Here is a 144,179-nt window from a genome sequence, read left to right as displayed (position 1 = left end):
AAGCATCTACCTATCACATGCAAGACCACTGCAGTGAACACTATCATTTCTGTAAAGCACTCCGGACGTCCCGTTACACACTCACAGTACATGTGCACTTAGTGATGCTGATGAGTTCTTCTCATGGCGTAATGTGTTAAGACACTTCTTCAAGTAAGTGTCCTGTACAGGGCAACCCATAGCAACGTCAAATATTAAGAAATTTGTCCCTAATGTACAACGTGTTCACTGACGTACACCATGTTCTAGTGAATTCATATTATCTCCCTTTTCTTTCTCCATCAAGTGTAAAATGTTCTCGACAACCACTCTTCAAAGGTCACCACCCTCGTAGAGATGCAGAGTTAACCCTGTATGGCGGCTTTATGTGGTGCTGGGTGTGCCCACGGCCTACTCCCTTGGGTGCATGGCCAACGGCCTGCAACCTTTGGCCATGTACCCAAAAGTGTACGCCTTTCCCCAACCCCGCAACACATATTGGCCTCAGGAATGGGAACATCTGCTGCGTGTCGCAATCCACAAATGTACAATACAATGGGTGGTATAAAGGGCAACCCATACCAAAGGCAAATGGCGACATGCGGCTCCCTACCGTGCAATACATTAAATAATGTACACCATATGGTACTGTATGCATATCAGTTTACTTGTGCTCTTCTACCATGTCATTCTTTAAATGTCACCTCCCTTATAGACATGCATACTTTAAACTGCATGCCTGCATTATGGTGCCGTGGCTACGGTGCAGGCCTAGGCTCTTTGGGGCCTGGCCTACGGCCTTTCGCCATGCACCCTCCAGTGTAGGTTTGCCCACACCCAGCAGAACATAATAGAGTCATGCAGGTGAACAAGTGGCCAGGTAGGTACATACCATGTACTTCACCACTGCACCCAGTGGATACACTGCATGATAGGTCACTCAATGTGGTCCAGGCATGCAGTAAACACTGTACGATGTGCTACCTATCCCCACACCCATGGAACCAACATTGTATACATTGCTGTGCCATCAGTGACCATGGAAACAGGTCGCCTCACCAGCTACAGTGCTGTAACCCAGACTGCCAGCAGTCCCCACATAAGGTAGTCAGTCACCTGTGGGGGCAGCCACAAATTGACGCAATATGCACGATACTGCAGACACATGACCATCTACTTCCACCTACTGACATATATCACATGAACCACTTCTCATTCCCCCGCCCTCTCCTTCCTTTCTTCCCACCACCACATGGCATATCATTTGTTTGTCAATCCCTTTCGGTGCCACACTGTCATCCAATACACCATGGCAGAGTTTCCCAAAATCTTTGATGCACAGCACACTTCCCTCCAGTCCAATGTTCGCCAACATCACAGCGAGCCAATGAGACTTCGGTCCGCGGAACGAACAGGGAAATGGGTCAGCGGATTGGACCCAGATATCACACATTTTTTGGGACATACATTTCAGTTCTTTGCAACAAAAGTACTGGTCTGATTTCCACCAAACACACAAATGCACGCTTTCAGACCCAAGCCCCCGCTCTTGCCACAAATTTGGTGACAATTCAGCTAGTCGCCTGATACACCATGGCAGCATTTCCCAAAATCTTTGACGCACAGCACGCTCCCCTCCAGTCCAATGTTCACCAATATCACAGCGTACTGCAAGCCAATGAGACTTCGGTCCGCTGAACAAACAGGGAAATGGGTCAGCGGATTGGACCCAGATATCACACATTTTTTGGGACATAAATTTCAGTTCTTTGCAACAAAAGTACTAGTCTGATTTCCACCAAACACACAAAAACACGCTTTCTGACCCAAGCCCCCGCTCTTGCCACAAATTTGGTGACAATCCAGCTAGCCGTTTGGCCAGTAGCCATGCGCAAAGTTTTTCAAACATTTTGGGACCCCCCTATATCTTTGTCCCCCTGCACGACACCTCACCCAACTTGGCAAAAAAAAAGTTCTGAGCCGGCCATATACTTTTTTTGCAAGGTTTGGTGATGATTCGTCCAGTGGGAGCGAAGTTAGAAGCTGCTGAAAAAGTGCTCTTCCTATGGGTTTAGCAACTTACCCATATCTACACGGCCGCTGCTGCGGGCCGTGTAATTTCTATCTGATTTTTCATCCTTCCTTTTTATTCTTCAGATGGTTTCTATACTCGACTTTCATTTGGCTCATCAGTCGCACGTGTGTCTGGGATGACAGCTTTTCAACTGATTGATGTGGACCCATTTTTCTTCTGTCATTTCTCTTTTTGGAATGGGTTCTTGAAAGCAACAGGTGATATTTTATCTAAAATTTCAAAGGTACCACGCCAAGATAGGAGGAATTTCCACTCCTTGGCCGTGTTCCTTTGAAAATTGAACACGTAAACCTTGTCACCTATTACATACTCGTTCTTGATGGTCTTTAAATCATAGTAGGTCTTCATTCCTTCAGCTGACTTTTCTAAATTGTGCTGAGCATAAGCAAAAGCATGCTGTATGTGGTTCCTTACATTTTGAATGTACTCATGAGTAGTAGACACATTTATCAGGGTCTGCTCCTGAGTCTTATAGAGCAGGTACTGTGGTAACACTGTTTTCCATCTGGCCATGAGCTCAACTGGAGCCATCTATGTTACAGAAGATGGCATAGACCTAATAGCCATCAGGACAAGCAGTAATCAGATGTCCCAACTGGGTCCAGAGTCTGCCACAAACTTCTTTAAGATACTCACAATTGTTTTGTTGTATCTCTCCACCCCCTGCTTGAGGCCTGGCTGTAGGAAATGTGGAGTTTTCTTTTTACCCCTAGAATCTCCCACATCTTTGCCATCACCTCACTGGTAAAATGGCTTCCTCGGTCCGACTCAATCATTTGCGGGAGGTGGAAACGAGAGAAGATGTGGTTGATCATTAGGGCAGCAACCGTCTCTGCCTTACAATTCAGGGCTGGTAGATATTCTACCCACTTTGTGAACAAGCATGTCACAGTCAACATGTACTTGTTTCCTCTAGAGGAGCGAATAACTGATGAAATCGACTTACAAATCTGACCAAGGCAGTTTCATTCCCCTTTTTTGTCGGGGAGCTCTGTGTGTGAGTGAAATGGGTTGGAATTGAGCCCACACAAGACACCAATTTAGGTTCTGGCCCATGTGTGACGAGTGGGCAACCTTGTGCAAGCTTTCCAATGTTGTATGAAATACCCTATGACTGGGAGTGACGGTGTCATGGGCATGCTTCAACATCATGCTTCGCAATGAGGTAGGTACCACCTACTGGTCACAACAAACCACCTTGGATCTGGAACATCTTGGAAAACTTCATCAACATCCGGAGATCCTCTTTACCGCCATAATCCGACTCTGTTAGAGGAAAGCTTATGGGGTCTTCAATGTGTCAATAACATTTCGCAATGATCAGATCCTCTTTCTGTGCAGTGATCAAATGCGAATCTGGGGTGTCTTTACTCCACTGGTCTGCTGAGAATTCACACAGTTTGTGACCTGGTGACAGCTGCCACTTGGATTTCACCCAGCAGCGATTCCATTTCTATGAAATCCCCCTGCAGAGCTCCAGCTTTAGCCAGCTGGTTCACCAGGTCATTCCCAGTGTTATCTGCCCCCTCTCTCTTGGAATGACCTCTTATCTTCTCTCAATAGATGGTCATCTCATTGGAGGTCACCAGATCGTCAATTGACTGGATCAGTTTGGCATGCTTTAGGGGTTTGTTGTTGGCACAAAGCATGCCTCGATTCTTCCAGGTAATCAGGTGCTCCACAAACCCATTCTTGACACATTTAGAGTCAGTGATTATGACCAGTTCATTGAGTTGGTGGTGCACTGCAGTGAGGATAGCTTGATAAACAGCCATCAACTCTGCAACCTTACTACTTCAGGGTCCTATTTTATAACCAGCAGAGGGTTCCGGTTTATCATTCACCCAGGCATTCCCAATGCCAGGCACCAGTTCTTTTTCCCTGTTACTGTCAACATGGTAGGAGCACCCATTCACATAAACTGTGGGTATCCCCTGACATGTGTCGTCTTCATAGACCTTGTGTGGGGAAGTTAAGTATTCCTTCATGTTGTTGGTCATTAGACTTTCGTCCTCGAGACAGTTTTCTTGAGCACAATCATGCAGGTCCGCAAAGCCTTGCACTAGAGCACTCTTCTTGTTTTGGCCATATCTGACCTCCACAGGAAAGCCTTGCATGGACAGGATCCAGCAAGTAATTATGGAATTACCAAAGTTCCCTGCCCGGATTCTGTCACTTTGTAGATACTGCAAGGGTTGGTGGGGAGTCTCAACAATGATGTGCTCCCCCTGTATGAATGGGTGGTAATTTTTCAGTACCCACACCTTTGCCCGGAGTGGCTACTCACAGTCATTGAATTTTTCCTCCATAGAGGACAAAGTCTTGCTCACGCATGAGATGACTTTGTTGACCTTGTCATGATTTTGATACAATACCTCTGATTGTTCTGGACCCCATTCCCACTTGACTCCGGCCTTTAATAAATGTACCAAGCGTCGAGTGACCTCTTCGCAGTCGTCAATGAATTTTGACGATAATTAGTAACTCCAAGAAGGCTTCTTAATTCTCTCAGAGTGATAGGGTCTTTTAATTTTATTAAGGCTTCAACCTTCTTCACCAGGGGATTAAGACCCTCAGGTGGGAGCTCATGCCTAAGAAGTTCCCTCGGGCCTTGCACCACTGTGCCTTCTGAAAGCACAGTTTTGCTCTGTACTTCTGCAACTGGGTAAGAACATAGGGGATTTTTGCTATATATTCCTCCACAGTTGAGCTCTTGATCAAAACATCATCCACATAGACCAGGTTTCCCCTTTCACCCAAATCGGGCATGGCCCTATGCAGGAATATGTTGAACTCATTGCCTGATTTTATGTATCCAAAGGGGGTCCGGGTCCACATGTACTGCTGCCCCTGAAGGTAAAGGCAAGCGTGTGCTGGTCTTCCCTACTCAGGGGTACTGTCCAGTAACTGTTGGTCAGGTCAATGGCGGTATATACCTTTGACCCTTGGATCTGGGCCAGTCCCTCATCGATGTAGGGAAGGGGCCATCTTGAGATGTGTACCCGTTTGTTCAACTCCCTCAGGTATGCACATAGTCTCCATTGGCTGTTTGGTTTGAGGAAACCCAGTACCGGGTTGTTTAAGGTACTGTGGATCGGACGCATTATCCCACGGGATTCCAAATTCCAAATAATCTCTGTGAGTGACTCCATGGATGCCAAGGGTGACCAGTATTGTTTCACAAGTACTGGAGTCATCTCAGGGTCAGTGAGAATGGTGGTTGAATGAGTGGATGTGCGTCCACAGTAATATGAGTCCACTGAAAAGAGTTTTTCAGAATCCACACACAGGGTTTTTATTGTGATAACAGTTCAGAAACCACACACACTGGAAGGGAGTATTTGTAAAGTGAGGTGCACGTATGGATACTTGAGTTTATCTTTTCAGTCAGGATCAAATCGTCATTTTATGAACATTGAGCCTCATTATAAGTATGCCGGTCTGGGAACTACGGTACCAGTAAGCATGCCGGTACCATAGTTCCTGGACTGGCAAATTAAGAGTTGTGCTTGCGGGTGCCTTTCTGCCCGCCAGGTCGGGACCTGGCAGGCAGAAAGGCACCCACGAGCACCGCATGTTGGATGCACCGGCAGCGTTATAAATGGTGCCGGTGCATCCAACCTCCCCATTCCCATTCAGCCCTATGGGGTCGAATGGGAATGGAGAGCATTTTTTTTCCGGCTCCCGCAAACGGGCAATTACCGGGTCCGGCAGGGCCGTAATGACCCGATAATTGCCCATTTGTGGGCGCCGGAAAAAAAATGACACGAACCGCAGCCGTGCCTGTATTACATGCACGGCTACCGCCAATGTCATAATGAGGCCCTAGCATTTGAAAGGGATAAATGCAGAAGTGTAAAGGGAGAAAAGAAAGTTGGCCTGCTGTCGAGTTACTCGTTTTTTGTTTTTTTCTCTTAGGCTGTGTCTTCTGCCAATTGTGTCGGGACCCAAGGTCTGTGGTAAGATAAGAAATGTGGATGTTTAGTCATGAATACAGACAAAGAGGGTTTGAAATTACAGGGAAGAGCTCCAGTGTGTCAAAAGAGGTATCACATTTTACCACGGGTGGTAAAACAGGAGGTAAAGATTGGCACTCTTAGCAAGCAAGTTTAAAAGCATATGTTGCATGGGTGATTGGTGAATCATCACAATGTGAGTTGCCCTGTGGGAAGGAATTTTAAAGCAGTTACTGGGTGTGGCAAGTGTGTTCAGCACAGCCATTTGGTCCACTTAAAAGTGAATTAATTCTGTGAGGTGATAGTGTGGCACTGCGCGCAGTGTCATTATGTCCCAAATTGAAGCAAATTGTTCTGAGCTGGTGAATTTCCTGGAGGCAAAGCTGTTTTCCCATGGGGTGTGGTCATCAGAAAATGCTGTTTTATGGCGAGATCGCATATTCGGGGAGGTGCAAAAAGAGTCATTGCATGACATTTCTTAAGAGGGCAGCATCCTACAGGTCTGCCTATTAAGACTTCGCTGGGCTTCAGACAAAAATGCAGAGAAAGATTGCACAATAAGGTTATCTGCAAAGCTTTGGTTTATCTTAAATCGGTCTTTAAGACTGCAGGAGAATGATTCTGAAGTGATTGGTAAATTACAGATCAGTTTGGAGGAGACAAGTGAGCGAGTGAAGTATTTAAAATTGGAGTTAGAGTCATTTAAAACAGGGATGCAGTCCAAATGCAGTGAGTTGGACAAACAGCTGTCTCAGAAAAAAGGCAATTTGAAGAGGGTGAACGGGAACTGAAGCAATTAAAAGGGGTCATAGGCGCAATAAGGCAGGACAAGGATGAAACCATTTTAGAAATGCAGACGCTGCAAAAGAATAACATGGAGAGAGAAAACAAATTTTATGTTATTGAGCAAGATATGGTCAAAATGATAGAGGAGAATTACAAGAAAGACAGAGTTTAATCAGTGCCAAATGCAAATAAATGACATGCAAACCATGATTAATAAGATTAGTGATGAGAACTCTAACCTTTGTCCGGAGGCAGACCGACTTCATAAAAGGAGCAAAGATCTGGAACAGCAAAAATGTAGTCTTAAATCTCAGGACAAATAACAAGACACCATATTTAATGGAATTGAGATTAGCCCCAGCTCTGCCCGAGGGAATATTGTACCAATAGCCATACCTGTGGCCATGCCTGATTTAGGAAAACATTTGGGACAGAGACATCCCTCCTTGAGCTTTAGTCAAGATTACTTCATCAGGTGGACAAGGATGGCCTCTCTCTGTCTTAATATCGTTGGACCAATATGGTGCGTTGAACCTGATCGAACGACATTCTATCCTGACTTCTAGATTGGAGGAGGCTGCTGTCTTTTCCCCCAGGGCTGTCTCCTGGATCACTTCATTTTTGGAGCACAGATGTAGTAGAGTCTGCCCAGATGTTGCTGAGGCCTCTCCCATTCCAGTGCATTTTGGGAATCCAAAGGGGGGCAGTACATCTCATTGTTTTTACAATCTATTCATGGCTCCTTTCTTCTCTATGTTAGATGCTGAGGGAGTGATGTTTTCAAACTACGCAGACAACGCGCAATGTCTCGTTCCCCTCTCTGGTTGTCATGTGCAGGATGAACTAGAAATCAATAGAGTATTCAACCTCATAGAGAAGTGGATGCTTGAAAACCACCTCGCTCTAAACTGGGGGAAGACAGAACGTATGATAGTAGGTAGCCCAGCCTCCTTGAGAAAGCTGGACCAGACTTACAGCTCATTCAAGCTGGGTGATGACATTATTACTCCTCTACCTAAAAAAAAAATCTTGCGAGTGATTCTCGATCAGACTCTTTCTAAGAGACCCCATGTAACGGGTGTAGTCTGTGCATCAGTCTATTCTGTCAAGCTGCTTTAGCATCTAACGCCCCTTATTACTCAGTGCTGAAACAATTGCCAGAGCTATATTAGGGGCTAAGATCGATTACTGCTGCACCCTCTTGTCGGGTCTAAGTAAGCGGGACGTTTACAAACTCCAAACAGTGCAGAACTGGGCAGTCAGACTCGTGTTAGGCCTGTCCCACTGAGATCATGTTTCGGAGGCTAGGCGCTCCCTCCACTGGCTGCCAATAGAGGCTCGGGTCAAATTCAGGGTACTGGTCATCGCTTTTAAATGCAGATTAGGACAGATGCCACCCTACCTACAAAGGTACATCACCCAGAGGTCCTGCACCCAGAACTACCTGATCCTACCCCACTGCAGAACTTCGAAAGCAGAGAAAGATGCATTCTTTTTGGTAGCTCCTAAACTTTGGAATCAGCTACCGGAAACAATGAGGAGACAAAGTTCTCTACAAGTCTTTAAAAGAGACCTGAAAATCGTGATGTTCTCTTGATCTTGCTGAGGGCCATTACCCTTGGCATCAGTCTTTTGTTTTAGATTTCAGGCTTCTCTTTCAATCATTTTTGTGTCTCATCTGTGTCATTTGTTTAAATTACCTGCATCGTCATGCCTCATGGTCCACAGTGTGCACTACAAATGCTGTAATGTAATGTAATAATGTAATGATTGTAGCCCATTTGGGGGGTTTCACTCAACCACCGTTGGTTACCTTCAAACCTGAGAAAAGGAATGAGCGACAGAATAAGGTACTCCTGAACATTTCGGTAAGTAGCCCCATCAAAATAATAAAATCCATCAAAACTTTGATTAAACCATTCAAAAAAAGGAGGGGCTTGTTGCATAGAAGACTGCTTAGAAACAGTGCATGATATATTTAAAGCTCTTCATATACCTAGGGAATAGTATAGACAGTACTTTCATCTAACTCTTGATGCTGCAACTGCTAGTGTCCTTAGAGGCCATAATGAACAAGAAAACCCGTTGTGGGCAGACTTTGAAAACGCGGTTAGACATCATTTCTCACCTTCTAGTCAATGCAAGACGCCAAGAAAGCGGCGTATACAATGACAGCACGGCCAGATGTGTCACATCACCGGTTTCTCCAAGATTTAAAAAGTGAATTTTCACGTTTTGATGTGTCTTTTAATCCTAATTCTGCAGAATTTAAGGCTGCATACTTTTATGGTCTTCAAAAAGACATTATATCACAGTTAATTCGCAAATTTGACAGAGAAAATCTCCAGAGTGGATTGTTGAACAGGGGACTAAATTATATGAGGTAATCTATGGTAATAGAGAGAATCGAAATTTAAAGATTCCACACCAACGGTAATGGAGCTAAAACCTGCAAAAATGCCACTTGAATCAGCCCAAACACAGGCCAGGAACAATATGACACGTAACCAGAAGGGCGCGCAACCACAGAGGACGCCACCTAAAACACCTATGTTCCAAACACCTGACCCGAACAATAGAGAAAATTACATTAGTCCTAGATATTTGGGTGACAGACCTAGAGTAGGATACCGGCCCGATATGTCTGGCATGAATAACAATCAAAACCAAAACCAAAAAAAAGGGCCCATGCCAGCACTGGGGACGCAGAGCAGGTTTGACCCTAATTCTATGGTATATCGCCATCAAGAAAGACAGCGGCATGTGGATAAATTCATTGAAAATGGAAATCAGCATGGGGACAGTTCCCACCAAATGAAAGGCAAAACATGAATTATGTCCTACGTCATTATAATCAGTCACCACCATCAGCCGACCACAGCCAAAGAATGGTCACACCGTGTTCTCCACCGCCTATGGCCCATGATTTCAGAAACAACGCAAATAGAAATCAATCTCCTGAGAGATACCAAAATAGGCCAAATCACAATGAATTTAATCAATATCGGCCTAGGCCGCAAATAGAGGAATCCAGGGAAAGGGACAGATTTCAATGCCTTGAGACCCAAGATAAAATGTGGTCTGAGAAAATAGGAAAACCCTGTGCAGTCCAAAAACAGCAGCCAATTGAAGGTACAGAAGGTCATAGGAGTGATCTTATGCGTTCTGACAAGTGACTATTTGACCCTGCAATGAAAAACATACTGAAGCCCATGAACCAGTGTTGTGTAACAGTCCGGAATTGCTTGCTGATTCAAAAAGGAAAATACCCACAAATGAATGTGAGACAAGGGATACACACACACACACACACAAAAAAGGAGTGTGGTTCAATTTAGAGTTGAACCAGACTATCAAAGTGTGTGCAGATGAAAAACAAAAAGGAGAAAATGAACGAGTACATTCTAAAGAACAGAGAGACAAATTTAAAAAGGACATCTTATGTAAAGATAAAACATCTGCTAAAGAGGTAGGATTATTTGTTAAAATATCCTCCCTTGATAGTCAGAATACTGATGAAGTCCAGACAGGGAAATGGGGTGCTCAAAAGGAGGGTGCAGGCCAGTCACCTGAGGAATATTTTGAGCCACACATATTTCAGGTGACCGAGAAAACAGGTACCATGAAAAATGCGAATACGTGTTATGAGCTAGAAAATGACAAGCTACCATGTGATTTTTGTGAGAATGTTCAGTCAAAAAACGGCAGTGTAAACAATGATAGTCCCAGGTTAGAGGGGTGCACAGTGGCTACACTCCAAATGGGTGCTGAAAATGGAAAAATAGACAAAGTTTCCTAAAAGAAAATGGGCAAGAATGAGGGAAAAATATAATTTCACATGCCCGTGTGTTTGGCAAAAAGTGCAAAGGGACTGAGAAAGGTGAGTCCTGAAATCAGCAGCAATTCATACTTTTTGTGTGTGCTGGAAGAAGTTGAGGACAGGTATTATGCTCTTATCACAGTGGAAGAGAAATGCAATGCATTTGCAATGATTGACACAGGTGCACAGGCCATGATCATGTCCAAAGAGTGGGTGAAAAGTATCAATGAAGGGAGATCCCCACAAAATCCTATCAAAGTGGGATAAAATGAAGGCCCGGTGCACAATTTTAATGGTGAGGAGATGCCTATCAAAGGTGTCACTGAGGTTGACATAAAGATAGGGACATGCAGGATGAGACACAAAGTACTGATCACATCTCTCAGTGAAATACCTTTCCTCATGGGAACAGATTGCCTGAAAAGGCTGTCGCCCCTCAAAGATGGGGTAAATGGGGTCTTATGGTCCCTAGCCAAAAATCCATTGAGGCATAAGTGGGTAAGGTCACAAAACAACAGTATAAATGTGTCAACTCTCCAAAGAGATACAGCCACATGGTTAGAGGAAAGTACAGAGGTTCCTCTATTAGGATTTCCCAGAATTTTCGAAAATGGTAGAAGAGAAGATTCAGGCTGCAGATGTATGCACGAATGAAGAAGAGAAGGATCAGTTGAGAAAAATATTTATAGAGTCAAAAGAACGAGCCTCCAGGCATGTGTAGGTAAAACAGAGATTTTATTACCAAGTTGCAAACAAATAAAGAGACCCCCAACCTTCCTCTGGCAGCACCTTCCTCCAACTGCCCTTCTTCAGCTACTATACATTCCCTTATAGAACCAGTGAACCTTGTCACATCATGGCAGCCCACTGGCAAGCTTCCACACTGCTGAAGCACATTACACAACACACCTCCCCCTTATTAATAAACATTTACACTTAATGAACAGCTACTCTTCACTTTAACTTTATAGAAAAGACTCTATAACGTTATCTTTTCATGGAATTAAGATGGAAAACACACAGAATTCTGACCTTTGAAAATACCATTTCATTCTACTACATTTCTCCCATGAGTCCGCAAACTCACTTTAACAACTCTGGACATGTTCCAAACCTGACCACCTCGTACTCTTACTGCACCTCTCGACACCTGCAATAACTGAACCGGTTCTGAATACACCATATCCCCTTTTTTTTTTACAAACCTCTATTTCACTCGTACCCAATTTCCAACTTCTACCACACTCACCTGTCCCATTCCATCATTCGCTTTCTTTATCCACCCATCCTTCCTTTCTTCCATTCTCTTTTTCACGTCTTAGGCAACACAGGAGGCAGTTTTCTTTCCTTCTCGGGAGCTATATTATTAAGATGCCTGTATTCTCTTTTTCCTCAATTGGAAGCGCAATTTTAGTTGCACCTCTGTGTTGGTTATGCTACGCATATGTTGATTGGTAGCTTGGTATTGAGAAAGTGCAGGGTACGTTCAGCGTTAGTACAGAGCACTTTGCTGCCTTCGTGAGTTCTTCTCTAGACAGGCTGTTTTATCACGCTCATCTATGTTGATTTTTATGTCGATTCGCTGCTTTCTATTGGGACAGCGTCTCGTCCCGTGCATTGAAGGTAGTGACAAGGCTTGCAGCCGTTGTTAAGATAGTTCGAAAGTGCGCTTCCAATTGAGGAAAAAGAGAATACAGGCAGCTTAATAATATAGCTCCTGAGAAGGAAAGAAAACTGCCTTTGCAGATAAATCACAAAGTTCAGGTCCGACCGAGATAATTGCCCAGTAAAAACAAGACAAGAAATGTTGGGGAAGATATGAGGTTTCCATGTTAACAGAAGAAATATTCTGTCCTGAGGACGGCTTTAACTCAAGAGTTAGTCACCAGGGATGGTGCCTTAAACCTCCATACAGACGAAACATATGTAGACATATCCACTGGACATTGAAAGGAATTTGTCCTACTATTTCAGAGACTAACAACTCCCCCTCTTTGTGAAATTATCAGATGGAAATCACTGTCTAAACTACAACGCAGTTGATGTGTTCAAAGGTCAAAGTCATGTTCATAAGTAGAACTGTCAGGTACTAACCCCACCACTCAGCCCTACTTTGGGCTCTCAGATTTATAGATAGATGGTTGTTGTTTCTTATGTGTGCCTTGCGGAAAGTGCACATGAATAAGATGTACTGATTTAATTAATGTGATGATTTTTTTGATGTAAGAATACATTTTGTTTTAAATTGTTTAATCGACCAGTCTGTTCTGATATATGTGTTTAATTTGATTGTGGACATGACACAATTGTAGAATACTGTTGGCCTATATGGTGGACCTAGAAAGAGGTAATTAGGCTGACTGTAATTTTGCCCTGACTGTATCCCTCCCACACAAAGCCTAATCCCCCTTTACCAAAAAATTGTGGGAATTACCTATTATTATTACCCCTCAACTGAGATAATGCATCTCCTTTCAGTATCAAACATAGCTAACGCATTGGCCATATCAATTTCCTTCTTTATCTCAGAAAACTCAACTTCACACTCATTGTCCCATTTGAACTCAACATCCTTCTTCAACAAACCACTCATTCTGTTCACCCTATCTGCAAAGTTATCCACAAATTTATGTTAACATTCTATCATCCCCAGAAATGATCGCAACTCTGCCTTATCCCTAAGAGAACCTATTTTCTTAATTCCTTCTACCAATTCCTTCTTTGGTCTAAGCCTTCCTCAAAACTCTTGTGTCCAAGATATTCTATAACTCTACTTCCAAAAACACATTTCTCCACCCCCAGCGTTATCCCCTTCCTACTTAAGACATTCACTTCCTTGCTTGCATTCTTTTTAAGTATGTCTTCATTTCCCCCACACACCAAAACGTCATCCTGGAAACACCATACATCATTCATCCCTCCCAACAAATTCTCCATCACCTTCTAGAATTATGGATGACGCCGATATCAACCCAAACGGCATCCTGCAAAATTGATACACGCTGTCATGTACTATAAATGCAGTGAGCTTCTTAGATTCCTGATCAAGTTGAATTTGGTGGTACGCACTGGCCATATCAAGTTTAGTAAAGTATTTAGCCCTCCCTATCCTGCTCAGCATCTTTGACATATTAGGAAGTGGATGCCTCTCTGCAATCACACATTTGTTTACCTCTCTGTAATCTATGCACACCCTTAACTCGCCACTAGCCTTTTTAACAACAACCAATGGAGAAATCCACTCTACTGCCTGTGCCGGCTCCCTGCACTCTTCAATTTCTCAAGCTCTTCATGCACACCCTTACAAAGTGCAAGAGGAACAGGGCGCATTTTAGCCCTTACAGGCTTGCTTCATTTTCTCATCACAATTTTATGCACCATCCCCTTCACACACCCTACCATCTTGGAAAACACCTCAGGGTATTTTCCGATTATGTCACATTTCTCTCCTACATTGAGAAAATGTTCCTCTGTGTTGGGGTCTAACCTTATCCGCAACCCTTTCTGCTCCCTCCAACCTAAGAGAGTCTCCCCACTTTTGGTCACGTATCTTTCCTTGCGTTTCTCTTCCTTTGAATTCGATATGTGGCAAAGCAAAACCCAATTATGTCAATCCTCCCACAATTGTACCCTCTTGGCTTCTTATCAGATGACATCAGCTCATCAACCTTCACACCCACTTTATTTTCAAATACCTCTCGCGACGTGAGAGTTATTTTGGTGCCTGAATTTGACATCATACTGACATTCCTCCCATTCACTATGATGTCAGTGAAAGGATGTTCACACTCATCCTCATCATTACACTTCACCATATTGACAGTCACTACTTCCACTCTTTCATCCTCATCTTCACCTGATGATTGTTGCATTTCTTCCCCTATATACAACACCTTCTTGCCATCCCCAATGGAGTAATTTTTGCAGCACTTATCAAAGTGTCCCCACCTTTTACACCTGCTACACTAAGCATTTCTCCCTGTGCATATCGGTGAATTAGCAAAATGTCTAGCACTTGCGCAGCGAAAGCACAATCTATCCTCTTTCCTACTTCCCTTCATACCCATACCTTTATCATTCTCTAAATCAGGACCCTTAGATCCTTTATCTCGAGTTTTCTTCCTAACATTTTTGTGGTAATCCTTCCCCTGTTCACCCACCCTTAACACTTCATTGGTTGGGGTTCTCACGTCATTATAAGGCAGCTTTGCCACACACTGTAAAGTATGCTCAACCCTCTTAGCCATCAGAACCACCTCCTCAAGCCCTGGCTCATCCTTTAACCAAATTTCCTCACAAATGTTATTGTTGGAACAATGCAGCATTAATTGGTCCCGGATGTGCTCATCCAACTTGTCCCCAAATTTGCAATTCAAAGACAAATGGCGTAATGCTGTGACTTATTCCTCAACGTTTTCGCCTTCATGTTGCTCTCTCATACCAAAGTGATACCTTTCCAATACCGTACTCACACGTGTCTCAAAGTGTCGATCTAACTTTAATAAGGCAACGTTAAATTATTTCATGCTACCTTCTAAATCCAACTCTCCAATGTCAGGTAAGGTGTCAAAAATCATATGACCCTTATACCCAATGAAGTGCATTAGCATGGAAACTTTGCTTTCAGATGATATGCTGCTCCCACAAGCAGCCTTGACGTATGTTAGGGATAATTCTCTGTTTAGGCTGAATTTCCTAACCTAGTTAGTCCCCCAGCAGCTTTGCTGGATTTCTGGAGTTTGTTTTTTTCATCCTGCCAAGAGTGAGACTCTTTTTCTCCCACTCTTGGACATGAATGTGGTTGATTTCTTTGAATGTCAATGTGTTCTATGGGCTATGGGGTCTTTTACTCCATAGGGCCTCATTTGTTTTGCTATGTGTGTTACACCGCACCCTCCGTGCCGTAACACTGGGGTGTCCTAGAGGATCCCTACCATAGACTCCATACCCTGGGACTGACTACTATCTCCCAGGGCATGTAAAGTCACCATTGGCTTTACTAGACCTAAATTTACTAACAGAACTAGTACAAACCATCCTATTGTGGACGTACTGGTAGGGGTAATTCGATTACCCCTGGGTCTGTTGTTTGAGGGGGCACTGTCCCGTCCCCCTCGTCGAGTTTTGGCTGGTGGCAGTGGATACTACTTTTTATATTCGACCGCGAATATATTCCTATGGGATTCTTCCCATTGTTGGAGGCTAATACTTTTTCACATTAGTCTCTAACATACCGCTGGTTTATTTGTCTTAAATAAATCCACCGGTTGGTATTTTCTGCCAGAACTCGGTTTTTAAAATGGCGTATGTGTTTGCCTCTGTGACTCCGAAACCAAAGGTTGAGCCCTTTGTTCCACTTTTGGCGGGCTTCTGCACAGAAGCCCTCCAGAGTGGTGCCATTCTGTCTGGGTACCACAGGGGGTGTGGGAGCGGGTTTAGGCACCCTGGACTGAGTTGCCTTGCCAACTCAAGTCGCACTCTTGTGTGATTGGCCCGAGTGGTGAGCCACCCCGCTCACCACTTAGCATGTTTGATTGACAGCTAGGCTGAATGAATGGGGGTTTTCTGCATAAAAGCAGGGCTTTTGGGACTGGAACTTCAGAAGTCGCCACAGGACCTAAGAATCCGACGAGGGTAAAGCTGAGCCGACCTGCAACGACGACACCTCCGGTGGAGCCCTGCTGAACTGACTCACCACTTCCCAACGACAGAGGAGATCTCCCTGCTGGAGAGTCTTCTTCCCCTGACTGGTGTGAACAACCAGTCCCTTGTTTTTTCTTCGCTTCCAGGACGTCTAGTGGTCGAATTGCCCGTGCTGAGCACCCCGGCAACCGGATAGCCACTAACCACTGTACCGCGACCAAAAGGTGGTGCCTTGTGACGGAGCACTCCGCGGCTGGTCTCTTCCCTGGTGGTGCAACGATCTTCAACTTTCCTCGACGAGATCCTCTCATCTTCTGGCAAAGCCCCGACTTGCATCCACCACCAGGAACAACTGCCCCCGCCGGAGCTGTCTCTTCACCCTCAAGGTACTGTGTCCGCCTGGCTTCCCTTGAAACGGTTAGTGTGAGGTGTCTTAAATCCTTACCTTCCCATTGGGTCGCCTCCAGACCTTCTTAAACGTTTGTTCTAAACTGGTCCAACTTTTCTGTGACATTTTGCTACAAAGACTTGAAGTGCATTTCCACTGTGATACTTTTGGGACATACAGCCTTGCCTCTCTCCGAGTGGGCCTGGCCTCTGAACTTTGTGATTTACAATAGACCCTGCCTTGCTCGCCTTGCATTTGTTTCGTAAAAGTGTTGGTACTGAGTTGGTTTCATACCCTGCCTTTTTCTCTCCCTTTCTAACGAATACTTGAGTGCCATCTAGGTTAAAGCATTCACCTCTGTCCGCAAACAAGTGGTGCCGTTGAACCTAGACTTGTCGAAGTATATTGTTATGGGATTGATATATACTTATAGTAACTGTGATTGAAGTTGTTTGCCATTTTAGTGCCAGTGTGTTTTCCATAGATGTGTTTTTAAATAAATAATTATATATCTTTACACCCAAGCTCTGTTCAGTGTCTGCTTGTTCTACTGTGTAAATTGCCCTATCCTGTATTCTCCAAATACGGCCTAACTCTTCTTGAGGGAAGTCTGACTGCTCAGCCACAGCTACCAAGTGAATCTGTGTGGTACAGACTGCTACCAAGTGGGTTTACTGCCAAACACCTGTAGTCTTAAATCTTTTGCAGTGGTCCCAGAGGGAACTGCACAGGTTTCTGCCTAAAAACGTAATGAAGAAAGCCCTTTTTCAAGCCGCCCTCTTAATTTTAGGGGGACCTGGACTGGGCATGAACATGAGTGGGTCAGGCACTCCAGCCATTGCCATACTTGCGCCGCCCCTTCTTTTCCCTTTTCGTTTTGTTATTAGCAGGACAGTTGCCTTGAAATTCCAGCGCTTACCACAGTATTTAGATTAGCCAGCTGTAATGATATGTCAATACAATACCTAAGAGACACAATCTTTCAAGTCCCTTCATGAACAAGCAGTTGTCCAGTTCTCTAGCAGACTAAGCTCAAGAAGGTTAGAAGAAAAACAAAAGAAATAACAAACACAATACCATCCGGGATGTGTATCCCGCAAAGGATGAATCCAAATGCCAAATACGAAGCGCATCCTCGGCGAGCAGCACTCTTGTCTTCACTTCCTGACTTGGCGTAGGTGCCGCGTCATAGCACGAAAGGAAAGCAACGTATACGCATGGTGTGTCATTGCTAAGATACAGTTAACAATGCTCTCCTGGCGTCGCCTCACAGCACGGGAGGGGAGCAACGCACATGCGTCATGGAGAGACGTTGCCAGGACACCATAAATAATCCTCTCCTCACTGAACCTCCTGGCTCTGCGTTCACAGGCAGGAGAGGGAGAGCATGCAGTCTCGCAGTTGCAGAAATTCAAAAGATGCGTATTCAAAACACGCTGTTGAAGCCTCCCCAATGTCCTCACTGGGAATGCCAATTGTGCCAACAGCCTTTTGCACGTCTCCCAATTCCGAACAAAGCTTTACCTGCAAGTAATCCCCAGAAAGCCTTCTGTGGAACGCCTCCTAAATGTCACAACACTCCCTGCAGGTTTCCGCGCAATGGTAGCAAGGTTAATCCTCAGCAACGAAGCGTACAGCCTTTTTGCACCTTGCCTCCCTGATTTCCATACGGCATCTACTGAACTCAGGCGTACGTCCTGATGCATGCGCTTTCTTGCTTTCCTCACAACTTGGAAAGTCTGCCCCAGAGGTTTACTCGTGGTTGGGGGTCTCGAAGAATTCTCCACCATATCCCATCCTCGTCGCCATTGAAAAGAATGAGCCTCCAGGCATGAGTAGGTAAAACAGAGGTTTTATTACCAAGTTACATACAAATAAAGAGACCCCCAACCTTCCTCTGGCAGCACCTTCCTCCAACTGCCCTTCTTCAGCCACTACACATTCCCTAATAGAACCAGTGAACATTGTTACATCATGGCAGTCCACTGGCAAGCTTCCACACTGCTGAAGTACATTACACAACACACCTCCATTTCGGTGCTGGACTGCCCCAGGGCAGGACAAAGACTGATATGTTTGGGATATTTCTTCTCTGTGAAAGATAGTGAGCTAAAGACTCTGGGTAAGTCTCTCGTAACCAGGACTAATGTCTGGCAGAGGGACTCCCAGGACACCCCTTGTTATTTAGCATATTCAAGTAACTTTGGGTCTCACCCTAAGTTACTAGGGGAATCCAGACGTGGACCCCTTGCTCACTATTCTTAGAGAGACACAGATCCACCCTACTGATGAGGTCCAACCAGACCGAAACACGTGTCTGGGGTTTCTGTTGGTACTCTTGTTCAGAGGAGAATTGCCTAGCATTTCGGTGCTGGACTGCCCCAGGGCAGGACAAAGACTGATATGTTTGGGATATTTCTTCTCTGTGAAAGATAGTGAGCTAAAGACTCTGGGTAAGTCTCTCGTAACCAGGACTAATGTCTGGCAGAGGGACTCCCAGGACACCCCTTGTTATGAAGTACATTACACAACTTAGTTTTTAATGAGGTTTTTGCCAAAGATGCATATAATTGTGGCCTAACCAATCTGCATGTTACCACATTGCCAGAGGGACATGTTAGGGAACCAGTATATATGTACCAATATCGGTTGCCCCTGGCATGTTTGAAATCATTAGCTGAGATAATTAAGAATTTAGAATCCAGAGGGATCATTAGGCCCATTCATAGCACATCAAATACTCCCATGTTGGGTGTGTTAAAACCTAATGGCCAATGGTGTTTGTGTGCGGACCTACGAGAGCTAAACAAGAGAGTACCTGTTTCAGGTGGCCTCTCCCGTTTATTGATCAGGGTCTCGCACAGGTCCACGGGTCAAAGGTGTTTACCACATTAGATCTCAAAGCTGGCTACTGGTGTGTGCCACTTGCTGAAGATATTCAAAACGTATTTGCATTTTCGTTTGACAAATCTCAATATGCATGGTCCCGAACACCTTTCGGGTATGTCAATAGTGGGAGTGAATTTGGAATATTTTTGAGGAAGGTGCTCCCAGATGCAGCAGAAAGGGAAACAATAGTTTATGTAGGTGATGTGCTAATTAAAAATGATTATTTTAATGAGAGTAGACATGTACATGGTCAGTTAGAGAAGGCGGGAGCCAAAGTATGTTTGCAGAAAGCACAATGGTGAAAAAAGAAAGTGAACTTCTTAGGTCACAAGGTGACTGAGAATCATTTGAATCCACAAAAGAAAAAGATGGAGGCGATACAGAAATTGAAAGATTCTACTAATTTGAAAGGATTAAAAAGCTTAGGAATAACAGGATATAACAGGAAATGTATTGAAAAGTATGCAGAGATTACACAACCTTTAACCAAATTATTGAAGCAGGGTGTACCCTAGAAGTGGGAAAAGGAGCAATGTGAAGCGGTGGCCGGGCTAAAAGAATGTCTCATGAAGGCGCCATGTTTAGTATATCCCATAAAGAACCAGGACTTCTTTGTAGAAATAGGGTTCACCGATCAGTGTATGTCAGCTGTATTATCTCAGTCACATGACTTAAATAACTAAACTATTGCGTATGCGAGCAAGGCGTTATCTCAGGTTGTGAAAAAGCACTCCTAACCACTGTCTGGGCATTACAGCATTTCCATCCCATCATTCAAGGGGAAAGGGTAATTATTGACACAAATAACCAACCCCTACATTTTCTATAAAGTATAAGAATTAGGTCAGGTAATTTGGCACAGTCCAGAATTACTTCTCGGACATTGGCATTGCAGTGGTTCCCCTTTGAGGTAAAATATGGACAAAATAAGAAGAGCCCAATCTCTCAAGGGCTAGAGGATCTGCATGATTGTGCAGCTGAATGTACACCCAATGAAGCAGAAATAGAATCCTATTTGAATGAATTTGAACAATCTCCCCAAAAAGCTTTTAATTTTTATTCTGAGAAGATGGTTTTAGTTTCTCCTGCAGTGATATCTCAGGTGATCCCAGCAGTAGAAAAAGGAGGAAGGTGTAGGAGAGGAGATATACTTGAGATGTAGGGATACTGTATATGAGGGGCAGTAAGTGGCCCATGACATTATATTCTGAGGAGGCAGTAAATAGAGTACAGACATCAAATAGCTAGAATACAAACATCAAATGGAAGTGCACATTTTTTTAGCAAGCACGTTTTAAAATGATCCACTTCAGGGTGAATAGGTCATCTGTCCAGTTTGCACTGTGTATATATATATTAACCCAAACTAACCAATTAACACCTTTCCTATTAATTGATAATTTACCCTTAATGAAGCAGTGCAAACCAGGTTCAGATGAAATGTCAGAAGTAATGTGCTGTTTTTACAATAGAAGTAAAACATGCATGCATAGTGCATTAGCTGTGATTTTATTACACAAGATGCAAAGGCAATTTGTAGAAGGCACTATTGTGTGCTGCAGGAAGCAATTGATAAAAACATCCTTGGGAGGTTGTTCTCTGAGGAAAGAAATGCCAAACAGCTGGGGTGATGTGTATATCTCAGGAAAAAGGCAGGTTTTAGTGAGATTGACAGGGTTAACATATAAATTCAGGAGACAGAAGAGGTGTGGGGTTGAGCTGACAGAATAACATAGAAGCAGGGAGCCGGCAGACAAGCAAGCAGAGAGCAGAATCGTGCAGTGCAAGATTTTCCAGGAAGCTGAGGCCATGAACTGTGTCCTTCATGGGTGGCCGAGTTTTACAGGATCCACGATACTCCTGCATGCTGATAATCCAGTTCAGAGGGTTTTCCCGTGATAAGAGCGCAGAAACCACACACACTGGAAGTGAGTATTTGTAAAGTGAGGTCACGTATTGATAATTGAGTTTATCTTTACAGTCAGTCAGTATCAAGTGGTCATTTTATGAACAAATGTATGTCTTTTTAGCATTTGAAAGAGATAAATGCAGAACTTTAAAGGGAGAAAAAGAAAGTTGGCCTGCTGTCATGTTTTTGGTTTTGTTTTTTTCTCTTAGGTTGTGTCTTCTGCCAATTGTGTCGGGACCCAAGGTCTGTGGTAAGATAAGAAATGTGGATGTTTAGTCATGAATATCGACTGATCATGTGATCTAATGTAGAGGTGCTATTTTATATTAATGTTCATACTGCATAACCTGTTTCAAATAATAGTGCATATAAAAGAAAAGCATTTTAAAACTGCATCAGTAGGGTTGTGCTTTCTGTGTCAAAGTGTATTCAATGACAAAGAGGGTGTGAAATTACAGGAAAGAGCTCCAGTTTGTCAAAAGAGGTAACACATTTTACCACGGGTGGTAAAACAGGAGGTAAAGTTTGGCAAGTGTAAAAGCGTATGTTGCATGGGTGATTGGTGAATCATTCACAATGGAAAATGTTCATGAAAATATCTGTCACAGACAATAGTCCTGCCTCGTAGATAAGTGGCTGTGGTGACAGGTAGCACTGTCAAAAATAATGTCAAGTGTGTTAGGCCCAGTGATCTTTGTTTAGAATTGACCCTAAATAGAATACAGGTAATGGAGGAGAATCTTGTAAAACATAAAGGGCATTACCATAACCACGCTATGCTACAATTTTACCACGATAGTAAAATACCATCATACTAGGTACAGCCCTCTGACAAAATCCCTGACACTGCTTACAGAAATCAAATGGTAAGTTTCAGCAGCCTTCCTGTCTTTCTCCTTCTTCTGTCACTCGATTTTTGTCTTTCTGTCCCCTGTCCCAGTGCAGTCCCCCTTATAACAAAAGACCTGTTGGAAGATCCCATACAGTCCAGTTGTAAAGCAAAAAGAGTGAGCATAAGTTCCAAAATCTTCATTATACTCTCCCAGAGATCAAAGCCCTCTGTCAAATTCTTCCATACCCAACATGGCCTGCTGGAGAATGCCATTCTCAAGCTTCTGTTTTGGGCTTTGCTGATGAGAGGTATCGGTCAAGGTGATCTAGCGTCCAGAAGTGGCCTTGAAATCCTTGACTTGATGACTGGTTCACATTCCTTTTGTGAAGTGGACTTTTGTACCCACAACGTGGTGCAACGTCATACTTCCATGCATTCAAAACACAGTTTCAGGTGTGTGGTAATAAAGTTTGTGTGAAGTAGCATGATTTGGTATTGCCCAAAGCAAATCATTGATTCTCTGAAGCTACATTTCTCAATAATGGAGTACGGCAATAACACTACTGCCTATATTATCCCAAGGAAATAATTGTAGAGACAAAGGATTGTGTGTATTTTTCAGTATTTTGTAACACAATCCAAAAGCTAAGAATAGGTGCACTGGTGGGGGAAATAAAACATCTGCATGCAAAGAGCATGCTCTGACAAGGGCATGCATTAGTATTTGTTTTTAGTTGATGAACAGGGTTGTCAATTTCAATCAAATATTACTTACAAGAACACAATTACTGATGGAGGAGTCATTCTACAGAAGGGTGTTTGTATAACAGCACAAAGATGAGAACAAGTGGTGAGCCAGTTTAGGAGGTTGTGAAGAAACGAGGCATAGACCACCAACAAAACCACAAAAAAAATAGAATAAACTATATATAAGAAAACAGGTGATTTACACAGGTGATATAGCCTGGTGTTGCAAGTGCTTCAAACTGAAAAGAAGTACTGTATACATGTACAACATTACAATATTATGCCGCGCTGTAGGGAGTGGTGTAGTCAGGTAGGAAGGAAAGGGGAGAAGGTGGGGCAAGCTCACTCTTTTTAGCAAGTAAGTAAAGTTTAAGCCGAACTTAGGAGAGATCCAGAGTGTGGCTGGCGTTGATTGTGGTGAGCACTGAGCTCCAATGGAGCCGGGTGAGTAGGTAGAAAGAGAGGAGGCCCAGGAAGCCTGGGACAGAGAGGTTGAGTGCAGAGGAGGAGTGGAGGGAATGAGATGGCGAGTAGACAGAGCCACAGTCAGCCAGCTACTAAGGAGAAAGGCCATTGTAAGCTGTTTACACTCATAGAAACAACTAACCTGAAAAGACAGCTGTTGTGCACGGAGAGGCAACCAGTATGCTGTTGGTAGGTGGGCAGTGTTTGTTTGTTTGTTTGTTTGTTTATTCATTTGTATGGCGCACCGAACCCAAAGGTAAATGGGTGCAAGCAGTACCAGTAGGCTTTAGGCTTAGGTTACAGCAGGTTACAGTGCAATATTGCAGGTACAATGTTTAAAATATAGTGAATGTGAAGACTTTAGAGGGATGGTAGGAGCAGAGAGACGAAAAGCCAAGGAGACGGAACCTGCTGTCCGCCAGTTTACTGATCAAGAAGGTGGAGATTAGGGTTTTCTAGAGTGTTAAGTAGTGGACAGAATATTTTTCAAAAAATCAGATAAGAAGGTGGAAAATCAAATCGTAAATGCAGTGAGCGAAGCGCGTGGGTTACATTTTTTAAAAATCTGTTTAGGGCACCATCGCATCAAACATTGATGGCCGAAAGACCAGCTGCCACAACATGGATCGATATATCGTCAATAGATGATATAAAGAGCGCCATTTTCAAACAAAAGAAATCAAGAGCTCCTGGCCCAGATGGCCTTAGCAATATTGACCTAAAACAGAAACCTGAGCAATGGGCCGCCTTCATCAGTATCATCTTTGACCAGTGCAGACAGACAAGAGCCCTTCCTACGTCGTGGGCAAAAGTAGTGGTGGTCCCGATCTTTAAGCGAAGGAACAGAGAAGATCTGAGTAACTACAGACCCATCGCCTTGCTTGATATAATAGGCAAATTATTTGCGACCCTCCGTTTGACACACTTTTGAAATTGGGCCAGATCCTCCCCGGCCAACGACCCTTTTCAAATGGGATTTCTAAAGAAAGGGAGCACATCAGTTACCATCTTAATTCTCAATCTGATAAAAGCTAAGGTCAAGCAAGTGGCACCCACTGTGTTCTTGGCATTCATAGATCTGTCACAGGCCTTTGACAGAGTGGACAGGCGGATGCTGTGGAACAAATTGAAAAACTGGAATTGCCCAAGAGAACTACTGGACCCGGTGATGGCCTTACATACTAACACCAAACTAAGAGTTTGTCTAAACAACCAAGGCCTTCTTTCGAAAGAGATACCGGCAGAGCGAAAAGTGAAGTAGGGCTGCCCACTGGCCCCGGCACTGTTTATTGCTTTTTTGGGGGATCTGAAAGAGTCGGAAGAGTCAGCCAGAGCTTTCCCACCCAAGCTGGGAAAGGTAAATATACCGCGCCTACTGTACGCAGACGACTTGATATTATTAGACCAAACCAAATCGGTCTGCAACGCCAATTTACCAACCTGGCGCAATACATGGACTTGAATAACCTAAAAATAAATAATTTAAAAACGAAAATAGTGATCATTGGAAAAAGCACCAAGAAGACCCAGGCTGGATACCATTGAGCTTTGGATAAAGTCGAAATCGAAGTGGTCCGTAGCATTAAATATCTAGGAGTCCATATCGATCATTCAGCGAAGGAAGCAACAATGCAAAGTGCTTTATGGGAAAAAACGAAAAATCTTGCTGTCCAAATGAAAATCATTGATAGAAAATATGTAAAATTCTCACTAGTTCCAGCGATAGAATTCTACAAAGGGAAAGTTGTACCAACCCTAACTTATGGTATGGGAGCAACCCTGAGCATGCCAAGTGACATCTGGCGGAAACTAGAGAGCCACATTTGGAAGACGGTCCTAGGACTGCCTAACGCAATCTCAATAGAACTCATCAGAAGAAAGCTCGGTCTATTATCTCTGGAAGCGACGGTGGCTCAAAGTGCAATGCAACTGTTCAGAAATACCCTCATCCCTGACAGCCCGCCTATATATAAGATCATAGCCGCTGAAATAACAAACCGCCACTTAGCCATCTTAAACAAATGGACGGTCAAGCTTAAAGAAAAGCTCATTGAGATCGCATGTACAGAAGAGGATCTAAAAATCAATCCAGTAAGAGTAAAATCTAAACTTGAGGCCCAAGATTGGATCGAGACTCTGGAAAAAGCCCAAGCTAACAAACTGACTAAAGATCTTCCACCAAAGTTCAACAGATTGAAGGAACCAAATTCCCAAATAAACACCTAAGGAAACTGTTTATGAGAGCGCGTTTTAACCTCCTTCCGACACGTGACATCCAGGCTATTAGGATGCAAACAAATGATAAAGCCTGTCGACTTTGTACCCAACCAACCATACCAGAAACAATAAAACATCTTCTGCTACAATACCCTGAGTTAAGAAACGTAAGAGCCACATACCTGACCATCTTACGCACAGACCACTCGGGATTGTTAGAAGAAGTAGACAAATATGGTGGAATAGGTTGATGTCAAAGGAGAAAACGAAATGGACTATAGTGACTGTAAAAATTCTGGAAAGCGCTTTTGAATTGATCACCTTACGAACATCCACGGCGAGAAATTGTCAGGACCCTTGCATGGCCTGCTCACCTTAACGGGGACCAGCAGGGACACGCATTTCCGTACTCCATTCTACGTCCATGCCTTCTCCTCTCTGTTTGACCGCTTTGTTTGTTTTCTTGTTTTCTTCCATTATGTGGCTCTTTTTAGATGAGCAGCAACAGTTTTGTAAAAATTGCAAAAGCAATTATATACAAAGTAAATAAATTTTAAAAAAATAAAAAAATAAAAATCTATGCAGGAATGGTTAATTTGAGCAGAGGCATTGGTGAGACTTTAAGATAGAAGAGACACTCTGGGACTGACAAAAGGCAATAGTCTCTCCAGCAATGTTCCAGTTCCAAAGGATATACATTAAAGAGTAAGGAGCTGGATCTTAAATTGTCACTAGGGAACTTAGAATCAGGCCCGGTGACACAACCACTATCAATACCTTGCTCTTCTTGGTACTTTCAGATGGTTCGAATAATCGTTTTGAGATGTACGAGTCAGGCTGTCCCAAAGGATCAAGTTGATGGTGTGATGGCTGAGTAAGTGTGGCACGGTCTGCACATGCAACACAGCCCTGCAGCTGTGATTTGCTGGAAGAGGCTGAAGAACAGGCAGTCGATGGTCAAATTGGGCTCTTGAAGCAGTCGAGTTGCTATAGGAGATCCAGCAGTGTTATCTGGCTCTGCAGAAGAAGCTCAAAGACACTGCTGGAGCACACTCGCTGATGGTTGAGCCTGCGTCTCGACAGGTACCAAAAGATGATTCAAGAAGGTTCAACTTAATGTCTGGTCTCACCCCTTTATAGAGTCCATAGTCCACTTCCCCAGGCACATAATTGACATGCCCACCATTTTCTATGCAAAACCATTGCTCTTGCAGAGTTTGGGCCAGTGGCAGTTCTTGGATTTTTTCTAAGCCTCGGAGACTGGTGTCCTGGGTTCATGTGCTACCAGCATTAGGAGTGTTTCTAGAATCCACAGGAACACTGGTATTCCTACATGTGGACTCTAACTTCATATTCACAGGACTGCATGGTTCAAGTCGAATTTAAACACATGCTGAACTCAGCATGGTTCCAATTGTCTCTGAGGTCTCCCATAAGAGGCTGGCAAGTACAGGGTGCATCAGGAGGTGCTGCCCCTTCCCCCCAGGAACCCACTGTGGCCAGCTACAGGGTGGCATCAATGAACGATGCCCTTGACTGGCTCTGTCCTTGGCCCTTGGCAGCCTTTTTGATAATCCTGCTGCACTCAGAACTTGAGCCTCTGTGTATGTTTCCCCTTCACTTTTAATGACCATGCGGTGCTTCCAACATGGGCGCCCTGCTCCAATGTTTGCCTGAGGCATTGTGTCTGGTGTGCCTTCTTCTTTCTTGCGCTGGCATTGGCTGCTAAGTTTCTTTTCTGGCCAATCAGAGACCTGCAGGCTTTAGCCGACCCCCTCACCAAAGGCCCAGTCCTAAGGCCCCTGTCTGCTGCCTGTCTGCTTCCAGGAGGGGATTTGGGGTCTTTGGGTTCCTCCTTGTATCCTAGAACCTTAATTACAATGATGCTGCCACCTCACGCCGCTAAGAAACCCGGACTGCCTTGACATTGTAACCTCCTGAACTATGGGTTAATTCCCCCCTTCTGGACTCACTCCTACCACCTTTGAATATCACTGCTCTTTCTGCTTGTTTCTCTCATGTAGTCCTTCTGATTAGCAGTGCTTCTTATAATCCTGTGCTAACATCTGGATCCTTAATTGGAAAGTCACATTTTGCTGTTTTTGCTTTTTGCTTGAAAGTCAAATTTTGCATTTTTTGCTTTTTGCTTGAAAGACAAATTTTGCAGTTTTTGTTTTTTGGTTGGAAGTCAAATTTTGCTGCCCATTGCTATCTTCTCTTTCCTTATAAATTGTTGTGTCTCTGTAACTTGCCAGCCCAGTGACCTCACCAATCTTTGTGGTTCCACACCTACCTGCCTTATCCCCCCCTGCTTCTCCTTCCTTTCCTTTCTTCCACTCCCATGGCACTTTCTGTTTCTCCTATCTTTTCTAACTGCCTCTCCATTGACTATCCTTCCCTTCTCACTAAGTCTGATAGGAAGAAGTTCAAAATGGATATCTTGGCCTCCAACCCTGGTCTTCCTATCGCTGACAACTACTCCAGCGCTTCCTCCAGATAGACCCTCACTGACATCCTCCTTGTCGTTCCTTTGCCAGATCTCTGGACTCTTAATATGATCTCTGTGCTCTGTGCTATCTCCTCCTTTCCCATTAATGGTGGCACTCGCTGGGAAGTTCTCATGGATTCCTTCGACTCCTCTAAAGTCATCATTAATTTCTTCCTTAGTGGCACTGTCATGGTCCAAAGCCCTCAGGCCAATCTCCTCCTCTTTTGATATATGTTTCCTTCACCTCATCAATTTCCTCTCATCTCCTGCTGTCCCCTCCTCTCCCCCCTTGGCTTGCCTTGCTCTCTCTCCTCTTCCTCCTCCTCTGCCCCTCCTAGGGCTCCTTACCCTCCACAGGGCGTACCTCTGAGAAGGTCTTTAAGTCTGGCAACCTTCTTCATCCTGCCACTCTCAGCTCTCACTCTGCTGTCAAACACTCTTCTGACATCTTCCACCTCCTTGAAGAACTAGATCTTGGTGTCCTTAGTCTTACTGAGACATGGTTCATGGCCAGCTCTGTCAGGAGCTTTGACACTCTCCTCCCCGATGGCTACAAGTTCCTTTCCGCACCAAGATCCTCCCGGTCCAGTGGGGGGTAGCCCTGATCTTTCCTGAGTGGATTCCTGCCTCTATCATTCCTACTCACACCTGCTCCTCTTTTGAATGCCTTGTCTGTAGTCTCTCTCTCTCTCTCCTAGCCACTCTCTTAATGTGGCTACTTTCTACCGGCCTCCTGGCCAAATCACCTCATTTCTCTGGGGGGACCTCTCCTCCTCCCTCCTGGCCTTTACTGCTCAACCTCTCCTCCTCTGTGACCTCAATATCCATCTAGACTCTCCTTGTTCCTCCTATTTAATCTTCTGTGACCTCTGTGACTCCCTCTCCCTGTCCATCTTCCCCTCTGGCCAGACTCACTCTGCAGGGCACACACTAGATGTCTTGATCTCCTCTGACCTCCCCTCTCCATCCATCTGACCACTGCTCTCTCCTGGAGTGATCATTCCCTCCTCTCCTCTCATCTCTCCTTCGCTTCCCCCTGGCCAAGCCTACCCAAACATTGCCACCTACCTTCTAGGACATTCGGCCCATGAAACCTGTGTCAGTTGAAGCTGAGAGGAAATGGAGAGCTTCTTGTTCGTCCTCTGACAAACTGGCATGTCGCCTGCTCCAAAGGCAATACCGACCCTCTGTCCTCACCAGGAAGAGAGTCCGCATTCAAACTCGTGTCTCTGCGGCATCTAACAACTCGGCCAAACTCTTTAAAATCTGCAAGAAGCTGGCCAACCCTGCTGCAATCTCTAGCCCTCCTGTCGCCTCCCAGGCTCTTTGCAATGCCCTTGCCTCTCACTTTATCTCAAAAACCCAGGACATCCTGTCCACCCTCCCCTCCCCCCCTCCTCTCTGTCTGTGCTTGCTGACCCTACTTCAGCCACTGCCCCACTCTCTTTCTCATTCTTTCCTCTTTTCTCCCCTGATGAGATCGCTAGACAGGTCCGATCTATGAAAACCTCATCAAAACAGGTTCATCCCTGTTCCTCTAAAACCAGGAAGGACCACGTTGATACCCTCCTTTGCCTCTGGATCCTTCTCAACCCCTCTGAGGCACTCACTTGAACATCGTCTTCTCAAGAAACCCACAGCTGATCCTTCTTGTCCAGCTAACTATCACCCAATTTCCATTACTCCCTTTCAGCTTAACCATCATTCTAATTCTGTTGGCTGTCTCCACGACCACCAGTCTGGCTTCAGAGATGCCAGAAACACGGCAACTGCTCTTCTGAACATCTGTGAAGATCTGCCCTCCAACCTAGACTCTAACATTCCCTCTGTCCTCATCCTACTCGATCTCTCTTCTGCCTTCCACACGGTCAACCATACCATCCTGCTCAACCATCTCCATGATAAACTGGGTATCACTGATCAGAATCTGGCCTGGTTGACCTCTTTCCTCTCTGATCGACCCTGCCAGGTCCAACTTGGTTCCTTCCTATCATCTATCGATGGTGTTTTCCTGGGCTCTAGCCTCTCGCCCTGGCTTTTTAACCAATACCTGGCAACTCTTGCCCACTGCATTGCCATTTTCTGCTCCAATTTCCAGTGCTATGCTATGCTATGATATGATATGATATTTATAACACGCCTATACACAAGTGCTGATGACACTCAACTCATTTTATGGATGCCATCGACCACCTCCTCTCCTTCTCTCATCTCTGATTGCCTAACTGCCATTCAGGCTTGGTGTGCTGCCAGCGATCTTTGTCTGAATGCCAGCAAGACAGAGATCCTCCTCATTGGCACACCTTCACCCTCCTTTCCCCCTCACTCTCTGGCCATCTCCCTTTGCCTGCCTCCTACCCCCACCTGCGAGGCTAAGAACCTCTGAGTCATCTTTGACTCCACAATTCCCTTCTCCGCCCACATCTCTAATGTCTCTAAAAAGCCAAACTTTCTACTGCTCCTCCCCAAAGGTACTCTGCCTTTCCTCTCCTTCCCCCAGAAGCTCACTGTCTCTCCATCTCTGGTTGTCTCTAGGTTGGGCTATTGTAACAGCCTCTTTCTAAATCTACCTGCCTCTACTCTCTGCCCTCTGCAAGATATCCAGAACAGGACTGCGAGACTTGTCCTTGGCCTCAAGCCCTGGGATCGTTTCTCTCCTGCTCTGAAATCTCTCCATTGGCTCCCAGTGGATGCAAGGATTAAATTCAAAACCCTCTGCATTTTCCACAAGGCTTTCTGGGGCCTGGATCCAAAATACTGCCAGCTACCCCTCCGCAAATACCTCCCCTCTCGAGCTCTTCGCTCCTCTACTTCTAACTCGTTCAAGGTCAGTTGCTTCTCCAAGCAACGAGTTGGCGGTAGATCTCTTTCTTCAGCTGGGGCCTCCCTCTGGAACAGCCTCGCTGCCACACTGAAACTTGAGGAGAATCATCTCTGGTTCTGGAAGCACCTCAAGACCTTCGTCATTGCCTCTTCCTTCGCCCCTCCTCTCCCCTGCTGATCTCTCTCTCTGCACTGTGCGCCAGGCCTAACCTCTGACTTTGGGGCCCAGGTACCTGCTCACCCTGCCACCCTCCCCACTGCCTCAGGGCAAACCCTTGCACTGGGGATTGTATCTGTACCCATACAGCCTCCATTTTCTCCCTGCACTTATCATACATACCCTGTCTGCTGCCTTAAACCCAGCACTTGGTTCTTGCTGACTGCACTACCACTGTTGTCTTTTATTTATTAATTTATTATTATTCATCTGTTTCTCCTTTGCTCCGCACTTTCCACTTTCCCCCATCCATGCACTTTTCCCCTCCCCCTCTCCCATGCACTTGCGCATTCTCAATGTCACTGGGCCTAGTAAGATTGTTGTTTTCTTCTCCCCTGCTCCCCTCCCTTGCCTTATCGCGCTCTGAAACACTTGTGTATGAGTGGATAGAAATACAATGTGCATATCAATACCTGCCTATTTCTTGCCCTGAACCATCAGCTCTTTCGGTGAAGTTCAGCGGAGAGAGGCGCTAGGAAGGAGGAGTGGTGAGGTGAGGCTCTTGGCAGAACTCAAGTAGATGAGGGCCCTGATCATGGAAAGGTCCCTCTGTGTCCCCTCCTTAACCTTCCTCAGGACCATGATGGCGCACACTGCCAGCTGACCTGCCACTGGGCACTGGTGTGAGTTTAGGGGTTTGCCTTTATGGCTGGTGAAAGGGCTGGTACTGGGGCATTTGCAGGGGGCCGTCCTCCACAGGCATGAGGTGTCTCTGAAGCTGCACACACGTGAGCACCTCCCCTTCCCAATGGCGCTCAGCATTCTTTGGAAAATGAGTTCCTGTGAAAAGATATCCTGTTGACTGGTTATTGACTGCAATCTAGGCATTCTTATTGGCTGAGCAGGGACCCTCATTAAATGCAATGGTGGTCCGAGAATAGGCACCTCTCAGGTCGCGGTGACGGGCTCTGATGGCTGTGGCTTACTCTGGGGTTTTCTGAACTCACCCCTTGCTGAAGTGCACAAATAGGCGACAAGGCCGTCACTCACAAGAGCGAAAGGGCGTGCACAGGGTGGGAGTGTGAAAGCAGTCGTCCATGCCACGGAATGCTGTTTGACGACTTTGACCCTGTGCACACATCATAAAGAAAGAGCAACTTTGGGCTGCAATAGTGGGTGTTTGGTGAAGGGGGGGGTGGGGGGGGAGGGTTAACGAGACTGACTCCCTTCTAAGAAATGACCTGTCAGCGTAAAGCCGGATGTCATCACTCACAGGTGCCAAGTGCCAACCACACACTTCACGGTTTCCCACACGCAGGCGGCACCTCTTCAGACCCCCGCATGTATCCCAGGTGGCTCTGCTTAAGGGCCAGCTACCCCCCCCCCTCCTAAACACGGCCCCCGTCTGCGTGCAGGCCCTGGGTATTTATTTATTTATTTCCATTGCTACGCCCATGGGCCTCAGCGCGCAGATACGAGTGTGCACTGGGTAGCTGGGTGCACCTCGGCAGGCAGCATAAAAAGCATGTTATTCCTACTGCTGCTACTACGGCTACCACTATCACCACTAATGCTACTACTAGTACTACAACACCCGCTGATAATTACTACTACTCCTACTGCTGCTACTACTACTTCTGCTAGTAGTATTACTATTGCTACTACTAAAGCTGCTTATACTATTACTACTGCTGCTACTACGGTTACCACTATCACCACTAATGCTACTACTAGTACTACAACACCCGCTGATAATGACTACTACTCCTACTGCTGCTACTACTTCTGCTAGTAGTATTACTATTGCTACTACTAATGCTGCTAATACTATTACTACTGCTGCTACTACCGTTACCACTATCAGCACGCATGTTACTACTAGTACTACAACACCCGCTGATAATTACTACTACTCCTACTGCTGCTACTACTACTTCTGCTAATAGTATTACTATTGGTACTACTAATGCTGCTAATACTATTACTACTGCTGCTACTATGGTTACCACTATCACCACTAATGCTACTACTAGTAGTACAACACCCGCTGATAATTACTACTACTCCTACTGCTGCTACTACTACTTTTGCTAATAGTATTACAAGTGCCACTACTAATGCTGCTAATACTATTACTACTGCTGCTACTACGGTTACCACCATCACTACTAATGCTACTACTAGTACTACAACACCAGCTGCTAACTACTACCACTTCTACTGCTGCTACTACTACTACTTCTGCTAATAGTATTACTACTGCTACTACTAATGCTGCTAATACTATTACTACTGCTGCTACTATGGTTACCACCATCACTACTAATGCTACTACTAGTACTACAACACCCGCTGCTAATTACTACTACTCCTACTGCTGCTACTACTTCTACTTCTGCTAGTAGTATTACTATTGCTACTACTAATGCTGCGCAAACTATTACTACTGCTGCTACTATGGTTACCACCATCACTACTAATGCTACTACTAGTACTACAACACCCGCTGCTAATTACTACTACTCCTACTGCTGCTACTACTACTACTTCTGCTAGTAGTATTACTATTGCTACTACTAATGCTGTGAATACTATTACTACTGCTGCTACTATGGTTACCACCATCACTACTAATGCTACTACTAGTACTAAAACACCTGCTGCTAATTACTACTACTCCTACTGCTGCTAGTACTACTACTTCTGCTAGTAGTATTACTATTGCTACTACAAATGCTGTGAATACTATTACTACTGCTGCTACTATGGTTACCACCATCACTACTAATGCTACTACTAGTACTACAACACCCGCTGCTAATTACTACTACTCCTACTGCTGCTACTACTACTACTTCTGCTAGTAGTATTACTATTGCTACTACTAATGCTGTGAATACTATTACTACTGCTGCTACTATGGTTACCACCATCACTACTAATGCTACTACTTGTACTACAACACCCGCTGCTAATTACTACTACTCCTACTGCTGCTACTACTACTACTTCTGCTAGTAGTATTACTATTGCTACTACAAATGCTGTGAATACTATTACTACTGCTGCTACTATGGTTACCACCATCACTACTAATGCCACTACTAGTACTACAACACCCGCTGCTAATTACTACTACTCCTACTGCTGCTACTACTACTACTTCTGCTAGTAGTATTACTATTGCTACTACTAATGCTGTGAATACTATTACTACTGCTGCTACTATGGTTACCACCATCACTACTAATGCTACTACTAGTACTACAACACCCGCTGCTAATTACTACTACTCCTAATGCTGCTACTACTACTACTTCTGCTAGTAGTATTACTATTGCTACTACTAATGCTGTGAATACTATTACTACTGCTGCTAGTATGGTTACCACCATCACTACTAATGCTACTACTAATACTACAACACCCGCTGCTAATTACTACTACTCCTACTGCTGCTACTACTTCTACTTCTGCTAGTAGTATTACTATTGCTACTACTAATGCTGCGCAAACTATTACTACTGCTGCTACTATGGTTACCACCATCACTACTAATGCTACTACTAGTACTACAACACCCGCTGCTAATTACTACTACTCCTACTGCTGCTACTACTACTACTTCTGCTAGTAGTATTACTATTGCTACTACTAATGCTGTGAATACTATTACTACTGCTGCTACTATGGTTACCACCATCACTACTAATGCTACTACTAGTACTACAACACCCGCTGCTAATTACTACTACTCCTACTGCTGCTACTACTACTACTTCTGCTAGTAGTATTACTATTGCTACTACTAATGCTGTGAATACTATTCCTACTGCTGCTACTATGGTTACCACCATCACTACTAATGCTACTACTAGTACTACAACACCCGCTGCTAATTACTACTACTCCTACTGCTGCTACTACTACTACTTCTGCTAGTAGTATTACTATTGCTACTACAAATGCTGTGAATACTATTACTACTGCTGCTACTATGGTTACCACCATCACTACTAATGCCACTACTAGTACTACAACACCCGCTGCTAATTACTACTACTCCTACTGCTGCTACTACTACTACTTCTGCTAGTAGTATTACTATTGCTACTACTAATGCTGTGAATACTATTACTACTGCTGCTACTATGGTTACCACCATCACTACTAATGCTACTACTAGTACTACAACACCCGCTGCTAATTACTACTACTCCTACTGCTGCTACTACTACTACTTCTGCTAGTAGTATTACTATTGCTACTACTAATGCTGCGAATACTATTACTACTGCTGCTAGTATGGTTACCACCATCACTACTAATGCTACTACTAATACTACAACACCCGCTGCTAATTACTACTACTCCTACTGCTGTTACTACTACTACTTCTGCTAGTAGTATTACTATTGGCACTACTAATGCTGCAAATACTATTACTACTGCTGCTACTATGGTTACCACCATCACTACTAATGCTACTACTAGTACTACAACACCCGCGGCTAATTACTACTACTCCTACTGCTGCTACTACTACTACTTCTGCTAGTAGTATTACTATTGCTACTACTAATGCTGCGAATACTATTACTACTGCTGCTACTATGGTTACCACCATCACTACTAATGCTACTACTAGTACTACAACACCCGCTGCTAATTACTACTACTCCTATTGCTGCTACTTCTGCTAGTAGTATTACTATTGCTACTACTAATGCTGCGAATACTATTACTACTGCTGCTACTATGGTTACCACCATCACTACTAATGCTACTACTAGTACTACAACACCTGCTGCTAATTACTACTACTCCTACTGCTGCTACTACTACTACTTCTGCTAGTAGTATTACTATTGCTACTACTAATGCTGCGAATACTATTACTACTGCTGCTACTATGGTTACCACCATCACTACTAATGCTACTACTAGTACTACAACACCCGCTGCTAATTACTATTACTACTTCTGCTAGTAGTATTACTATTGCTACTACTAATGCTGCGAATACTATTACTACTGCTGCTACTATGGTTACCACCATCACTACTAATGCTACTACTAGTACTACATCACCCGCTGCTAATTACTACTACTACTACTACTGCTGCTACTACTACTACTTCTGCTAGTAGTATTACTATTGCTACTACTAATGCTGCGAATACTATTACTACTGCTGCTACTATGGTTACCACCATCACTACTAATGCTACTACTAGTACTGCAACACCCGCTGCTAATTACTACTACTCCTACTGCTGCTACTACTACTACTTCTGCTAGTAGTATTACTATTGCTACTACTAATGCCGCAAATACTATTACTACTGCTGCTACTATGGTTACCACCATCACTACTAATGCTACTACTAGTACTGCAACACCCGCTGCTAATTACTACTACTCCTACTGCTGCTGCTACTACTACTTCTGCTAGTAGTATTACTATTGCTACTACTAATGCTGCAAAAACTATTACTACTGCTGCTACTATGGTTACCACCATCACTACTAATGCTAATACTAGTACTACAACACCCGCTGCTAATTACTACTACTCCTACTGCTGCTACTACTACTACTTCTGCTAGTAGTATTACTATTGCTACTACTAATGCTGTGAAAACTAAAGCTACTGCTGCTACTATGGTTACCACTATCACCACTAATGCTATTACTAGTACTACAACACCCCCCCCCTGCTAATTACTACTACTCCTACTGCTGTTACTACTACTTCTGCAAATAGTATTACTACTGCTACTACTAATGCTGCTAATACTATTACTACTGCTGCTACTATGGTTACCACTATCACCACTAATGCTACTACTAGTACTACAACACACGCTGCACATTACTACTACTCCTACTGCTGCTACTACTACTTCTGCTGATAGTATTACTATTGCTACTACTAATGCTGCTAATACTATTACTACTGCTGCTACTACAGTTACCACTATCACCACTAATGCTACTACTAGTACTACAACACCCGCCGCTAATTACTACTACTCCTACTGCTGCTACTACTACTACTTCTGCTAGTAGTATTACTATTGATACTACTAATGCTGCGAATACTATTACTACTGCTGCTACTATGGTTACCACCATCACTACTAATGCTACTACTAGTACTACAACACCCGCTGCTAATTACTACTACTCCTACTGCTGCTACTACTACTACTTCTGCTAGTAGTATTACTATTGCTACTACTAATGCTGTGAATACTATTACTACTGCTGCTACTACGGTCACCACTATCACCACAAATGCTACTACTAGTACTACAACACCCGCTGCTAATTACTACTACTCCTACTGCTGCTACTACTACTACTTCTGCTAGTAGTATTAATATTGCTACTACTAATGCTGCGAATACTATTACTACTGCTGCTACTATGGTTACCACCATCACTACTAATGCTACAACATGGTAGTACTAATGCTAGTACTACAACACCAGCTGCAAATTACTACCACTCCTACTGCTGCTACTACTACTTCTGCTAGTAGCATTACTATTGCTACTACTAATGCTGCTAATACGATTACTACTGCTGCTACTATGGTTACCACTATCACCACTAATGCTACTACTAGTACTACAACACCCGCTGCTAATTACTACTACTCTTACTGCTGCTATTACTACTACTTCTGCTAGTAGTATTACTATTGATACTACTAATGCTGCAAATACTATTACTACTGCTGCTACTATGGTTACCACCATCACTACTAATGCTACTACTAGTACTACAACACCCGCTGCTGATTACTACTACTCCTACTGCTGCTACTAGTACTACTTCTGCTAGTAGTATTAATATTGCTACTACAAATGCTGCAAATACTATTACTACTGCTGCTACTATGGTTACCACCATCACTACTAATGCTACTACTAGTACTACAACACCCGCTGCTAATTACTACTACTCCTACTGCTGCTTCTACTACTACTTCTGCTGGTAGTATTACTATTGCTACTACTAATGCTGCGAATACTATTACTACTGCTGCTACTATGGTTACAACCATCACTACTAATGCTACTACTAGTACTACAACACCCGATGCTAATTACTACTACTCCTACTGCTGCTACTACTACTACTTCTGCTAGTAGTATTACTATTGCTACTACTAATGCTGCGAATACTATTACTACTGCTGCTACTATGGTTACCACCATCACTACTAATGCTACTACTAGTACTACAACACCCGCTGCTAATTACTACTACTCCTACTGCTGCTACTACTACCACTTCTGCTAGTAGTATTACTATTGCTACTACTAATGCTGCAAATACTATTACTACTGCTGCTACTATGGTTACCACCATCACTACTAATGCTACTACTAGTACTACAACACCCGCTGCTAATTACTACTACTCCTACTGCTGCTACTACTACTACTTCTGCTAGTAGTATTAATATTGCTACTACTAATGCTGCAAATACTATTACTACTGCTGCTACGATGGTTACCACCATCACTACTAATGCTACTACTAGTACTACAACACCCGCTGCTAATTACTACTGCTCCTACTGCTGCTACTACGGTTACCACTATCACCACTAATGCTAATGCTAATACTAGTACTATAACACCCACTGCTAATTACTACTACTCCTACTGCTGCTACTACTACTACTTCTGCTAGTAGTATTACTATTGGCACTACTAATGCTGCGAATATTATTACTACTGCTGCTACTTTGGTTACCACCATCACTACTAATGCTACAACTAGTACTACAACACCCGCTGCTAATTACTACTACTCCTACTGCTGCTACTACTTCTACTTCTGCTAGTAGTATTACTATTGCTACTACTAATGCTGCGCAAACTATTACTACTGCTGCTACTATGGTTACCACCATCACTACTAATGCTACTACTAGTACTACAACACCCGCTGCTAATTACTACTACTCCTACTGCTGCTACTACTACTACTTCTGCTAGTAGTATTACTATTGCTACTAATAATGCTGTGAATACTATTACTACTGCTGCTACTATGGTTACCACCATCACTACTAATGCTACTACTAGTACTAAAACACCTGCTGCTAATTACTACTACTCCTACTGCTGCTAGTACTACTACTTCTGCTAGTAGTATTACTATTGCTACTACAAATGCTGTGAATACTATTACTACTGCTGCTACTATGGTTACCACCATCACTACTAATGCTACTACTAGTACTACAACACCCGCTGCTAATTACTACTACTCCTACTGCTGCTACTACTACTACTTCTGCTAGTAGTATTACTATTGCTACTACTAATGCTGTGAATACTATTACTACTGCTGCTACTATGGTTACCACCATCACTACTAATGCTACTACTAGTACTACAACACCCGCTGCTAATTACTACTACTCCTACTGCTGCTACTACTACTACTTCTGCTAGTAGTATTACTATTGCTACTACAAATGCTGTGAATACTATTACTACTGCTGCTACTATGTTTACCACCATCACTACTAATGCCACTACTAGTACTACAACACCCGCTGCTAATTACTACTACTCCTACTGCTGCTACTACTACTTCTGCTAGTAGTATTACTATTGCTACTACTAATGCTGTGAATACTATTACTACTGCTGCTACTATGGTTACCACCATCACTACTAATGCTACTACTAGTACTACAACACCCGCTGCTAATTACTACTACTCCTACTGCTGCTACTACTACTACTTCTGCTAGTAGTATTACTATTGCTACTACTAATGCTGTGAATACTATTACTACTGCTGCTAGTATGGTTACCACCATCACTACTAATGCTACTACTAATACGACAACACCCGCTGCTAATTACTACTACTCCTACTGCTGCTACTACTTCTACTTCTGCTAGTAGTATTACTATTGCTACTACTAATGCTGCGCAAACTATTACTACTGCTGCTACTATGGTTACCACCATCACTACTAATGCTACTACTAGTACTACAACACCCGCTGCTAATTACTACTACTCCTACTGCTGCTACTACTACTACTTCTGCTAGTAGTATTACTATTGCTACTACTAATGCTGTGAATACTATTACTACTGCTGCTACTATGGTTACCACCATCACTACTAATGCTACTACTAGTACTACAACACCCGCTGCTAATTACTACTACTCCTACTGCTGCTACTACTACTACTTCTGCTAGTAGTATTACTATTGCTACTACTAATGCTGTGAATACTATTACTACTGCTGCTACTATGGTTACCACCATCACTACTAATGCTACTACTAGTACTACAACACCCGCTGCTAATTACTACTACTCCTACTGCTGCTACTACTACTACTTCTGCTAGTAGTATTACTATTGCTACTACAAATGCTGTGAATACTATTACTACTGCTGCTACTATGGTTACCACCATCACTACTAATGCCACTACTAGTACTACAACACCCGCTGCTAATTACTACTACTCCTACTGCTGCTACTACTACTACTTCTGCTAGTAGTATTACTATTGCTACTACTAATGCTGTGAATACTATTACTACTGCTGCTACTATGGTTACCACCATCACTACTAATGCTACTACTAGTACTACAACACCCGCTGCTAATTACTACTACTCCTACTGCTGCTACTACTACTACTTCTGCTAGTAGTATTACTATTGCTACTACTAATGCTGCGAATACTATTACTACTGCTGCTAGTATGGTTACCACCATCACTACTAATGCTACTACTAATACTACAACACCCGCTGCTAATTACTACTACTCCTACTGCTGCTACTACTACTACTTCTGCTAGTAGTATTACTATTGGCACTACTAATGCTGCAAATACTATTACTACTGCTGCTACTATGGTTACCACCATCACTACTAATGCTACTACTAGTACTACAACACCCGCTGCTAATTACTACTACTCCTACTGCTGCTACTACTACTACTTCTGCTAGTAGTATTACTATTGCTACTACTAATGCTGCGAATACTATTACTACTGCTGCTACTATGGTTACCACCATCACTACTAATGCTACTACTAGTACTACAACACCCGCTGCTAATTACTACTACTCCTACTGCTGCTACTACTACTACTTCTGCTAGTAGTATTACTATTGCTACTACTAATGCTGCGAATACTATTACTACTGCTGCTACTATGGTTACCACCATCACTACTAATGCTACTACTAGTACTACAACACCTGCTGCTAATTACTACTACTCCTACTGCTGCTACTACTACTACTTCTGCTAGTAGTATTACTATTGCTACTACTAATGCTGCGAATACTATTACTACTGCTGCTACTATGGTTACCACCATCACTACTAATGCTACTACTAGTACTACAACACCCGCTGCTAATTACTACTACTACTACTACTGCTGCTACTACTACTACTACTTCTGCTAGTAGTATTACTATTGCTACTACTAATGCTGCGAATACTATTACTACTGCTGCTACTATGGTTACCACCATCACTACTAATGCTACTACTAGTACTACAACACCCGCTGCTAATTACTACTACTACTACTACTGCTGCTACTACTACTACTACTTCTGCTAGTAGTATTACTATTGCTACTACTAATGCTGCGAATACTATTACTACTGCTGCTACTATGGTTACCACCATCAATACTAATGCTACTACTAGTACTACAACACCTGCTGCTAATTACTACTACTCCTACTGCTGCTACTACTACTACTTCTACTAGTAGTATTACTATTGCTACTACTAATGCTGCGAATACTATTACTACTGCTGCTACTATGGTTACCACCATCACTACTAATGCTACTACTAGTACTACAACACCAGCTGCAAATTACTACCACTCCTACTGCTGCTACTACGACTACTTCTGCTAATAGTATTACTACTGCTACTACTAATGCTGCTAATTCTATTACTACTGCTGCTACTATGGTTACCACCATCACTACTAATGCTACTACTAGTACTACAACAACTGCTGCTAATTATTACTACTCCTACTGCTGCTACTACTACTACTTCTGCTAGTAGTATTACTATTGCTACTACTAATGCTGCGAATACTATTACTAATGCTGCTACTATGGTTACCACCATCACTACTAATGCTACTACTAGTACTACAACACCCGCTGCTAATTACTACTACTCCTACTGCTGCTACTACTACCACCTCTGCTAGTAGTATTACTATTGCTACTACTAATGCTGCGAATACTATTACTACTGCTGCTACTATGGTTACCACCATCACTACTAATGCTACTACCAGTACTACAACACCCGCTGCTGATTACTACTACTCCTACTGCTGCTACTACTACTACTTCTGCTAGTAGTATTACTATTGCTACTACTAATGCTGCGAAAACTATTACTACTGCTGCTACTATGGTTACCACCATCACTACTAATGCTACTACTAGTACTACAACACCTGCTGCTAATTACTACTACTCCTACTGCTGCTACTACTACTACTTCTACTAGTAGTATTACTATTGCTACTACTAATGCTGCGAATACTATTACTACTGCTGCTACTATGGTTACCACCATCACTACTAATGCTACAACTAGTACTACAACACCCGCTGCTAATTACTACTACTCCTACTGCTGCTACTATTACTACTTCTGCTAGTAGTATTACTATTGCTACTACTAATGCTGCGAATACTATTATTACTGCTGCTACTATGGTTACCACCATCACTACTAATGCTACTACTAGTACTACAACACCCGCTACTAATTACTACTACTCCTACTGCTGCTACTACTACTACTTCTGCTAGTAGTATTAATATTGCTACTACTAATGCTGCGAAAACTATTACTACTGCTGCTACTATGGTTACCACCATCACTACTAATGCTACTACTAGTACTACAACACCCGCTACTAATTACTACTACTCCTACTGCTGCTACTACTACTACTTCTGCTAGTAGTATTACTATTGCTACTACTAATGCTGCGAATACTATTACTAATGCTGCTACTATGGTTACCACCATCACTACTAATGCTACTACTAGTACTACAACACCCGCTGCTAATTACTACTACTCCTACTGCTGCTACTACTACCACCTCTGCTAGTAGTATTACTATTGCTACTACTAATGCTGCGAATACTATTACTACTGCTGCTACTATGGTTACCACCATCACTACTAATGCTACTACCAGTACTACAACACCCGCTGCTGATTACTACTACTCCTACTGCTGCTACTACTACTACTTCTGCTAGTAGTATTACTATTGCTACTACTAATGCTGCGAAAACTATTACTACTGCTGCTACTATGGTTACCACCATCACTACTAATGCTACTACTAGTACTACAACACCTGCTGCTAATTACTACTACTCCTACTGCTGCTACTACTACTACTTCTACTAGTAGTATTACTATTGCTACTACTAATGCTGCGAATACTATTACTACTGCTGCTACTATGGTTACCACCATCACTACTAATGCTACAACTAGTACTACAACACCCGCTGCTAATTACTACTACTCCTACTGCTGCTACTATTACTACTTCTGCTAGTAGTATTACTATTGCTACTACTAATGCTGCGAATACTATTATTACTGCTGCTACTATGGTTACCACCATCACTACTAATGCTACTACTAGTACTACAACACCCGCTACTAATTACTACTACTCCTACTGCTGCTACTACTACTACTTCTGCTAGTAGTATTAATATTGCTACTACTAATGCTGCGAAAACTATTACTACTGCTGCTACTATGGTTACCACCATCACTACTAATGCTACTACTAGTACTACAACACCCGCTACTAATTACTACTACTCCTACTGCTGCTACTACTACTACTTCTGCTAGTAGTATTACTATTGCTACTACTAATGCTGCGAAAACTATTACTACTGCTGCTACTATGGTTACCACCATCACTACTAATGCTACTACTAGTACTACAACACCTGCTGCTAATTACTACTACTCCTACTGCTGCTACTACTACTACTTCTGCTAGTAGTATTACTATTGCTACTACTAATGCTGCGAATACTATTACTACTGCTGCTACTATGGTTACCACCATCAGTACTAATGCTACTACTAGTACTAAAACACCTGCTGCTAATTACTACTACTCCTATTGCTGCTACTACTACTACGTCTGCTAGTAGTATTACTATTGCTACTACTAATGCTGCGAATACTATTACTACTGCTGCTACTATGGTTACCACCATCACTACTAATGCTACTACTAGTACTACAACACCCGCTGCTGATTACTACTACTCCTACTGCTGCTACTACTACTACTTCTGCTAGTAGTATTACTATTGCTACTACTAATGCTGCGAAAACTATTACTACTGCTGCTACTATGGTTACCACCATCACTACTAATGCTACTACTAGTACTACAACACCCGCTGCTAATTACTACTACTCCTACTGCTGCTACTACTACTACTTCTGCTAGTAGTATTACTATTGCTACTACTAATGCTGCAAATACTATTACTACTGCTGCTACTATGGTTACCATCATCACTACTAATGCTACTACTAGTACTACAACACCCGCTGCTAATTACTACTACTCCTACTGCTGCTACTACTACTACTTCTGCTAGTAGTATTACTATTGCTACTACTAATGCTGCGAAAACTATTACTACTGCTGCTACTATGGTTACCACCATCACTACTAATGCCACTACTAGTACTACAACACCCGCTGCTAATTACTACTACTCCTGCTGCTGCTACTACTTCTACTTCTGCTAGTAGTATTACTATTGCTACTACTAATGCTGCGAAAACTATTACTACTGCTGCTACTATGGTTACCTCCATCACTAATAATGCTACTACTAGTACTACAACACCCACTACTAATTACTACTACTCCTACTGCTGCTACTACTACTACTTCTGCTAGTAGTATTACTATTGCTACTACTAATGCTGCGAATACTATTACTACTGCTGCTACTATGGTTACCACCATCACTAATAATGCTACTACTAGTACTACAACACCCACTACTAATTACTACTACTCCTACTGCTGCTACTACTACTACTTCTGCTAGTAGTATTAATATTGCTACTACTAATGCTGTGAATTCTATTACTACTGCTGCTACTATGGTTACCACCATCACTACTAATGCTACTACGAGTACTACAACACCAGCTGCAAATTACTACCACTCCTACTGCTGCTACTACTACTTCTGCTAGTAGTATTACTATTGCTACTACTAATGCTGCAAATACTATTACTACTGCTGCTACAATGGTTACCACCATCACTACTAATGCTACTACTAGTACTACAACACCAGCTGCAAATTATTACCACTCCTACTGCTGCTACTACTACTACTTCTGCTAGTAGTATTACTATTGCTACTACTAATGCTGCAAATACTATTACTACTGCTGCTACTATGGTTACCACCATCACTACTAATGCTACTACTAGTACTACAACACCCGCTGCTAATTACTACTACTCCTACTGCTGTTACTACTACTACTGCTAGTAGTATTACTATTGCTACTACTAATGCTGTGAATACTATTACTACTGCTGCTACTATGGTTACCACTATCACCACTAATGCTATTACTAGTACTGCAACACCCCCCCCTGCTAATTACTACTACTCCTACTGCTGTTACTACTACTTCTGCAAATAGTATTACTGCTGCTACTACTAATGCTGCTAATACTACTACTACTGCTGCTACTACGGTTACCACTATCACCACTAATGCTACTACTAGTACTACAACACCTGCTGCTAATTACTACTACTCCTACTGCTGCTACTACTACTACTACTTCTGCTAATAGTGTTACTACTGCTACTACTAATGCTGCTAATACTATTACTACTGCTGCTACTACGGTTACCACTATCACCACTAATGCTACTACTAGTACTACATCACCTGCTGCTAATTACTACTACTCCTACTGCTGCTACTCCTACTTCTGCTAGTAGTATTACTATTGCTACCACTAATGCTGCTAATACTATTACTACTGCTGCTACTACGGTTACCACTATCACCACTAATGCTACTACTCGTACTACAACACCCGCTGCTAATTACTACTACTCCTAATGCTGCTACTACTACTTCTGCTAATAGTATTGCTATTGCTACTACTCATGCTGCTAATACTATTACTATTGCTGCTACTATGGTTATCACCATCACTACTAATGCTACTACTAGTACTACAATACCTGCTGATAATTACTACTACTCCTACTGCTGCTACTACTACTTCTGCTAATAGTATTACTATTACTACTACTAATGCTGCTAATACTATTACTACTGCTGCTACTACGGTTACCACTATCACCACTAATGCTACTACTAGTACTACAACACCTGCTGCTAATTACTACTACTCCTACTGCTGCTACTACTACTTCTGCTAGTAGTATTACTATTGCTACCACTAATGCTGCTAATACTATTACTACTGCTGCTACTACGGTTACCACTATCACCACTAATGCTACTACTCGTACTACAACACCCGCTGCTAATTACTACTACTCCTAATGCTGCTACTACTACTTCTGCTAATAGTATTGCTATTGCTACTACTCATGCTGCTAATACTATTACTATTGCTGCTACTATGATTATCACCATCACTACTAATGCTACTACTAGTACTACAATACCTGCTGATAATTACTACTACTCCTACTGCTGCTACTACTTCTGCTAATAGTATTACTATTACTACTACTAATGCTGCTAATACTATTACTACTGCTGCTACTACGTTTACCACTATCACCACTAATGCTACTACTAGTACTAAAACACCAGCTGCAAATTACTACTACGCCTACTGTTGCTACTATGCTTCTGCTAATAGTATTACTATTGCTACTACTAATGCTGCTAATACTATTACTACTGCTGCTACTATGGTTACCACTATCACCACTAATGCTACTACTAGTACTACAACACACGCTGCACATTACTACTACTCCTACTTCTGCTGCTACTACTTCTGCTAATAGTATTACTATTGCTACTACTAATGCTGCTAATACTATTACTACTGCTGCTACTACGGGTACCACTATCATCACTAATACTACTACTAGTACTACAACACCTCTTGTTGCAAATTACTACTACTCCTATTGCTGCTACTACTACTTCTGCTAATAGTATTACTATTGCTACTACTAATGCTGCTAATACTCTTACTACTGCAGCTACTACGGTTAACACTATCACCACTAATGCTACTTCTAGTACTACAACACCCACTGCTAATTACTACTACTATGCCTACTGCTCCTACTACTACTTCTGGTAATATTATTACTATTGCTACTACTAATGCTGCTAATACTATTACTACTGCAGCTACTATGGTTACCACTATCATCACTAATGCTACTATGAGTACTACAGCTACCACTGCTAATTACTACTACTACTACTACTCCTACTGCTGCTACTACTACTTCTGCAAATATTATTACTATTGCTACTACAAATGCTGCTAAAAATATTACTACTGCAGCTACTATGGGTAGTACTATAAATACTATTGCTACTACTAGTACTACAAATACTGCTGATAATTACTACTACTACTCCTACTGCTGCTGCTACTACTTCTGCAAATATTATTACTATTGCTACTGCAAATGCTGCTAAAAATATTATTACTGCAGCTACTATGGGTAGTACTATAAATACTATTGCTACTACTAGTACAACTACTGCTGATAATTACTACTACTCTTACTGCTGATACTACTACTTCTGTGTATATTAATACTATTGCTACTTCTAATGCTGCTAATACTATTACTACTGCAGCTACTATGAGTACTAATATCACTACTAATGCTACTACTAATACTACAACTTCCACAGCCAATTACTACTACTACTACTACTCTGACAGCTGATACTACTACTTCTGCTAATATTATTAATATTGCTACTACTTATGCTGGTAATGCTATTACTACTGCTGCTATTATGGGCACTACTATCACTACCAATGCTACTACTAGTACTACAACTACTGCTGCTAATTACTACTACTATTCCTACTGCTGATACTACTACTTCTGTTAATATTATTACTATTGTTACTACTAATGCTGCTAATGCTATTACTACTGTGGCTACTATGGGTACTACTATCACTACTAATGCTACTATTAATACTACAACTACCACTGCCAATTACTACTACTACTCGGACTGCTGATACTAATACTTCTGCTAATATTATTACTATTGCTACTACTACCTTTACCTTTATTTCACTTGTAAAGCACACCAATAAACCCGGAGTCGTGAGGGCGCAAACAAACAACATAAAACCTAAAAGTGACATATGCCAGAATGGGAATTCACATAGATAAGTAAAACACAAGAATGGCATCGTACAACATTAAGTGGAAATTGACTAAAAAAGGAGCAGTTTAAGCACAAAAAGAAGCAAATAAGCCAAGGCACTATGTACCAACTCGCATTACAATATCAGATCACAATTCAATGGTCCTCTGGGGCGATATTTACAGCGTCTTAGAAAGGCAGGTAGGGTGCTACACCCACAGCCCACTAAGACACAGTCACTGTTAGGTTGAGTGAACCAGTCTTTAAGGTCCAATCTGCAAAGAATCAACAAATCCGACCGTCGGACTGCACCCGTCCTGTTCTCTGGCGTAGCAAGGCGAGTACTTTATTGCATAATGCTTGTTTAGGCTCTTTATCTTCCATTTTCGGGATATTAGTTATAACAAAGTTCCTTTTATCCATAATGAAATCATAAATGCTCTGATCATTTATTCTGGGCAATTGCAAATCCCCCAAAAATCGTCTTACTTTCATCGACCACCACTAAAGGTTGTTTAGCTGCTTGTTGACCAGACACAGGTACCAGGGGGAATAAGGATATATCCTGTGTCGCGCCTTTGAGACATACATTAGAAGGCTTGGCTTCCTCGTTATTAACTGAAGTTGGCCCCTTGGCCATTGTGGGCTCCACTCTAGGGAACACAGTTTGTGAGGCATGATCTGTCGACTCCCTTTGCGAGTTAACTTGATAGTCAAAATCCGATTTAATTGGTTGTAACAATGCGGATGGACGAGGGAAGCGCGTCTGCCTGAGGGACCGTGCTCACTCTAGACTGACGTAAGTCCATCACCCAATCGCTCAGAGCATCCACCAGTACACCCAGGTCAAAGGGACTAGTGCATAGGAGAAGCTCTTTGGCAATACTAGCCATAAGAAGGGGCCATAGTTCTTCTTGACAAGATGCAGCTGAAAGAGGAGCTGATTCCACCGAGCCCACAGCATCTACCTCACCGGTTCCCCGTGTGCTGCTGTACAGATCCGCAAGATTCAAATTCCCAGTCATTGGGTCAATCACGCCACCCTTCTCACTCATGGTCGACACATCTAGCACGAACCACGTGTGAAGGGCCGGAGACCGGGGCACTACACACACAGGGATAACAACAATATCGCCCAGACAAAATACTGCAGCCATAACAGCAATGTTTTCACTGAAAATGACCGCAGTCACAGCCACCCAGTGCAACAAACTCACTAGCACCCAAGCTTACCAGCCGTTAAGCAGTTTAGGGTTTAGGGACTCCCAGACCTCCAGGCAGAACGCCTTTGCATCGCATGCCTACATCCGACCGCAGGCAGCGAGGAAGCTGGTTATCCCCGAAGCAAGGGTAAACCCTGACGCGGAGCACTGCAGTAGGACCAGGCTGGAGCCACAGGAGCTGCTGGAGGCTGCTGGAGCTGCAGGACAACACAGGACCTCGTCCAACACGCACACCAACAGGGATGCTAGAGGAAAGGACCTACACGGATGTCAAGCCGCACGGCCACAGAGGGTTGCCACCGCCTTCGACGTTCTCTTCAAGAACTAGGGCAATAATGCTAAGCAGATTTTGCTAATGCTAATACTACTGCTAATGCTACTATTATGCTTACTTCTGCTACTACTACTACTACTACTTCTGATAATACTCCTTCTGCTGTTACTATTAATCCTACTGCTGCAACTACTGCTACTTCTGCTAATACTATTACTACTACTATGGCTTTTACTACTGCTATTATTCTTACTGCTGCTACTACTACTACGTCTGCTAATATTATTACTACTACAGCTAATACTTCTGCTATTACTACTATTACTCCTACTGCACAAGTGACATGCTATGTGAAAGAGGAGGGGGGCATTACATCAACTGAACGGGGCATGTCCTGTCAAGACCCTTTACATGAAGGACCTGCCCGCTCACCCCGCACATGGCAGCCACCAAACCGCTTCACTAGGACATGCTGGACAGTGCAGTAGGAGGTGAGCGATTCATATTGCCCCAACAAGCAAGCAATATACACACAGAAGGCTGCAGGAACCACAATGCACCGTGACTGACACCTGTGACCTTTGCCCTTGCAGGTGACTCTGGATACCCCTAGCTACCATGGCAAATGTCACCTGTGTTACCCACAGAACATGGTCTACACTGAGGCACACATCAGGACCAGGATGTTCACTGAGCGGACCTTTGGTGATACTGGAACCTTTTTTTTGTCTACACAGAACCGGAGGGGCCTTGATGTACAGGCCAGAGAAGGTTGGACAAACCATTCTTGCCTGTGCCATGCTGCACAACATCTGCCTCAGGTGAAATGTCGCCCTGCCCCCTGATGAGGATATGCCATCCCCAAAATGCATCGACTCACCACCTGCAGGTGCAGTACTTCCAAACAGTGAGTGGGAGGAGGGAAGGGATGGTCATCTGGTGCGGCAAGAACCAATTGACAATTATTTCTGAATACACTGATAATCACCTGTTGCTCACCTTTGTATATAGCCACATCTTGAATACATCACAGTTTGCACAATAAGGATTGTCCTTACATTGCTTAAAGTGAACAGGTATTCAATGGTGAAGTGTCAAAAACATACACCCCGATCACCCCTCCCCACCCATCCCCAACACACCATCCCCAACACCCCTTCTCACACAACTCACCATCCCCAACACACCATCCCCACCCACCTCCCATGTGCCTATGCATAGAGTGCTATGACATGTCACTTCTGTGGCCTCTTGACCTTGCCGGCCTGCTCGGGAAATGTTGAGGTCAGATGACACATGGAGCGGCACCTTGGGGTGCAGAGCAATGATCCCTTTGTGGGGGTGATGGAGATGGAGGCTCAGACTCCCGGCCCCAGGTGTGCTGCAATTTCAAGAGCATGCATGCATGGAGAGACTCAGCAAAGGCCAACATGCCCTCGGTGTGCTCCCTCATCCTCTGCCCAACAGTGATGTTGGCAGCAGCAGACTACAGAGGTGCCGGCACTGTTGGTTCAGGGACTGGGAAATTCTCCTGGATGATCCCTGGACACTGTCCCGGATGGCCTGCAGGTGTTGCCCTTGATGCCCTGCAAGGTGTTTGATGGACACCTGGCACTGCTCCATGCCATCCAGCCTCGCCCATATTGTTGCTGTGTGTGCTGTGGCACTAGTGGTGGGATCTGGAGAGGGCCTGGGCTGAAGCAGGATGAAGTGAAGCCCATGACCTCCTCCTCCTCAGCTGCAGAGCCATTGCTTCCAGTGTCTACTCCAGCCTGGTGGTCAAGGAGACAAAGGACTGACCACTTGCAATTCCCTCACACTTTAAGAATGTCCCAGTGTGGGGATCACGGCGACTAAGTGGACGAGTAGAGATACCCCTTGACTATGTTTCTGATGATCCTTATCAAGGGGGCCAGGAGGACTCCGAAGCATCTGGTTGCGAAGACCAGGGCGATGCCTCTGGGGCCAGCGGCTCGGCTGAGCGATTCAGCTCTCAACCCCCGCGAGCCCAAAATAAGCCTTGTCACCTCATTGAAGAAATGTTTTAGTGAACAGTGTTCATATTGTTTAGTACCCTTTTGGGTCACTGTTTAAATTGGGGGGATGTCATGTTGAGATGGCAGTTCTGGGAGGGCCGCTGGAGGTGGGAGGCAGGCGGCAAGAGAGAAGTGACGTGGAAGGGTGGGGAAAAAGTTAGTGAGAGTTGGAATGCGAATAAAGACATTCTTTGTGAAATGCACTCTGCGTCCTGTTCTTTATTACTGCACAGAGAGGTGCTTGCGCGAGGGCCCCTTGCTTCGGCCCAGCCTTTACACATCTGTTCCTTCTAGGTTTCCTGCGGTGGAACTGGTCTTTGCCCCCTAGTTCCACTTCAAAAGGTGTTTTAGCTCTTTCAGTTTTCAGCCCCTGGGCCTGATTTTCCTTGCTTTGGTATGGTGGACTCTCCCTGGGAGATATCCTTAGAAGGATAGGGGATCATGGCTGCAGGTGGGTTCAGCCATCTTTCACAGAGGCTCCATAACGGGCACACACCATCCAAAGGTCAGGAGATGTCTTAATCTGGCCCTATCAAAATTCCTACAAATGCCCCCTTATCTTGTTCCTTTGGGGTTCCTGGCATTGCTGGCAGCCATTCAGGCCTGTATTGCCCTGGGGTATGGCAGGGGAGGCCTGAAGACCTTCTCATCTACAGAAGAGCCACCTGTCCAGGGGTATTCTTTCTGGGCAGCACTGGCGGTACAGGGCTCCCATGCAGGGCTGATCGGGGAGTCCTCCGAGTTCAATGTCCAATGTCTCAGACCATAGATGCCTCCACACTGTTCCCATTTCTGCAAATGTTCTTGCAGGAGATTTCTGGAACAAGCAAGAAAAAAGAGGGGCATGGGGGAATGGGTCAGTAGGATACCATGGAATATTATGGTCCATTCAGTGGGGGGACTGGTGAAGGCAGGCAAATAAGGCGTGCCCATTTTCTGCCCATGTGAGTTAATTCCAGATTTGGGCTATGGGGGCTGGACTTGTTCCTCCTGACTTGGTGTGGTATTTCTAAGACCCTTTGTAAGGATGACAATGCAGGGTTGTCCAGGAGAAACGGAGTGGGCCCCGGGTTTTTCTCATTCCTTGTTCCGCTGTTGTGTCCTCGCGTAGCCCACTCAGGGTCGCCAGTTTATTGGGTCAGGGGCTCTCTGTCTGCCTTTTTCTCTTTACAGTATTCTTCTCCCTGGAAGGTTGCAGTGGGGAAGAAGAGTCTGGAGACCCCTGTATACCGCCTCCAGGGCTTGCTGTGGGTAGGGGATAGCTTGGCCTGGCCCCTGGGGTTTCTTGGTCCTCATCCTGGGGGTCTCTACCCCATTAGACTTCATCATAGCTAGCATGATGCCAGGTCAGCCATCCAGCGGGTCAGTACATCTCTCAGCAAACACGTGTTATCTGAACCATCGCGCCGTGCTTGGCACCATCGAACCACCGGTCGGGCCAGCAGCTTTGCTAAATCCCTGCTGCGGATGACCGCCAGCCGCGGAGGCCTCTCACAGACCTCCAGCAACCTGAGACAGTTCTGCTTTGCAGCATCAAGTCGCCATTGAAAGTGCTGGAGCCACCATCGCCACGCCACAGCCGCTGAGCAGAAGTACCATCAGAACTATCGCGCCCGCCATTTTGAAGACACTGCTGTGCTGGCTGAGAACAGCCGAGACAATTCACAGGTCAAACCAGCTCAAACCTGCATAAAGAACCAAACACAGCAGCTGGACACTGTTGAGGCACCAAATACTAAACTATTTTCAGCAATTTCTAATTTTTCGTTAAAATTAAGCTCCACTGTAAAGGTTCATCACCGATGCCCAGGGGTGCCCATTTCGCATCGCCTCCAAACAGTACACGTCATCCTCTGTAAAACCAAACCATACGTTACACTGTCAGTGGCGTAGGCTTTGCTAGTTCCCCACCGGGAAGAACACTCCAGGAGAGCAGGGGCATCAAGACAAGGACTGAAGAGGGGGTCGCCGTGGCATGGCGTGGCAAGGACTGCACAGTCTGGGTGGCATCCTCAATAGACTTCAGAGGAGAACAATATAGACATGTACTGTTAGAGGCCTGAGCATTGAGTGGGTAATACGCATAACACTGATTGCAGTGCTTGGAAACTCGATGATCGGGTCTGAAGCGCTATATGTTATGTTATGTTATGTTATTGTTCCTTTGTATAGCGCCTTATATACATTGGCATGATCTCGAAGCACTGTGGGCTGAGTGCCCTCAGGGCCCATAGTCCAGGTCAGTGGAGAGAGTAGTGTAGTAAATAGTGCTTGGATGCAGCATGTGTGATTCACGTGCTGTGTAGCTGCATTCCAATGCTAGGCAATTTATGCAACAAGGTCGTTGACCTCCGTGTCTGCATTCTGGTGGTCGTGGAACTTGTATCTGAGATTATGTGTGCAGCTAGGCTGATTTGTTCGTGGAGTATTGCTGCATTCACGGTGGTGTGTAGGATTGTGTGCAGCTAGGCTGATTTGTTCGTGGGGTATTGCTGCATTCACGGTGGTGTGTAGGATTGTGTTCAGCTAGGCTGATTTGTTCGTGGGGTATTGCTGCATTCACGGTGGTGTGTAGGATTGTGTTCAGCTAGGCTGATTTGTTCGTGGGGTATTGCTGCATTCACGGTGGTGTGTAGGATTGTGTGCAGCTATGCTGATTTGTTCATGGAGTATTGCTGCATTCACGGTGGTGTGTAGGATTGTGTGCAGCTAGGCTGATTTGTTCATGGGGTATTGCTGCATTCACGGTGGGGTGTAGGATTGTGTGCAGCTAGGCTGATTTGTTCATGGGGTATTGCTGCATTTACGGTGGTGTGTAGGATTGTGTGCAGCTAGGCTGATTTGTTCATGGGGTATTGCTGCATTCACGGTGGTGTGTAGGATTGTGTGAAGCTAGGCTGAAATTAATGGAGGGGTATAGCTGTGTTCTATTGTTTGTTGGCCTCTGGAATGCAGAATCCATCTTGAACTGATCTTCCCTGACCCCTAACTACTTCAACTCTTATGACCCTTAACTTTAATGTCTTGCTATCACACACACATGGATCTCTCATCATGACTCTGCTGCACTATCAGCTCCCCACATGGACTCTCATACCTTCTCTCATGCTACCCAAACTGCTGAAAGGGTAGCGAGGTGGGGTTGCTTATGAATAAGGCCCTCGTCACTCCCCTTGCCCCCTCTGACATCATGTCATCCTCTTTTGACTATCCCACTATTCCACTCCACCATCCTACACCTCTCACTGATTGGGCTCTCTATAGCCTATAACTTCTCTTTGAGTCACTTCCCACTAACATCCCCATTGTCATGTTGGGGACATTAAGTTCCCAAACCGCCCATCCCCTCTGCCGCCTTGAACTTAACTCCCTCCTACCTGACCAATCCCTCCACTCTCTCCATGACCAGCCTACCCATTCTGGTAGGAACTCTCCTGACCTTGTCTTTCTATCGACGTTGCTCTCCTCCTCTCCATCGAACCCTCTCCTTCTGATCACTCTATTGTTCTCTTTAATGTCTTGGTCCCTCCACCTTCTACTCCTCCTCCAGCTTCTCAAATGGCCAAACAATGTTCAAGCAGTTCTCTCGTGCCCCATACCACGATGGTGTGAGGCCCTTACTCCTGCCTCACCCTCCCATTCATTGCTCTTGTATTGATATGCTTTTTCCCAATTTCACTCTGTATTTATGACACCCTTTGACCAACAATATTTTGCATGCACCTCCAGGCCATCGTGCTCACGTCCTCACTCCTGAATCACCTCTGATATTCTGGCCCTCAAAAGAAGCAGTCACTCTGATCAACAATGCTCTTCAAAAACCTACAAACCATCAAATGTGCCCTTGCTGCCCTCACCTCTGCAATGGACTCTTACTTCTCTTACTTTAGAGACCTAATGTCCTCCATTCACAATCACCGTCACAACATGTGATCCATCCTCCAAGATGTGCTCACACCTCCCAAGCCAATAACCCATGCCCCTCCCTCGCTTCCAATGACTTTGTTTACTACTTTGCCTCTAAAATCTCTTTTTTTGTGACAATCGTACACCCCTCCTCTCTCCACATCCTCCACCATTCCTCTGTCCACCACCTCTGCCCTGCCCTTTCTACTCTTGACTACTTCTGTCCTTCCTTTGCTGCAAATTGGCATCCCTCCTTCTTTGCAACATCCTATCATGGTCTCCAATCAAGCTGTTTGTTCCACAAATGATCAACCACTTAGTCCCAAATACTGGCCCTCTTTTCTCTCAGCTCTTTAGCCTCTCTCTCTATACAGGACTCATTCCTGTCTCCTTCGGCGACAGTCCTATACAGTTTGAAGAAAGCCTCTGCTGACCCAAGTGAACTCTCTCCCAGTTCCTCCCACCCCGTTATTGAAAGGTCTTTGAGTGGGTGGTCTTCAAGTGAACATGAAGTACATTGAGAATAATTATCTTGGAGAACCATTCAATCTGTCTCCCATAGTAAACACTCCCGAGACTGCACCCCCATGAGACTGCACTCCAGCATCTCTCCAGCTTTCTCTCTGATGCTCACCACTCTACACAGTCTTAAATGCTCATCCTTTTGGATGTCTCTGATGGCTTTAACACTGTTGACCACTCCTCCCACCTCCTCACTCTCAAGGACCTTGGGTGTTGCAAAACTGCTCTAGCCTGAAATGCCTCCTAACGGGCAGGTTGCTCCTTCAAAGTGTCCTGGACCTTGCAAACCTCTGCCCCCACTACATGCTGGCCGTCTTCCAATGATCAGTTAGTTCTTGGACCCCCTGAGCTATCCTCCCGAGACTTGTTGCTTCTTTTGGCTTTCACTATTACCTCTTTGATAATGTCACTCAAATTCTTGCTCATTTCAATCTTTTACCTCAGGGATCTTTGAATGGATTAACAGTCTCTCTGATGAACTCTTCAAAAGTGAAAGACACCATTGTCATGGCTTGCAACCTCATCCCCCCCTTTCCTGTCTCCTTCCAGCCTGACCTCCTTGTTCCCTCACTCAAAGCTCACTACCGCGAGTGCTCTTTGATAGCAAAATCTCAATGCCACAATTCATCTTCACCGCCATCGCCTCTGCTGGCTATCTTAGGTTCTCACCATTTGTAAAATATGTTCATTTCTTAGTCGCTCTAACTCACCACTCTAGGTGACTCTAATATCGACTTCTGCTCGTGTCTACTCTGTGGCATTTCCCTCTACTCCTTTCGCTCTCTTGATAAAGTTCTCCACTTTGCTACCTGGACTAATCTACCCCACGTCTGCCTACCGACAACCTGCTGGTTGTCTCTATGTGCAGAAACGCATTGTTTTCAGGTTTCCTCTTGTAAACTCCAACGCTATCAAAGGTCCGATCCACAGTACCTGGCTGCCTGTATCTCTACTCCCCATCTCATTCCCTCTGCTCCTCCTCTGCACTCAACCTCACTGTCCCACACTCCACCTGCCACACCTCACTCCCAGTCTCTCCCTACTCGCCCCGCTCCACTGGCATCCTCTGCCATCTCAATCACAGCCAGTGCAGCTGTGGATCTCTGCAAAGCTCGGCATAAGCTTCACTGACATGCTAAAGAGGGATCCCCCACTGCCCTCTCCCCCGTCTTGACACCACCACTCCCCACAGAGCCGTGCAATGATGTGCTTGTGGTTATATGTGTACACTGCTCTTTAGGTAATTGCAATGATACCTGAGATCGAACACTCCTACTCCGGTGCTGACCAAGTGGTGCTTGGTTTTAAAAAGTTTAGATTCCATTCGTAAATGTTTCCAATATAAGTTGCTTTATTGTTTGTCAAGTGTTTCATACATTGAGTGTCATTCTTGTGACATACTTCCTAGTAATTCCAAGCTCACATAGTGTCTCGAGTAGACAATTGCCTAGGTTTTCCTGGTGCCGACACGAGTTGCAACCTTAAGGTTTTTCTCAAGGCAGTAATGTCAGTATCTTGGTCCTGGTTAGTGAGAGCTTGTGTCTGGTTCAATGATTGGAATGGATAGTCACTAATCCCAGTTGCGTGTGACGGCCGTACGTGGTCCCGCAGTGATAAACTCGATTACGTTGATCACCGTGGGACCACATACGGCGCTCACACCAAGCTCTCCACATTGTTTCTGAGTACAATTGATATAAGGTTACACGGTATTGTCTCAGCCATGCTGTGTACCTTTTGACCTCCTCCATTGCTTCTGCGTATATTTCTGCAGTCTTGTATGTGGAGGTGAGTCTTTTCGATTTCCTTACCAGCCTTCGTCGCTCCACCAGCTGTGTATTGAATTTGTGGAGGTGACACTGAGCTTTTGGTCGCTCCATGTTCTTGGTTTTCTTATAAACCTGTAGTAGAGGTCGATAGTCCACCTGGTTACCTGTCTCTTCTTCCTTAAGTGTGGTGAGCCTAGTTTATCTGGACTTGAGGGATGGCATTGCTTCCTTCGTTAGTTTGAGTCGTGCTCCATTTCCACTGGATTCGATCTGAGCGGCCATTAATTGTTTCGGAGAGAAGACCGAATGCCATGTGGTCATTAGTGAATTGTGGTCACTGTGTATAGTTCATAGGATTTCAAAGGCTGTTATCTGGGACAAAAACTCTCTTGATACCTATGTATGGTCGTTGTTGAAGCCTCTGCCTAGACTTTCCCATGTGTGAATATTTGATGATTTCACTGATTTCAACCAATGTATATTGTGGAAATCCATCACATTCATTAAGGTTTCCCATTGCCACCCCTGCGCTTCTCCGTCCGTTGAAGCAAACGTTCTTTTTTTCTGTTGTGCTAGTTCTTGACAACGAGCGTTTAGATCCCCAGTGATTATCACATGATTTATTTGAAAACTGTCCCGTGCATCCTCTATTAACGTTGCCATATTTTCTAGAAAGGATTTGGTGGTTATTGCAGTGGGGTTACAGTAAGTGTTTATCAGAAGGATATGTTAGATTTTCGCTACACCCTCTTTAGTCTGGGATTGCTGCCAATCTAGAACAGTTGCTAGTATAAATTTCGTGGCTCTGAGGGAGGTCTTAATTGATAGGCTGCACCCCCTACGCACTGCAGTGAGCAGTCCTGATCTGGGGCGCCCCTTTGGGCCTTTTTTTTGCGCAGGATACAGAGATGTTGTATCCCTCAAGAGTTGGTTGTACGGAGAGCCAGGTCTCCTGGAATCACAAAAGGGCAAAGCTTCCCAAATGGTCGCCGTTGTTGGAAGTTAGGTGACTGAATCCTCTTGTGTTCCAGGAGCCTAGTTTGAGGGTGTTTTCTGGCAGCTTTTGAGGCTGGTTCGGGGGAAGACTCACCCTGACGGCCGTGTCCTTCCTATCTGGTGGCTAACATCTGTAATTTCTCTTTTTCTCGGCATCCTTCCATGACCAATTGGTTGGTGTGGAATGGTGAGGACCCCAGGACTTATTGAGGTTGCCTCTCTTCCTGGGCCTTTCCTCCGACTGAGGTGGTAGAGTACGGTCACTTTGTGTGTGAGGTCCCCTAGGCGCTCTTCCCCTCGGGGTATTGTCCTCTGGAGTTTGCCTTTCTGTATTGCTGGGCCACGAGGTGTTAAGCCTTTTTTCTATGTTTAATCGCTTTGCATCCAGTAAGTTTTTGAGAGGGGTTTCCTGTTGTGTAATAGCTCTTTGAGTGTCCAGATTGAACCGGAGAAGACTTCTCTAGCACGTCACCTAGGTCATCCTGATGGGCCTTTTTGTTCTTAAACCATTCCGACTACCACTGTGTGGGGTTGAGTCTTCCTTTAGCGTGCCATCTGGATTAGTTTCGCTCAGGTTTTAGCCTAGATCGTACAAGTAGTACGTCGCTTCCAATAATATTGTTTTTATTATGGGTGAGTCCACATCAAGGAATGAGCTGTCGTTGCCCCTGATCGCATTTGGTTCCACCACCTTGAGGTCATTTGATAGAAGGGGTCAGAGGCTCGGGATTTGCTTAAAGAGGCCAGCGATTGTGCAGCGATTTAGAATCAAATGATCCTTTAATGCTCCCATTCTCTCCAAAAGAAAGGTTCTACTGCGTTGAGGGATCAGCAGGGAGGGGCCTTGATTGGTTTTCTTAGTGTGTTTTGTTTCCTCAGGATTGTTACTAGGCTTGTCTAGCCAGCCTTCTTTTCCAGGTTTCCTCTCGCTAGAGTTTTGATTGGTTTTCTTAGTGTGTTTTGTTTCCTCAGGATGGTTACTAGGCTTGTCTAGCCAGCCTTCTTTTGCAGGTTTCCTCTCTCTGGAGTTTTGATTGGCTTTCTTAGTGTATTTTGTTTCCTCAGATGGTTACTAGGCTTGTCTAGCCAGCCTTCTTTTGCAGGTTTCCTCTCTTTAGCGTTTTGATTGGTTTTCTTAGTGTATTTTGTTTCCTCAGATGGTTACTAGGCTTGTCTAGACAGCCTTCTTTTCCAGGTTTCCTCTCTCTAGAGTTTTGATTGGTTTTCTTAGTGTATTTTGTTTCCTCAGATGGTTACTAGGCTTGTCTAGACAGCCTTCTTTTGCAGGTTTCCTCTCTCTAGAGTTTTGATTGGCTTTCTTAGTGTGTTGTGTTTCCTCAGGATGGTTACTAGGCTTGTCTAGACAGCCTTCTTTTGCAGGTTTCCTCTCTCTGGAGTTTTGATTGGTTTTCTTAGTGTGTTTTGTTTCCTCAGATGGTTACTAGGCTTGTCTAGACAGCCTTCTTTTGCAGGTTTCCTCTCTCTGGAGTTTTGATTGGTTTTCTTAGTGTGTTTTGTTTCCTCAGATGGTTACTAGGCTTGTCTAGCCAGCCTTCTTTTCCAGGTTTCCTCTCTCTAGAGTTTTGATTGGCTTTCTTAGTGTGTTTTGTTTCCTCAGGATGGTTACTAGGCTTGTCTAGACAGCCTTCTTTTGCAGGTTTCCTCTCTCTGGAGTTTTGATCCCTTCTGCTTCTCTTGGATGGATTTTCAGGGGACCTTCTTTTCGGCCTTCGCTTTGGGGGTGCTGTCTCCTAAATTGTAGGAGCTCTTCTCCTTGCTCAGTTGATGGATTCAGTTCTCGTGTCCCCACCACTTCCCATTTGGATAGTTTTGCTCTTTGCGCTGGTCCCTTTATCTTGCTTGAGATGTTTAATAATCCACTCCTGTAAGTGACCAGGCTTTTCCGTGGGCGACTATCTCGACATCCTTTTGCTCTATTTTCCACTTTAAAGGCTGGTTGACTCACAATTCCGATTCCGAGTCCTCGATTGAGTATGCACTCATATTCATGAGATCAATTTTTGAAGTCTCATCGTCGGACTCTGACACTGGGTCTTCTGTCACTCTGTCCTTTCCTTGCTTCGAGTTCCTGATTTTCTCGAATGGAGGCTGTGAAATGAACTTTCTTTTGTTTGCGCTGCACCTGTTTTTTATAGCGACTATTCAGGGTTGCCTTTAAGGATCCTGCTTGGCTTTTTAGATTGAATATTTTTGTTTATTCAGAGACAGATGATTCAATTATCAGAGCTTTTTGCGAAAAATTCCTGAATGATACTCAAGGTGTTTCTTTCTGGATGTCTTGTAATAAGCTTAGAGCTTTGGTCTTAGTCAAGCATTTCAGGGTGGTTTGTTTGGGTCCTGGGTCCCTGTTTCCACTTTGATCCGCCGAGCTCGAAGCAGAATGATGGTCAGAGTCACCAGTATCAACATGGGTGAGATCTTCTATGCCTCTGGGGGAGGTAGTGATGGCACTTTTGGCCCCATCTCCTTTCTTGTTTTCAGTGGCTCCTTTTAGGGTGGAATGGAGTCTGCGTGAGATTGACAAAAACCTGATTTAGACATGTCCGTTCCCGTAGGTTGAACGGGCTCCCCCCTGGGCTACGCGTGTCTCTCGGAGTCTCCAGAATAGGCAGTTGACAGTATTTCGGACTCTGAAGTTGAAAGTCAAGTCAGAAGTTTGCTGTTATATACCCTTCCAGGAAAGCTAATTTTGTGCTCATGATGGCTAGTGGTGTAGTCCTTCTGGGCCTCATTCAATGCCTCATACAATTTGCAAAAAGGAGCTAAGGCAATGGTTATCGTTGACATGATTGCCATCAGGTCTATTTTCTTGGAGGGGGAGTCTCTGGCCGGTGTGTGAGAGATTTCACTCAAGCGCCTATGTTGGTGCTCTGTATCGTGGTGAGCAGACTGATCACGGACTCTGTCCCCTTGTCTGTGTCTGTTAATGGATTTGCCTGTAAGCTCAAACTCTGGGCTTTTTGTATTTCGATTTGTATCCTTCTTGCATGCATGATTCACGAACCGGAGATTAGTGACAATCTCGCAGTCGGTGTCGTCCGATGTCTAGTGGATTGTGGTCTTTACCAGGGACCGTAGAGGGTTACCAGACATTTGGTCGAAAAAAATTGGTCGACCAGACAAATGGTCGAACCAATTTGGTCGAAAACCAAATGGTCGAATTTTTTTTTTTTTATTTTAAACCTTTTTTTTATTGGGGTCCCCCGCCCAACCCCCTTTTTTTCTCTAAAAACCCCTTTTTTTACAAAACGAAAACCCGAAAAATAAATATATAAATAAAAAAAAAAATTTGACCATTTGGTTTTCGACCAGTTTTCAGTCGACCAAATGACTGGACACCCCGTAGAGTCACCTCCCGTTTCCGTCTGGTCTCCCTTGTTGTCACCCGGACTAATTTGGATGCCCGCTGTTTGTGAGGCTGTGCTTTCTGGTGCTCCTCCATAGGAAACCCCCTTTTTTATCCAGGGATAAATGTTGTGGAATTATGTTATTTTGAGGAGCACACAGAGGAGGCAGGTTTGCTTGCCGAGTTGGGGCCTTAGGAGTAATATGCCATCTTAGTTGGTTTGAGGCTAGAGTTGGCTTATGCCCAGGTTAGATGGATTTGATAGATCAGGTTCTATCTGTCGAGGGCTCTGTTTGTCGGGGGAGCTGGCCCCTGGCTGATCAAGCACTTGGTTTGTTGGTTCCTCTGCCACTTCTAATATTTCGGCATCTGAAAGTTCGATTTGTTTTTCTGAATATGCATCACATTTCTTCTTGAAAAAAGCTTCAAACTCTTTTGTCTGCAATTGTTGCTTCATAAACTCAACTGTTGTCTTACGGTTTGGGGTTCTGCCCACATTCCCACCTCTCTTTGAGCTTTTCTTGTAGTTCTGATGTGCTTGGAAAGGTAAGTTGCCTTTCGCTGCACTTCCCTTGGAGTCTTGTGGTTTAGTCGACGCCTGTTGCTCCGGAGAGGGTTCCTCACTTCCAGACTCTTCACTGGAAATAAGGTCCCCACCTTTCATCGTCGGTATTGGTGATTGGACTTTTTCCTGCAGAGGGCACTCCCTAATGGGGCACTCTGGAGAGCCCAAATTCTGAACCGGAGATTCCTCGGGGGCCTCCTCTATCAGATCATTCGAGATGCGTTTTGGGTCTGTCTTTCGTGGCTGGGAGAAGCCTTGCTGCCTCTTCCCTGAAATACTGGTGACAGGGGGCAGGAAGGAAGGCCAGTTCAGTCTTCAAATTCAGGAGTCCTGTGCAGCATGGAAATCGATTAGCGGGGGGTAAGCTTTGGGCTGTGCCACCCCCTCATTTATTCCACGGGTCCTGTCTCGCCCACACCCTGATCCTTTATGACGGGGTTTGGAGAGACTTGTGCGGTTACCTCGCTAGGTCCTAGTTGACTAGGGCAACTGTGCTGACCCGCTTGGAATGATGTAGCTTCCAAGTCGGTGGAGAGTGGTTTGAGGTAGGTTGGAAGCTTCATCGGTCTTTGAAACGGTAAATCCTCGCCGGTCATTGGGCTCTCGTTTGTGTATGCCATCAAGTCACCCAACTGTGGTGCTTGTTCCAGTGATCATCGTTGGTGAGGTATAGGGGAGAAGTAGCGGAGCCACGAAGGCTTCCGTAGGCTCCTCTGGTGGAGTTCATATATCACCAGGCTCCTCTAGGGCAGGCAGACAGGGATTGCTTGACCCATGGGGCTCTAAGTCGTGTGCATTAGTTCTTGTGACTGAGGAGCCACTCGTGGGTTTCCTTCTACTAAATGTAGTTCTTGTGACTGCGGCGTTGATACGTTCGAGTCCCCCCGGACGGTATAGCGAGGAGAACTGGAGAGCTCGCTTTCCTGACTCCAGTGAGGCACATTCAGAGGCTCGGGCAGGGCTTGTCAGGGTCAGATCTTCCAGCCGTGGCCTGCTGCTCTGGAGCAGTCACCCTCCTTCCTCCATGTTCCTGTAGATTTCCGCGGGGCTCGGCCAACGTACATTGACTCTTTTCTTGCTCTTTGCTGCGGGGGGGCGAACTCCTGAAGGGAGGGTTTCCGTTCACCATCCACCTGAACAGCCAAACAGTGCCACCAGCCCTTTTGCCACCAGGGCTTGCCACATTAGTTAATGTCACCTTTGTAAGTAACGTGTCTGGATTTGCCCAGGGACGTCATTTCACCAAAATGCCAGGGGTAGCGGAAGTGACATCACATGACCCTTGACTTCTGATGACATCACCGGAAGTGATGTCATTTGACCCCAACCCAAAGTGATATCGCGGGTAACGATGGAACATAACATTTCACCCGTTGACAAAACAGGAAGTGGCATTACATAGCATTTTACACTACGAAAAATATGGTTACGATATCACTATAATGTGATGTACATTTCATACAAGAATGGATCGCCATATGTATCGAGTGTGTATAGGCCCATATTACCAAATTACTGTGAATGCAGCAGATGTCCACGACCAAATGATAATGATGTGTTATTATATAGCACTTACGCTTAAGCACTTTACATAGAAGAAATATACACCCAATATCACCCAACCTGTGTTGGTACCCATTTATGGCCCTCAGATATGAAAGGCTGAGTTGAGGCGTTTAAGAACAGACTAAATCAGTGACTCAGTACAAAAAAGAAGGTGGGTGAGGCGCGCACTCCCGGTCCTGGTCAATTGAACCTGTTGCAAAAAATATAATAAGTAGCTGGGTCAAATCCCAAAATGGACAAATATTCGCAGGGTTAGATCCCTTCTGCTGCAAATCAGGTACTCAGTAATAACAGGGTTAGATCCCTTGCTGCAAATCAGGTACTCAGTAATAACAGGGTTAAATCCCTCAACTGCAGTTCTGTGGTCTGTAGTTGTTCTCCTCCTAGCGCTTTCTTATCTCAAATAATCATCGGGGAGGCTGTTGAGCAGGTGTGTCTAATTAGACTCAAAGGATTCTGGTAGCTGTAGTGAAAACATTTTTTTCTGTTCAGGTGACCAGCAACCGGCACCCCTCCAAAGCACAAGTCCTTCCCAAATTTGGGGGAGGGGAGAGAACCATCTTTATGATTCTCCAAAGTGGGGCACAGTGACCCCGTGGCGCTGCCTCTGGAGCCCGGGACTCCCATAGCATTCAGTACAAAAAGGAAGGTGGGTGAGGCGCGCACTCCCGGTCCTGGTCAATTGAGCCTGTTGCAAAAAATATAATAAGTAGCTGGGTCAAATCCCAAAATGGACAAATATTCACAGGGTTAGATCACTTCTGCTGCAAATCAGGTACTCAGTAATAACAGGGTTAGATCCCTTGCTGCAAATCAGGTACTCAGTGACTCACCCCCTGAAGTGTGCCTGAAATAAACCTTTAAGGAGTCTAGCAATTATTGTATAGAATTCCAGAAAGACACATTCTTTGGTATTCCTATGCTTTCTTGTTTGGGCCAGTGCTGAACATGTTAGACTTGTGGTGCTCCTGTTCTTATGTTTCTTTTTTTTTTAAGGGGCCTGGACAGGAAAGCTAGCCACTCCAGAAGTAAAGAGCCACATGGTGCTGGCCACAGCCCAGGAGCTTGCATTGCAAAAACAAAAAAAACATGTTTTTTTTTTTAGAGGTCGCAAGGGCGACCACGGAGGTCGCACTTGTGACCTCTGGCAACCCCCAAATGACGTCCCTGGCTGTGCCCCTGGTCTGTGCCCCACGCTGCTTATTGCTTGCTCTCATCGTTCTGCCAGTGCACAGGCATCCTTTCTGGGCTGCCTCCGCTTCTGTAGCTTTTTATTGAAATTAATTATTGATTGAAATCCCTGTATCACAGATAAATGCAAATAGATATACATATATATATCCCAGCGTGCATCTGTGTGTGCTCCTTAACGTGGGAGCAGCCCAGGGCTTCTGTGGTCTCCAGCGTATCACCAGTGGGGGGACCATGAGTACCATGAGTACTAGTTAGTGATTCTACCCCTCAAGAGGGGCCCTATGCCACAAACAAAAGCCTCTGGATCACGCATCCATCACTCTGCGCTGGGCACACTCACGCCCTGTGTGTGCTAAAGGCTATTTACTCCAAACCTTGATGGAGTGCTTGTCTACAACATGCAATGTTCTGTTCCTGGTCACCTGTAGCCTCGCCCTCTGGGATGGGCTGTGCCCAGGAGAGTATTTAAGCAGCGCCATCGCCCCCTCGTCTGACAGCAGCTCCTGAAGTCTTGGAGTGCAGACAGAAGCCAGACTGAAGATGACTCCCTCCCTAGCACTGCTGCTTCTGCTGGCCCTGGTGGGGTGCAGCTCGGGTAAGAAGCACCTGTGAGGATAGATAGAGTGGCTGCACAGCACCTCCTGCTGGTGGCGTGTGTGTGCGGCAGCGCCTGCTGCTGGTGGCGTGTGTGTGCGGTAGCGCCTGCTGCTGGTGGTGGTGTGTATATGAGGCAGCGCCTGCTGCTGGTGGCGTATGTGTGCGGCAGCGCCTTCTGCTGGTGATGGTGTGTATATGATGCAGCACCTCCTGCTGGTGGTGTGTGTGTGCATTAGCGTCTGCTGCTGGTGGCTGTGTGTGGCAGCGCCTGCTGCTGGTGGCGTGTGTGTGCGGCAGCGCCTGCTGCTGGTGGTGGTGTGTATATGAGGCAGCGCCTGCTGCTGGTGGCGTATGTGTGCGGCAGCGCCTTCTGCTGGTGATGGTGTGTATATGATGCAGCACCTCCTGCTGGTGGTGTGTGTGTGCATTAGCGTCTGCTGCTGGTGGCTGTGTGTGCGGCAGCACCTGCTGCTGATGGCGTGTGTGTGCGGCAGCGCCTGCTGCTGGTGGTGTGTGTGTGCGTTAGCATCTGCTGCTGGTGGCGTGTGTGCGGCAGCGCCTGATGCTGCTCGTGGTGTGTATATGATGCAGCACCTGCTGCTGGTGGTGTGTGTGTGCATTAGCGTCTGCTGCTGGTGGCTGTGTGTGCGGCAGCACCTGCTGCTGATGGCGTGTGTGTGCGGCAGCGCCTGCTGCTGGTGGTGTGTGTGTGCGTTAGCATCTGCTGCTGGTGACGTGTGTGCGGCAGCGCCTGATGCTGCTCGTGGTGTGTATATGATGCAGCACCTGCTGCTGGTGGTGTGTGTGTGCATTAGCGTCTGCTGCTGGTGGCTGTGTGTGCGGCAGCACCTGCTGCTGATGGCGTGTGTGTGCGGCAGCGCCTGCTGCTGGTGGTGTGTGTGTGCGTTAGCACCTGCTGCTGATGGCGTGTGTGTGCGGGGCACCTGCTGCTGATGGCGTGTGTGCGGCAGCGCCTTCTGCTGGTGATGGTGTGTGCGGCAGCGCCTCCTGCTGGTGGCGTGTGTGTGCGGCAGCGCCTGCTGCTGGTGGTGGTGTGTATATGAGGCAGCACCTCCTGTTGGTGGCGTGTGTGCGGCAGCGCCTGCTGCTGGTGGTGGTGTGTGCGGCAGCGCCTGCTGTTGGTGGTGTGTGTGTGCGTTAGCACCTGCTGCTCATGGCGTGTGTGTGCGGCGCGCCTGCTGCTGGTGGCGTGTGTGTTCGGCAGCGCCTGCAGTTGGTGGTGGTGTGTATGTGAGGCAGCACCGCAACTCCTGCTGGTGGTGTGTGTGTGCGTTAGCACCTGCTGCTGATGGCGTGTGTGTGCGGCAGCGCCTCCTGCTGGTGGCGTGTGTGTGCGGCAGCGCCTGCTGCTGGTGGTGGTGTGTATATGAGGCAGCGCCTGCTGCTGGTGGCGTGTGTGCGGCAGCGCCTGCTGCTGGTGGCGTGTGTGCGGCATAGCCTGCTGCTGATGGCGTGTGTGCGGCAGCGCCTTCTGCTGGTGATGGTGTGTGCGGCAGCGCCTCCTGCTGGTGGCGTGTGTGTGCGGCAGCGCCTGCTGCTGGTGGTGGTGTGTATATGAGGCAGCACCTCCTGTTGGTGGCGTGTGTGCGGCAGCGCCTGCTGCTGGTGGTGGTGTGTGCGGCAGCGCCTGCTGTTGGTGGTGTGTGTGTGCGTTAGCACCTGCTGCTCATGGCGTGTGTGTGCGGCAGCGCCTGCTGCTGGTGGCGTGTGTGTTCGGCAGCGCCTGCTGCTGGTGGCGTGTGTGTTCGGCAGCGCCTGCAGTTGGTGGTGGTGTGTATGTGAGGCAGCACCGCAACTCCTGCTGGTGGTGTGTGTGTGCGTTAGCACCTGCTGCTGATGGCGTGTGTGTGCGGCAGCGCCTGCTGCTGATGGTGTGTGTGTGCGGCAGCGCCTGCTGTTGGTGGTGTGTGTGTGTGCGTTAGCACCTGCTGCTGATGGCTGTGTGTGCGGCAGCATCTGCTGCTGGTGGTGTGTGTGTGCGTTAGCATCTGCTGCTGATGGTGTGTGTGCGGCAGCACCTGCTGCTGGTGGCCTGTGTGTGTGGCAGCGCCTGCTGCTGATGGCGTGTGTGTGCGTTAGCATCTGCTGCAGATGGCTGTGTGTGCGGCAGCACCTGCTGCTGATGGCGTGTGTGCGGCAGCACCTGCTGCTGATGGCGTGTGTGTGCGCGGCAGCGCCTGCTGCTGGTGGCGGGTGTGTGCGGCAGCGCCTCCTGCTGGCGGTGGCGTGTGTGTGTGGCAGCGCCTCCTGCTGGTGGTGTGTGTGTGCGTTAGCACCTGCTGCTGATGGCGTGTGTGTGCGGCAGCACCTGCTGCTGATGGCGTGTGTGTGCGGCAGCGCCTGCTGCTGATGGCGTGTGTGTGCGTTAGCACCTGCTGCTGATGGTGTGTGTGTGCGTTAGCACCTGCTGCTGATGGCGTGTGTGTGCGGCAGAGCTCTCGAGAGCCTTCTCCAGGGCAGTGTGGTCGCTAGTGTTGTGCCACCTTATGCTACTGCCTTTGGCTCAGATTTCCAGATTGCAAGAGCAGTAGGCGAGATTGGGGAATGCTTTCAGAACTTTCGGTGGAGGGGCAGTGAGCAGGGGCTCTTATAGCACCCGCTCCCCACCCCCTCCCGCCCCCGTGTGCCACGAGTCCCAGGGCAATAGTGCATTCAGATCCCAGCACCTCCAATCACTGATCTGGTGGGGGCTTCCCTGAGGCACTGCAGCAGGTGTCAGCGCCTGGGCTCGTATGTGTGCCCCAGGCACCTCCTCCAGCGCTAGACTGTGGGTCTGGGGGGCAGCAGGTCTAAGGGACACAAAAAGAAAGCAGACCACAGGTCCAGACCCTAATATTGGTCTGGACAGGCACGGTCCCTATTCTCCTGGTGAAAGCTGCAGAAGTAGAACTGTATCCCAGAGGGTCCCTAGTGGGCGAGGTCTTACTGTCTCCCAGAGGGTCCCTGGTGGGCGAGGTCTTACTGTCTCCCAGAGGGTCCCTAGTGGGCGAGGTCTTACTGTCTCCCAGAGGGTTCCTAGTGGGTGACATCTTACTGTCTCCCAGAGGGTTCCTAGTGGGTGACGTCTTACTGTCTCCCAGAGGGTTCATAGTGGGCGATGTCTTACTGCCTCCCAGAGGGTCTCTGCTGGGCGATGTCTTACTGTCTCCCAGAGGGTCCCTAGTGGGCAAGGTCTTACTGTCTCCCAGAGGGTTCCCAGTGGGCGAGGTCTTACTGTCTCCCAGAGGGTCCCTGGTGGGTGATGTTTTACTGCCTCCCAGAGGGTCTCTGCTGGGCGGTGTCTTACTGTCTCCCAGAGGGTCCCTAGTGGGCGAGGTCTTACTGTCTCTTAGAGGGTCCCTGGTAGGCGACGTCTTACTGTCTCCCAGAGGGTCCCTGGTGGGCGACGTCTTACTGTCTCCCAGAGGGTCCCTGGTGGACGACATCTTCCTGTCTCCCAGAGGGTTCCTAGTGGGCGATGTCTTACGGTCTCCCAGAGGGTCCCTTGTGGGCGACGTCTTGCGGTCTCCCAGAGGGTCCCTGGAGGGCTATGTCTTACTGTCTCCCAGAGCGTCCCTGGTGGGCGATGTGTTACTTTCTCCAAGATGGTCCCTGGTGGGCAGTGTTTTACTGTCTCCCAGAGGGTTCCTGATAGGCAATGTCTTCCTGTCTCCCAGAGGGTCTCTGTTGAGCGATGTCTTACTGTCTCCCAGAGGGTCCCTAGTGGGCGAGATCTTACTGTCTCCCAGAGGGTTCCTAGTGGGCGATGTCTTACGGTCTCCCAGATGGTCCCTGGTGGGCGACGTCTTACGGTCTCCAAGAGGGTTCCTACTGGGTGACGTCTTACCGTCTCCCAGAGGGTCCCTGGTGGCCGACGTTTTACGGTCTCCCAGAGGGTTCCTAGTGGGCGACGTCTTACTGTATCCCAGACTGTTCCTAGTGGGCAAGGTCTTACTGTCTCCCAGAGGGTCCCTGGTAGATGTTTTACTGTCTCCCAGAGGGTCCCTGGTGGGTGAAGTCTTACTGTATCCCAGAGGGTTCCTAGTGGGCAAGGTCTTACTGTCTCCCAGAGGGTCCCTGGTAGATGTTTTACTGTCTCCCAGGGGGTCCCTGGTGGGCGACGTCTTACTGTCTCCCAGAGGGTTCCTAGTGGGCGAGGTCTTACTGTCTCCCAGAGGGTCCCTGGTAGATGTCTTACTGTTTCCCAGTGGGTCCCAGCTGTGCGAGGTCTTACTGTCTCCCAGAGGGTCCCTAGTGGGCGAGGTCTTACTGTCTCCCAGAGGGTTCCTAGTGGGTGAGGTTTTACTGTCTCCCAGAGGGTCCCTGGTGGGCGAGGTCTTACTGTCTCCCAGACGGTCCCTAGTGGGCGAGGTCTTACTGTCTCCCAGAGGGTCCCCGGGGGGCGAGGTCTTAATGTCTCCCAGAGGGTTCCTAGTGGGCGAGGTCTTACTGTCTCCCAGAGGGTCCCTGGTAGATGACTTACTGTTTCAAAGCAGGTCCAAGCTGGGTGAGGTCTTACTGTCTCCCAGAGGGTCCCTAGTGGGCGAGGTCTTACTGTCTCCCAGAGGGTTCCTAGTGGGCGAGGTTTTACTGTCTCCCAGAGCGTCCCTGGTGGGCGATGTGTTACTTTCTCCCAGATGGTCCCTGGTGGGCATTGTCTTACTGTCTCCCAGAGGGTTCCTGATAGGCAATGTCTTCCTGTCTCCCAGAGGGTCTCTGGTGAGCGATGTCTTAATGTCTCCCAGAGAGTCCCTAGTGGGAGAGATCTTACTGTCTCCCAGAGGGTTCCTAGTGGGCGATGTTTTACGGTCTCCCAGAGGGTCCCTGGTGGGCGACGTCTTACGGTCTCCCAGAGGGTTCCTAGTGGGTGACGTCTTACTGTCTCAAAGAGGGTTCCTAGTGGGCGATGTCTTAACGTCTCCCAGAGGGTCCCTGGTGGGCGACGTTTTACGGTCTCCCAGAGGGTTCCTAGTCGGCGACGTCTTACTGTCTCCCAGAGGGTTCCTGGAGGGCTATGTCTTACTGTCTCCCAGAGGGTCCCTGGTGGGTGAAGTCTTACTGTATCCCAGAGGGTTCCTAGTGGGCAAGGTCTTACTGTCTCCCAGAGGGTCCCTGGTAGATGTTTTACTGTCTCCCAGGGGTTCCCTGGTGGGCAATGTCTTACTCTCCCCCAGAGGGTCCCTGGTGGCCGACGTCTTACTGTCTCCCAGAGGGTTCCTAGTGGGCGAGGTCTTACTGTCTCCCAGAGGGTCCCTGGTAGATGTCTTACTGTTTCCCAGTGGGTCCCAGCTGGGCGAGGTCTTACTGTCTCCCAGAGGGTCCCTAGTGGACAAGGTCTTACTCTCTCCCAGAGGGTTCCTAGTGGGCGAGGTTTTACTGTCTCTCAGAGGGTCCCAGGTGGGCGAGGTCTTACTGTCTCCCAGAGGGTCCCTAGTGGGAGAGGTCTTACTGTCTCCCAGAGGGTCCCTGGTGGGCGAGGTCTTAATGTCTCCCAGAGGGTTCCTAGTGGGCGAGGTCTTACTGTCTCCCAGAGGGTCCCTGGTAGATGTCTTACAGTTTCCCAGCAGGTCCCAGCTGGGCGAGGTCTTACTGTCTCCCAGAGGGTCCCTAGTGGGTGAGGTATTACTGTCTCCCAGAGGGTTCCTAGTGGGCGAGGTTTTACTGTCTCCCAGAGCGTCCCTGGTGGGCGATGTGTTACTTTCTCCCAGATGGTCCCTGGTGGGCAGTGTCTTACTGTCTCCCAGAGGGTTCCTGATAGGCAATGTCTTCCTGTCTCCCAGAGGGTCTCTGGTGAGCGATGTCTTAATGTCTCCCGGAGGGTCCCCAGTGGGAGAGATCTTACTGTCTCCCAGAGGGTTCCTAGTGGACGATGTCTTACGGTCTCCCAGAGGGTCCCTGGTGGGCGACGTCTTACGGTCTCCCAGAGGGTTCCTAGTGGGCGACGTCTTACCGTCTCCCAGAGGGTCCCTGGTGGGTGACGTTTTACTGTCTCCCAGAGGGTTCCTAGTGGGCGACGTCTTACTGTCTCCCAGAGGGTCCCTGGAGGGCTATGTCTTACTGTCTCCCAGAGGGTCCCTGGTGGGTGAAGTCTTACTGTATCCCAGAGGGTTCCTAGTGGGCAAGGTCTTACTTTCTCCCAGAGGGTCCCTGGTAGATGTTTTACTGTCTCCCACGGGGTCCCTGGTGGGTGATGTCTTACTGTCTCCCAGAGGGTTCCTAGTGGGCGAGGTCTTACTGTCTCCCAGAGGGTTCCTAGTGGGCGAGGTCTTACTGTCTCCCAGAGGGTCCCTGGTAGATGTCTTACTGTTTCCCAGTGGGTCCCAGCTGGGCGAGGTCTTACTGTCTCCCAGAGGGTCCCTAATGGGCGAGGTCTTACTGTCTCCCAGAGGGTTCCTAGTGGGCGAGGTTTTACTGTCTCCCAGAGGGTACCTGGTGGGCGAGGTCTTACTGTCTCCCAGAGGGTCCCTAGTGGGCGAGGTCTTGCTGTCTCCCAGAGGATCCCTGGTGGGCGAGGTCTTACTGTCTCCCAGAGGGTTCCTAGTGGGCGAGGTCTTACTGTCTCCCAGAGGGTCCCTGGTAGATGTCTTACTGTTTCCCAGCAGGTCCCAGCTGGGCGAGGTCTTACGGTCTCCCAGAGGGTCCCTAGTGGGTGAGGTCTTACTGTCTCCCAGAGGGTTCCTAGTGGGCGAGGTTTTACTGTCTCCCAGAGGGTCCCTGGTGGGCGAGGTCTTACTGTCTCCCAGAGGGTCCCTAGTGGGCGAGGTCTTACTGTCTCCCAGAGGGTCCCAGTTGGGCGACGTCTTACGGTCTCCCGGAGGGTTCATAGTGGGCAACGTTTTACTGTCTCCCAGAGGGTCCCCTTTGGGCGATGTGTTACTGTCTACCAGATGGTCCCTGGTGGGCAGTGTCTAGCTGTATCCCAGAGGTCCCTGGAGGGCTATGTCTTACTGTCTCCCAGTGGGTCCCTGGTGGGCGATGTCTTACTGTATCCCAGAGGGTTCCTAGTGGGCAAGGTCTTACTGTATCCCAGAGGGTTCCTGGTGGGCGAGGTTTTACTGTCTCCCAGAGGGTCCCTGGTAGATGTTTTACTCTTTCCCAGGCGGTCCTTGGTAGGCGTTGTCTTACTATCTCCCAGAGGGTCCCTGGTGAGCGACGTCTCCCAGAGGGTTCCTAGTAGGCGAGGTCTTACTGTCTCACAGAGGGTCCCTGGTAGATGTCTTACTGTTTCCCAAGGGGTTCCTGCTGTGCGAGGTCTTACTGTCTCCCAGAGGGTCGCTAGTGGGCGAGGTCTTACTGTCTCCCAGAGGGTTCCTAGTGGGCGAGGTTTTACTGTCTCCCAGAGGGTCCCTGGTGGGCGAGGTCTTACTGTCTCCTAGAGGGTCCCTGGTGGGCGATGTCTTACTGTCTCCCAGAGGGTTCCTAGTGGGTGAGGTCTTACTGTCTCCCAGAGGGTCCCTGGTAGATGTCTTACTGTTTCCCAACGGGTCCCAGCTGGGCGAGGTCTTACTGTCTCCCAGAGGGTGCCCTAGTGGGCGAGGTCTTACTGTCTCCCAGAGGGTTCCTAGTGGGCGAGGTCTTACTGTCTCCCAGAGGGTCCCTGGTGGGCAAAGTTTTACTATCTCCCAGTGGGTCCCTAGTGGGCAAGGACACACTGTCTCCCAGAGGGTCCCTAGTGGGCGAGGTCTTACTGTCTCCCAGAGGGTTCCTAGTGGGTGAGGTTTTACTGTCTCCCAGAGGGTCCCTGGTGGGCGAGGTCTTACTGTCTCCCAGAGGGTCCCTAGTGGGCGAGGTCTTACTGTCTCCCAGAGTGTCCCCGGTGGGCGAGGTCTTAATGTCTCCCAGAGGGTTCCTAGTGGGCGATGTCTTACGGTCTCCCAGATGGTCCCTGGTGGGCGACGTCTTACGGTCTCCAAGAGGGTTCCTACTGGGTGACGTCTTACCGTCTCCCAGAGGGTCCCTGGTGGCCGACGTTTTACGGTCTCCCAGAGGGTTCCTAGTGGGCGACGTCTTACTGTATCCCAGAGGGTTCCTAGTGGGCAAGGTCTTACTGTCTCCCAGAGGGTCCCTGGTAGATGTTTTACTGTCTCCCAGAGGGTCCCTGGTGGGTGAAGTCTTACTGTATCCCAGAGGGTTCCTAGTGGGCAAGGTCTTACTGTCTCCCAGAGGGTCCCTGGTAGATGTTTTACTGTCACCCAGGGGGTCCCTGGTGGGCGACGTCTTACTGTCTCCCAGAGGGTTCCTAGTGGGCGAGGTCTTACTGTCTCCCAGAGGGTCCCTGGTAGATGTCTTACTGTTTCCCAGTGGGTCCCAGCTGGGCGAGGTCTTACTGTCTCCCAGAGGGTCCCTAGTGGGCGAGGTCTTACTGTCTCCCAGAGGGTTCCTAGTGGGTGAGGTTTTACTGTCTCCCAGAGGGTCCCTGGTGGGCGAGGTCTTACTGTCTCCCACAGGGTCCCTAGTGGGCGAGGTCTTACTGTCTCCCAGAGGGTCCCCGGTGGGCGAGGTCTTAATGTCTCCCAGAGGATTCCTAGTGGGCGAGGTCTTACTGTCTCCCAGAGGGTCCCTGGTAGATGACTTACTGTTTCAAAGCAGGTCCAAGCTGGGTGAGGTCTTACTGTCTCCCAGAGGGTCCCTAGTGGGCGAGGTCTTACTGTCTCCCAGAGGGTTCCTAGTGGGCGAGGTTTTACTGTCTCCCAGAGCGTCCCTGGTGGGCGATGTGTTACTTTCTCCCAGATGGTCCCTGGTGGGCATTGTCTTACTGTCTCCCAGAGGGTTCCTGATAGGCAATGTCTTCCTGTCTCCCAGAGGGTCTCTGGTGAGCGATGTCTTAATGTCTCCCAGAGAGTCCCTAGTGGGAGAGATCTTACTGTCTCCCAGAGGGTTCCTAGTGGGCGATGTTTTACGGTCTCCCAGAGGGTCCCTGGTGGGCGACGTCTTACGGTCTCCCAGAGGGTTCCTAGTGGGCGACGTCTTACTGTCTCAAAGAGGGTTCCTAGTGGTCGACGTCTTACCGTCTCCCAGAGGGTCCCTGGTGGGCGACGTTTTACGGTCTCCCAGAGGGTTCCTAGTCGGCGACGTCTTACTGTCTACCAGAGGGTCCCTGGAGGGCTATGTCTTACTGTCTCCCAGAGGGTCCCTGGTGGGTGAAGTCTTACTGTATCCCAGAGGGTTCCTAGTGGGCAAGGTCTTACTGTCTCCCAGAGGGTCCCTGGTAGATGTTTTACTGTCTCCCAGGGGTTCCCTGGTGGGCAATGTCTTACTCTCCCCCAGAGGGTCCCTGGTGGCCGACGTCTTACTGTCTCCCAGAGGGTTCCTAGTGGGCGAGGTCTTACTGTCTCCCAGAGGGTCCCTGGTAGATGTCTTACTGTTTCCCAGTGGGTCCCAGCTGGGCGAGGTCTTACTGTCTCCCAGAGGGTCCCTAGTGGACAAGGTCTTACTCTCTCCCAGAGGGTTCCTAGTGGGCGAGGTTTTACTGTCTCTCAGAGGGTCCCTGGTGGGCGAGGTCTTACTGTCTCCCAGAGGGTCCCTAGTGGGAGAGGTCTTACTGTCTCCCAGAGGGTCCCTGGTGGGCGAGGTCTTAATGTCTCCCAGAGGGTTCCTAGTGGGCGAGGTCTTACTGTCTCCCAGAGGGTCCCTGGTAGATGTCTTAATGTTTCCCAGCAGGTCCCAGCTGGGCGAGGTCTTACTGTCTCCCAGAGGGTCCCTAGTGGGCGAGGTATTACTGTCTCCCAGAGGGTTCCTAGTGGGCGAGGTTTTACTGTCTCCCAGAGCATCCCTGGTGGGCGATGTGTTACTTTCTCCCAGATGGTCCCTGGTGGGCAGTGTCTTACTGTCTCCCAGAGGGTTCCTGATAGGCAATGTCTTCCTGTCTCCCAGAGGGTCTCTGGTGAGCGATGTCTTAATGTCTCCCGGAGGGTCCCCAGTGGGAGAGATCTTACTGTCTCCCAGAGGGTTCCTAGTGGACGATGTCTTACGGTCTCCCAGAGGGTCCCTGGTGGGCGACGTCTTACGGTCTCCCAGAGGGTTCCTAGTGGGCGACGTCTTACCGTCTCCCAGAGGGTCCCTGGTGGGTGACGTTTTACTGTCTCCCAGAGGGTTCCTAGTGGGCGACGTCTTACTGTCTCCCAGAGGGTCCCTGGAGGGCTATGTCTTACTGTCTCCCAGAGGGTCCCTGGTGGGTGAAGTCTTACTGTATCCCAGAGGGTTCCTAGTGGGCAAGGTCTTACTTTCTCCCAGAGGGTCCCTGGTAGATGTTTTACTGTCTCCCACGGGGTCCCTGGTGGGTGATGTCTTACTCTCCCCCAGAGGGTCCCTGGTGGGCGACGTCTTACTGTCTCCCAGAGGGTTCCTAGTGGGCGAGGTCTTACTGTCTCCCAGAGGGTCCCTGGCAGATGTCTTACTGTTTCCCAGTGGGTCCCAGCTGGGCGAGGTCTTACTGTCTCCCAGAGGGTCCCTAATGGGCGAGGTCTTACTGTCTCCCAGAGGGTTCCTAGTGGGCGAGGTTTTACTGTCTCCCAGAGGGTACCTGGTGGGCGAGGTCTTACTGTCTCCCAGAGGGTCCCTAGTGGGAGAGGTCTTGCTGTCTCCCAGAGGGTCCCTGGTGGGCGAGGTCTTACTGTCTCCCAGAGGGTTCCTAGTGGGCGAGGTCTTACTGTCTCCCAGAGGGTCCCTGGTAGATGTCTTACTGTTTCCCAGCAGGTCCCAGCTGGGCGAGGTCTTACTGTCTCCCAGAGGGTCCCTAGTGGCTGAGGTCTTACTGTCTCCCAGAGGGTTCCTAGTGGGCGAGGTTTTACTGTCTCCCAGAGGGTCCCTGGTGGGCGAGGTCTTACTGTCTCCCAGAGGGTCCCTAGTGGGCGAGGTCTTACTGTCTCCCAGAGGGTCCCAGTTGGGCGACGTCTTACGGTCTCCCGGAGGGTTCATAGTGGGCAACGTTTTACTGTCTCCCAGAGGGTCCCCTTTGGGCGATGTGTTACTATCTACCAGATGGTCCCTGGTGGGCAGTGTCTAGCTGTATCCCAGAGGTCCCTGGAGGGCTATGTCTTACTGTCTCCCAGCGGGTTCCTGGTGGGCGATGTCTTACTGTATCCCAGAGGGTTCCTAGTGGGCAAGGTCTTACTGTATCCCAGAGGGTTCCTGGTGGGCGAGGTTTTACTGTCTCCCAGAGGGTCCCTGGTAGATGTTTTACTCTTTCCCAGGCGGTCCCTGGTAGGCGTTGTCTTACTCTCTCCCAGAGGGTCCCTGGTGAGCGACGTCTCCCAGAGGGTTCCTAGTAGGCGAGGTCTTACTGTCTCACAGAGGGTCCCTGGTAGATGTCTTACTGTTTCCCAAGGGGTTCCTGCTGTGCGAGGTCTTACTGTCTCCCAGAGGGTCGCTAGTGGGCGAGGTCTTACTGTCTCCCAGAGGGTTCCTAGTGGGCGAGGTTTTACTGTCTCCCAGAGGGTCCCTGGTGGGCGAGGTCTTACTGTCTCCTAGAGGGTCCCTGGTGGGCGATGTCTTACTGTCTCCCAGAGGGTTCCTAGTGGGTGAGGTCTTACTGTCTCCCAGAGGGTCCCTGGTAGATGTCTTACTGTTTCCCAACGGGTCCCAGCTGGGCGAGGTCTTACTGTCTCCCAGAGGGTGCCCTAGTGGGCGAGGTCTTACTGTCTCCCAGAGGGTTCCTAGTGGGCGAGGTCTTACTGTCTCCCAGAGGGTCCCTGGTGGGCAAAGTTTTACTATCTCCCAGTGGGTCCCTAGTGGGCAAGGACACACTGTCTCCCAGAGGGTCCCTAGTGGGCGAGGTCTTACTGTCTCCCAGAGGGTCCCTGGTGGGTGACGTCTTACTGTCTCCCAGAGGATCCCTGGTGGGCGAGGTCTTACTGGGCGACGTCTCACTGTCTCCCAGAGGGTCCCTGGTGGGCGATGTCTTACTGTCTCCCAGATTGTCCCTGGTAGGCGACGTCTTACTTTCTCCCAGAACGTCCCTGGTGGGCAACGTCTTACGGTCAACGTCCCTGGTGGGCAACGTCTTACAGTCTCCCAGAGGGTCCCTGGTAGATGTCTTACTGTCTCCCAGGGGGTGGCTCGTGGGCGATGTCTTACTCTCCCCGAGAGTGTCCCTGGTGGGCGATGTCTTACTGTCTCCCAGAGGGTTCGTAGTGGGCGAGGTCTTACTGTCTCCCAGAGGGTCCTGTTTCCCAGTGGGTTCCTGCTGGGCGAGGTCTTACTGTCTCTCAGAGGGTCCCTCGTGTCAGAGGTCTGTCTCCCAGAGGGTCCCTGGTGGGCGACGTCTTACTGTCTCCAAGAGGGTCCCTGGTGGGTGACGTCTTACTGGGTGACATCTTACTGTCTCCCAGAGGGTCCCTGGTGGCCGACGTCTTACTGTTTCCAGAGGGGCCCTGGTGGGCGAGGTCTTACTGGGCGATGTCTTACTGTCTCCCAGAGGGTCCCTGGTGGGCGACGTCTTACTGGGCGACGTCTTACTGGGCAACGTCTTACTGTCTCCCAGAGGGTCCCTTCTGGGTGTCTGTCTCCCAGATTGTCCCTGGTGGGCAACGTCTTACTGTCTCCCAGAAGGTCCCTGGTGGGTGACATCTTACTGTCTCCCAGAGGGTCCCTGGTGGGCGATGTCTTACTGGGCGACGTTTTACGGTCTCCCAGAGGGTCCCTGGTGGGCGACGTCTTACTGTCTCCCAGATGGTCATTGGTGGGCGATGTCTTACTGTCTCCCAGAGGGTCCCTGGTGGGCGACGTCTTACTGGGTGACGCCTTACTTTCTCCCAGAGGGTCCCTGGTGGGCGATGTCTTACTGTCTCCCAGAGGGTCCCTGGTGGGTGCCTTACTGTCTCCCAGATTGTCCCTGGTGGGCGACGTCTTACTGTCTCCCAGAAGGTCCCTGGTGGGCGACGTCTTACTGTCTCCCAGTGGGTCCCTGGTGGGCCCGATCCGCTGTGGAGGTCTGAAGTGCTCATCCTCTTCTGTGTTGTAATGCGAAATGTAGCGCCACCTCATCAGATAGAGAATTATTGGCGCTATACTCACATGAGTGCTTGAGTACCTGTACTGCACCGGCACTCACCAATCTAGCGTGCTATCACGAGAGCACAGTTTTCAGTGCGCATGTGTTTGCGTTGCACAAGCTGCGCTGGGCACATCTTCTCCAATACTCAGAGATGGCCTCTGGGTTTTTCAATCATATATCTTGAACTGGGTCTCGAGGCCCGAGGGGTTGGGGGTGGGGGAGGGTGCACACGGCAGTTTATCGTATATTTTCAGTTACTAGTTCAGGACATTACATCTGCGCTTTGCAATCATCCAGAACCTTAATGTGCGCTTTGCGGCGCGCATGTTGCCGGCTGCTTTTGCTGGCACCCTTTGGATGTTAGCGCCCTTGGGCTTCGCAGTACCCAGCAGCGTTCTTATCACCTTGTTGCCCCTCTACTCTGGTTTTGACTACATTAGCACCTTGCTGACGAACAGTGTTTAATAGCTTTTCAGTGGACATGTGTTTCAGCTCTCACTGGCTGCCTATCCCGCGATAATCTGCGGCTATTAACCCCTTTGCTGCATTACTTTATGTCCCCATTATAATCTAAGCACACACGGTTTCCGTAGGCTCTTCTTCCCAGCTTTAGGCAAGTGGGCTACCAATCATCATTTTGAAATGGACCCCCCTCCCAAATAGCCCTGACATATCTTCACCTGGCCATGCCCATAGAGTACAGTAGGTCTGATAAACATGTTCAGCAAATTCTAATGCCCACTGCCACTTTAACCTTCCTTGGCCCACTGCCACGTTACCCTGCCTTGGCCCACTGCCATCTTACCCTGCCATGCCTCACTGCCTTTTACCCTGCCATGGCCCACTGCCTCTTTACCCTGGCTTGGCTCACTGCCACTTTACCCTGGCTTGGCCCACTGCCACTTTACCCTGCCATGGCTCACTGTCACTTTACCCTGCCATGGCTCACTGCCACTTTACCCTGCCATGGCTCACTGCCACTTTACCCTGCCTTGGCCCACTGCCACTTTACCCTGCCATGGCCCACTGCCACTTTACCCTGCCATGGCCCACTGCCACGTTACCCAGGCTTGGCCCACTGCTACTTTACCTGTCTTGGCCCACTGCCACTTTACCCTGCCTTGGCTCAGTGCCACTTTACACTGCCATGGCCCACTGCCACTTTACCCTGCCCTGGCCCACTGTCACTTTACTCTGCCTTGGCCCACTGCCACTCTACCTAGGCTTGGCCCACTGCCACTTTACCCTGGCTTGGCCTACTGCCACTTTACCCTGCCTTAGCCCACTGCCACTTTACCCTGCCATGGCCCACTGCCATTTTACCCTGCCTTGGCCCACTGCCACTTTACCCTGCCATGGCCCACTGCCACTTTACCCTGGCTTGGCCCACTGCCACTCTACCCAGGCCTGGCCCACTGCCACTTTACCCTGCCTTGGCCCACTGTCACTTTACCCTGCAGTAGCCCACTGCCACTCTACCCAGGCTTGGCCCACTGCCACTTTACCCTGCCTTGGCCCACTGTCACTTTACCCTGCCTTGGCCCACTGCCACTCTACCCAGGCTTGGCCCACTGTCACTTTACCCTGCCATGGCCCACTGCCACTTTACCCTGCCTTGGCCCACTGCCACTCTACCCAGGCTTGGCCCACTGCCACTTTACCCTGCCTTGGCCCACTGCCACTTTACCCTGCCATGGCCCACTGCCACCCTGCCTTGGCCCACTGCCACTTTACCCTGCCATGGCCCACTGCTCCTTTACCCTGGCCTGGCCCACTGCCACTCTACCCAGGCTTGGCCCACTGCGACTTTACCCTGCCTTGGCCCACTGTCACTTTACCCTGCCTTGGCCCACTGCCACTTTACCCTGCCTTGGCCCACTGCCACTTTACCCTGCCATGGCCCACTGCCACCCTGCCTTGGCCCACTGCCACTTTACCCTGCCATGGCCCACTGCTCCTTTACCCTGGCCTGGCCCACTGACACTCTACCCAGGCTTGGCCCACTGCCACTTTACCCTGCCTTGGCCCACTGTCACTTTACCCTGCCTTGGCCCACTGCCACTTTACCCTGCCTTGGCCCACTGCCACTCTACCCAGGCTTGGCCCACTGCCACTTTACCCTGCAATGGCCAACTGCCAATCTACCCAGGCTTGGCCCACTGTCACTTTACCCTGCCACGGCCCACTGCCACTTTACCCTGCCATGGCCCACTGCCACGTTACCCAGGCTTGGCCCACTGCCACTTTACCCTGCCTTGGCCCACTGCCACTTTACCCTGCCATGGCCCACTGCTACATTACCCTGCCTTGGCCCACTGTCACTTTACCCTGCCTTGGCCCACTGCAACAGTACCCAGGCTTGGCCCACTGCCACTTTACCCTGGCTTTGCCTACTGCCACTTTACCCTGCCTTGTCCCACTGCCACTTTACCCTGCCTTGGCCTACTGTCACTTTACCCTGCCTTGGCCCACTGCCACTTTACCCAGGCTTGGCCCACTGCCACTTTACCCTGCCTTGGCCCACTGCCACTTTACCCAGGCTTGGCCTACTGCCACTTTACCCTGCCTTGGCCCACTGCCACGTAACCCAGGCTTGGCCAACTGCCACTCTACCCTGGCTTGGCACACTGCCACTTTACCCTGCCTTAGCCCACTGCCACGTTACCCAGGCTTGGCCCACTGCCACTTTACCCTGGCTTGGCCCACTCCCACTTTACCCTGGCTTGGCCCACTGCCACTTTACCCTGGCTTGACCCTCTGCCACTTTACGCTGGCTTGGCCCCTCTTTGAGTCTTGTTTCTCATGTCTCTCTTTCCCAGTGACTCTCACGCTCTATTGTTTCTCTCTCTAAATTCCCCTTTCATGGTCTCCCTTATGACATCTCGTGCTCTCTTCCATTGGCTGCTCCTCTCAGCTTGTGTTCCTCTCACTCTGAGTCACTCTCTCTCTCTTTATCTGACTTCCCTTCTGGTCTATTCCTCTCCCTGTCTGTGCGCCATTCTCTTTAGTTCAGACCCCTCTGTATTGGTTCTCTCCTTTCTGTGTCCACCTTCCTGCTGGCCTCCATTTTACTGTCTGTCCCTCTTTCTCGCCCTCATAGGTGTAGACTCTGTGCCCTGATGCAGGTGTTCCTCTGTCTACTGGTGTCCGTCTCTGACTGTGTCCCTCTCGAGATATGCCCCTTCTGTGTGTACAGCTCTTTGTGTGTGTGCAGCTCTCTGGTTGTGTTCCTCTTTAGTTATGCCACCTTCTGTGTGTACAGCTCTTTGTGTCTGTGCAGCTCACTGGTTGTGTTCCTCTATAGTTATGCCGCCTTCTGTGTGTACAGCTATTTGCATGCGTACAGCTCTCTGGCTGTGTCCCTCTCGAGATATGCCCCTTCTGTGTGTACAGCTCTTTGTATGCGTACAGCTCTCTGGCTGTGTCCCTCTCGAGATATGCCCCTTCTGTGTGTACAGCTCTTTGTGTGTGTGCATCTCTCTGGTTTTGTGCCTCTTTAGTTATGCCCACTTCTGTATGTACAGTTCTGTGTGTGTGTGCAGCTCTCTGGCTGTGTCTCTCTAGAGATATGCCCCTTCTGTGTCCACAGCTCTTTGTATGCGTACAGCTCTCTGGCTCTGTCCCTCTCGAGATATGCCCCCTCCTGTGTGTGCAGCTCTTTGTGTGTGTGCAGCTCTCTGGCTGTGTTCATCTTTAGACATGCCCCATGTCGCCTGTGCCATTCTTTGTGTTTGTGGTCTCCCATGCTGGGGATACGACCCCAAGCCCTGCTGATGACAAGCCAGTGTCACATCCCACTCTGCTATTGTGTAGCCTCACCAACATCCAGCACCACCACCTGCACTCAAATCCACCATCTACACAGAGCCTCAACAGGCACCAAATCTCTCACCACCCTTCACCACCATATATTCCCTCCACCAACATCCACACTCTTCAATACCACCCCACTCCACTCTGCACCACCAACTGACAATACCACCCCACTCCACTCTGCACCACCAACTGACAATACCACCCCACTCCACTCTACGCCACCATCTACACTCAAATCCGCCATCCACAAAGTGTATCAACACGCACCAAACCTCTCAACAACCTTCTCCACCATCCACACACTTCACCACCATCTGCAATGAAAGTCACCATCTTCACAGAGCCTCAACGTGCATCAAACCTCTCACCACCCTTGATCACCATGCTCCCTTCACCACCATCCACACTCTTCAACACCATCCCACCCCACCCCACCCGTTGCCACCATCTTCACACGAATCCACCATCTACACAGAGCCTCAACGTGCATCAAACCTCTCACCACCCTTTATCACCATGCTCCCTTCACCACCATCCACACTCTTCACCACCATCCAACCCTCCCTCCACCACCATCCACACACTTCACCACCTCCCAACTCCACCATCTGCTCTCGAATCCACCATCTACACAGAGCCTCAACACGCACCAAACCTTTCACCACCCTTTGTCACTATATGTTCCCTTCACCACCATCCACACTCTTCAAGACCACCCCACTCCACTCTGCACCACCAACTGACAATACCACCCCACTCCACTCTACGCCGCCATCTACACTCAAATCCGCCATCCTCAAAGAGTATCAACATGCATCAAACCTCTCAACAACCTTCTCCACCATCCACACACTTCACCACCATCTGCAATGAAAGTCACCATCTTCACAGAGCCTCAACATGATTCAAACCTCTCACCACCCTTTATCACCATGCTCCCTTCACCACCATCCACACTCTTCAACACCATCCCACCCCACCCGTTGCCACCATCTGAACTCAAATCCACCATCTACACAGAGCCTCAACATGCACCAAACCTCTCACCATCCTTTGTAACGATACGCTCCCTTCACCACCATCCACACTCTTCACCACCATCCAACCCTCCCTCCACCACCATCCACACACTTCACCACCTTCCAACACCACCATCTGCTCTCGAATCCACCATCTACACAGAGCCTCAACACGCACCAAACCTTTCACCACCCTTTTTCACTATGTGTTCCCTTCACATCCATCCACACTCTTCAATACCACCCCACCCCACTCTAGGCCACCATCTTCACCCTAATCCACCATCTACACAGAGCCTCAACATGCATCAAACCTCTCACCACACTTTTTCACTATATGTTCCCTTCAGCACCATCCACACTCTTCAACACCATCCCACCCCACCCCACCCCACCCCACTCTAGGCCACCATCTTCACTCTAATCCACCATCCACACAGAGCCTCAACGTGCATCAAACCTCTCACCACCTTTGATCACCATGCTCCCTTCACCACCATCCACACTCTTCAACACCATCCCACCCCACTCTAGGCCACCATCTTCACACGAATCCACCATCTACACAGAGCCTCAACAGGCACCAAACCTCTCACCACCCTTCACCACCATATATTCCCTCCACCACCATCCACACTCTATAATACCACCCCACCCCACTCTATGCCACCATCTGAACTGAAGTCCACCATCCAGAAGAGTATCAACATGCACCAAACCTCTCACCACACTTCACCACCATATATTCCCTCCACCAACATCCACACTCTTCAATACCACCCCACTCCACTCTGCACCACCAACTGACAATACCACCCCACTCCACTCTACGCCACCATCTACACTCAAATCCGCCATCCACAAAGTGTATCAACACGCACCAAACCTCTCAACAACCTTCTCCACCATCCACACACTTCACCACCATCTGCAATGAAAGTCACCATCTTCACAGAGCCTCAACGTGCATCAAACCTCTCACCACCCTTGATCACCATGCTCCCTTCACCACCATCCACACTCTTCAACACCATCCCACCCCACCCCACCCGTTGCCACCATCTTCACCCTAATCCACCATCTACACAGAGTATCAACATGCATCAAACCTCTCACCACCCTTTGCCACGCTATGCATCCTCCACTTCCATCTGTAACATCATTCCCTGACACCATCCACACATGCGGCATCAGTGCATGCCACAACACGTACCATCATCCACACATATCCACCAAAGTTATTGAAATCCATTAAACCAATACTTACAACAAAAAAGCTAGGTTACTGTCCATGAAAAGTCAACTCTACAAACACTGGACGTATCAAATGTATGTTTACTATAAACATTTAACGTTAATTGATTATTCAATCATAAACATACATATTTACATTGTAAATTAAGCCTTATCTAGCACCATATCACCACTAGTCCACAACACTCCCTTTGAATACACCGCAGTTAACACGAGGACTGGATTTCACTTTCTGTTGTGAAGTAGTGGTGCGGTGGGAGTTGAGCATCATTTGTAGTTTCAGAGACTATATCTATGCTATAGACAGTAATCTTCCCTTTTGACAAGGCAGGCAATGATACCCAGATCTAATGTATATTTTATAGAGAAGTCGGGGGCCCCGGGCTGACCCCTGGGGACTCCTCAGCTTCAGGGTTGGAAAACGCCTTTAAGTACGAAAATGGTGGCAGGAAAATAGCCGAGAACCCCTCCTTTAGAAAGGAGTGGAGCCCACACATGTATGGAGTCTAGTGAGCGATTGGGATTGGCGTGGTCCACCCTATTGAAGGCTGGAGGACAAGGAGTGTCTGTGTACACCTTAGCCCGGAGATTATCGTTTGCTTTGCAGATAAAAGCACTGACTCTGTGTTCCTAGCAGTGTGGACACCAGCTTGAGAAGGGTCTAGAAAGATATATGAAGCAATACACCTCTGTAGCTGTGAAAAGCAGGTCTCTTTAAACATGTTTTGCAAGACAGTGCAGCTTTCAAGAGGCAACGCCCCTATGTCCGAACTGGCCTGACTCAGGAGGCCGATCATAGGAGTATTCTATTATCATCTGGGTACCAGCCATGGACTGCAGGGGTGATTAGGGCGCCCCGCCACTTGAAACACTGACAGGGCATCGCGTAGTTTAGTTGGGGCGGCATCAGAGGCCAGCCTGAGACCTCCCTTAACGAGGGCGGGGTCTGCTGCCAGTCTATGAAAGGTCTCCACAGGTGTAGGGAAATGTGTAGGGAAATGTGTCGTGACACAAGGACCAGAGAAATACACTTCCCTTCCTTACCGGTGCCGTTAACCCCCTACCGCCATACTCGGAATGAGGCCCATTGTCAGTTACCGAGACAACACTTTCGTGTTAGTGCCTTAGTATTACCCCACAAGGTGACGATACCCCCTTGCGCCAGAAGTTATAGAATTTTATTTTAAGTCAATAAACACTGGAAACAGAAAGACAAAAAAATGACCACTACATACAGTTGTGCACCTCGACGTACTACGACGTCTCTCTTTCTTCCAGAGACTAAAGAAAACTTTCCTGCCTGGCCGCATCTTTCTGCAGCACGCCCCTGTCCACTGAGGAACATTTCTGGGCTGTGGTTCTCTTTCAAAGGAAAGGTGGGCTTCATTGCTCAAGGCATGCCTGAATTCCTTTCCAAGGGGAGACCCAAAACCGCTTGAAAACACAACAGTAGTCTGAGGGTCACAATGTAAAGCCGTGTCTTGGGGCAGCAGGTGAGTGGCCGGGGCTCATCACAGAGCAAGAGAAGTTGCGGGGAAGACACTAGGAGGGGTTCTGAGTAGACGCGTCATAGATAGGAGGGCTAAGCTCAAAAGCTAGGGATACAACTGCAGTCCTCTGCTATGAATAGAGCAGCCTGAGGGACACCCTGCTGACCAGGAACAAAGTAAGCATCATTGTGCAGCAAAATAGAAGGAAAACTCGAGATTTCAGTGGTGACTTCTAATTGGCCAAACCTCTGCTGTTGGCTTTGGCGTTGCTTGTTTTAACAGGGCTTGAGCTTGAAAGAAAAATAAATCAAGCTGCTTAAGGCTCTCTTGACTACCACATTTCTATGACTCCAGTAGCCATTTACAGCTATAATTAAACCATTTACTCCCAGCAGACTACTAGAAATAACTCTCTAGAAAGACGAAGCTCAGCGAGATCCCAGGAGGAGGTGTTTAGGGCAGGGGGGAGGGGGGGAAGGAGAGGGTGGCAATGGCCATATGGAGCCGCATAGCCAGGGAGATACAGTGGGTGGGAAAATAACCAAACAGCACTCACAAGCTGTCTGTTCCTCTACACGTGTGATGGCCCTGCTTCCTGTACTCCAATGCAATAGTTTCGGATTCTAGGTGGCACTCCAGGGCCGACTAATAGCCCGAACCTTCAATGGGGAGTAAGCTACATCTTTATTCCAAGAGGGCAGTCTCTACTCCACCCTTACCGCTTGGAGAGTGACAGTGTCTACTGCACACCTGCCCCTTTGAGAATGGCAGACTCTACTCCACCCTTACCCCTTTGAGAGTGACAGTGTCTACAGCACACATGCCCCTTTGAGAATGGCAGACTCTACTCCACCCTTACCCCTTTGAGAGTGACAGTGTCTACAGCACACATGCCCCTTTGAGAATGGCAGACTCTACTCCACCCTTACCCCTTGGAGAGTGACAGTGTCTATTGCACACATGCCCCTTTGTGAATGGCAGACTCTACTCCACCCTTACCCCTTGGAGAGTGACAGTGTCTACAGCACACATGCCCCTTTGAGAATGGCAGACTCTACTCCACCCTTACCCCTTGGAGAGTGACAGTGTCTACTGCACACATGCCCCTTTGAGAATGGCAGACTCTACTCCAGCCTTACCCCTTGGAGAGTGACAGTGTCTACTGCACACATGCCCCTTTGAGAATGGCAGACTCTACTCCAGCCTTACCCCTTGGAGAGTGACAGTGTCTACAGCACACATGCCCCTTTGAGAATGGCAGACTCTACTCCAGCCTTACCGCTTGGAGAGTGACAGTGTCTACAGCACACATGCCCCTCTGAGAATGGCAGACTCTACTCCAGCCTTACCGCTTGGAGAGTGACAGTGTCTACTGCACACATGCCCCTTTGAGAATGGCAGACTCTACTCCACCCTTACCCCTTTGAGAGCGACAGTGTCTACAGCACACATGCCCCTTTGAGAATGGCAGACTCTACTCCACCCTTACCCCTTTGAGAGCGACAGTGTCTACAGCACACATGCCCCTTTGAGAATGGCAGACTCTACTCCACCCTTACCGCTTGGAGAGTGACAGTGTCTACTGCACACCTGCCCCTTTGAGAATGGCAGACTCTACTCCACCCTTACCCCTTTGAGAGTGACAGTGTCTACAGCACACATGCCCCTTTGAGAATGGCAGACTCTACTCCACCCTTACCGCTTGGAGAGTGACAGTGTCTACAGCACACATGCCCCTTTGAGAATGGCAGACTCTACTCCACCCTTACCCCTTAGAGAGTGACAGTGTCTACAGCACACATGCCCCTTTGAGAATGGCAGACTCTACTCCACCCTTACCCCTTTGAGAGTGACAGTGTCTACAGCACACATGCCCCTTTGAGAATGGCAGACTCTACTCCACCCTTACCGCTTGGAGAGTGACAGTGTCTACTGCACAGCACACATTCCCCTTTGAGAATGGCAGACTCTACTCCACCCTTACCGCTTGGAGAGTGACATTGTCTACTGCACACTTGCCCCCTTGAGAATGGCAGTCTCAACTCCACCCTTGCCCGTTTGAGAATGGCAGACTCTACTCCACCCTTACCACTTTGAGAGTGACAGTGTTCTCTGCACACTTGACCCTTTCAGAATGGCAGACTCTACTCCACCCTTACCACTTTGAGAGTGAAAGTGTTCTCTGCACACTTGACCCTTTCAGAATGGCAGGCTCTGCTCCACCCTTACCACTTTGAGAGTGACAGTGTGAACTGCACACTTGCCCCTTTGAGAATGGCAGTTTCTGCTCCACCCTTGCCCTTTGGAGAATGGCAGTTTCTGCTCCACCCTCACCACTTTAAGTGGTTATGTCTAGATGCAAAACAAGAAAGAAATCTTGTAAGGCTGAACAGCTTTTTTTCAGCCAATGTTTGCCCAGGTAGCAGCTATTCGAGGCGGAGGTTCGCTGCACCACTAAGTATTGTGGGATGTATTTACCCATGCATCCTAGCCCTACCTCAAAACTGTGCAGTACTGACATGAAAACATCATGATGGCCAGAGCTTCCCAGAAAATGCACAGGGAAATGCAGGAAGAATAGGCTGCCACCCATTTTTGCCGATGTTATGGGCACAGAAGGACGCTGCCTAAAACCACCATTGGACTACCCACACAGTAGTCTGAAACCATTGGGAATGGCAATGCTGATTGCCAAATGCAACCTAGAATTGTTGGGAATTCATTTCTTAAATCCCAAAAATGGGTGCAGTACCAGTACTCACCACTATCCAAAAGCCGGCGTTTTAAAACCACTCTGTGTCCCTGAAGGCAAGTCAAAATGCCTATTTTCAAACATTGCAATATGTGCAAAATATTAACTGAACACCAGCAGACATTTGGCAGAATGGAGTTTTGTGTGCCTACAAAATCTGGGAAATGAAGATCATAAGACAAGGTTTATAACAAGACTGGCTGCGCTGTGGATTTCAGCAGTTTAAGTTGCACTGGATTTAAAGACACTAAAATCGAAAATGTTTAGATTAAATAAGTGACCTATGTTTGGTGTCACATGCCTTTGTAATTGTTTAAATGTCATAGTTTTGCACTTAGAATCAGCATTCTAGCTGCATGTGTAAAATTGCAAGTTAATTTAAAAAGCAACAAATAACATGACAGTAGCTGAAAGTCTGGCTTAAGGAACTTGATTCTGCCTGGCAACTACCCCCATCAGCAGTGAAACTTGAGTCACCACTGTGTTCCCAGGCCAACCTTCCTTTTGCTGCCCCCACTGAGGATATGCCATCTATCTGATAACTGAATTACCTGGGCTCTGCAAGAGAGTGGACAAAGCCCTCTTCACTCAGGCAAAGGTTTTTATTACCGCAGTCGTAAATTGTAGCTTCCTCTTGGCAGGAGCTGGGAGGAGCACTGCCTGTGAGAAGCAAGCTGGCTTGGCAGAAACTGGAAAGACTGGTTTCTGTACCATGTGACCTGAAAAGACACACCCCTGCAGCAAGGATATGGTTTTATAAAAAGGGGGATAAGTCATAGTGCGGACATGTGAAAATTTTATAAATGATACCATAATTCTTGTGATTTTTCTGCCCACAGTTTAAGACGTGGTAGGAACCGGTGGTATGTTCAGGGGGGTTTTAGCGGAAAAGTGGATATTACTCTAAATGTGTGCATGTTAAAAATCTGAAACTTCATCAGTTAATGTCCCTACCCCCTGCACACATGTATGTAAAGTTGGGTCCATGTCGGAAATTGAAAAAGCAGTTAAAAAGTCAATTATGTACACTCTTTGAATGCAAGCTCCGAGAATGAGCAGATTTGGACATAGACATGGCTAAATTCAGCCACACCATGTATATGTAATTTCAAACAACCGTGTAACTCTGAAGTATGGATTTTGATCATATATATATTTGGGTGCACAGATGATAAGGGAGGTTGTTTCAAGAGATCATAAAATGACATCAATCTGACTCACAGTTCAGTTTGCCAATCAAGCGGAGGAATGGAAGCCTGACCAATGACGAATGAGAGGGGCAAGTCTAGTGATGCAACACACACACCCATTCTCAAGAAACAGATAAAAGCAGAGAGTCAGGACACATAGGGACATTCAATTTCATCTGCCGCTGGAAGCCCTGCCGGAAAAATCCATACTTACCTCCATCAAACTCCAGAAAGCCAAACTAGAGACTTCAATCTATCCAGAGCAGAGACCAGACCAGAGAGGAAGCAGTGCTGTGCCTAGCAGAGACCAGACCAGAGAGAAAGCAGTGCTGTGCCTAGCAGAGACCAGACCAGAGAGAAAGCAGTGCTGTGCCTAGCCGAGACCAGACCAGGCGCTGTGAGCAGAATCCGGAAAGACCTGACCAGACTGAAGATCGTGACCAAGTCGCTTTCCTGTTCAAAATCTCTTGTGAGTACTTAGCAAAACTCAGAACACATCTCTTAGTTTAAATTCATCTAATTCAATCTATTTAACCTAAGTAGAACTGCCTCCTATCTGTCACCTGTCATTTCTAGTAAAATTTGTCATTTTGAAAAAGTGTGCGTTTAAAATTTACAAAACCAAAAACGACCTTTACTAAATTACTCATATCTCCGCAACCGTTTGGGCTAGAGACTTGCAATAACTTTCATTTGGAAGCTGAGATCCCAGGCTTTCCTAGGACCCCAAAACGGTAGAGATAGTCCTTGCGGTTCCTTTGTAATAGCGCTCGGCGCATCCGCGAATTTTGCCGCGATTTGCAATTTCTTCACATGTAAAAAAACTGCTGCTGCCTGATTTCATTTGCCAGAAATTCGTTTAACCTGCTAACTATCCCTGCATCATTGCTAGTTTGAGCCTGGACTAATATTAACTAGATACCACTCATCCTGAACCTCTAAAAGGGAATTAAGAGCGTTTCCAGCATATTTCTCATTCATTGCTAGCACCTATCAAAGCATTTGCCTGTGTTTTCAAACTTCTGTTTAAGCTTGCTGGATTGAACTGAATTACAGTTGATTGCATTTCTGAGAACTGTGTGTTTTCCTTCCATTTCCTTGCCTTGCATCAAGGGGGGGAGGGGAGTAGCCAGAGAAAAGTGATTACATTGTTTGGTGGAAATCATATTGCGTATTTTCTGTACTGCATTCATTGAATATTGCATCCACCTGAGCCTACATAAAGCATCCTCTACCACATTATACTTTTGTTCCTATTTACCAGTGTGCTACCTTATCCATTTCATGTCAACTCATTAGTGATTAAAGAAGTGTGCTAGTGCCAGATTCTCCGTTGTTAATATTTACCATATCAGATTAAGTGTGATATTCAATTATTAATTTATTAAAAAGTGTGATATATATTTTAATTTATCAAATAAACCTTTTAAACTTGCAAAACAGAATTACTTCTTGGCTCAGTGGGGTCAGGGGGATTCCAAGAGAGGGGTGTTATACAAGGGTAGTCATCCAGAACGCATGAACTGGACCTAAAGATATATCAATAAGGGTTTTCATTCAGTATTCTAGACTAGGCGTTAACTTGGCTGTAGTGCTGAATTGAATCCTCTTACAAAGTGGGGGCTCGAGCCGAGACGTTGGGTTAGATTTACCAGTTGTGCAGCTTAATACAGTGTGCTAACTGACGGGATACATACACCCGGTCGGATCACCACGCTGCATTACGCTGTGAAGCATTCCTCAAAAGGGACACTCCAAGAAAAGTTCTGTTCTGCAAAAATAAAATACTAACTTCTGTAAGTCAGGACAGAGACCAATCTCTAGAATGACGACCTTAGTAGACATGAAAATAGCCAGAGAGCACCTCTTGCATAAGCTATTTGTGAGAGGTGAATGGACCGAACAGGGCCAGGATGTGTGGTTGCAGGCCATCACACAACAGGTCACTGAAACAGGGTCAGATATATATAGAGATCAGGGTCCCTTACATGTGGCCCTGAGTGAACTATATATGGCTCCTAAAGCCAAAGAGGAACACAATAAGATCGCCAGGATAGCAGCATACCTGTACCTATATATGGGAGACATGCAGGATAGATGTGCTGAAAGCCAAAATCTGGCAAATAGGCAACAGATGGCATTACAGAAGGTCCAATCTGATCTGGACTCTTCTGAGCAGAGGCTGCAGAGGAGCCAGGAGTCAGAAAATGACAGCAGACTGTACATTACTAAAATAAAGGAGGATATGGATGTGCTGCAAAAGGAAAAGTCAGAACAGGATACTAGATTTCTGGCCCTGCAGAAGGAGCACCAAGACAGTTTGGACTCCTTACTGCAGAGCCAGAAAAAGCTGGAGCAACAGATCAATTTCAACAGGGCATGCACAGAGCAGGTAGCCACCCTGCAAATCCAACTAGACAGAGAGAAAGAGGAGAGCAATAAACTGATCCTGAAAGACCTGGATACCTAGGCAGAGTTTGATCAGGAGCGCCAGAAAGCTGGTGCCTTCCAAAGGCAAAGGGACGACCTGGCGGCACAAATGCAGGCTCTTAGTCAGGAAAGAGACGCCTTAGGCCAGGAAGTCTGCCATTTAAAAAGGAAAATGGAAGAAAATCACCTGGCCCACCAGGGACTGGGTGACCTCCAAAAAGAAAACCAGAACTTGCTAGAGCACACCAGGAGGGTGGAGGATGCTCTAGCAAGAAAGGAGCAGGCCAATAGGGACACAGCTCAGGAGGTAACCCTCCTGCAGCAAAGACTGGCCCAGTTCTCCAGGACCAACCAGGAAGCACAGAGGGAAAATGAGGCCCTCTGTCAACACAATGATAGGCTCCAACAGCAGGTAGCGATGCAGGAGAGACTGATAGAGTCGAGTAAGGCCTTAACTGAGGAACTGAAGGCACAAATGCAGGCTCTTGCATTGCAACAGGGAGCAGGGGCGGATAGAGATGAGGTTCGCTGGGAAATGGAAACTCCGGAGCATAACCTCAGGAGCCCTAGTACCAGAGGCCCTCATACCTCTCTGGACTCTGCCACCCCCATGTCCCCTGGCGCACATGAGCACAGGGCCACAGGGATGGCAGATTACTATCCAGCCAGAAGCATGGGGCTCATAGGCCAGTACCATCCAGGAATGGAGGGGTGGGCATCCGGGTATGGGCACCCAAGTACAGTACAGTTCAATGGGGAACCCCAGGAGAGTAGGCCCATTAAGGGCATCCTGAAAACCTCTGCCCAGTTAGGTCAGTGGAGGGGGTACCCATCAAATCCTGGCAGCAAGGAGGAATCTGAAGACTCCTCTGAACTGCGCAGGACACAGGAGACCAGGTCCCCACATTCTGCCAGCCATTCCCAGGCTCGCAGAATCCGGGAAAACCTGGAAGAACAGACGGGAACCTCTGGGAGCAGTGCCTCTGAGTCCGAGGAAGAATGGACAAGGGTTACCCGAACCAAAAAGGCCAATAAGGCAAAAAGGGCCTTGCTTAAGGACCCCTTAAAGCAGATTAAGGCGATCAGGAGCGTCATTACGCCTTACCATAAGAACGCTAAGTATTCTGTTTGGGAGCACTTAGAGTTGTTTGAACAAATGATGGAGACTTTTCATTTGAAGGACAGCCAAAGCTGTATTCAATATGTAAAGTGGACCTTCTCCCCGGAATACTCCAGTTTCTTTGCGGGGCTGGAGGACCAAAATCATTTAAGATGGTCCACATATAAGGCGGCCATCCTGAAACATTTTTCTGTTCACAGAAATCCTCAAGAGGCTCGCAAGGCGGCCTACAATTTGCAATGTGGGGAGGATCAGGCCCCACGAGAATTTGTGCAGGAGTTAAAGCGTGCTTTTGCGCAAACCACCAGAAGGGTGCGCACAGATAGTAGAGAGTTTGTCAATACATTTTTCCATGCCTTGCCCAAATATATAATGACCCAGCTCCGTGAGAGATTTTCATGAGAAAAGATCTTTAGACTGGGTCATTGAACAGGCTACCCGGATCTATGAGGTGCAGAAGCCCATAGAAAATAAAAGCAATGCCCAGAAAAACCCCAAAGCCAACAGCACCCCTGCTGCTGTCAAGGTGGCAGAGGTAAAGGTCACCCCCGTTTTGGATCTGGAGATGGGGGGGCCTAAAAACCTACCTGCACCTAATAATGCTAGGCCCAGAAGGTCCTCGGGCCAGTCACAGACAGGGAGCCAGGGAGGCAGCCCCACAAATGGGGTCCCTCGCTCTCCTGACTATGTAAGTCCCCGTTACAAGGGAAATCGACCCATCCTGGGTTATGTGTGGACTCCTCCAGCCCAAGGGGGGGGATCCAGACAAGCACCTAACCCAGGGAACTTCCCTCCAAACTTCCCACAGGAGGGCAGAAATTTACCAAACCCTGGGCAGAACTTTTTCCCCAGATATCCACCCGACTTCCAACCCCAAAATCATCCATCCTTCTTTCCCCAATTCCCTGAGCCCAGACCACTGAATCCGGGAGAGGGGAGGCCAAGGGTGGAGGGGTACCCAAATCTTCCCAACCAGGGGTACTACCAGAGGAGGGATAGCTACCCTTCCCGGGATCAGCCCAGGGGAGAAAACAGGGCCCCGTATCAGCCTGAGCGGGTTTCCCAGTTAGAGCGCCAGGTTCAAAACATGGCGCGGGATATGGGTCATATACTGAGGGCGCAGCAGAACCCTCAGATCAGCATGCCGGCGCAGAACGCACCCAACTCTGGACCTGGTGCTCCAGAACAATGACGGGGGCAGCACCCCGATAACTCACCGGTTCCCAGGGAGGAGGCACAAAGGGAAGGGGGGTGTAAAGCCTTGGAGGAAGCTTCCTTCCTCACTTGTAAACAGCCCCTGGAAACCCAGGAACCGGAAACAAAATCTCTTGCCCCTGAAAGTCTGCCTCCTAAGGAGCAGAGGGGGGGTAGGAGAAACAAAAGACCCAAACAGACTCAGTTTGAGGAGGAGGTACAGATCTTCCAATTTGAGGGAGAGGGATCCTCAGAGGATCCTGGGAAAAGGATCTTCTCCTTCAGAGAGGGGGGAACTCCTCCCAAAGAAAAATGGGTCCCTAGGGATGCAAATCCAGACTGGGGAGATGTGGAGACTGAGCTACCGCCGCCCACCATCTCATCCCAGAACCAACAGCAAGAAAATCCCCTGGTTCAAACCCATCCTGGCGACTGCCTCCAAAAAGGGGGGGGCGGCCCAGAAACGGAGCCAGGGGAACCCACAATGGCTCTGATCTCCAGTTGCCAAATTTTTCTTTCAGATTCCCAAGACTCTCCACAGAATTCTGCCCAAATCTCTTCGCTAGCGATGTCCAAAACCAGAAAATTAGCCCACCAGTTGTCCAAAAATGTACACTATCTGTGCCCCCTTGAGGAGAAGGAGGGAAGATATTATGCCCCGGTACAAGTACAGGGGCAGGGTACAATCTCGGCACTGGTGGACACTGGATCTCAAGCTACCCTTCTGTCCAGAAGGGCCTTTGATGAACTGAATGCAGGAAGGGGAGAGAATTACCAAATTCCTCTCACCTCACTTCCTGGACAACTCCAGAACTTTGACGGGAAGGAAATTCCCGTTGAGGGGACTGCAGATTTGGACATTAAAATTGGGCGACATAAGTTGAAACACCCGGTCATAGTTGTGACCCCAGAGGGCACCCCTTGTTTACTAGGGAATGACCTCCTGAGAAGGTTGTCACCCCTAATAGATTGTGTAAACAAGGTCCTCTGGACCCAGACTAGCCGACCAATAAAATTAAAACAGAGTGTCAACCATGTTAGTTCAAACGGCACATGCCACATGGTTGAACAAAAATCTGACCAAGTAGAATTTCACTTCCAGAACAACCAAATTCCAGACGTGACGGTAATAGCAGTAGGACAACAGACTGGTGATGGGGGGTCCTCTCTATTTCTGAAAATCAACCTTCCTTCCAGTCTAAAGTGGTATTCCACGCTGGAAGGAAACACTCTGAAATTCTATACTAATCCACAATCAGAAACCCCCACTCCTATAGTCCAGAAAGATGTGAAATCAGCTCAAAGTCTGGCTGATATTCAGCAAATAGGAGAGCAGTTGTTCATCCCTGTTCAGTTAAATGATGGGAAGGACTCTGTTCTCGCTCGAGTGTGTGTGAACAACGGTGAGAGCTTCATCAGCGAAGCCATGTTCCGCCAACTCCCAAAAGATCCAGCCATTCCCACCTTCAAACTGATAGACAAATGGGAAATGGACCTGGAAGCACCTGACTCCAAACATCTCCTGCCAAGCAGGTGTATGCTCAAAATCTCCATTGGCAACAAGAGCATAGTCCACAATTGTTGGGTCGTGCGAGACGTCCCTGCCGCCTTTTACTTAGGCAGTGACATTCTCAATCGCTTTGCCATTAGTTTGGACCTAATAAACTTCAAAGCTTGGTCCCGATTAGCGGATAATCCCATGGGCTTTGATGATCCAGAAAAAGCATTTAGGTCAGCTCAATTACTACCTTATGCAGTTGAAATTCAGATTAAAGAGGAAGTCACCATCCCAGAAAGGACCCGACAATTCTCCCTGGAAGTGAAAGTTAAAAGGGGACAAGAGTTGAAAAACCCTGATGCTTACATACATCTAAATGCTTCTCTCCAACAGCAAGGGTTGGGGGTAAACCCAACACCATTAGTCAACATAGAACATGACACCATTCCAATAGAGGTAGATAACAGCGACTTAAAGAGTATTACTCTAGCCGCAGGCACCATTATTGGAATGGCGGTTGATGACCGACATTTTTCCATCGACTTAGTAAATGAACTGTTAGGACCAATCCCCAAGGACTGTTTTGACAGTGACAGTGATGACAATACAACACCAGACAGGATCTTTACCCGGCATGGGGGGAACTTCCTGGTGTACACTTCCTGCCCCTATGGTAAGGAAGATGTGACTTGTGACTTCAGGAGGGATGAGGTGATTTTCCAGGTCCATGAGGGCTGCCTTTCCCACCTGAAGCCTCCGGTCCAAATCAGCACTCTGACCAGGGACTTCTCCACCCAGCTGGAGGAGGCCGCTGAAATAGCCAAACCAGAAGTCTTTCCAGGCTTCAGGCAGATGGTGGAAGAGAGAGTCAACCTAGCTGATGCCTGTGTGACTCTGGAACAAAAGCAAAAGTTGAAACAAGTTTTCTTGGATTTCCAAGATCTCTTTGCGGTAGACTCATATGACTGTGGTCGCACCGACATCCACACCACAACAATCCCCACGGACCCTGGCATGACTCCAGTGTTTGTGAAGCAATATCGCTTGCCTCTCGCATCAATGGAGTCCCTTACTGAAATAATTAAGAACCTTGAGTCCCGGGGAATAATCCGTCCAGTCCACAGCACCTTCAATAATCCGGTGCTGGGAATATTGAAGCCAAACGGCCAGTGGAGACTCTGCGCTGACCTCAGGGAGCTCAACAAACGGGTCCACACTTCCCGATGGCCTCTTCCCTACATTGACCAAGGGCTGGCCCAGATTCAGGGGTCACAGGTATTCACTGCAATAGACCTGACCAATGGATACTGGACCGTGCCTGTCAGTAGGGAGGACCAATACAAGCTGGCTTTTACCTTTGGGGGCCAGCAGTACACATGGACCCGGACTCCCTTCGGATACCTTAACTCCGGTAATGAGTTCAATATTTTCCTACATAAGGCCATGCCCGACCTGGGTACGAGGGGTAACCTGGCTTATGTAGATGATGTCCTCATCAAAAGTTCATCTGTGGAGGAACACATAGCAGAGATCCGTTATGTTCTGACACAGTTGAGGGCCGCCGGAGCAAAACTTTCCTTTCAGAAAGCACAGTGGTGTAGAACCCGTGTTAATTTCTTGGGGCATGAGATTACTCCTCAGGGTCTCTGTCCCCAGGAAAAGAAAGTGGAAGCACTTCAGAAACTGAAAGACCCCACAACTCTGCGGGAACTAAGGAGCCTCCTTGGACTGACTAATTACAGCAGAAAGTTCATTGAGGGCTACGCAGAGATCACCAGACCCCTGATTCATCTCCTGAAGGGGGGGGTCAAGTGGGAATGGGGTCCAGAACAAGCCGAGGCGGTAAAACAACTCAAAAGAAGCCTCTCACAAGCGCCTTGCCTAGCTTACCCTGTCAGAAACAAGGAGTTCTTCCTGGAGACGGGGTTCTCTGATACGTGCTTGACGGCAGTATTATACCAAAAGCATGACAAGGTCAATAAAGTAATCTCCTATGCGAGCAAAACTTTATCCTCTGTGGAGGAAAAATTCAACGATTGTGAGAAGGCACTCCTGGCAACGGTGTGGGCATTGAAGAATTACCGCCCGTTTATCCAGGGGGAACACATCATAGTGGAGACTCCACACCAGCCTCTGCAATATCTCCAAAGTGACAGAATCCGGGCCGGAAATGTGAGTAATTCCCGAATTACTTCCTGGATTCTGTCAATGCAAGGCTTTCCTGTGGAGGTCAGATATGGCCAAAACAAGAAGAGTCCCCTCGCGCAAGGTCTGGCTGACTTGCATGATTGTGCCAGAGAAAACTGTCTCGAGGACGAAAGTCTAAAAATAAAGGACAACATGGAGGCATACCTTAATTCCCCACACAAAGTCTTTGAAGAAGACAAGTGTGAGGGAATGCCCACTGTCTATGTGGATGGATGCTCTTACCATGTTGACAACAACGGGGAGAAAGAACTAGTGGCCGGCGTAGGGAATGCATGGGTGAATGAGTCCCCAGAACCCTCCGCCGGATTCAAAATTGGTCCCCGAAGTAGTCAGGTGGCAGAATTGATGGCTGTGCATCAGGCCATCCTCACTGCTGTCCAACATCAACTCCACAAACTGGTCATAATCACAGATTCGGATTATGTACGGAACGGGTTCGTGGAGCACCTGGTTAATTGGAAAACCAGAGGCATGTTATGTGCTAACAACAAACCCTTGAAACATGGGAAGTTGATCCAAAACATTGATGATCTGGTCAACTCGAATGAGATGACCATCTATTGGAAAAAGATCAAGGGTCATTCCAAAGTAGAGGGACCAGACAAAACTGGAAATGACTTAGCTGATCAGCTGGCCAAAACCGGGGCCATCCAAGGGGATCTAATTGAGATTGGGTCCCTGTTGGGGGAAATCCAGGTCACTGCTATCACTAGGTCCCAGACAAATGCTCACAACGACCTTTCAATTGCACAATGGAGTAAGGAGACCCCTGATGCTGATTTGATTACCGCTCAGAAGGGGGATCCAATAATTGGTAAATTTTACCAGCACCTTAAGGACCCTGAGAACTTTCCCCTGACGGATACCGATTACACTGGGAAAGAGGACCTAAGAGTGTTGATGAAATGTCCAAAAATGTTCAGAATCCAAGACGGTTTGCTGGTAAGGAAATCCAAAGCTGGCCACGATCAGTGGGTGGTTCCTACCTCATTCCGAAGCCTGATGTTAAGTCACGCCCATGATGCGGCCACCGCCGGTCATAGGGGGTTTCACACAACATTGGAAATCTTAAGAGAGGTTGCATACTGGCCACACATGGGCCAGGACCTCAACCAATATTTGAAGGGTTGTCTTGTGTGTGCACAATTTCAGCCGACATCCCTCACACACCGGGCGCCTTTACAAAAGAGGGGGATGACACTGCCATGGTCAGATTTTCAAATCGACTTTGTAGGCCCTGTGATTCGCTCGGCTAGGGGGAATAAGTACATGTTGACTGTGACATGCTTGTTTACCAAGTGGGTGGAATGTCTCCCAGCCCCAAATTGCAAGGCAGAAACTGCAGCTGCCTTGATGATTAACCACATCTTTTCCCGTTTTGGTCTACCTCAAAGGATTGAGTCAGACAGAGGTAGCCACTTCACCAGTGAAGTAATGACAAAGATGTGGGAGATACTGGGGGTCAAAAGGAAGTTGCATATTGCTTATCGGCCAGCTTCTTCTGGGGCAGTAGAGAGATATAACCGGACAATTGTGAGCATCTTAAAGAAGTTTGTGGCAGATTCTGGGCCAAGTTGGGATATCCGATTACCTCTGGTCCTAATGGCTATCAGATCTACCCCTTCATCTGCAACCAAAATGTCACCATTTGAGTTGATGACTGGGCGCAAGATGGTGCTTCCTCAGCATTTGCTCTATAGGACCCAAGAGCAGACACTGATAAATGCCTCCACTACTCATGAGTATGTAGAGAATTTAAGGAAACACCTCCAACATGCTTTTGCTTATGCTCAGCGGAATCTAGAAAGATCAGCTGATAGCATGAAGACCCACTATGACCTGAAAACTTCCAGGAAGGAATATCAGGTGGGAGACCGGGTCTATCTATACAACTTCCAAAGGAACCAGGCCAAGCAGCGCAAATTCTTGCCTACATGGAAGGGACCCTTTGAGATCGTCGATAAGATCTCCCCTGTGGCCTACAAAATCCACATCCCCAAAGGTCCTTTGGCCGAGGGGGAAGACAAGTGGGTCCACATAAACCAGTTGAAATGTTGCCATCCCAGGCACACTCTGCAACAACTGGAGGAATCCTCTGGAATCCTAGCGGGTACTGTCTCAGACTAATTCTGTTCCAATCATAAAACATACCACATCTAGTCTCTAAAATATTGTGATTTGCATGAAACTGTCTCTTAGTTATACTGTTTTTTATCAAAATAAGAATGTAATGTTTCGTTATGATGAAATGCATATGCCGCCCCACTATCTCAACAGTGGTGGAAAGACGTCTATGAGTAGGTATTGCCGCTCTTCCTTTGTCGTCCTAGGAGAAAGAAAACCTGAAGACGGGCCAAGGAGGATGATACGGAGACCGGGAACGAAGATCCAATGGGCCCAGTGGACCGCCCAATATTCCCATCAGGACCGGCGAGGAGAACTGATCGATCAGTACCGGATGGAGGAAAAGATGCTGAACTGTGCCATCTATTGGAAGAAGATGAGGAAACATCCCAGATCTTGCGAGTCCCATCAGTGAAACCGAATGGCCATCGCAAGAGGGGGGCTTGTGGGATGTATTTACCCATGCATCCTAGCCCTACCTCAAAACTGTGCAGTACTGACATGAAAACATCATGATGGCCAGAGCTTCCCAGAAAATGCACAGGGAAATGCAGGAAGAATAGGCTGCCACCCATTTTTGCCGATGTTATGGGCACAGAAGGACGCTGCCTAAAACCACCATTGGACTACCCACACAGTAGTCTGAAACCATTGGGAATGGCAATGCTGATTGCCAAATGCAACCTAGAATTGTTGGGAATTCATTTCTTAAATCCCAAAAATGGGTGCAGTACCAGTACTCACCACTATCCAAAAGCCGGCGTTTTAAAACCACTCTGTGTCCCTGAAGGCAAGTCAAAATGCCTATTTTCAAACATTGCAATATGTGCAAAATATTAACTGAACACCAGCAGACATTTGGCAGAATGGAGTTTTGTGTGCCTACAAAATCTGGGAAATGAAGATCATAAGACAAGGTTTATAACAAGACTGGCTGCGCTGTGGATTTCAGCAGTTTAAGTTGCACTGGATTTAAAGACACTAAAATCGAAAATGTTTAGATTAAATAAGTGACCTATGTTTGGTGTCACATGCCTTTGTAATTGTTTAAATGTCATAGTTTTGCACTTAGAATCAGCATTCTAGCTGCATGTGTAAAATTGCAAGTTAATTTAAAAAGCAACAAATAACATGACAGTAGCTGAAAGTCTGGCTTAAGGAACTTGATTCTGCCTGGCAACTACCCCCATCAGCAGTGAAACTTGAGTCACCACTGTGTTCCCAGGCCAACCTTCCTTTTGCTGCCCCCACTGAGGATATGCCATCTATCTGATAACTGAATTACCTGGGCTCTGCAAGAGAGTGGACAAAGCCCTCTTCACTCAGGCAAAGGTTTTTATTACCGCAGTCGTAAATTGTAGCTTCCTCTTGGCAGGAGCTGGGAGGAGCACTGCCTGTGAGAAGCAAGCTGGCTTGGCAGAAACTGGAAAGACTGGTTTCTGTACCATGTGACCTGAAAAGACACACCCCTGCAGCAAGGATATGGTTTTATAAAAAGGGGGATAAGTCATAGTGCGGACATGTGAAAATTTTATAAATGATACCATAATTCTTGTGATTTTTCTGCCCACAGTTTAAGACGTGGTAGGAACCGGTGGTATGTTCAGGGGGGTTTTAGCGGAAAAGTGGATATTACTCTAAATGTGTGCATGTTAAAAATCTGAAACTTCATCAGTTAATGTCCCTACCCCCTGCACACATGTATGTAAAGTTGGGTCCATGTCGGAAATTGAAAAAGCAGTTAAAAAGTCAATTATGTACACTCTTTGAATGCAAGCTCCGAGAATGAGCAGATTTGGACATAGACATGGCTAAATTCAGCCACACCATGTATATGTAATTTCAAACAACCGTGTAACTCTGAAGTATGGATTTTGATCATATATATATTTGGGTGCACAGATGATAAGGGAGGTTGTTTCAAGAGATCATAAAATGACATCAATCTGACTCACAGTTCAGTTTGCCAATCAAACGGAGGAATGGAAGCCTGACCAATGACGAATGAGAGGGGCAAGTCTAGTGATGCAACACACACACCCATTCTCAAGAAACAGATAAAAGCAGAGAGTCAGGACACATAGGGACATTCAATTTCATCTGCCGCTGGAAGCCCTGCCGGAAAAATCCATACTTACCTCCATCAAACTCCAGAAAGCCAAACTAGAGACTTCAATCTATCCAGAGCAGAGACCAGACCAGAGAGGAAGCAGTGCTGTGCCTAGCAGAGACCAGACCAGAGAGAAAGCAGTGCTGTGCCTAGCAGAGACCAGACCAGAGAGAAAGCAGTGCTGTGCCTAGCCGAGACCAGACCAGGCGCTGTGAGCAGAATCCGGAAAGACCTGACCAGACTGAAGATCGTGACCAAGTCGCTTTCCTGTTCAAAATCTCTTGTGAGTACTTAGCAAAACTCAGAACACATCTCTTAGTTTAAATTCATCTAATTCAATCTATTTAACCTAAGTAGAACTGCCTCCTATCTGTCACCTGTCATTTCTAGTAAAATTTGTCATTTTGAAAAAGTGTGCGTTTAAAATTTACAAAACCAAAAACGACCTTTACTAAATTACTCATATCTCCGCAACCGTTTGGGCTAGAGACTTGCAATAACTTCCATTTGGAAGCTGAGATCCCAGGCTTTCCTAGGACCCCAAAACGGTAGAGATAGTCCTTGCGGTTCCTTTGTAATAGCGCTCGGCGCATCCGCGAATTTTGCCGCGATTTGCAATTTCTTCACATGTAAAAAAACTGCTGCTGCCTGATTTCATTTGCCAGAAATTCGTTTAACCTGCTAACTATCCCTGCATCATTGCTAGTTTGAGCCTGGACTAATATTAACTAGATACCACTCATCCTGAACCTCTAAAAGGGAATTAAGAGCATTTCCAGCATATTTCTCATTCATTGCTAGCACCTATCAAAGCATTTGCCTGTGTTTTCAAACTTCTGTTTAAGCTTGCTGGATTGAACTGAATTACAGTTGATTGCATTTCTGAGAACTGTGTGTTTTCCTTCCATTTCCTTGCCTTGCATCAAGGGGGGGAGGGGAGTAGCCAGAGAAAAGTGATTACATTGTTTGGTGGAAATCATATTGCGTATTTTCTGTACTGCATTCATTGAATATTGCATCCACCTGAGCCTACATAAAGCATCCTCTACCACATTATACTTTTGTTCCTATTTACCAGTGTGCTACCTTATCCATTTCATGTCAACTCATTAGTGATTAAAGAAGTGTGCTAGTGCCAGATTCTCCGTTGTTAATATTTACCATATCAGATTAAGTGTGATATTCAATTATTAATTTATTAAAAAGTGTGATATATATTTTAATTTATCAAATAAACCTTTTAAACTTGCAAAACAGAATTACTTCTTGGCTCAGTGGGGTCAGGGGGATTCCAAGAGAGGGGTGTTATACAAGGGTAGTCATCCAGAACGCATGAACTGGACCTAAAGATATATCAATAAGGGTTTTCATTCAGTATTCTAGACTAGGCGTTAACTTGGCTGTAGTGCTGAATTGAATCCTCTTACAGTATCTAATGTATTTGCTTGATTTTAGTGCAAAGGGAACACTGGACTCAAGTATATGGCCATGGGTTGGACTGGAAGCACTTTAATGTAATTTCCTTACGTCTTATGTGGCTTTGCATGATGTCAAAGGTATTTTTTTGTTCTGTCCTCTCATCTGCTTGTCCACACATTATAAAAAGGTCAAATAAGTAATTGCAAACATTACAATAAAAAAATGAGAGAGCAAGTCTGGGGGAAAGCCCCCATGGGAGTGCTGCATGTATTCAACAGAGGGAGCCAGCGCCCAAGTCCTCTGGGTTGGGCTTTGGGGCGGGACAAGGAGGCTCAATTATCCAGGGTGAGGGAGGGTGGCAGCCAAGGGTTTGTGGCATGGCTTTCGGACTTGTGACATCTGCCCCTGTGGTAGGTATGGGTCCATGCTGCATTTGAGGAGAGAGAACGGCATTCGCCCTTGTGCCCCTCAATGGCAGCCTCTCTCCCAGCCCAGCACATTCAGGGGGCTTCTCTAGAATGCAATTGCTGCAGCCCGGCTCACCAGAGGGGTCTGCATGGTTGCCATGGTGATTGGACATTGCCCAGGGATTTGTGATATGTGCCATTTCCCTTATCTTTGACAAGTAGCATCCAAGAATGTGAGCATTGAACTAACACTTATAATGACAACTCCTCAGCAATGGCGAAAGGGACCTTTTGGGCGGGAATGTGATGTCTTGCTGCTGGTCTTTGCAGGTCCGTTTCATGTGTCTATTAACCCTTTCCTCTTCTCTCACTCTAGGCCAGACTGTTTCTCTAAGCTGTACGCAGGTGCCCGGAGCGCTGGTGCAGATTGACGCTGGCAATGGGCAGGTGTTTGGAGTCAATTCGGCTGGCATGATTTACACCCTGTACAGTGGCAGCTGGACACAGCTTCCCGGTGCCCTCACCCATGTTTCTGTCGGTGCGGCTGGAGTTTGGGGCGTGAACCGCGACAACCTCATCTACAAACTGGTGGGCGCAGAATGGGTCCAAACACAGGGTAGGTGCCGGGTGATTAACGTGTTCATGCCATGAATGCAAGTTTACTTGTATTTGTATTTTTATTTATATAGCGCTTGTTTGCCAAAAGCACTTGTACAAAAAAGGTTAAACAAGGGTACAATCAAAGTGAAAATACAATGCAGGCGAATCAGAAGAGAAGAGGGGAGCGAGGATAGAGAGAGAGAGAGAGAGAGAGCAGATAGAAGATAGGCTTTAAGGTTGGTCTGGAAGATACAGAGAGAGGAGGAGGAACGGATAGAGAGAGGGAGAGATTTCCAATGCCTCGGAATGAAAACCAGAAGACACGCAGAGGGGTTTAAGGACAGAGAAAGGAATCTGATTCTGCGAAGGTGGCACATGGAGGATAGTAAAACATGATGAGAGAGGAAAGGTGAAGAGGAGCGAGACAATGGATACACCTGTGGACGATAGAGAGGAAATGATCAAGAAGACGAGATTCGAAAGTGAGAAGAGATATAGAGAGTAGAAAGGGTGTGATAGAAGATCGAGAGGAGAGAGAAAAGAGAAGACAAACAGAGGAGGTATAAACAGAGTGAAGGGGAAGAAGAGATATAGAGAGTAGAGAGGGTGTGATAGAAGATCAAGAGGAGAGAGAAAAGAGAAGACGAACAGAGGAGGTATAAACAGAGTGAAGGGGGAGAATAGATATATAGAGTAGAGAGGTTGTGATAGAAGATCGAGAGGAGAGAGAAAAGAGAAGACGTACAGAGGAGGTGTAAACAGAGTGAAGGGGGAGAAGAGATATAGAGAGTAAAGAGGGTGTGATAGAAGATCGAGAGGAGAGAGAAAAGAGGAGACGTACAGAGGAGGTATAAACAGAGTGAAGGGGGAGAAGAGATATAGAGAGTAGAGAGGGTGTGATAGAAGATCGAATGGAGAGAGAAAAGAGGAGACGAACAGAGGAGGTATAAACAGAGTGAAGGGGGAGAAGAGATATAGAGAGTAGAGAGGGTGTGATAGAAGATCGAATGGAGAGAGAAAAGAGGAGACGAACAGAGGAGGTATAAACAGAGTGAAGGGGGAGAAGAGATATAGAGAGTAAAGAGGGTGTGATAGAAGATCGAGAGGAGAGAGAAAAGTGAAGACGAACAGAGGAGGTATAAACAGAGTGAAGGGGGAGAAGAGATAGAGAGAGTAGAGAGGGTGTGATAGAAGATCGAGAGGAGAGAGAAAACGGAAGACGAACAGAGGAGGTATAAACAGAGTGAAGGCGGAAAAGAGAGATAGAGCGTAGAGAGGGTGTGATAGAAGATCAAGAGGAGAGAGAAAAGAGAAGACGAACAGAGGAGGTATAAACAGAGTGAAGGGGGAGAAGAGATATAGACAGTAGAGAGGGTGTGATAGAAGATCGAGAAGAGAGAGAAAAGAGAAGATGAACTGAGGAGGTATAAACAGAGTGAAGGCGGAAAAGAGAGATAGAGAGTAGAGAGGGTGTGATAGCAGATCGAGAGGAGAGAGAAAAGAGAAGACGAACAGAGGAGGTATAAACAGAGTGAAGGGGGAGAAGATATATAGACAGTAGAGAGGGTGTGATAGAAGATCGAGAAGAGAGAGAAAAGAGAAGACGAACAGAGGAGGTATAAACAGAGTGAAGGGGGGGTAGAGATATAGAGAGTAAAGAGGGTGTGATAGAAGATCGAGAGGAGAGAGACAAGAGAAGACGAACAGAGGAGGTATAAACAGAGTGAAGGGGGAGAAGAGATATAAAGAGTAGAGAGGGTGTGACAGAAGATCGAGAGGAGAGAGAAAAGAGAAGACGAACAGAGGAGGTATAAACAGAGTGAAGGGGGAGAAGAGATATAGAGAGTAGAGAGGGTGTGACAGAAGATCCAGAGGAGAGAGAAAAGAGAAGACGAACAGAGGAGGTATAAACAGAGTGAAGGGGAGAAGAGATATAGAGAGTAGAGAGGGTGTGACAGAAGATCGAGAGGAGAGAGAAAAGAGAAGATGAACAGAGGAGGTATAAACAGAGTGAAGGGGGTGAAGAGATATGAAGAGTAGAGAGGGTGTGATAGAAGATCGAGAGGAGAGAGAAAAGAGAAGACGAACAGAGGAGGTATAAACAGAGTGAAGGGGGAGAAGAGATATAGAGAGTAGAGAGGGTGTGATAGAAGATCGAGAGGAGAGAGAAAAGAGAAGACGAACAGAGGAGGTATAAACAGAGTGAAGGGGGAGTAGAGATATAGAGAGTAAAGAGGGTGTGATAGAAGATCGAGAGGAGAGAGAAAAGTGAAGACGAACAGAGGAGGTATAAACAGAGTGAAGGGGGAGAAGAGATATAGACAATAGAGAGGGTGTGATAGAAGATCGAGAGGAGAGAGAAAAGAGAAGACGAACAGAGGAGGTATAAACAGAGTAAAGGGGGAGAAGAGATATAGAGAGTGGAGAGGGTGTGATAGAAGATCGAGAGGAGAGAGAAAAGAGAAGACGAACAGAGGAGGTATAAACAGAGTGAAGGGGGAGAAGAGATATAGAGAGTGGAGAGGGTGTGATAGAAGATCGAGAGGAGAGAGAAAAGAGAAGACGAACAGAGGAGGTATAAACAGAGTGAAGGGGGAGTAGAGATATAGAGAGTAAAGAGGGTGTGATAGAAGATCGAGAGGAGAGAGAAACGCGAAGATGAACAGAGGAGGTATAAACAGAGTGAAGGGGGAGAAGAGATATAGACAGTAGAGAGGGTGTGATAGAAGATCGAGAGGAGAGAGAAAAGAGAAGACGAACAGAGGAGGTATAAACAGAGTGAAGGGGAAGAGATTTAGAGAGTAGAGAGGGTGTGATAGAAGATCGAGAAGAGAGAGAGAAAAGATAAGACGTACAGAGGAGGTATAAACAGAGTGAAGGGGGAGTAGAGCTATAGACAGTAGAGAGGGTGTGATAAAAGATCGAGAAGAGAGACAGAAAAGAGAAGACGAACAGAGGAGGTATAAACAGAGTGAAGGGGGAGTAGAGCTATAGAGAGTATAGAGGGTGTGATAGAAGATCGAGAGGAGAGAGAAAAGGGAAGATGAACAGAGGAGGTATAAACAGAGTGAAGGAGGAGAAGAGATATAGAGAGTAGAGAGGGTGTGATAGAAGATCGAGAGGAGAGAGAAAAGAGAAGATGAACAGAGGAGGTATAAACAGAGTGAAGGCGGAAAAGAGAGATAGAGAGTAGAGAGGGTGTGATAGAAGATCGAGAGGAGAGAGAAAAGAGAAGACGAACAGAGGAGATATAAACAGAGTGAAGGGGGAGTAGAGATATAGACAGTAGAGAGGGTGTGATAGAAGATCGAGAGGAGAGAGAAAAGAGAAGACGCACAGAGGAGTATAAACAGAGTGAAGGGGAGAAGCAATATAGAGAGTAGAGAGGGTGTGATAGAAAATCGAGAGGAGAGAGAAAAGAGAAGACGAACAGAGGAGGTATAAACAGAGTGAAGGGGAGTAGAGATATAGACAGTAGAGAGGGTGTGATAGAAGATCGAGAAGAGAGAGAAAAGAGAAGAGAAACAGAGGAATATAAACAGAGTGAAGGGGGAGTAGAGATATAGAGAGTACAGAGGGTGTGATAGAAGATCGAGAGGAGAGAGAAAAGTGAAGATTAACAGAGGAGGTATAAACAGAGTGAAGGCGGAAAAGAGAGATAGAGAGTAGAGAGGGTGTGATAGAAGATCGAGAAATACTGAGTAAGAACGGTGAGAAACATAAGAGTACAACCATTCAAAAACAGAACCAGATAGACCATGAGTGGAAAGGGAAGAAATGAGAAGAGAGTGATCAATGGAATCAAACCCCTCTGAGAGGTCAAGAAGGATAAGGATAGAAGAACATTTAGAATGAGGAGCTGTAAGTAGAGCGTTGGAGACACGCAAGCGAGCTGAATGGGAAGGTCAGAATCCTGACTGATGAAGAGGCAGACGAGATCCAAGATTGAGATAGGAAGAAATTTAAGAATAGTCAGAATGCTCAATAAGTTTCGATAGAAAGGGAAGAAGTGAAATTGGATGAAAGTTAAGGGGTATGGAGGGAACGTGAAACGGTTTCTTCAACATAGGGAGAATGAGCGCATGTTAGTAGAGAGGAAGAAAACAAGAATGATTAAGGGAGGAGTCGATAAGAGAGGTACGATAAGAAAGAAGGTGAGGGACATGTTGGGGAATGATGGTAGGAGGAAGGGGCTCGGAAGGTGAAGCAGTAGGATGGGCACGAGTGGGAAGAGCAGAACTGTTGAGGTCAGAAAGAGAAGAGAAGCAAGATTGTGAGTAAGGAGGTGGGGTTACAGGAGGTGGCAAGGAGGAGTAGGGCTAGAAAAGGAAGAACGAAGAGTAGTTACTAGCCAGCAAAGTCAGGAGATGACGGAGATGAAAACAGGCCAGCATCAACTGGTTTGGAGGAGAGAATCGTCTGAAGAAGCTACAGGAGATGACAGGGAAGATGAGAGAGATCGTACGTTTGAAGAAATATGATTTTTTAGCATTGCATAAAGCAAAATCATAGGAGTAATGTAGAGAAGAACATGCGGGAACATCACAGGGAGAATGAGACTTTTTCGGCATTTTTATCATTGTGAGGGTCTCAGCAGAGATGAGAGGGCATGAGTAAGCCGAGGTTGAGGAGGTTTGCGGGTTGCAGAGAAAAGCCGGACAGGATAGGTGGAATGTAGAGTGGACAAGAGAGTGGAGTGAATAGTGCTTGCAGTGTCGTCAGAAGAGCAGGAGGAAAGGAGGAAATAGAGTGACAGAAGAGTAAAGTAGAGAAAGAAATTAAGTGGAATTAAAAGAGCTGAGGTTTCGACGAGTTACGGTAGGGGGTGAGGGAAGGTTTGAGGAGGGAGAAGAGAGAGAGAAAGGGAGAGTAGATGGTGATCCGAGAAGTAGAGAGGGTGAGCAGAAATAGAGCCCGGGGAAGGGAGTGAAGAAAAGATGAGATCAAGGCAGGAGCCAGAATTATGTATTATTATTTGGTATTTATAAAGCGTGCATCAGCCCGGAGGCATCATGGCGCTGTTACAGACATACATACATCATACATGTAATGCTACAGACTTACATGCTAGAGACCTAGTTACAGGTTGTCATGGGGGAAAAGTTGGATGAACAGAGTGGTTTTGAGTGTCTTGCGGAATGCTGGAGGGAAGTCTCGGCTCTGAGTGTGGGAGGGGGAGGGAAGAAGAAAAAGAGAGATAGTCAATATGGCCAGAGAAATCAGTAGATGAACCGGGGGTCTGTAAATAAATAATAAGAAATGAGACAAGAAAAGGGTTTGAGAGAGAGGAAAAATGGTACTCAAGTGAAGTAAAGACAGGAAGGCTGATGGAAGGGGGAGGTCATAGGGTCCAAGAAGAGTCTAATAGAATCCCAGTACCACCTCTGAACCCAGAGGGGTGTGGGGGGTGAGTAGAATAAGTGTGGGGAGAGGCAGGAGCAGAAGTACTGTGAGGAGTAATCCAGGTGTCAGTGAGACAGAGGAAATGAAGATTAAGTTGCAAGAAGAGATCAAGAATGGAATGGGACCTATTACAGACAGAGCAGCGTTAAGAAGACCAGGATTGAAAGAAGGGAGAGAGTCAGAAGAGATAGAAGGAATGCAGAGGTTAGAAAGGTTGCGAGAATGGCCAAAAGAAGTCTGGGGAAAGGAATGGTGGGACCCCCTAGATGCGATAAGGGAAGGCATTAATGAATAGGGAGGTAAATAGAGAGGCGATAGAGTATAGCAGAGAAGGGACGGTCGTGTGGTGCATGACCCATGCCAACAGGGGCAAACAGGGAGAGACAGTATCCTTTGAGGGTCGCCCTATGAATGGGACACCAAGGGCAGAGACGCCCAAAGGAGTGGAAAAAACGTAGGCAGGGTGGAATGCGTGATCTCTCACGTGAGGCCGCAGATGGAGTCATGTGTGGGAGGGTGCAGGTGAGTTCCCAGCAGCAGATGCTGCGATGGTCTGTGGGCCTCAGGTACCAAACCTCACCCTGTGGGGGGTGACAGCAGCAGGAAACACCAGCATATAGGTCCAGAGGCAAGAGCCTCTGCGATCAGGTCCTGGGCGGTCCCTTTTGTAGTGAGTATAAAGCTGTCTGGCACCTTGGTACAATGTTGACAGGAAGACATGGACCTATAATATACAATAATATTGTCAAGTTGTCTTGTCGCACCTAGAAACACAAGTGTACAGGCACGTAACAAAAGACTTATATCATATTGTATCATGCATGGACGCCTTCAGATGGGGGATCGCAGGCGAGCACCATACATGGCTTGGCAGTATGTTATTTATGTATGTACTTGTAGAGTGCCGAAAGCCCGCCGGCATTGGGGCCCATAACATATAACATGAATCCTACATAGAAGACATATAACAATCTATCTGACCTACTCTACTGAGTGTCCTGGTGCTAGGTATCCATTATTTTAAAAAGTGGGTTCTGAGGTTTTTTCTAAAGGCCTGGTAACTTGGTTCTAGGTGACTAGGCGAAGGGCTAGGGGTAAGTTGTTCCAGTTCTTGGCTGCCAGCACAGGGAATGCCCTACCCAAGCCGGTTGCCCATCTGTGGGAAGGCACTGTGATTCTACCTGGACCTCGGCACTATAGTCAAGGATTTGAATTGACTCCTATCCTCGATCTTCAGCCAGTGCAATGCTTTCCTGTCCGTGGAGATGTTTTGCTTTTCATCTTTCCTAGAATTATTCTCATGGCATTATTCTCCATAACCTGGCATTTCTCCATGCAGTACTTACTGGCCCCGAGCATGAGAGAGTTTCCGAAATCGAATCGGGATAATATGGTTGCTCTTGCAATCATGGCACTGTTCTTCTCGTTCAAAAAGGGACGCATGGATCTGAGTAAGCGGAGGTGGTAGGAGGTGTTTTTATGCAAGCAGTGAACCTGCCCCTCTGCTCCCAGGGTAATTCTGAGGGTTTTTACCTGCTCTAATACCTAAATGCGGGTGTCTTTGATGTAAAAAGCCTCATAGTCTTGCCCTAACTTTGCTTAGACTTGACAGGTGCGAAGGTATGAGGAGGCATAGAAGCAAATAGGATAATGACAGTCAAAAAATGCAACATTCATGTCATTGAACTCCATAAATGTGAGTGCACTGTGAGGTGAGAATGGAGGAGAGTGGGCTTCATGGAAGAACCTGACCTGGTCCAGGTATGGGGCCATGGAGTCTGGTGTGAAATCCCTTTTGGTGATTGCTGAATGTGGAGTGTGCATTGCGGGAGAGGGGAAGGAGATAGTGAAGTGGGAGAGGTAGCAATGAAAGGGAGGGGGCCACTGGTGTAGAAGAGTGTAGGACAGGAAGATGATATAGTGGAGCCCCCACAGGGCTGAGGCAGAAGGACATGTAGATTGACCAGGGGCAGTCAGAGAGATTGGAGCCATTCTGTAACTGATGGGCTTGGAGATTTTGGGGAGGTTACAGCCATCCATTATAACAATGGAGACCTCAGTCAGGAAAAATGTATTGAGTTGCGCAGGGTGTGCGATTAACACAGAGGATAATAAGAGGAATGGAAGGGGGCAGTCAAACAGAGATATTTTCAAAGGAGGATGGTGTGGGAGGTGGCTGATGGCGTGTGTCCTTACTGGCCATAAGGCTAACACCAGCACTATTTGGTGGAGTGTAATGAGAAAAGGTGCCAAAGTCAGCACGGTGAGCAGCCGAGGTAACATTGTTGTAGGGGGAGGTGCAGCTTTCAGTGACGGCATAACAGAGATTGTGTGCTTTTATGTGCCAAACACTAGGATTATGTCTGCCTTCTAACATCTTTGACTAAATAAATCCTTGATCAAAACACTTTCATAATCCTAGATTCACTTGCCAAACCTCATAGGCTTCACCTAGCTTCCCGCTCAGACCATGACACTCACCGAGAGGAAATCAACAACCTCGGCAACAGAATGGAAATTCTCCATGGGTTCAATGTGTAGGTGGAGAAACTGGGAGATCATCTGGTGGCCGGGGTCTCACGCTGATGCACCAACCTCCTTCACTTCCTCCTACACATGGTGGGCCTGACCTACATTAAAGGAGGCAACACAAACCCTATTATCTCCCTCAGCCTAGAGTTTAACAACCTCCTTCCCATTCCTCTCTCCTGGTTCACCCACCACCCGGTCTATTTTACCCTTCCGATTTTCCACCACAACTCATTTAAGCCAGAACCGATTCCACAATAGTTACAAGACCTAGCCACATTCCAGATGTACGCCCCCACCAAGACCTAGCCACATTCCAGAGGTACGCCCCCACCAAGACCTAGCCACATTCCAGATGTAAGCCTCCACTAGAAATGTATGAAGTTGCTGCTTGAGGCCCTGGACATCCATTATCATAGTCTGCGATGTATGAATGACCAGCTCTTGCGAATTACAAAATGCAGGAAATGCAGAGAAGACCCTCTTTAGAGCCTCCTCTGTAGGGGCCACGGTGACTGCATTGTCTGCATAAAGGAGGGCAGCCCAGAGTTGGTGTCATATCATTGGCCAATCCTCTTTGGTAGGCCCAAACTTCTCCATTCATGTGTCACTATGGAAAGCGAGCAGTCCGGGGAGCCAGAACACGGCATTGCCCAATCCATGAAGCAGATGAAATTGTTCAGTCACCCCTCCCTATCTACCATTGCTCGCTGAGACAATGTTGGCAGTCTGGGTAGACTGAAAAGGACCTTTGGGGTAGTCCCTTCTTTCCCAGGACGGGCCACAGCTTGGTTCTATTGACTTAATCATAGGCCACCATGAGACCTATAAAGACGACATCAAAGATACAACAGCCTTGTGAACGTGTCAAGTTTCAAAATGGGACTAAAGGCAATCACTCTAGATAGTCTGTAAAAACTGTCAACTTTTATTCAAACTGAACACAAACTTTTAACTGCAAGAAAGATTCTCTGTGGTTGTTTAGAAAACTAGCTTCTCTTCCCTGCTGAAGTGATATTTCTTTAAATTCTTCCAGAAGCTGTGCCAGAATCAGTCTCTCAACTTGTCACTTAGACAGAACTTTTCTCATCTACTAAATTTGACTTAAAAGTTCTCCAGCCACTTTCAATCACATCTTAAAAGTCTTTGCATTCTTTCTTTCCTTGTTTTTATTTTTCTATCCTTCCACTTTGAACTCTATTTCTTATTTTTAAAGTCTGACTTTCTCTTTATCCTTTCATTCGCCTCTTTTCCTAGATGCAGTTCCACTGATGGCTCCAAGAGGTCCTCGCTACAGGTTTAACAGCAATTCTTGGTACCTGCAGTTCCACTAATGGCTCCAAGAGTTCCTTGCTACAGGTTTAACAGCAATTCTTGGTACCTGCAGTTCCACTAATGGCTCCAAGAGTTCCTTGCTACAGGCTTAACAGAAATTCTTGGTACCTGCAGTTCCACTAATGGCTTCAAGAGTTCCTTGCTACAGGCTTAAAAGCAATTCTTGGTACTTGCAGTTCCACTGATGGCTCCGAGAGGACTGCACTTCCTTTCTCTATATTCAGGAAGCAAGATCAGCTGTTTCAGCTTCCGATCTCTGCTTCACTTCTATCAGCCTCCTGCAAACTCAGATGTCAGTTATCAGCTGTTCGTGGAGTTTCTTCACCAGTTAAAATGTCCTTTATCATGTATATATCCCGCCCTCGTTCACTCATTCCTTCATATTCTGAATAATGCTGTGAGGTGCTGTGAGGCCTGTTGTTATCAGATAACATCCCCTGGTTTCATATACTTCAACCCCTCATATGATTGACCCTTTCACAGGACGTCACCCAGAGAAGAAACTATTGCCAAATGATCTGTGTGATGATTGTCCTCAAAGGGATAAGTCTCAACAGGTGATACCATCTGGGGGTACAATTGTGATTCCCATTTATTTTGGTGGAAGTGATTAATATAAAGGTTTTACAAGTAGTTCCAGAAGCCGCACCAATTCTGAAGCCCTTTATGTCCTTGGTGACTGCCCACGTGTTCAGTTTACTCCATTTCTTCTTGGCAAACTCAGGAGTGTTTGGTCCCAGCGTTTATCACTTCTGCTGGGGACCGCTACTCATTTCCCTGAGAGAGATCTCTTCCTTCACTTCACGATCAAGCGCCCAAGTCTGGATGCGCCTTGGAGATCTTCTGTCTCTCACCGTTCATCAATGGTTCCATCTCTTCCTTCAGCCAGCCTCACACAGGCCCCCTTCACTTCAGGATGAAGCGCCCAAGTCTGGATGCCCATTGGAGATCTTCTGTCTCTCACCGATCTTCAATGGTTCCATCTCTTCCTACAGCCAGACTGAGACTGGGCACGTTCACTTCCTGATCCAGCGCCCAAGTCTCGATGCGCCTCAGAAATCTTCTGTCTCTCACCAATTGTCAATGATACATCTCTTCCTTCTGCCAGCCTTAGACTGGGCCCCTCCACTTCACTATCCAGCTCCCAAGTCTGGACGTGCCTTGAGGATCTTCGATCTCTCACCGATCTTCAATGGTTCCATCTCTTCCTTCACTCAGCCTCAGACTGGGCCCCTTCACTTCATGATCCAGCGCCCAAGTCTGGATGTGCCTTGAAGATCTTTAGTCTCTCGTTGATCTTCAATCGTTCCATCTCTTCCTTCATCCAGCCTTAGACTGGGCCCCTTCACTTCACGATGCACTGCCCAAGTCAGGATGCCCCTTGGAGATCTTCTATCTCTCACCAATCATCAATGGTTCCATCTCTTCCTTTAGCCAGCCTTATAGTGGGCCCCTTCATTTCAGGATCCAGCGCCCAAGCCTGGAGGCACCTTCGAGATCTTCTGTCTCTCACCAGTCTTCAATGGTTCCAACTCTTCCTTCAGCCAGCCTTAGACTGGGCCCCTTCACTTCCCGATCCAGCGCCTATTTCTGGATGCACCTCAGAGATCTTCTGTCTCTCAACGATCTTCAATGGTTCCATCTCTTCCTTCAGCCAGCCTTAGACTGGGACATTTCACTTCACAATCCAGTGCCCAAGTCAGGATGCCCCTTGGAGATCTTCTGGCTCTCACCAATCGTCAATGGTTCCATCTCTTCCTTCAGCCAGCCTTAGGCTGGGCCCCTTCACTTCACGATCAAGCGCCCAAGTCTGGATGCGCCTTGGAGATCTTCTGTCTCTCACCGTTCATCAATGGTTCCATCTCTTCCTTCAGCCAGCCTCACACAGGCCCCCTTCACTTCAGGATGAAGCGCCCAAGTCTGGATGCCCATTGGAGATCTTCTGTCTCTCACCGATCTTCAATGGTTCCATCTCTTCCTACAGCCAGACTGAGACTGGGCACGTTCACTTCCTGATCCAGCGCCCAAGTCTGGATGCGCCTCAGAAATCTTCTGTCTCTCACCAATTGTCAATGATACATCTCTTCCTTCTGCCAGCCTTAGACTGGGCCCCTCCACTTCACTATCCAGCTCCCAAGTCTGGACGTGCCTTGAAGATCTTCGATCTCTCACCGATCTTCAATGGTTCCATCTCTTCCTTCACTCAGCCTCAGACTGGGCCCCTTCACTTCATGATCCAGCGCCCAAGTCTGGATGTGCCTTGAAGATCTTTAGTCTCTCGTTGATCTTCAATCGTTCCATCTCTTCCTTCATCCAGCCTTAGACTGGGCCCCTTCACTTCACGATGCACTGCCCAAGTCAGGATGCCCCTTGGAGATCTTCTATCTCTCACCAATCATCAATGGTTCCATCTCTTCCTTTAGCCAGCCTTATAGTGGGCCCCTTCACTTCAGGATCCAGCGCCCAAGCCTGGAGGCACCTTCGAGATCTTCTGTCTCTCACCAGTCTTCAATGGTTCCAACTCTTCCTTCAGCCAGCCTTAGACTGGGCCCCTTCACTTCCCGATCCAGCGCCTATTTCTGGATGCACCTCAGAGATCTTCTGTCTCTCAACGATCTTCAATGGTTCCATCTCTTCCTTCAGCCAGCCTTAGACTGGGACATTTCACTTCACAATCCAGTGCCCAAGTCAGGATGCCCCTTGGAGATCTTCTGGCTCTCACCAATCGTCAATGGTTCCATCTCTTCCTTCAGCCAGCCTTAGGCTGGGCCCCTTCACTTCACGTTCCAGTGCCCAAGTCTGGATGCACTTTGGAGATCTTCTGTCTCTCACCAATCATCAATGGTTCCATCTCTTCCTTCAGCCAGCCTCACACAGGACCCCTTCATTTCACGATCCAGCGCCTAAGTCTGGATGCGCCTCAGAGATCTTCTGTCTCTCAGCGATTTTCAATGGTTCCATCTCTTCCTTCAGCCAGCCTTAGACTGGGACATTTCACTTCCCGATCCAGTGCCCATGTCTGGATGCCCCTTGGAGATCTTCTGTCCCTCACCAATCTTCCATAGTTCCATCTCTTCTTTCAGCCAGCCTTAGACTGGGTCCCTCCACTTCAAAATCCAGTGCCCAAGTCTGGATGCGCCTTGAAGATCTTCGGTCTCTCAACAATCTTCAATGGTTCCATCTCTTCCTTCGGCCAGCATCAGACTCGGCCCCTTCACTTCACGATTCAGCTCCCAAGTCTGGATGCGCCTCAGAATCTTCTGTCTCTCACCGATCTTTAATGGTTCCATCTCTTCCTTCAGCCAGCCTTAGATTGGGCCCCTTCACTTCAGGATCAGCGCCCAAGTCTGGATGCGCCTTGGAAATCTTCTGTCTCTCACTGATCATCAATGGTTCCATTTCTTCCTTCAGCCAGCCTCAGACTGGGCCTCCTCTCTTCACGATCCAGCGCCCAAGTCTGGATGCGCCTCAGAGATCTTCTGTCTCTCACCGATTTTCAATGGTTCGATCTCTTCCTTCAGCCTGCCTTAGACTGAGCCCCTTCAATTCACGATCCAGCGCCCAAGTCTGGATGCGCCCGAGAGATCTTCTGTCTCTCACCGATATTCAATGGTTCCATCTCTTTCTTCAGCCAGCCTTGGACTGGGCCCCTTCACTTCACGATCCAGCACCCAAGTCTGGATTTGCCTTGAAGATCTTCGGTCTCTCACCAATCTTCAATGGTTCCATCTCTTCCTTCCGCCAGCATCAGACTGGGCCCCTTCACTTCACAATCCAGCACCCAAGTCGGGATGTGCCTTGAAGATCTTCAGTCTCTCACCGTTCTTCAGTGGTTCCATCTCTTCCTTCAGCCAGCATCAAACTGGGCCCGTTCACTTCACAATCCCACACCCAAGTCTGGAAGTGCCTTGAAGATCTTCGGTCTCTCACCAATCTTCAATGGTTCCATCTCTTCCTTCCGCCAGCATCAGACTGGGCCCCTTCACTTCCCGATCCAGTGGCCAAGTCTGGATGCGCCTCAGAGACCTTCTGTCTCTCAACGATCTTCAATGGTTCCATCTCTTCCTTCCACCAGCATCAAACTGGGCCCCTTCACTTCATGATCCAGCACCCAAGTCGGGATGTGCCTTGAAGATCTTCAGTCTCTCACCGTTCTTCAGTGGTTCCATCTCTTCCTTCAGCCAGCATCAAACTGGGCCCGTTCACTTCACAATCCCACACCCAAGTCTGGATGTGCCTTTTAAGATCTTTGGTCTCTCGTTGATCTTCAATCGTTCCATCTCTTCCTTCAGCCAGCCTTAGACTGAGTCCCTTCACTTCACAATGCAGTGCCCAAGTCAGGATGCCCCTTGGAGATCTTCTATCTCTCACCAATCGTCAATGGTTCCATCTCTTCCTTTAGCCAGCCTTAGAGTGGGCCCCTTCACTTCAGGATCCAGCTGGCCAAGTCTAGAGGCAACTTCGAGATCTTCTGTCTCTCACCAATCTTCAATGGTTCCAACTCTTCCTTCAGCCATCCTTAGACTGGGCCCCTTCACTTCACGTTCCAGTGCCCAAGTCTGGATGTGCCTCAAAGATCTTCTGTCTCTCAGCGATCTTCAATGGTTCCATCTCTTCCTTCAGCCAGCCTCACACAGGGCCCCTTCACTTCACAATCCAGCGCCCAAGTCTGGATGCGCCTTGAAGATCTTCGGTTTCTCACCGTTCTTCATTGGTTCAATCTCTTTCTTCAGCCAGCCTTAGACTGGGCCCCTTCTCTTCCTGATGCAGTGCCCATGGCTGGATGCCCCTTGGAGATCTTCTGTCCCTCACCAATCTTCCATAGTTCCATCTCTTCCATCAGCCAGCATTAGACTGGGTCCCTCCACTTCACGATCCAGTGCCCAAGTCTGGATGCGCCTTGAAGATCTTCGGTCTCTCAACGATCTTCAATGGTTCCATCTCTTCCTCCGGCCAGCATCAGACTCGGCCCCTTCACTTCATGATTAAGCGCCCAATCTGGATGTGCCTTGAAGATCTTCGGTCTCTCACTGATCTTCAATGGTTCCATCTCTTCCTTCAGCCAGCCTCAGACTGGGCCCCTTCACTTCCTGATTTAGCGCCCAAGTTTGGATGCGCCTCAGAGATCTTCTGTCTCACACCGATCTTCAATGGTTCCATCTCTTCCTTCAGCCAGCCTTAGATTGGGCCCCTTCACCTCAGGATCCAGCGCCCAAGTCTGGATGTGCCTTGGAGATCTTCTGTCTCTCACCAATCTTCAATGGTTCTAACTCTTCCTTCAGCAAGCCTTAGACTGGGCCCCTTCACTTCCCGATCCAGCACCCAAGTCTGGATTCCCCTTGGAGATCTTCTGTCTATCACTGATCTTCAATGGTTCCATTTCTTCCTTCAGCCAACCTCAGACTGGGCTTCCTCTCTTCACGATCCAGCGCCCAAGTCTGGATGCGCCTCAGAGATCTTCTGTCTCTCACCGATCTTCAATAGTTCGATCTCTTCCTTCAGCCAGCCTTACATTTGGCCCCTTCAATTCATGATCCAGCGCCCAACTCAGGATGACCCTTCGAGATCTTCTGTCTCTCACCAATCGTCAATGCTTCCATCTCTTCCTTCAGCCAGCCTTAGACTGGGCCCCTTCACTTCACGATCCAGTGCCCAAGTCTGGATGCGCCTCAGAGATCTTCTGTCTCTCACTGATCTTCAATGGTTCCATCTCTTTCTTCAGCCAGCATTAGACTGGGCCCCTACAGTTCACGATCCAGGGCCCAAGTCAGGATGCTCCTTGGAGATCTTCTGTCTCTCACCAATCATCAATTGTTCCGAATCTTCCTTTAGCCAGCCTCAGAGTGGGCCCCTTCACTTCACGATCCAGCGCTCAAGTCTGGATGCGCCTTGGAGATCTTCTGTCTCTCACCAATCTTCAATGGTTCCAATTCTTCCTTCAGTCATCCTTATACTGGGCCCCTTCACTTCCTGATCCAGCGCCCAAGTCTGGATGCCCCTTGGGGATCTTCTGTCCCTCACCAATCTTCAATGGTTCCATCTCGTCCTTCAGCCAGCCTTAGACTGGGCCCCTTCACTTCACGATCCAGTGCCCAAGTCTGGATGCGCTTTGGAGATCCTCTGTCTCTCACCGATCTTCAATGGTTCCATCTCTTCCTTCAGCCAGCCTTAGGCTCGGCCCCTTCACTCCAGGATCCAGCGCCCACGTCTGGATGCGCCTTGGAGATCTTCTGTCTCTCATCGATCATCAATGGTTCCATCTCTTCCTTCAGCCAGCCTCAGATGAGACCCCTTCACTTCACGATCCAGCGCCCAAGTCTGGATGCACCTTGAAGATCTTGGGTTTCTCACCGATCTTCAATGGTTCCATCTCTTCCTTCATCCAGCCTTAGACTGTGCCCCTTCACTTCCCGATTCAGTACCCAAGTCTGGATGCCCCTTGGAGATCTTCTGTCTCTCATCGATCTTCATGGTCCCATCTCTTCCTTCAGCCAGCATTAGTCTGGGCCCTTCTCTTCAGGATCCAGCACCCAAGTCTGGATGTGCCTCAGAGATCTTCTGTCTCTCACCAATCTTCAATAGTTCCATTTCTTCCTTCAGCCAGCCTTGAACTGGGCCTCTTCACTTCAAAATCCAGTGTCCAAATCGGGATGCCCCTTGGAGATCTTCTCTCTCTCACCAATCGTCGATTGTTCCATCTCTTCCTTTAGCCAGCCTTAGAGTGGGCCTCTTCAATTCACAATCCAGCGGCCAAGTCTGGATGCGCCTTGGAGATCTTCTGTCTCTCACCAATGGTCAATGGTTCCATCTCTTCCTTTAACCAGCCTTACACTGGTCTCCTTCACTTCCCGATCCAGCGCCCAAGTCTGGATGCCCCTTCGAGATCGTCTGTCCCTCACCGATCTTCAATGGTGCCATCTCTTCCTTCAGCCATCCTTAGACTGGGCCCCTTCACTTCACAATCCAGTGCCCAAGCCTGGATGCACCTTTGGAGATCTTCTGTCTCTCACCAATCTTCAACGGTTCCATCTCTTCCTTCAGCCAGTCTCAGACAGGGCCCCTTCACTTCCCGCTCCAGCACCCAAGTCGGGGTGCCCCTTCGAGATCTTCTGTCTCTCACTGATCTTCAATGGTTCCATCTCTTCCATCAGCCAGCCTTAGACTGGGCCCCTCCACTTCACGATCCAGTGCCCAAGTCTGGATGCACCTTGGAGATCTTTTGTCTCTCACTGATCTTCAAGGGTTCCATCTTTTCCTTCAGCCAGCCTTAGACTGGGCCCCTTCACTTCACGATCCAGCGCCCAAGTCGGGGTGCCCCTTCGAGATCTTATGTCTCTCACTGATCTTCAATGGTTCCATCTCTTCCATCAGCCAGCCTTAGACTGGGCCCCTCCACTTCACGATCCAGTGCCCAAGTCTGGATGCGCCTTGAAGATCTTCTGTCTCTCACTGATCTTCAATGGTTCCATCTCTTCCTTCAGCCAGCCTTAGGCTGGGCCCCTTCACTTCATGATCCAGCGCCCCAGTCTGGATGCGCCTTGAAGATCTTCTGTCTCTCACTGATCTTCAATGGTTCCATCTCTTCCTTCAGCCAGCCTTAGGCTGGGACCCTTCATTTCACGATCCAGCGCCCCAGTCTGGAAGCGCCTTGGAGATCTTCTGTCTCTCACTGATCTTCAATGGTTACATCTCTTCTTTCAGCCAGCCTTAGACTGGGACCCTTCACTTCCCGATCCAGCACCCAAGTCGGGATGCCCCTTGGAGATCTTCTTTCTATCACCAATTTTCTATGGTTCCATCTCTTCCTTCAGCCAGCCTTAGACTCGGCCTCTTCACTTCCTGATCCAGCGCCCAAGTCGGGATGCCCCTTGATGATATTCTGTCCCTCACTGATCTTCAATCGTTCCATCTTTTCCTTCAGCCATCCTTAGACTGGGCCCCTCCACTTCACGATCCAGCGTCCGAGTCTGGATGCGCCTTGTAGATCTTCAATGTTTCCATTTGGCTGTGGGATCGACTGATCAGCAGATTACACCCGTCTAAGGCTTTCCCTAGAGGACGCCACACCTGTCTCATGTCTACTTCTCTACTATCTATCTATGGTTGCTAGACATTGTAAATAGCATGATGGGATTGTGCCCCTCTCTGAGCCCAGGAACAGATGAACGCCTACTAAAATGCCGCTGTCGCTGGCCACTAACCTACCACTTGATATATCTCTCAGGCTTTCGGTTTTGCTTAATGCTTAATGCGTTTCCTTTTTGCAACATTTTCAGGACTCCTGAAGCAGGTCGACGCTGGCGGAGCCCAGTTCATCTCTGGTGCAAATATGAAAGATGACATTTTCTGCCTGGGCAACAATGCGACGGTCTCGGTGAAGGATGGCTCGGCACTGCCCTGGGTCAATATTGAAGGGAAGCTGAAGTACTACAGTTGTGGCCCTCTGGGCTGCTGGGGAGTCAACTCTGCTGACGACATCTATTACCGGTTCGGAAGCACACCAAGCTCTTGCCAAGGCTCCAGCTGGCAGCAAGTAGAAGGAAAGCTCTCCATGATTGAAGTTGGCAGTGACCGCTCCGTGTATGGTGTGAACAGCGAAGGGGACATGTACAGAAGGTAAAGTAAAGGTTAAGGCACAAACAATTGTACATGGAAGCCCTGATGGGCACTAGACTTGTGCTAGATCAGGCAGTCAGCAATGCTGTGGGAGAGAGGTCTTTAGAGGTCTGGCCAATAGATGGTGCTTGAAGCTGGATCTTAAAATGTGGGGGTGGGCTTAAGTGCCTGGGGAGTTCCCGTGGGGCTAGTGCCCATCTGGCCTAGTCTTCATGAGCCTGCAGGGCTCTTTTGGATCATAAAGTGGGGGAACTGCGAGACTCCTCCCCCATGTGAGGTCATCCAGTGCTCTCCCTCCTAACATGGCCGGCAGTGTAATTGTCTACCTGCATTGCACAGTACATTGTGAATTTGTAACCCAAGGTCGCCATCTTCTCATTCTTTTCAGAAATGGGATCAGTGCTTCAAACCCTCTTGGATCCTCCTGGAGTCAGGTGACTTTCGGAGGGCGAAAGTTCAAGCACGTGTCCCAGGACCTGGGGAAGCTCTGGGTCATCACCACTGATCAGGCCATCTTCAAGTGCCAACTTTAAATCAGATGCACGAAGAAAGATATCTGCCCTCTCTCATCAGAAGAATGCACTCTGCTCTCTCTCATCAGAAGAACGCACTCTACTCTCTCTCATCAGAAGAACACACTCTGTCCTCTCTCATTAGAAGAACGTACTCTGCCCTCTCTCATCAGAAGAACGCACTCTGCTCTGTCTCAGCAGAAGAACGCACTCTACCTTCTCTCATCAGAAGAACGCACTCTGCTGTCTCTCATCAGAAGAACACACTATGCCCTCTCTCATTAGAAGAACACACTCTGCCCTCTCTCATCAGAACACACTCTGCCCTCTCTCTGCCCTCTCTCATCAGAAGAACACGCTCTGCCCTCTCTCATCAGAAGAAGGCACTCTGCCCTCCCTCAGAGGAATGCAGTCTGCCCTCATCAGAAGAACGCACTCTGCCCTCTCTCATCAGAATAACGTACTCTGCCCTCTCTCTGCCTCATTCATCAGAACACACTCTGCCCGCTTTCATCAGAACACACTCTGCCCTCTCTCATCAGAAGAATGCATTCTGCCCACTCTCATCAGAAGACGGTATTCTGCCCTCTCTCATCAGAAGAACGCATTCTGCCCTCTCTCATCAGAAGACGGTATTCTGCCCTCTCTCATCAGAAGAACGCACTCTGCCCTCTCTCATCAGAAGAACGCATTCTGCCCTCCCTCATCAGAAGACACTCTGCACTCTGTCATCAGAAGAAGGCACTCTGTTCTATCACATTAGAAGACAGAGATCTCCTCTCTCTGTATTTTCATATCTCACCCCCTACTTCTCTCTCTACATCCTTCACTCTCAAAATGTCACACCCTCATGCAATCCAATCCCCTGCCATGCTTGCTTCTTCCTCTGTCACATGCCCCCGCTTGCAATCACATTTTCTTTCTGCATCTACCTATTCAATGGTCGTTCTTTTCCGGTGCAAGCAGCTGCCACATGGAATAAGCTGCCCACGGAGCTGAGGATGATTCCAGAAAACGTCTGAAAATGGTGTAACCTTTCCTTACAGACCTGTCTGCTTCCAGAAATCTTTTGCACCCTGATGCCTGTGGGCTCTCACGCATTATGAGAAGATAAATAAAATACTAGTAGTTTATTTAGTTTCTGGCTTATATTCTGTTTTTATGGATCTCAAAACAAAACATTTGCTCAAAAAATCTGAAATAAAAATCTACTTGAATGCATTTGCAGCCATTCTTTTTTCTCAAATGTGCAGACGCGCCTGCCCCACTTTCCACCGGATCTAATGTGCAGGCGCGCGTGCCCCACTTTCCACCAGATCCAAAGTGCAGGCGCGCGTGCCCCACTTTCCACCAGATCCAAAGTGCAGGCGCGCGTGCCACGCTTTCCCCTGGATACAATGTGCAGGGACGCGTACTCCGCTTTCCACCAGATGCAATGTGCAGGCGCGCGTGCCCCACTTTCCACCGGATCTAATGTGCAGGCACTCGTGCCCCACTTTCCACCAGATCCAAAGTGCAGGCGCGCGTGCCACGCTTTCCCCTGGATATAATGTGCAGACACGTGTACCCCGCTTTCCACCAGATCCAATTTTCAGGCACGCATGCCCCACTTATCACCAGATGCAATGTGCAGGCGCGTGCCACTCTTTCCACCGGAACCAATGGTCAGGCGCGCGTGCCACACTTTCCACCAGATCCAAAGTGCAGGTGCGCGTGCCACGCTTTCCCCTGGATACAATGTGCAGGCACGCGTACCCCGCTTTCCACCAGATGCAATGTGCAGGCGTGCGTGCCTTGCTTTCCACCGGATCGAATGTGCAGGCATGCATGCCCCCCTTATCACCAGATGCAATGTGCAGGCGCGTGCCACTCTTTCCACCGGATCCAATGGTCAGGCGCGCGTGCCACACTTTCCACTGGATCCAATGTGCAGGCACGCGTGCCCACTTTCCACCGGATCCAATGTGCAGGCTCGCGTGCCCCACTTTCCACCAGATGCAATGTGCAGGCGCGAGTGTCCCCGCTTTCCACCGGATGCAATGTGCAGCCTTGCGTGCCCTACCTTCCACCGGATGCAATGTGCAGGCACGTGTGCCAGCTTTCCCCTGGATACAATGTGCAGGCACGCGTACCCCGCTTTCCACCAGATGCAATGTGCAGGCGCACGTACCCCGCTTTCCACCGGATCTTGAGCAGAATACACCCTGCAGACGTTGCCTAAAGAATATTTCCGCCATGTTTAACTATCCCTTACATAGCCCTCAGTCTGAGAGATCAGCACATATTGACCTGTAAATCACTATTCTTTTTAAAAATGTTTTTATTGTGTTTATAGCTTGTCAAAACCATTACACAGTTAATCACATAAAACAGATCAAATTCATCGGTACAAAGACAAATCTATACATACATGCACACAGCTCTTCACACCATGGAATAGAGTCCATAACATACAATAGTAGCACTAATGGTGAAAGACATGATAAATAAGACGCAATAGAAAAGGAATAGAAAGTAGTGGTAAAACCATTATACATACTCCTTGACATACACATTTCCCCCAACATCTCATGGATTCTAATTAGGACGCAAACCAGACCTACGATGAGAGCAGTTGAGTTCCCGCTCAATATCCTCCCCCAAAAACAGGACGGGTAAGGCCCTTATGTCCCTTTACAAAGCTATTAAAGTTTGAGATTCTCAGAGAGGAGGTCATTGGACAAGCAATCAAGAGATCTTTCAAACCACACATGGGGCCCCATCTCTGGAGCACGCATCTGGGGCCCCATATCTGGAGCCCGCCTATGGGGCCCCATCTCTGGAGCAAGCCTAATGGGTAAAGTCTAAACCTAAGAAAACATGACAATAGAAAGAGTCAGGAAATTGCACAAGATTGCTTGGTAGGTTCCAGAGGGTCTGTGCAGTGTTTCGTACGTAGCGTAACTTGCACTAGAATCCTGATCATGGCGCCATTCTCCCAGCCTGATAGACTTATATGTACTTGCTGCATTATCAAGCAAATTCTTGATCAGGGAGTCATGTAAGGGTTTGAATGATATAATTACCAACGCTTGATTTAAGTGCCCATATTATGAGTCTGCAAGAGGATCAGAATTTTGTGATAGAGCTTTTGTTTTGCCCATATGGTACCTTCAAGATAAGATATCCAACTTGTGACGTAACACAGAATAAGGTAAGGCTGCACAGAGTCCAACATTTCTTTTCATAACATACCCTCATTTGTTTTCAACTTCCTCCATTCAAAATTATAAATTTCCCGACCATATAAAATTGGTGGGAGAACCTTACCAGTATAAAATTTGAATATAAAATCATAAGTAGATTTTCCATATCAATGTAACATTTTTCATATTTGAGCAAAAAGGGGAGCGAGCTTAGTTTTTACTCTAACACAAATGATCATGTAATCTGTTCTATCGTCGATTATGATCGATGCAAAGATTTAATCAGGCACATGTCACAGCTAGGACCTAATGGTTCCTTTCTCTCAAAATAACATTAATCTTGGATATTCTAGTCTAGCATATTTGCATTGCCCTACTATGCAAGCTTGACCTCCACCTAAACACCTAAAGACAGAAGATATAATTAAGATAAGGCTGCACACGTTAACCAAATGATATCTCCCCAAACACGACTGTTCACCCCAGACAATGTTTTTAGACAAGTACGATCTATGAAAATCCTGTCAAAGCAGGTTCTCCCCTGCTCATCCAGAACCATTAAGGACCACTTTCACACCCTTGCTCCAGCCTTGGCCGATTTCTGCAATCACTCCTTTGTCACTGGAACCTTCCCCTCCCCCTTAAGCACTGCCTTGTGCACCCCCTTCTTAAGAAACCCTTTGCCTATCCTTCCTCTCTGGCTAACTATCGCCCAATCCCCATCACTCCTTTCCTGGGCAAACTACTGGAAGAACTGGCCATCCCCCAGCTTAATCTGCATACTGAATCTGTTGCTTGTCTCCACGACCACCAGTCTGGCTTGAGAGCTGCCAGGAGCATGGAATCTGCTCTCCTGAACACCTGTGAAGACTTACTCTCTAATCTTGACTCTAATCTCCCTTCTGTCCTCATTCTCCTAGATCTATCCTCTGCTTTTGACATGGTCAACCATGCCATCCTGCTCAGCCACCTCTGTGACAAACTGGGTATCATTGGTCAGGCCCTGGCCTGGTTGATCTCCTTTCTCACTGACCGACTTTCCCAGGTCCAACTGGGGTCTTTTCTCTCTTCTATCTCTCTCTCTACTTGTGGTGTTCCCCAGGGGTCTAACCTTTCTCCCAGGCTTTTCAACCACACCTGGTTCCTCTGGGCCATTACATCTCTACATTCTGTTCTAACTTTCAGTGTTATGCGAATGACACCCAGCTCTCCTCCAGGCACCCCTCAGCCACGTCTGCTCCTTCTCTCATACCAGACGGTCTGTGCGCAATTCAGGCATGGTGTTCTGCCAATGATCTCTGCCTTAATGCCAGTAAGACAGAGATCCTCCTCGTTGGGCCACCTGCTCCCTCCTTTCTTCTCTCACTCTGGCCACCCACCGTGGGCCCTCTTCCTGCTCTTTCCTGTGAGTCTTGGTGACATCTTCAACTCCACCCTCTCCTTCTCTCCTCTCATCTCTGACATCTCTAAGAAGTCACCCTTTCAGCTACACCTTCAGCTACACCTTCTGAGAGGTGTTCTGCCTTTTCTCACTTTCCCCCAGAAGCACACTGTCTCTAGAGCCATGGTCCTATCCAAGCTGGACGATTGTAACAGCCTCTTTCTAGATCTGCCTGTCTCTACTCATAGACCTTTACAACCCATCCAGAACAGGACTGCAAGACTTGTCCTTGGCATCAAGCCCAGGGATTGAATTCTCTGAATTCTCTGCAGTGGCTCTCTGTGGCTGCAAGGATCAAATTGTGGACACTTTGCATCATCCACAAGGCTTTCTGGGGCCTGGGACCGCACTACCTCAAACGTTCTCTTCCTAAACGTCTTCCCTGTCGAGCTGTCTGCTCATCCACCTCCACTTCTCTGAGGTTCATATGCTTTTCCAAGCACAGAATGGGGGGCAGATCTCCTTCCATGAGCTGGGGCCTCCCTCTGCAGCAGTCTCCCTGCCTCTCTCAAACTTAAACAGAACCATCTCTGGTTCCGGAAGCAACTCAAGACCTTCCTACTCACTTCCACTTTCTCTCTTCCTCTCCCCTGCTAATGTCCCTGATAGCTCTTCATACTGGTAATCTGGCCACCCCTGAACTCAGGCCCAGGCTCCTACAATTCCAGTTGCCCTTGCCCTTGCACTGCCTCCGGGCTCATATATGTGACCCTACAGTCTCTTCTCTTGGCACTTAAGAGCCACCCTCTGGCAGCACTTATTGAGTTGCCTGCACTTCTACTCGCCCCCTCCCCCTCTTGGCACTTCTCCCCTCCCTCTTCCGCACACTTGCACGATCTGAATGACACAAGACCTAATAAGATTGTTGTTTGTCCGCCTTCTGTTTCTCCCTCCTTGTCTTGTCACACCTAGAAACACTTGTGTACAGGCACGTTTTAAATGACTTATCATATCATATCAAATGCAACAGTGAGGTCAACTGATGCTATAAAAAGGGGTCATTGATCCTTGCTTTGTGCCTGTTCCTGCAATTAGTTTAGGATCAAACCATTGAGAGTGGAGCCCATAGTTTTCTATATGCAGTCTGGAGAATGCTAGATCGCCCTTTAGACCTCACCCACTTGGTCAGGACCTTCAAAAGTAAAAAATCTAACATTTTGCATTGTGGAGGACGAATCCAAGAGGGCTATAGGGCAGTAGTTATTAGGATTTTGTAAATTGCCTTTTTTAAATATTGGTACGATATAGGGCATTCTCCATGACCTGGGGACTAATATCCGGCAGAGGGACTTCCCAGGACCTCCCTTGTTTTTTGCATGTTTTCAGAGTTCACATTCATAATAGCCCCAAGCTGAGTCCCTGACATTTCATGTGCGCTGTTTGCACATTTTCAGAACTATCAGGGATCAAATTGTCTGGCAATCACAAACATATGTTTGCTATTGGCGATATCGAGATTTATGGCGGTGATGTTTTATCCAGTTCCTATTATTCTGATTGTTTCTCTTAATCAGGGAGATTTTTAGTGGTGCACATGTTACAGGACACCATGTCATATCACGAATAGCATGACGCAACATGTGTTCACTTTCATGGATAGAACGATCAAAAACATGAGGCCGATCAAAATTCTTCTTATTCTTATTTGGTGAATTGGTGCGTAAAATAGTGAAATCAGTATTACACAACCTACAGAAGAGAAGAGGGTCAATATTCCCTGTTAACATAGAAAGAAATTGAATGTGATTGAACTCCCAATTTTGATATTACGTAGGGGGTCCAGGAAATGCTATTACCTTGTCTAGAAGAAGTAATACCAGTAGGTCTGCCAAGGGTTTGGTGATAGTTCATCTTTAGGGAATGAATGAAAGTAATAGGCAGGCAGGTTTTATCACCAAGGAGTTGATGTGAGGAAGCAATCCTTCTGACACGAATACGAAATCTATTATATAACTACTCTTTCCCCTATGCCATGTAGAGCTGCTCGGGATGTCTCCTACTGTGTCGCCATTTCATGATTAACTTTAATTAATTGGTTTGACATCATTAAGGTCTTTAGTTTTAGCATGCGCTCCATGAGCAGCTTGTGAGGTTTGCTGCATGTAGCAAAGGCCAGGTTGTTGTCGAGAGTCTGCTCGCACGCTGCTGTGATCTGAGCATTATCTGCAGGTCACAGGTTCGAATCCCGGCAAGGCCAACTCAGCCTTTCATTCTTCCGAGGTCGATAAATGAGTACCAATTTCGGTTGGGTGATATTCTATGTAGATTTGTGCTCTGTAAAGCGCTTTGGATTAAGGCTTTATATAAATAACACATCATTATCATTTAAAATTTGGTACATCCTGTTTTTAGAAAACTGTATGACTCTGTTCTTTTGAATTTATGACTACAGAGTTACCCTCTGCATATTTTGATAAAAGCACTAAGGAGCCTCTGGAGGCCTATTGGGATACGGTCAAATAAAACAAAAATCATTGGAAGAGGCCAGCCAGTCTACGCTATACTAACCCTTTTTAGGGGGAGCAAAATGAACTGTTCCATTCATGTCTAAGACGTATAGGTTAGAGAGGCATGGGGCCAAAATGCACCCTGCCTCAACCCAGACTGAGTCTCAATTTTCCTAGAGAGTTGGCCTATTTGGTCCAATCTACCATGGATGGAACTATTTTCATGCAGGCCGATGATTAGCCTCAACAGGCTGTCTGGCATTTTCCATTGGTCCATTGGAGACCAGAGAAGATGGCGATCAACTCTGTCAAATACAGCAGATAGATCTATCGACGCTGCAGAGACAGAGCAGTGCTTGCCAGACCAAACCAAATCTTGGAGACACCTGATAATCGTCCCATTTAGGATGGTGCTATGGGCTTTTGTAGAGCCAATATGTCATAGATTCAGACCACCTCACCCAATGGCCAGGACTAAGTGTGGTAATAAGAGGGGTGCAAAGACCTAACCATCGACATCCAAGATGGTAATTGGGTGGTCATTCTTTGGGTCATTCTTTGTATCCTTTTTAAACACTGGTACCACATACACAGTTCTCCATGACTCTGGAAAGGGTTCAACAAGTCCTATTTCCCTGAACAAAATAGAGACAAGCAATGACCACAGGACCGGATCCTTCTGAAACAATTTATTGGAAAGGTTATTTGGGACAGAGGCACTAGAGTCACTCGCTTTACTAATGACTTCCATTACCTCTTCCTGATCGATCTCCAGCGGGCATTTTGTAGTACAGCCCTCGGACTCATGGAACCTATGGTCAGGGGAAAAGAGTGTCAAAAAGTGAGCTACCCAGTCATCTTCTGAGACTGCGTTAGTCTGGCTGACCTCCTGCCATTAATGAAGCCTGTTAGTTATCTCTCCATAAGGCCCCAATATTTCTATCCCTCAAGATTGCCATCATATGCTCAGCATCCATTTGTAAAATGAGTGCTCAGCGATGCGTCAAAATGTTTTATATCTCGTCTTTACTGTCTTCTTCAGCATGGTATTATTCTCAATACGGCTGACAAATGTATTAATTCGCCTTATTTCTGATCTCATTTGCTTTTTCCTTCTACTTTCTGCGGCTCTGGTCTTCCCCAATCCCGGCGGACCGTGCTGTGTGCTACGTGCTGTGCATCCTGTCATCTTTGTGATGCTGTGCATCCTGTCATCTTTGAGATGCTCCTGCCACAATAATCCACACACTGTGCTATGTGCTGTGCATCCTGTCATCTTTGAGATGCTCCTGCCATAATAATCCACACACCGTGCTGCGTGCTGTGCATCGTGTCATCTTTGAGATGCTCCTGCCACAATAATCCACACACCGTGCTGTGTGCTGTGCATCGTGTCATCTTTGAGATGCTCCTGCTACAATAATCCACACACCGTGCCGCGTGCTGTCCATCGTGTCATCTTTGAGGCTTCTGCACCACAAATGTTTTCCATAAAGCTATCCTGCTGCTCTTCGCAGGTAGGCGCTGCATTAGTCATATGCTCCCAGAACCTCAGGACTGAGAGGCATAGTCCCATTCCTTGAGCCTATGCACCTCCTACCGCTCTCCCCCACAGTGCTGCGATACAATGTTCCAATAAGTGTCAGACAGACTTGCTGAATCAACTACTTACCAATCACTGCAGAGTGCACTTAGATTGTTGTTTGGGTTGATCCTTATTGGAGACTGCGAGAAGCTGTCTTCTCTCCTCGTCCTGTAAAATCCAGAATTTCTACTTTGTTTCAACCTCACTCGCATCAAAGGACTTATTTATGAAGTGGACGCTGTAAGCCTTGTCCCTAGCTACCATTAAAGGATTTCTTCTGTTTTACAACAAACTGCTGCTAGTCCTGCCCATAATCTCTTGGGACTGTCTAAAAGGATTGGGCTGTATGGGAAAAGCTGGGTGAATTTAATGACTCGGCTTAAAGGGAGGTCAGTTCTGTGCTCGCCCGGCTATGGCCTGGAGATATGGAGAGGAGGGCAGGCCAGGTAAACTGTTAGCTATGATGATTTGCCATGAGGGAGGAAACACAGACACAGCAGCAGTGAGGACTCCAGAGGGGGCGGTGGTGGTAAAACAGGCTGAAATTGCAGATATTTTTCGCCAATACTATGCAGATATATACTCCTCCAAGAGGTCACCCCTTGAGATGGAACTGGAGGGCTGCATTGGGGAAGCCACCCTCCCGGTACTGAGTGAGGAGGCGGTCCTAGCACTGGGCTCCCCCATTACCGGCGATGAGGTCATCAGCGCGATCTGAGCCCTAGCCGCCTCAAAGACTCCTGGCACGCACTGCATCACAGCATAGTTTGATAAGGCATGGGGCCCTCAGGTGGCCCAAAATATACTGAAGGTGTGGGAGGAGAGTATGAGAGAGGGGTGCCTCCCCCCGACAATGTAGGAAGTGGTATTAGCCTTAATTTTAAAGCCGGTAAAGACCCCTTAAACCGTATCTCGAACCCCCAAAATCATTATTGAACTTGGACATTAAAATCTTTGCCAAGAATATTGAGGACAGGCTCCTCCTGCATATGTCTCGTATAATCCATGTAGACCAATCAGGCTTCATGCCTGGCAGTTCGACCTCATCTAATCTGCGCCGGCTCTTTGCGATACTGGCCCAGATTGATCCCGAAGTACAGGAGGCGGCAGTACTGTTGGACATGGAGAAAGCGTTCGACTCTGTGGAATGGGACTACTTGTTTTAGGTCCTGTGCCCGGTGGGGACCCCTCCTTAGTTCCTGTCGACTGTAAAGCTATTATATGCGGGTTCAAATGTCTGTATTGCAGTTGGCGGCAAGCGGTCTAGACCCTTTGTATTAGGCTGGGAGACCAGACAGGGCTGCCCACTCTCGCTTCTGATCTTTGCTACGGCAATTGAGGTGATGGTGGCAAGACAACAGAAATGCAACTGGACTCAGGGCCTAGCCATGGCAGGTATCCGGGAACTACTGGCATTATAAGCCGATGACTTGATCCTATACCTCAAGGAGCCAGCGACCAACCTGGCTCTGGTATCACAGGAGGTGCTGAAATTCAGGGAGTTCTCAGGCCTGAGATTGAATAAAGGTAAATACACCCTGTTCCCACTGAACGGGAAAGCAGAAAGTCCACCGGATACCGAGGGATTCAGTTGGGAGCCACAAGCTGTCACATACCTGGGAGTGAGGGTCAGTAGCGATGCCTGCAGGCTCTTGGAGGATAACCACCTTCAATACCTGCAGGCCTTCAAAGAGAAAGTAGAGAGATGGTGTAGACTCATCCTTTCAGTGCTGGGAAGGATAGCAGTCGCTAAGATGGTGGTTATCCCCAAGTTCCTGTATATGTTTCAGAATGTCCCTGTATGGCCGTGGGTGGGATTCTTCAAGGACGTAAAGGTTTTACTGATTAGGCTTGCATGGTACCTTCGAAATCCCCGATGGGATAGAGTGGGGTCGGAGCCCCAGACGTAGAACTATATTTCTTAGCTTCACAGCTATATTTTACTTCGAAATGGATGCCCTCTCCCCACGTCTGCATAGAAAAATGTTTGGTTTGCCCTTTCTCTCTCCAGGGGGTCCTAATGTCTCTCAGGCTAGCGGATAAATGCAAGTTCGACCCAGTGGCATGCACTATTCATGCATGGAAGAGGGCCTTGAAAATATGGAGGATAGACGTCCCCTTTGACCCGGGCATCCAGTTGTGGAATGTGGAGACAATAACCCCAATCTGTGATGCAACTATTATTAGGGAGTGGTGGGCGCAGGGATACTTTGGATGGAAGATATGTACCCAAATGAATCCTTTGTCACCCTGGAACTATTTACCAAAAGTATGGGAGGGGCTCTTCACCGCAGTCGACAGTATATCACAATAAGGGCAGCTTTTAAGGGGACCATTCCCCGGTCTTCCCGGAGCGGCCGCACACGACCCCGCTTCTGAAGTATATTGTGAACTCCTCAGGCTTTCTGAGGGGTGGTTTCTGTACTATATACGCTAATCCAACACAGAACTCCACAAGCACCCTTAAAGTGAAAGCAACAATGGGAGGAGGATGCCGGGACCCCCTTCACAGACAAACAGTGGGCGGTGATGTGTGAAAACACACATAAGGGGGCCTTCAATAAACGGTTACAGCTGATTCAACTAAAAATGCTACACCACACATACATGTCCCTGGCCCGTATCAATCAGTTTGATGGCTGAAGGGGGGCTCGCTGCTGGCGCTGCGGCCATGACCCGGCTGACTTTCTCCATATGATATGGGCATGCATCAAGTCGAGACTGTTCTGGGAGGAAGTGGTAGAGTGCTGCTCTGCAATTCTGGGACAGGCTATCCCTTGTGAATTACTATGTTGCATGTTTGAGTGAGCGCCAAATCTCCCTAAGCAGCATCGAAAACTGGTTACGACATGCATGAAAATCACTAGATGCTGTATTTTACTGAAATGGACCAGCTCGACCCCCCAGGGATAAAGATGGGGCTCAAAGATATAACATGGCACAGTGACATTGATAAGGAATATGGGAGCCTATGTGAACAGCAAAACAGGCCGAAAGATATTTGGGGCCCTTTCAGTGCTTACCTACTGTCTCTAAACCCCAAACCCGGAGACTGAATTCAGTCACCCCGATCCGTGGCAAGGGCAGGAGCCCTCCCCCCACCATTGCAGACACCACCAGAGAAGAACAAAGCCGAAACCCCACCCTCTGCTGCAGGAGCAGCGAGACTACCGTGTGCACATCCCCACATGCAGTGAGTAAAGCAGACCACACTTGCGCTCCTCCCCAACATCGGAGCACTGCACCTAGCTATTCTTGTTATGTTTTCCTGAGGCTTCACCCCATTCAGTTCTAAAGAGTGGCCGCCTGTTCCCAAGATGGCTGCCGCTCTGATTGAGCTAGGGTTGCGTTGCCAAGCAAAGCAGGTTTTGAATAAGATCCTCACATCCGCCGGCACAGGCATACGCCGACCCTCAGCAGAGAAGGCCCTGTTTGCCCCTGTTCACCGCAGGGAGGCAAGAGTCATACCCACAAGCAACTTCCACATCGTACTTTCCCTGCAGCTGCCTGTTCCTCTGCACGGTGCAGGTAATGCTCGCCCATCCAACCATAACCTACGAACTTGCCATACTTCGGAAAGGTCCACCCGAGAGTCAGTACACATTACTCTAACATTATTCCTAACCTGCATCAGGCTTTAATGTCTATGTAAATAGTGTAATGTCGCATGCCCTACGGTTTGCTAAAACGCCAGATATTCCTGGCAGGCTGTGTTCTGCCTCATTCTATCCCACCTACACTAGTCCTGCCTGTCCCCCAACTGGCACATTGCGCAGCATATAGCAAATTAAACTAGCTGGCATCTACCACCTGTTAGCTAATTCTAAGTGCCCATTGCATTAGACGACACATGACCACACATTGTTTTACTACATCTAGACTTGTATTGTTCACATATTGCCATGATAAAAAAACAAACTAGCCTGTATCTGTTATATCTCACCCTACCACTAGCAAAATTGAACCAGCCTACCATAGTAGACGATGCCTACCTCTCATCGCCATCTTCACTGCCTGTTAAGAAACAATTAGCCTTATACTTGATTTGATCTCACTCAATTGGTCGCAATATTAAATTGTTGCCGTGCCTAAATTAAAGTTGTCTTGTTGCTCACTGCCGTGCTAAATAACGAAATGAGCCTTACCTCTGCTTGCATCTCAACCTACTGTTAGCAAATCTGCTTGTACCTCACCCACTACTAGCAAAATGGATCAGCCTACCTTAATAGACAGTGTTTAACTCTGGTGCACCATGTATGTAACTGGCCTATACACAGTCTTACTGCGGACCATACTAGCACTGAGTTGAGTGCCTAGCATCATAGGCCCATAAACACCACCCACACAGGACTTCACCCCCATAGGCAATACATCAGCCTTCATGGATGTTTCATCCCTCCCACTGGTATCTAGCAACCAGAGTCTAATACAACCATTAACCATCACTGCTCGCAACCAGAGTCTACCCAAAACTAATAGACCATGCAATATCTCCCTTAGAAACTCCAGACTCCGCTCCAGACTACATAAACTATTTGAACCTCTTGCTAGGTCGATGACTAATATAGGTACTAGGAAGAAATGCCCACATATTAAACAAATCAACATAATTGAAAATAATAATCCTCCCACACTACCTACACCCAAGAAGGACAGCCTCACTGATAAAAAATATCAGCAGAACAGTGATCCTGACCTCAAGGGGGCTTTAAATAAATGCTTGATCTTTAGAGGCCCATGCCATGGAGATAGTTTATCTTATACAGGCAGAAGATTATGATTTTCTAGCTATTACTGAATCCTGGCTACATGCAGCAGCAGGCTCTGCCCTCATGCTCACAGTTCCTGCCGATTACACTATTCTCAGAGCAGATAGACCTGAGACTCGCGGAGGAGGCATAGCTCTCATAGCTAAGACCAACCTAGCCATGAGACTATGAGACTAGCCCCTCCACATGACGTTAAATCTTGCGAATCCTTGACTGCTAAACTACCCATTGCTGAATCCCAAACGTTAACCATTAATCTAATATAAAGACCTCCAGGCCCTCTTGGGGCATTTGAGGAGGAAATATCCAACATTCTTTCTGATAATTTAAAAAATACCTTGCAAGTACTCTTGTTAGGTGACTTCAACTTGGGATTTAACGACGACACCAAAGACAAGTAAGCAGTAATAATTGCCAATGCTCTCACTGAATTCGGCTTTACTTTAGAGAGTGCTACTACCGACTCACGGCAAAGGAAGGACACTTGATTGGGTAGCAGATTACAACTGCAGCGCCTCTATCACGGCTATAATTCCACAGTTATGGTCAGACCACTGCCTCCTAGCATTCACATTATCAGCTAAAACTCTTACAATAAAAAACAACCTATCTGCCCCCCCTATACTAACAAGAAATAAAAGAATACTACGGTCCATAAATGATTACCTCTAATATTACCGACACTTAATTCACTACCAGAGACTACCGATCCCACTACTCTAGTCAATGAATACAATAAAACCATGACCAACGCTTTAGACTCCATTGCCCCTCTAAAAATTAGAAAAAGTAAACCCAAAACTTGTTTGAACACCCGTTTCAACACACACCTCAAAACATTGAAAATTGAAAAAAGAAAATGTGAAGTCAGTTTGAGGCAACTACCCTCTGATGATATCAGATCCAACCGTACTGATATATCTTCTCTCTACAAGAAATAAATACTTCTTGCCAAAAAGGAAACATACCACAAGAGAATTCAGCAAGCCAACTCAAGCATAAAGGAACTCTTCATAATCCTAAAGAACTCGAAACCCCGATCCCTGTGCCAGACAATTGTGTGAAGGACGAAAACTGGTGTACGAACATACAAATAGCCCTATCTAACAAAGTAGCTTCCCTTCAGGATAAGATTGCTGATAAAAAAGCCAACCGTCCTAATATGAGGCCACCACCTAATACTCTCACACCCTCACATAAACCCACACTCCGTTTTAGTTTCACTAAAGTTTCAATTCTTGAGGTTGAAAAAGTCATCCTCTCCCTTAAACAAACTGTCAGGGCGATAAATGCCCAGCCCGAATCATTAAAGATGCTGCCAGAGTCCTATCACCGTTCATATCAAAGCTAATTAACGCATCTTTCTCCTCTGGAACTATCCCCAGCAACTTAAAGGAGTCATGAGTACTCCCTCTTCTCAAAACACAGTCACTAGGTCCAACCATAGCCACCAATTACAGGCCTATCACTACAGTACCATTTCTTCTTAACATTTTAGACTGGGTAGCTTAATAACCAAATACAGGAGTATCTGGAACATAACCAACTATTAGGAGTCCGTCAGTCAGGTTTCAGGCCCCAACATGGGACCGAAACAGCACTGATCCATCTCAAAGCCCAAATCGACGCACTTAAGGACAATGGGACATCTGCCTTACTACTTCTACTTGATCTCTCAGCTGCGTTCGACTTGGTGTGTCACACGGTCTTACGTAATCACCTGGACTCAGCAACCCACTTCTCTCAGGAGGCCATAGGCTGGATCCAATCCTTCCTAAATAATAGGACTATGCAAGTCTTCTCACCATCAGCATCTGCAGACCCCATTCCCTTTACTTGTGGTGTGCCACAGGGCTCATGTGTCTCACCCACAAAGTGTAATATATTCACTAAGCCTCTTTTCGATGATCTTGACCTTCTTGGCATCACCTACACCAACTATGCAGATGATACCCAGATTCTCATACCACTTATTGGGGATTATGACAAACAAGGATTTGGCCTTGGTGAATAGAATATACCTCATCATACAGGCTTGGATGGCCATCCATGGTCTACGCCTGAATGATGACAAAACTGAGCTCATTATCTTAGGAACCTCTAACCTCAATAAACTTGGCCACATATACACCACCTTTAATATCGATGGCAATACTATCAAAGTGGCCAAAGAGGTAAAAACCCTAGGTTTTTATCTAGACGCCTCCCTCACCTTTGCCAAACAGGTTAACTCCATGGCCTCCACTGCCACTGCCTACACAGGCAAGCTAATTAGAGCCAGCAAACCATTCCTATCCAAGAACAGCTACACGATTTTGGCCAGAGCACTCATTTTGTCCAAATTGGACTATTGTAACTCACTATACCTTGGCGCCAATAACTACATCGTTAGTAAAATTCAGATTCTCTAAAACAATGCCCTTAGAGCAGCTCTGGGTATTGCAAAAAAAAAAACACATGTCAGAGATATGGAGAGAGAATAACTGGCTCACTACTAGCGATATAATCTTTCTAAAAACTGCCTTGTTAACATACAAATGCTTAAACAATGCTGCTCCTTGCTATCTTATAGAGATATTCTGTAGAAGAACATCCAATCGGCCAACAAGAACGGCCAACTCAAATTGCCTGATTGTACCAAGGTTTAAACTTACCAAAGCTGGAGGCAGTAGCTTCTCAGTCAAAGCTTTTCCCCTCTGAATCCTCTGTGGGATTGACTGGGAATGAGGCTGGCTGGCTTTGGGAATGTCTCAGTGCAACATTGTCCAGTGTAAAGCCAGCAGTGATAACTTGCCAGTGGCATTAGCCTAGCACCCACATATCTTGCATTTCTAGCTGGAGTCAGGGGGGATAACAATTTCCTGGTGCTGGAATCTGGTGTGTGGGCGGCGGGCCATGTGTATAGACCTGCAGCATCTTACACTAGGTATCCAGTGTAGGGTCTTTGGATTGGGTGTGATGGGATCTGGGCGTTGACTCGCAGTCATGAATCTGGACGTATCGGAGCTAGATTCCTGCATAGCTGGACCTGCCTTAGAGAATTATGCAAACAAACACTGCGAGAGCCAGAAGGCTCCGCAAAGGTAGTAGAGTGTATTCCAGGTAGTTGAACTCACTGGGGCAGCTGTCAAACAGCATCTCCAGTTTAGTTTCCCTTTGGGTTGTAGTTGGATATGACCCCATTGCATCCAGCCAGATGAAGGGGGCACATGACTCCTCCGATCCATGCTCTTATGAAGGCACAGCATCTGAAGCTGTGCGTCCCTTACGATGCTCTGTGGACCCCACTTCAGGTAGATCTGAGTGGCGCTTGATTCCTTGGTCCTCCAGGATGTGAGCCGCAAGTGCCATCGGGATGTTGGAGTGGATCCCCGAAGGGGCTCATACTTAGGTGATCCAGCACTCAGTAAGGGCAGCACCAGATAAGATGCTGACGCTTAGGATGTGCTGCACTACAGTCATTCATGAAGGATGGGCACCAGGAAAAGTTTGCCCGCCCCGATTCAAGACAAGTTCGGAATGAGTTCTTACCCCGGTCTCCAGCTCCTTTGGAGTTTCAGGATAATCCCAACATGTCCTAGAGTTGACATAGGTTTCACGATTGTGATTCAGCAGTCAGGGGGAAGGGGATCATTGTTGGATTGGGATACAGGGGGGAATCCTGCTGGCGCTTATACACCCCTGTATTTATCTCTCTCGAGCATATGGCCTAGGGGCCCACCACCCTTTGGTTCAATGGTTCAATGAGTCAATGTGGCTCAATGTTGCAATGAGTCAATGCAGCTCAATGATTCAATGAGTCAGGATGCCTCAATGTTTCAATTAGTCATGCAGCTCAATGTTTGATTGAGTGAATGTGGCTCAAAGGTTCAATTAGTCATGCAGCTCAATGTTTCAATGAGTGAATGTGCCTCAATGGTTTAATGAGTCAATGTGGCTCAGTGATTCAACTAGTCAAAGCGGCTCAATGATTCACTGAGTCAACGCGGGCCAGTAATCCAATGAGGGAGGGTGGCTCCATGGTTCAATGAGTCAAGGCAGGCCAGTAATCCAATGCTGGAGTGTGGCTCCATGGTTCACTGAGTCAACGCGGGCAAATAATCCAATGCGGGAGGATGGCTCCATGGTTCACTGAGTCAGTGCAGGCAAGTTATTCAATGCAGGAGTGTGGCTTCATGGTTCACTGAGTCAATGCGGGCCAGTAATCCAATGGGGGAGTGTGGCTCCATGGTTCACTGAGTCAATGCGGGCCAGTAATCCAGTGCAGGAGTGTGGCTCCATGGTTCACTGATTCAACGCGGGCCAGTAATCCAATGCAGGGATGTGGCTCCATGGTTCACTGAGTCAATGTGGGCCAGTAATCCACTGCAGGAGGGTGGCTCCATGGTTCACTGAGTCAACGCAGGCCAGTAATCCAATGCGGGAGTGCGGCTCCATCGGTCACTGAGTCAACGCGGGCCAGTAATCCAATGCGGAGGTGTGGCTCCATGGTTCACTGAGTCAACGCGGGCCAGTATTCCAATGAGGGGGTGTGGCTCCATGGTTCACCGAGTCAACGCGGGCCAGTAATCCAATGTGGGAGTGTGGCTCCATGGTTCACTGAGTCAACGCGGGCCAGTAATCCAATGTGGGAGTGTGGCTCCATGGTTCACTGAGTCAACGCGGGCAAATAATCCAATGCGGGAGGATGGCTCCATGGTTCACTGAGTCAGTGCAGGCAAGTTATTCAATGCAGGAGTGTGGCTTCATGGTTCACTGAGTCAATGCGGGCCAGTAATCCAATGGGGGAGTGTGGCTCCATGGTTCACTGAGTCAATGCGGGCCAGTAATCCAGTGCAGGAGTGTGGCTCCATGGTTCACTGAGTCAATGCAGGCCAGTAATCCAGAGCAGGAGTGTGGCTCCATGGTTCCCTGAGTCAACGCGGGCCAGTGATCTAATGTGGGAGTGTGGCTCCATGGTTCACTGAGTCAATTTGGGTCAGTAATCCAATGCGGGAGGGTGGCTCCATGGTTCACTGAGTCAACGCGGGCCAGTAATCCAATGCGGGAGGGTGGCTCCATGGTGCACTGAGTCAATGCGGGCCAGTAATCTAATGTGGGAGGGTGGCTCCATGGTTCACTAAGTCAATGCGGGCCAGTAATCCAATGCCGGGGAGTGGCTCGATGGTTCACTGAGTCAACACGGGCAGTAATCCAATGCGGGGGTGTGGCTCCATGGTTCACTGAGTCAACGCAAGACAGTAATCCAATGCTGGAGGGTGACTCCATGGTTCACTGAGTTAACACGGGCCAGTAATACAATGCGGTGGTGTGGCTCCATGGTTCACTGAGTCAACGCGGGCCAGTAATCCACTGCAGGAGGGTGGCTCCATGGTTCACTGATATACAACACAGGCCAGTAATCCAATGCGGGAGTGTGGCTCCATCGTTCACTGAGTCAACGTGGGCCAGTAATCCAATGCGGAGGTGTGGCTCCATGGTTCACTGAGTCAACGCGGGCCAGTATACCAATGCGTGGGTGTGGCTCCATGGTTCACTGAGTCAACGCGGGCCAGTAATCCACTGCAGGAGGGTGGCTCCATGGTTCACTGATATACAACACAGGCCAGTAATCCAATGCGGGAGTGTGGCTCCATCGTTCGCTGAGTCAACGTGGGCCAGTAATCCAATGCGGAGGTGTGGCTCCATGGTTCACTGAGTCAACACGGGCCAGTATACCAATGCGTGGGTGTGGCTCCATGGTTCACTGAGTCAACGCCTGCCAGTAATCCAATGCAGGAGGGTGGCTCCATGGTTCAATTGGCTAATGTGGCTGAATGGTTGAATACATTGAGGTTTATTCAAATGGGAACCTGAGCACCATGGAGCGATGTGCAACACAGATCCCACTAGTTTACTTTTACTAGCGTGTTTGTCCAGTAGCAACGCATGACAAAGGGTTTCAGATTTGTCTGTCGTGAGAATCATGGGATATGGCATGTCTTCCAAAGCTCCATGGTATTTCCTGTCACGTG

General features: G+C 47.4%; 1 protein-coding gene across 1 annotated transcript; it reads left to right on the top strand.

The window, feature by feature from the left end:
- The first annotated feature begins 66,590 nt into the window (after positions 1–66,590).
- Positions 66,591–125,959, top strand: LOC138498152 (fish-egg lectin-like). The gene is made up of 4 exons (XM_069622030.1): positions 66,591–66,716; positions 106,120–106,359; positions 123,887–124,226; positions 124,615–125,959. Exons 1-4 carry the CDS (start codon positions 66,662–66,664, stop codon positions 124,757–124,759), a joined length of 780 nt encoding a protein of 259 aa, XP_069478131.1. The 5' UTR covers positions 66,591–66,661; the 3' UTR covers positions 124,760–125,959.
- Positions 125,960–144,179: the final 18,220 nt, after the last annotated feature.

Source organism: Ambystoma mexicanum, chromosome 5q (genome assembly GCF_040938575.1).
Source record: "Ambystoma mexicanum isolate Mex_15411 chromosome 5q, UKY_AmexF1_1, whole genome shotgun sequence".
In the NCBI taxonomy this organism is placed as follows: domain Eukaryota; kingdom Metazoa; phylum Chordata; class Amphibia; order Caudata; family Ambystomatidae; genus Ambystoma; species Ambystoma mexicanum.
Note: the sequence above shows the minus strand (reverse complement) of the source record. Positions and strands in the feature narration are given on the sequence as shown.

Coding starts and splice junctions, on each gene's coding strand:
- LOC138498152 (XM_069622030.1), top strand. CDS start 66,662: ATGACTCCCTCCCTAGCACTGCTGCTTCTGCTGGCCCTGGTGGGGTGC. Junction 66,717..106,119: donor CCTGGTGGGGTGCAGCTCGG/GTAAGAAGCACC, acceptor CTCTCACTCTAG/GCCAGACTGTTTCTCTAAGC. Junction 106,360..123,886: donor AGAATGGGTCCAAACACAGG/GTAGGTGCCGGG, acceptor CAACATTTTCAG/GACTCCTGAAGCAGGTCGAC.